General features: G+C 47.7%; 8 protein-coding genes, 3 long non-coding RNA genes and 1 other non-coding gene across 17 annotated transcripts; 6 read left to right on the forward strand and 6 right to left on the reverse strand.

The window, feature by feature from the left end:
- Window positions 1-1,052: 1,052 nt before the first annotated feature.
- Window positions 1,053-3,383, reverse strand: LOC120702808. Of its 2 annotated transcripts, XR_005686542.1 has the most exons (3): window positions 3,034-3,379; window positions 1,424-2,210; window positions 1,053-1,343 (listed from the first exon to the last, which is right to left on the reverse strand). It is a non-coding gene; the product is annotated as an uncharacterized LOC120702808 (long non-coding RNA). The 2 variants fall into 2 exon arrangements; XR_005686541.1 differs by having other exon boundaries at window positions 1,424-3,383.
- An 11,795-nt stretch (window positions 3,384-15,178) lies between these two features.
- Window positions 15,179-16,839, forward strand: LOC120705018. Its single transcript, XR_005687751.1, has 3 exons — window positions 15,179-15,435; window positions 15,627-15,786; window positions 16,654-16,839. It is a non-coding gene; the product is annotated as an uncharacterized LOC120705018 (long non-coding RNA).
- A 10,823-nt stretch (window positions 16,840-27,662) lies between these two features.
- LOC120705019 lies at window positions 27,663-28,434 on the reverse strand. The gene is made up of 2 exons (XR_005687752.1): window positions 28,224-28,434; window positions 27,663-28,124 (listed from the first exon to the last, which is right to left on the reverse strand). It is a non-coding gene; the product is annotated as an uncharacterized LOC120705019 (long non-coding RNA).
- Window positions 28,435-38,188: 9,754 nt separating this feature from the next.
- Window positions 38,189-38,348, reverse strand: LOC120705368. Its single transcript, XR_005687949.1, has one exon. It is a non-coding gene; the product is annotated as a U1 spliceosomal RNA (small nuclear RNA).
- Window positions 38,349-39,444: 1,096 nt separating this feature from the next.
- Window positions 39,445-41,127, reverse strand: LOC120702809 (E3 ubiquitin-protein ligase EL5-like). Of its 2 annotated transcripts, none has more exons than XM_039986766.1 (3): window positions 40,599-41,127; window positions 40,375-40,487; window positions 39,445-40,286 (listed from the first exon to the last, which is right to left on the reverse strand). In XM_039986766.1, exons 1-3 carry the CDS (start codon window positions 40,782-40,784, stop codon window positions 39,917-39,919), a joined length of 669 nt encoding a protein of 222 aa, XP_039842700.1. In that variant the 5' UTR covers window positions 40,785-41,127; the 3' UTR covers window positions 39,445-39,916. The 2 variants fall into 2 exon arrangements, with proteins under 2 accessions (XP_039842700.1, XP_039842699.1); XM_039986765.1 differs by having other exon boundaries at window positions 40,375-40,490; window positions 40,599-41,126.
- An 8,728-nt stretch (window positions 41,128-49,855) lies between these two features.
- LOC120702810 (probable LIM domain-containing serine/threonine-protein kinase DDB_G0286997) lies at window positions 49,856-55,435 on the forward strand. Of its 3 annotated transcripts, XM_039986769.1 has the most exons (10): window positions 49,856-50,875; window positions 50,969-52,820; window positions 52,936-53,087; window positions 53,167-53,232; window positions 53,322-53,474; window positions 53,543-53,706; window positions 53,783-53,933; window positions 54,464-54,586; window positions 54,697-54,784; window positions 54,874-55,435. In XM_039986769.1, exons 1-10 carry the CDS (start codon window positions 50,057-50,059, stop codon window positions 55,050-55,052), a joined length of 3,747 nt encoding a protein of 1,248 aa, XP_039842703.1. In that variant the 5' UTR covers window positions 49,856-50,056; the 3' UTR covers window positions 55,053-55,435. The 3 variants fall into 3 exon arrangements, with proteins under 3 accessions (XP_039842703.1, XP_039842701.1, XP_039842702.1); XM_039986767.1 differs by having other exon boundaries at window positions 49,856-52,820; XM_039986768.1 differs by having other exon boundaries at window positions 49,857-52,820; window positions 53,786-53,933.
- Window positions 55,436-56,896: 1,461 nt separating this feature from the next.
- LOC120702813 lies at window positions 56,897-60,291 on the forward strand. 2 transcript variants are annotated; one of them, XM_039986773.1, is made up of 5 exons: window positions 56,902-57,672; window positions 58,493-58,836; window positions 59,528-59,703; window positions 59,841-59,907; window positions 59,985-60,291. In XM_039986773.1, exons 1-5 carry the CDS (start codon window positions 57,033-57,035, stop codon window positions 60,021-60,023), a joined length of 1,266 nt encoding a protein of 421 aa, XP_039842707.1. In that variant the 5' UTR covers window positions 56,902-57,032; the 3' UTR covers window positions 60,024-60,291. The 2 variants fall into 2 exon arrangements, 1 of the variants encoding a protein (XP_039842707.1); XR_005686543.1 differs by lacking the exon at window positions 59,528-59,703 and having other exon boundaries at window positions 56,897-57,672.
- Window positions 60,292-60,486: 195 nt separating this feature from the next.
- On the forward strand, window positions 60,487-63,545 carry LOC120702812. Its single transcript, XM_039986772.1, has 8 exons — window positions 60,487-60,855; window positions 60,950-61,058; window positions 61,212-61,338; window positions 61,426-61,477; window positions 61,572-61,718; window positions 61,813-61,924; window positions 62,271-62,397; window positions 62,475-63,545. Exons 1-8 carry the CDS (start codon window positions 60,532-60,534, stop codon window positions 62,935-62,937), a joined length of 1,461 nt encoding a protein of 486 aa, XP_039842706.1. The 5' UTR covers window positions 60,487-60,531; the 3' UTR covers window positions 62,938-63,545.
- Window positions 63,546-63,566: 21 nt separating this feature from the next.
- LOC120702811 (ATPase 6, plasma membrane-type-like) lies at window positions 63,567-67,535 on the reverse strand. Its single transcript, XM_039986771.1, has 2 exons — window positions 66,793-67,535; window positions 63,567-66,673 (listed from the first exon to the last, which is right to left on the reverse strand). The coding sequence occupies exons 1-2, from the start codon at window positions 66,838-66,840 to the stop codon at window positions 64,142-64,144; spliced, it is 2,580 nt and encodes an 859-aa protein (XP_039842705.1). The 5' UTR covers window positions 66,841-67,535; the 3' UTR covers window positions 63,567-64,141.
- Window positions 67,536-69,183: 1,648 nt separating this feature from the next.
- LOC120702814 (60S ribosomal protein L39-like) lies at window positions 69,184-69,946 on the reverse strand. The gene is made up of 3 exons (XM_039986774.1): window positions 69,821-69,946; window positions 69,608-69,711; window positions 69,184-69,509 (listed from the first exon to the last, which is right to left on the reverse strand). Exons 1-3 carry the CDS (start codon window positions 69,821-69,823, stop codon window positions 69,461-69,463), a joined length of 156 nt encoding a protein of 51 aa, XP_039842708.1. The 5' UTR covers window positions 69,824-69,946; the 3' UTR covers window positions 69,184-69,460.
- A 42,988-nt stretch (window positions 69,947-112,934) lies between these two features.
- Window positions 112,935-113,915, forward strand: LOC120702815 (ethylene-responsive transcription factor ERF003-like). Its single transcript, XM_039986775.1, has 2 exons — window positions 112,935-113,111; window positions 113,204-113,915. Exons 1-2 carry the CDS (start codon window positions 113,029-113,031, stop codon window positions 113,673-113,675), a joined length of 555 nt encoding a protein of 184 aa, XP_039842709.1. The 5' UTR covers window positions 112,935-113,028; the 3' UTR covers window positions 113,676-113,915.
- A 3,715-nt stretch (window positions 113,916-117,630) lies between these two features.
- LOC120705020 lies at window positions 117,631-119,047 on the forward strand. The gene has a single exon (XM_039989563.1). It carries the CDS (start codon window positions 117,770-117,772, stop codon window positions 118,805-118,807), a length of 1,038 nt encoding a protein of 345 aa, XP_039845497.1. The 5' UTR covers window positions 117,631-117,769; the 3' UTR covers window positions 118,808-119,047.
- Window positions 119,048-120,201: the final 1,154 nt, after the last annotated feature.

A 120,201-nucleotide genomic window follows, 5' to 3' on the forward strand; every position in this document is an offset into this window, starting at 1 on the left:
AACAGGCTTTGGATTCGATCATAGTTGTCATTCGCCTATTAAAAAACACTTTACTTAATATAGTTAGTGAAGGCACATAACTATACAAGTCACCCAGCATTATGCCAATTAAATAACCGCTTAGAACAATTGTAAACACTTAAAAGAAAAATACTCACATTTTGTGTCACAAGGATTCAGAACTTCAAAGGTACGGGTACCTGTGTGTTACCTGTGCAGTATTCCCTTCACATGAGAATAAATAAATTTGAAAATCTGAAAATAGGTCTCTCTTGGACTTAAAATGAATTCTCTTCATTATTAGAGCATCTCCGGCGGTCCCCCGATCCCCAATCCAACTACCATATTCGGAGGGTAGATAAAAAAATAGTGCTCCAGCAATCTCCCAAAACCTTTCCCTTTTTCTAATAATTATTGGGACAATCCAATAATTCACCCCAACTCTCCCTAAATAAATTAGGAGGAGTTGTGATTCTTCCAATAAGATAGTTGGATTGGGAGAATGTTATTGGGAGACTGCGAAAGTAAGTCCCCCAATAATCCTAAAACTTCTATTGAGATCCCAATACCAGTTATTGGAAAAAGGATTATTGGAAATCCTAAAACTTCTATTGAGATTCCAATACCAGTTATTGGAAAAGGATTACTGGAGGACTGATAAAGATGCTCTTGGGCACACTTAGAAGATCCTTAACCCATTCACTAAAATTAAAAACATTTCCATGAAATCTCATAAAGATGCAGCTACAAAACCATAAAGCTTGACATATTTGCCTCGGCAATGATAACTATATTTCCCAGTTCACTTCCAAACTATCTGGTTCGAAAGACACTTTGACCAAAACACAAATCCTCCAATATGCACTTTAAGCTTATGTGGGTATCCTATTTGTAAAACCCAGCTTAGCCCCCATGCTGGGTATCCAACTTTCATAGAGAAAATACACAGTGGGAGTTGCATAAACTAATTTATTATCATTCATTGAGTCCATAACATACTGTCAAAGCTTTCCATGGCAAACTACAGAATCCAGGAGCATAATATTTTTTTATGGAACAGGAGAGGCAAGCCCCTACTGGTTATGTATTAGAAAAAGTCATATACAACAAGACAAAAATAAAAGAACAAAATTATATACAACAGGGAGTCTATCCATTCGACAATTGTCGCGAAGTACTTTTTGTGCTCCATGGGTAACCATGGCAAGTTCACACTTGAAATCTTGACATCTTTGCACTGATGGCATCTCATTATAAAAAAATGAGTGTATTCCTTATTGACCATATGCTCACATTATTTCCAAGGATTGCATATTTTCATATTCAGATAAGCTATAATGAGTCTGCAAAAGGGTGAAGAAGAATAAATGTAAAACTAATTGCCCCAAATGCAAGACCATTTATCTTCTGAATTTGGCATTACCTGGTCTGAAGGTGATCAAGCAGTAGGCAGTATTGTTCATGTGCTTGGACTAATAGAGGCAGATGGAAGAGTGAATGAAATGTTCAGCTGTAGCTGCATTCATCAGAGAGATATTCTTGTTCCATGCAAAGGAGGAGAACCGTGGGTAAGCAAGTTTTGGCATCATATCACACCAGAGGTCATCCATAGAGAAATTGAGCTTCCATTGTCTGGAGCACAATATAAGCCTGAACCATATGGAAATACTTGGAAAAAATGATTTCAGCTAACAACCCATTGATTCATCCAACTGATCCTCATTCAAAAAAGCAAGCAACAGGTTAAGGGAAATTCTGAGAAAGGACCATAACAAAAGCCATGAACGATGACACTGCCATCATGTGTACTTGTGTACTTTGATTCGCTAACAAGCATTTTTACAAACTATCATCAGATTATGAATCGCGACAAGAGGTTTAACCTTCCCCAGAATCAAAATCTTCATGGTCGCGCATTATATCGTGAGCAAAAATTAATGTATCTGGATTGCACAAATGCACAGGCAACGAATGATATTTTGGATCCATATTCCCAGTTCTAACTACTATGTTTAATCACTTTAGCACCAGCAACAAATTATGGTACCTTGGATCCACAAATCAAAGATGATCAAGAATGTGCCATATATTAATAACTGAGTGGAGTAAAATCAGAACCAATTGAATTTGCCAGAAGTAATAACCTGGTTTGTAGTAGTATTTTGCAGCTCCTTTCTGAGTGTGGTAGCAAACCTTGCAATTTACAGTCCCTGGGGACAAGCATGCATTGAATGAGAATTGTGCTCTTGTGCAGCATGAATAAGGACTTACGGTATAGTGCACTGTATCACAAGCACAAATGCCATTTTAAATAAGTTTGAACCTCGAAAAAAATTCAGCGTTCTCACAAAGCTCATATATGTTGATACTCAAGCTATGTTTAGAAAACACATTTGACCATCTAAGTAGACACTCATTTAAGGCGATTCATCCAGCAGCTTCGATGTATTGTTATATACATCTGACCAGTGACCATTGGATGATCGAGTGTGTAAGTGATAGGTCTTGCCCATCAAAAACACATAATCAATATATAGCTAGTTAACTGGGAAAGAAATTTTAATCTACAAACTAACTTGTGACAACACTTTGAAATAAAAATGTATGTTATTTTGGTTGGTCCTTGCAAAATAAATTTAGTCACTAATTGGTTTACTGTCAGGCTATCAGATATGCCATCATTAGAACATTTGCTATGTGCTGCATTCAGTGATTCTTAACTTTTAGATTGGAAATTGGATGTGAGGAACATATATTCAGTAATCAAAGCACGGCTATATAACATTATAAAGAATATAGTTATCATGACACCCAATTTACCCAAATACCAGAAACAAACAGACCAATTATGTCTGCATAAGAAAACCTAATAAGATCCTTCTTTTGGCAATTACTGATAGTGATTCTATTGTCTAGAGAAAGAAACTAAAGAACGAAAAGTAATATATGGTGCAGGAGTGCTGAGGGCCTGGGTCTCGTGCAAGCCAGACTTGCCTAGTGCTGGCCCGCAGCCCTGATAATTAAGACACCTACCTTGTTGCTAGCTTGGCTACCTGGGAGCTCAGAGAGGATGCGGACGCTGGGATCCATGGCGAGCACCGCACGCCGCCGAGGATGGGGACGCGCCGCCCCAGCCGTGTGCGGCGCGCCTAGCGAGGACGCGGTGCTGAGGTCCCCGTGCGGCCCGGCCGCTGCTGTCGCCGCCGCTTCCATGGACGGGGCATGCCGCCCCACCGCCTGTCGAGGATGCAGACGTGCCGCCCAGCCGTGTGCGGCGCGCCTAGTGAGGACGCGGTGCCGAGGTCCCCGTGCCCCCTGGCCGCTGCTGTCGTCTGCCGCCGCTTCCGTAGACGGGGGCGTGTCATCGGGAAGGAGGCGGCCAATGTTTTTCACGCGCCCAGAGAAGGGGGCGGGTACGACAGCGGGTACGTGGGAGGGCGCGGTGAGAAAAAAAATTTAGTTTTTTTTTTGGCAGAAATGCTCTCTAACTCGAGGTTTTAAGGTGTCTTCACCTCCACCTATTTCCCTCGGCCCTGACACACGGGTCCGGTGTGAGGGGTACGGCGGGCCAAATTTAAATGAGAAAGGTTTCCAATTATTTTCGATCTTTATAGTACAGATTCGCATAGACGCTTGTGCGACACGCACGTGATTTAAAAAAACTAATTAGCTTTTAATTCAAAAATACATTGAATTATATAGTATTAATTAAATTAATATTCAAATTACTAAAAATATGTAATATGATAGATGTCGCTACTATCTCGAAGTTTAGGTCAATATGAACCTATGGCAACTTCTTGTTAATTATAATCTGAATTTACAAAATAACTTCACGTTACACTACACAAAATAGTAGGTAAAATGTTAAGGCAGTTATCTTGAGGTGGAACCTCATGGATTCAGTATGGTTTGTCATCCTCTGATGCCCAGAAACATGACTCGTTTCTGGCGACTCATTTTAACAGGCTTTGTGATTTGCAAATTGAGTCGGAGACGACCCCATTCTGCAGTCTTCTTGTGCCAAACACCTATTTTCTTCCTTTCCTATTTGCGATTTCTGGTCACGCTTTCCTCTTCCGCTGTCAACTGGCACCACCACCTCGCACCTCCCCCGTCAGCTTCGCCCCGCATGGTCCCGTGGAGCTTTCCAGGAGATGCCAGTGCCGGCCACGGCGGCGTCCATGCGCGGCACGAAGGCGGCCGGCCCGAGACAAGCTGCGCGGCGACTGGACCGCATGCTGGACGGGCGCCGGGGGCGGGCCGCCCGAATATTCCTCGCGCTGGCGTACGCGGCCGCGATGCTCATGCTCGCCACGGGCGACGGCGAGGGGCTGGGTGCCGGCATCATGGTGGAGGTCGCGGCGCCGGCGGAGCCCGGGTCGGTGTGCCGCAGCCACCTCGTGTTCAAGCGGTTCCTCCAAAAAATGTGCGCCTTCACCTCGCGGCCTAATCGGGTGAATGCCCAATTCCGAGTCTCCATTGCATTCGTCTGGTGGGAAACCGACGGAAGCGCAAGTCGTGGACAGTCCCCACTGCACCATCCTCGCGAGGCCGGGCGGAGCGGCTCCCAGCGCGGCTGCAATCGGGTTCTGCCCCAAGCGGCTCCCTCGCCGCAGCCACCGGGTTCCGCCCCGCCCCGCTCCCTTGCCGGCGGGGCTGGCCGTCGAGCTCTCCACCCCGCCCTGCTGATCTCCGTGGCGTCGCTCGACTCGGTCTCGTGCTCAGCGTCCTATCGCTCCCCGTCCGTGTCCTTGTCCTTGTCGCCCTCGATCTCGAGGGTGTTCTTCCTGGCGTCGGCGGTGGGGGCGGTGGGCCCGCGGACCTTTGGTTAGCTAGCGGCCTAATCAAGCTACGCCTCCATCAATCTCTAGCTAGCCTAATCAAATGTTTTAGTGGGGGAGGATCTGTCCTCGTCGTCGTGGGCGCCGGGGAGGGCGACAGCGACGGCCGTGACCGGCCGGCCGGCCGCGCGCGCACGCGAAACGGAGAGGGAAAGCGGCAAAGGACTACGCCTCGGGGTGCGTACTGGGCGATTCGGCGATCTCCCTCAGCTCGCTCGCTCGCCTCCCGCTGCGGCCTTTGCGTGATCGGCTCAACCTCGGACAGGATGCGCGCCAGGTTAGAGGGTACGCGCGGGCGGGTAAGGTATCGACCGGTGAGAGAAAAAAAAAGTTTGGGCAGAAACATCCCCCGACATCTAATTTTTATGGGTAAACACTCCCTCCCATCTCCCTCGGCCCTGACATGTGGGTCCAACATGAGGGGTACGGCGGATCCGAGTCAGGTGAAAAAAGTTTTCAATTGTTTTCGATCTTTATAGTATAGATTAGATCTGTTATTTTTTTATCTTTTTTTAATAAATTACCCACATTTGCCCTTACGGAAATATAAACTAAAATAAACCCCTACACATGTACTCCCTCCGTATCTGAAAAGAAAGCCGTTTAGGACAGGAGCACGCATACCAAGGAGTGATTAATTAGGGTAGAGTTTACCCCTATTAAATAGGGTCGCGGAAACTTCTAGACCACAAGCAAGTCCGGCTTCAAATTGGTTGGCACAAGGAGCCTCAATGCAAGAGGTCGCGGGATCGACTCCTGGCGGGCTTGTTTTTTGTTGGGGGTCCGTTTTTTGCTCTTTCGCAGAATGGTGCTCGTGCGCGCGCTGGTTTTTTTTTTGCTTGTTCGCTGTGCATGGCGCTCGTGCGCGCGCTGGTTTTTTTTTGCTCGTTCGCTGCATGGCGCTCGTGCGCGCGCTGGGATCGTTTTTTTTCTCTCGTTCGCGTTCGCGCGCTGGGGTTCGTGTTTTGTTCGTGCGCGCGCTGGGGCAATGTTTTTTGCGCCGTTTTGTTCGTGCGCGCGCCGGCATTTTCTCTCTGCGCCATTTTTCCCGTGGAGCCGGCTGCTCGGATGCCTGCGCTATTTAACAGACCACCACTGAGACTTGAGCTTACCATCCAGCACAAACAACACATTCCAGTGCACACACATGGATCTCAACATTCCTTTAGAGGAACAAGAAAACAACAATGGTAGATTTGATCTCAACATTCCCATACTGGAAGATGGTGAAGACGTCAATGGTAATCCATTCTCTTATTAGTTTCCTTTTTGCATTTGATTTGTTTTCGTTTCCTTTCTCATGTCATTGTTTTTCTATAGGATTTGGCGCCCCTGTAATGCAAGATGGTGAAGACGACCTTGTACTGGAGGACGCCGAAGACACCCTCGACGTCAACACCCCTGTGCTGGAAGATGGTGAAGACGCCCCTGTAGTGGAGGACGTTGAAGACGGCCTCGACCAGAACGTGTTTGATCTAAACCTTCCACTAGATGAGTTCGGCGCGATGGATTTTGATTTCGTTCAAAACAATCTTGGTAAGTAAAACAAGCCGTGCATGCAAGTAACTTGAGTGCTGCAAGTAACTCAATGTCTTTTTTTCATTTTGCAAGCAATAATAACGTGCTGCAAGTAACAAGCCGTGCAAGTATCTTTAGTGCTGCAAGTAACTTTAGTGTTTTTTGTTCATGTAGAACAAGCCGTGCAAGCTCCAGTTCAAGCAAACCGAAGAAATCTAGACAGGTCAGATGAGCTTAGAAAGCAAGTTTACCAAGCTTTATTAGCTAGAAGCAAGAATGGGCATCTAGGCAAGAAAGATACAAGAATTGTTGCCGAGCATTTTGGGGTACACATTCAGGTCGTCCAACGTTTGTGGAAGAGAGGTAAAACACAACTTGCAAATTTCATTCCGGTTGAGGTTAGCAGTAGAAAGAAGGATAGATGTGGTCGTAAGGCAATCCCTGTTAATTTGGAAGCATTGCGCAACATTCCTCTCAAGGATAGAATGACAATAGAAGATGTGTGTAGCCAACTTCACATGAGTAAATGAAAGATTCAAAGGTTACTGGAAAAAAGGATTTATTAGGCGCCATTCTAGTAGCATAAAGCCATACTTCACTGATGCTAACAAAAAGGCTCGGTTGAAGTGGTGTGTTGATATGATTGACAAGGACATCTTTGATGACTCAAGATTTAGGGATTTGTTTGACATTGTGTTCATTGATGAAAAATGGTTTTACCTCTCTAAAAAATCAGAGAATTATTACTTGCTACCCGAAGAAGATGAACCCATCGCACTTGTAAGAACAAAAATTACATCCCTAGGATCATGTTCTTGTGTGTTTGTACTCGGCCAAGGTTTAGGGATGGAGAGTGTATTTTTGATGGCAAGATTGGTTGTTTTCCACTAGTTACTTATGAACCGGCTCAAAGAGGTAATGAGAGAACCGGTCGTGTTCGTGGAGACTTGATGGTAAAGCCTATAGCTTCGATCACAAGAGATGTGATGAGGGACTTCATGATCAACAAAGTTTTGCCGGCAATTCGAGCCAAATGGCCAAGAGAGGATGTGGGCAAACTAATCTACATTCAACAAGATAATGCACCTTCCCATATAAAATTGGATGATGCAATTTTTTGTGAGGCTGCAAAGCAAAATGATTTTGATATTCGCCTAATTTGTCAACCACCTAATTCTCCGGATTTTAACAATCTTGATTTGGGATTTTTTTCGAGCTATTCAAGCCATTCAATACAAGAAAAATGCAAAAACAGTTGAAGATCTAATTCCAGTAGTACAAGAGGTAAATTCATCAATTCTCTTCATTTTAACATTCTTGATTTCGGGTTTATACTCACTGAATTTTGTCAACACATGTAGGCATTCATGGAGTACTGTCCACACAAGGCAAACAGAATATTTGTAGCCCTCCAAACTGTTTTGATGGAAGTCATGAAGATTAAAGGATGCAACAAGTACAAAATTCCTCACATGCAAAAGGAAAGATTAGAGAGGGAACAAAGACTGCCCTTGCAGATTTCTTGTGAGCCATCGTTGCTAGCTGAAGCCATAGGTAGTCTAGATGCATGAAACAAATAGAACTCGATTAGTACTAGATGATAAGCAATGGTTGAACAAGAACTTGCTGTCGGGGACTATGAGCAATGTAATCTTACTATTTCCATCTTGTTGTTTCTTCTTTCTTCTACTTGTTCATCTTCCTCCACTCCACTCCACCTTCCTCCCTCTCGCGCTTCACGTCCAGCGCAGCGGCGCAATCGAACTCGTCGATGCTGCGAATAGTAGAACTCATCCAGTAATCAAGGTGGACGAGACCGCAACGAGCGCACGGCCACAACAGCGAGTGCGCACGATTCCATGCTTCGCGATCTTCATGAAGTAGATGACAGCGACCACATATGAACGCGCCCGGCGGCAAGGAGTCCGGCACCGTCATCTCCGCGCCCGGCGGCAAGGAGTCCGGCACTGCCGTCGTCACCGAGTCCGGCGGCAATGAGTCCGGCGCGAGCAACTCCTCCGACTCCGGCGCGACGAGCTCCGGCGCGACGAGCTCCTCCTAGTCCGGCGCGAGCAGCTCCTCCTCCGGCGGCGTGACGAGCTCCTCCGAGTCCGGCGCGACGAACTCCATGAAGAGTAGCAGCTTGGGGCGGGCGTAGAAGCTTGGCTGGTGCGGGCGCCGTAGCAGCTAGCAGGTTGGGGCGCATTTTGACGGGGGCGTAGCAGCTTGGCGCGGACGGACGGGAACCGAGGCGGGGAGGATGGGAACCGAGGCGGCGAGGACGGGAAACGCGCGGCGCGCCAACGACTGCAGTTAAGGAAGGGCAATCCCGTCCAAAATCATCCACGCGTGGGTTAAACGGCTTCCTTTGTGCAATCCTCCCAACGGCCAGAACAGCGTCCTTTGGGAGTATTTAAATTATTCACCTCTGCCATTATAAAAATAATATAAAGTAACCCCCTAATCTTCATGTAAATTACCCACTTATGCCATTATAAAATAATATCTAATTAATAAACCCCTAATTTTTTGTATATATTATCCAATGATATCATTATAAAAAATTAAAATAAACCCCAAATCTGAATTAAAATTTTATTATTATAATAAAATCTTAAAGTGCATCAATATAAAAATCTAAATTACTATTATAAATATTAAAATAAACCCCAAATCTGAATTAAAATTTTATTATTATAATAAAATCTTAAAGTTCATCAATATAAAATTCTAAATTACTATTTTTATCATTATTGGTATATTATTTATGTTAGTATTTATATAAAAATACTAACCATAATGTGTGTGTCAGCATATATTCATGTATAAGAGAATAGATAAGAATACCAATTTTTATGTTTTTCACATAGCTCAAAAAGTGTTCAATTAAATACATATCAAACATATATGGAGGTATGATAAATATGTATCTTTATAATACTGGATTAGAATATTTAATTAGTTAAAAAGAGCGTGAGATAGATAATTATCAGATATCTCTAAGTAGTCCGTGCGGGAGCACGGGTTGATAGAGTAGTGAGCCTAATTAAGCTATGATTCGACACTAAATTGCTACAGTAACTATGCGCTAATGTTGGATTAATTAGGCTCATTAAATTCGTCTCGTAGTTTACAGACGAGTTCTGTAATAAATTTTGTGATTAGTCTATATTTAGTACTTCAAATGTGAAAAGATTCCATTTCAAAAAATTTATACCTCGCAACTAAACGAGGTCTTGGTTCAAATTTGTACTGAATTCCAAGGAATTACATCCTAATTGCTTACCTAATTAGGTTTTCTGAAGAAAACATGCTTACTGCCATAGTGGAGTGCGTGTATCTTTTCTGTTTAAGGGGTCCTTCAATTTTACATAACAAAGTTGAGGTGCAACCACTCGGCGAGAGTAGATATTTTTTACTCTCTATTTGCTCTCCTTTAAACTCTAAAAAGAATTCTCTCCGTATTGAGTTCCATTTTCCATTCTCTATTTTTCCTTCTCCAAATTCCAACTCCTTCTTCAACTCCCCATCTCCACACACACTGATATATGGGTCCCACGCATCATCCCCTTCTTTTACCTTTCTTTCTTGGGTTGCGTTCTCGGACTACAAGGACTACCAGTGATCAAGGGCCATAGCACAGAGCAAGGCGAGGCACACGTGACACACTTGGCGCGGACAGAGGATGCCCGCAGCTCGCCGGAGATGGGAAGAACACAGCGGCGCAGGCTGTCGGTGTGGCCACGGTGGCGCACCGGCGGCGAAGCGCGTTCCTCGCCAAATAAGTTGGGAATGCAGAGAGTTAGCGGAAGCGCCATGATCTGCTCGTCAAGACCAACTCATTTTGGGTATTGGTTGGCCCCATTTTGAGAGTTGGATGGGGGCTCACCGTGCTACTAGGGCACCGCCTTGGCCGGCGGTGAGGGAGACTGCGTCGGCCAATGCGGCTGCCTCCCCCGCGGCGCAGCACCCCCGCTAACTGTATTTCTTTGTATTTCCTGCTATGTTCCCCCAACCCTTTTTTTTTTGTCTCCTCCAGTCCTAGGAAGACAAAAACTTTCAATCTTATCCACTTGTTGTAGACAAAAACACCAAATAAAATAAACATGAAACAAATATGAGCAAGAACTCTCTATTTCATTTACTTGTTATAGACAAAAAAGACATTGCATTTTTACATGGAGAGAGGTACAGCGGTACGGTAGGGGATGTACATTCAAGAATTGAAACCACAGACGAGAACAGCTCCGGCGATCATGAGCGGCCAGGGGCGCACAGAAGGGAAGCACGGCGGCGAGCAGCCACCTACTCGGTGTCACGTCCACGGCGGCGGGGGCACCGTCATGGTCGTCGGCGTGTTCCCCAGCGGCGCCGGCGGCGACCACGGCGACCTGAAGCCCAACAGCCGCCTGTTCAAGGCCTCCCTCCCGCCACGGGAGGCCCCGCCGCTGCCGCTGCCGCTGCCGCTGCCGGGAGGGCGCGATGAGGAGCAGGCTGCCGGGGCGGCGCAAGAGCACACGAGGAAGACGACCACGAACAGCCAAGCTAGGAGCTTGCTCCGATCCATGGCGGCCATCGTCGTGAGACCAAGCCTGCCTGCCGTCTGAGATCGACGACAAACACGGGCGATTGGAACCCGGCCGGGATAATCAAAGCGTCCCAATACCGCCGGCCTTGCCTGCTCTTGTTGTTTAAGTACTTGCCTGCTCGACCCAACCGCCGAGAAGCCGATCTGGAGCTAATCAGTCTGGCTGGCTAGTAGGTGGTGGCCGATCTGGAGCTAATCTTGTTGACGTCTGGATGGTGAAACGTATTGCCACAACCCACAATAATCGCAGCTCGTGTGCGCGCATGTGTGTTTTTTTTTCCGCCCATGGAACGTATTTCATTAAGAAAAAGAAGCGTGCGGTTTTCAGATTGAGGTTCGCTAATGGTATTATTAAAAAAAAGATGTTCACTAATGGTGTTAGATTCATCAGTTGACTTGAGGGCTTAGTTTAATTTGTATCAACTGGATTCTCGGGTGCAGAATAGTTTTCTTTTTCCTTTTTCTGCCTCTGTGATGGCACGTGAGAGTAGTAGTAGTATATATATAACATGGGTGTGGAATGGCCTTACGCTACATCACATGCCACGACAAACTCACGGAAAGCTACGCAGCGTCCGTCGTACTTACTGTAGTTCACATCAGACAAGTGCATGTAATTTATGTAAGACAAGTGATAATTAAATTAGTCAGCGGTGGTCGGATGCTGCGCCTCCCGCGATGGTGGTGTCCGTCTGCAACTCCGTTGAGCGTTGGAGCCTTGGAGGGCGCCGCCGGTGGGGATCGCCTGCTGCAACGGCACCCGGCGTACTGCGGCATGCGCTCCAGTGTCCATACGGGAAAGGAAGCAGGTTCTTGAGCGATGCGATCGATCGATCGATCTTCGATGCCGTTCAGAGAGAGATGTTCAGGGACAAGCAGAGCTAAAGTTGTGTCCAGGAAGGCCTTCAAAAAAAAAAAGTTGTGCATGTCGAAGTATCCGTCACATTGAATGTTCGGACACATGCATAGATCATTAAATGCATTTGAAAAAACTAACTAATTACACAGTCTAACTGATTAGCACAAGATAAATTTTTTAAGCCTAATTAATCTATAATTAAATATTATTTGTCAAGTAACAATAAAATATACTACACTACCAAAACCAACTTTTCACCAACTAAATAGAGCCTAACTCTAGAATTTCTCACCTCAGGGGCGGGGTACAACAGCTAGTTCCCAGTAGCCAGCACCGCCCATGCAACCAGGCAAGGCATCCCATTTTGCAGCCGGCATGTGCAGGCACAGCGGGCCAGTAGGCCACAGAGCGCGGCGGCCAGCACACCAGCAAGGTCCTAAGGCTTTGTTTGGTTGCAGTGTAAAATTTTTAAAATAAAATCTTTTCACATTTAAAATATTAAATATAGATTAATTATAAAACTAATTACAGAACTCATTTGTAAACTACGAGACGAATTTAGTAAGACTAATTAATTCATCATTAACATATAATTACTGTAGCAATTTAATGTCTAATCATGTCTAATTAGACTCATTAGATTCGTCTCGTAATTTACAAACAAACTATGCAATTAGTTTTTTTATTTTACCTAAATTTAATACTTAATGCATGTAAAATTTTCATTCAATGTGATAGTTTTGAAATTTTGAATCTTGCAACTAAATAAGGCTTCTAAGTCCAAGAAGGGCTGCAGCCGGCGGGACTGTCGACCAGCGTCGTCCCGGTCCCGGGTGGCGCGGCGCTGGCCGCGGGCACGGACACGCACGCCGACGTACGGCGGGAAGATGTCGGACACCGTCTCGGAGCGCGATGCGGCGAGGGGAGGTGCGCGGTCAAGGGCGGAGGCGGCGCTGCTGGCTGCTGCGGAGATGACGTTAGCTGTTACATCGCCGGCGGTGCCAAGCGCGACGGCGGGGGAGCACGAGAGCGCGCGCCAGGAGGGGTTGGGGTTAACGGTACTTTATTTACCATCGGATCTGGAGAATTGTCAACCGTTAGATCGGAGCGCTGAGACCAGGATTCGTTGATAGGGTGACGCGGCAGCGTTACTGGCCAGGCGGGCCCCATTTAGTTGAGCCCATGCATCTTTCTTTGAGGCGGTGAATTCGGTCCGTGTTGCTCGTCGTCGACTGCCGCGAGAGCCCCGGAGCCGGATCCTCGGAGAACGAAACGGGACAACATTTTTGATCAATGTACGATCCTTGGAGAAGCAATCAGCTTCACTCTTTTGTAACGAACAGAGGCCGGGAAAACTGAAATTGAATGGCCAGTGCCATCTGCAGTCTGCAGACACGATCAAGGCTACCGATGCATTTCAACAACTAGTGCCTTGCGCGCCAAGGCGCGCGCAATTTATTTATTTGTTTTCGTTTGGCAATATAAGTTTATGTAGAGATTTGTAGTAGATGTATAGACAAATGGATATACATAGATAGAAATATGATATTTGTTTTTAAAGCAAAGTATGCAAAAAATAGTAGCTGAAATCCAACGTCTCAATCTCGCCGTCGAAGGCGGCCGGGAGCGGTCCTGGGGCATCTCCTCACCATGCAATGCGCGGCTATCACGCCCGACCTGCGGCACCGCAGCGTACCGGAGCGAGGCCGGGTCGCCCGCCGGTGACGGCATGAACTCGCCGCACCCATCGAGGGCGTGCCCGGCGGCCCGCCCAAACTCGCCGCGTGGCTCTCCAGCCTAGCTTCACTGCCGTCATTGCAGTAGAGCACACACCCATTCGGAGGCCACCAAAATTACCGGTCGAGAGTTCTAGATTCAGATATTTTGTAGTGACCGAATGGATAGCTGACGCGTGGACCATTCGTGTCTCAAGGCCTCAAAGATAACGATGGCACGGCCAATCACATGCCCTGCCAATTTAGGATCGAATAGTAGGAATCTTTTTTACTGGCGTGGCCAGTCTGCCGTTGCGCCGACCTTCGGGGCATTCACATATAGAAATTAGGGATGTGATTAGATTCAAAAATTTTATCCCAAAAACGTCACATCGAATATTTGAGCACAGGCATGGAATACTAAATAAAATCTATTTACAAAACTTTTTACACGGATAGGTTGTAAATCGCGAGACGAATCTAATGAGCTACTTAATCTATGATCTGCAACAGTGATACTGCAGTAACTGTTCACTAATTATGAGTTAATTATGAATTAAGTATGCTCATTAGATTCGTCTTGTGATTTACAACCCATTCGTGCAAAAGGTTTTGTAAATAGATTTTATTTAGTACTCCCAAATAGCAAGATTCCCTTTCATCCGTAGTCATACAGTGGTACTACAGTAACCGCTCACTAATTATGAGTTAATCATGAATTAAGTATGCTCATTAGGTTTGTCTCGTGATTTACAACCCATCCGTGTAAAAGGTTTTGTAAATAGATTTTATTTAGTACTCCGAAATAGCAAGATTTCCTTTCATCCGTAGCCATACAATGGTACTACAGTAATCGTTTACTAATTATTAGTTAACCATGAATTAAGTATTCTCATTAGATTCGTCTCGTGATTTACAACCCGTCTCGTGATTTGCAACCCATCCGTGCAAAAAGTTTGTAAATTGATTTTATTTAGTACTCCGAAATATCAAAATTCTCTTTCATCCGTAGCCATACAGTGGTACTACAGTAACTGATCACTAATTATGAGTTAATCATGAATTAAGTATGCTTATTAGGTTCGTCTCGTGATTTACAACCCGGCCTGTAAAAGGTTTTGTAAATAGATTCTATTTTGTACTCCGAAATAGCAAGATTCTCTTTCATCCGTAGCCATACAGTGATACTACAATAACCGTTCACTAATTATGAGTTGATCATGAAGTAAGTATGCTCATTAGTTTCGTCTCGTGATTTGCAACCCATCCATACCAAAGGTTTTGTAAATAAATTTTATTTAGTACTCCGAAATAGTAAGATTTCCTTTCATCCGTAGCCATACAATGGTACTACAGTAATCGTTCACTAATGATTCGTCTCGTGATTTACAACTCGTCTCGTGATTTACAACCCATCCGTGCAAAAAGTCTGTAAATAGATTTTATTTAGTACTCCGAAATATCAAAATTCTCTTTCATCCGTAGCCATACAGTGGTACTACAGTAACCGATCACTAATTATGAGTTAATCATGAATTAAGTATGCTTGTTAGGTTCGTCTCGTGATTTACAACCCGGCCTGTAAAAGGTTTTGTAAATAGATTTTATTTAGTACTCCGAAATAGCAAGATTCTCTTTCATTCGTAGTCATACAGTGATACTACAATAACCGTTCACTAATTATGAGTTGATCATGAAGTAAGTATGCTCATTAGTTTCGTATCGTGATTTGTAATCCATCCATACAAAAGGTTTTGTAAATAGATTTTATTTAGTACTCTGAAATAGGAAGATTTCCTTTCATCCGTAACCATCGGATACTACAATAACCGTTCACTAATTATGAGTTGATCATGAAGTAAGTATGCTCATTAGTTTCGTCTCGTGATTTGTAATCCATCCATACAAAAAGTTTTGTAAATAGATTTTATTTAGTACTCTGAAATAGGAAGATTTCCTTTCATCCGTAACCATCGGATCACGATCGGACGGGCGAAATTTTTTTGGCCGACGTGGCTGCCTGAGAGGGCGCGGAGGGTCGGCGCTTTCATACATAGAAAAATTAGTTTCGTATCGTGATTTGTAATCCATCCATACAAAAGGTTTTGTAAATAGATTTTATTTAGTACTCTGAAATAGGAAGATTTCCTTTCATCCGTAACCATCGGATACTACAATAACCGTTCACTAATTATGAGTTGATCATGAAGTAAGTATGCTCATTAGTTTCGTCTCGTGATTTGTAATCCATCCATACAAAAAGTTTTGTAAATAGATTTTATTTAGTACTCCGAAATAGTAAGATTTCCTTTCATCCGTAGCCATACAATGGTACTACAGTAATCGTTCACTAATGATTCGTCTCGTGATTTACAACTCGTCTCGTGATTTACAACCCATCCGTGCAAAAAGTCTGTAAATAGATTTTATTTAGTACTCCGAAATATCAAAATTCTCTTTCATCCGTAGCCATACAGTGGTACTACATTAACCGATCACTAATTATGAGTTAATCATGAATTAAGTATGCTTGTTAGGTTCGTCTCGTGATTTACAACCCGGCCTGTAAAAGGTTTTGTAAATAGATTTTATTTAGTACTCCGAAATAGCAAGATTCCCTTTCATTCGTAGTCATACAGTGATACTACAATAACCGTTCACTAATTATGAGTTGATCATGAAGTAAGTATGCTCATTAGTTTCGTATCGTGATTTGTAATCCATCCATACAAAAGGTTTTGTAAATAGATTTTGATTTGTAATCCATCCATACAAAAGGTTTTGTAAATAGATTTTATTTAGTACTCTGAAATAGGAAGATTTCCTTTCATCCGTAACCATCGGATACTACAATAACCGTTCACTAATTATGAGTTGATCATGAAGTAAGTATGCTCATTAGTTTCGTCTCGTGATTTGTAATCCATCCATACAAAAAGTTTTGTAAATAGATTTTATTTAGTACTCTGAAATAGGAAGATTTCCTTTCATCCGTAACCATCGGATCACGATCGGACGGGCGAAATTTTTTTGGCCGACGTGGCTGCCTGAGAGGGCGCGGAGGGTCGGCGCTTTCATATATAGAAAAATTAGTTTCGTATCGTGATTTGTAATCCATCCATACAAAAGGTTTTGTAAATAGATTTTATTTAGTACTCTGAAATAGGAAGATTTCCTTTCATCCGTAACCATCGGATACTACAATAACCGTTCACTAATTATGAGTTGATCATGAAGTAAGTATGCTCATTAGTTTCGTCTCGTGATTTGTAATCCATCCATACAAAAAGTTTTGTAAATAGATTTTATTTAGTACTCTGAAATAGGAAGATTTCCTTTCATCTGTAACCATCGGATCACGATCGGACGGGCGAAATTTTTTTGGCCGACGTGGCTGCCTGAGAGGGCGCGGAGAGTCGGCGCTTTCATATATAGAAATGGCATGACACGGAGGCGGTGGAAGTACGGAACTGCAAGTCATACTGATTCAGCTTACCAAATACTTTACTAGTAAATGTGAGCATCTCCAACAGATTACTCATCTCTCTTCAATACCAAAAAATTGATGTTTTGATGATAGAAGTGTTCCAGCAGATTAGCAATCAATCCCCATTACCCATAAGTTTTTGGTAAAACCAAAACACACCTCCCTCTCACCTAAATCAAAGGGATTTTCTCTCTACCCTATTCTTGGTGATTGGATTTTGGTAGTCTACTGACAACCATTACCTAAAACACAAAAATAGTTATTGATAATGGAGCGAGTGTATGTTTTCGATATGAGGTATATATGAGTAATCTGTTAGAGATGCTCGATCAAAGGGTGGCCAGTCAGACTTAAAAGATGTGTTTTGTAATCATATAAGTCGATAGTGATTATTCAAGTGCTTTTGAGAAATTGGTTAATGAAAAACGATAAACTCAAAAGGTGATCCCAATAAGAGAGCCGCTCAACTTTTTTCTCTAAAGAAAAAAGAAAAAAATTAGGCTTTGAGCACCAGTGATGCCGATTTATAGTCAATTTTCCATTCTTAAAGGCAACTCCAAGAGCTTAGCTAAATCCATTTGGATAGGTAAAATTGAAAAAATATAGGTGAAAAAGCAATCCAACAGCCTCTCCTTACTCTTTTCTATCTAGCTCGGTATCCCCTCCTCTCCGCTAGCCATCTTTGCCGAGTGCTTGCAACTTGCCATCTCCCTCTTCTCGCACGCCCTCTCGCACTTGCGCTCCCGCGCCCTCGACGTGTGGCGTCGAGAGGAGGGGGGAGTCGACGAACCCATGACAGCGTCGATTAGGATCCGTCGCCCATGGATGTACTGCTGCAAGCCGAGAGTGTACGCCGCCGTCGTGGTGCTCCTCTGCTCGGGCGTCAGAGCGTCGCAGAAGAAGGAGCCGCTGGGGAAGGAGAGGGAGAGCTCGCCGCCCGCGACGCGTCGCGTCGGAGGAGAATCGGCAAATCTGGGACGACGTTGATTGGGCTCTATCCCACCATGGGCATCCTTCCGCGAGCTGAGAGTGTACACTGCAATGATGGTGCTCCTCTGCGCAGGCGTCGCGGAAGGAGGGGCCGTCGGGGAAGGAGAGCTCTGCGGCCAAGTGCCGCGTCTGAGGAGAGTCAAGAAATCTCCAAAAGTGATTTATGAATGGGCTCCACTTGAGCGTCCTTCGGTGTCGAGGGTCTCCTGGTTGCGCCGTGGAAGTAGGGGCGCTGCGCACCGGGCAGGTGAACTTGTGGATCCAGCAGAGCTAAGCTAGACTTATATCTAGGCTATTGGAGTTGCTCTTAGTGCCACTATGCATATCAAGAACCACGAATATAAGAAAAATAAATACTGTGCTCTGTTGACCGGCAGTCATTCCTAGTAATGTGCCGACTGAAATACGGTAGGTATCAAGGTATGACAGGCAGTCAGAAGTGTGCATAGTGAAACTTGCACCAATACTTTGAATTGTCCACGTCCTTCCTCAATACTCCATAATTTGTAGAAGAGAAGTTCATACTTCCCAAGTAAAATTGGGGGCATGGCTATATATTAGGCTTGTAGGCATGAAATTGTTGCTGCCAAGTCATCCCAGAACAGCTTCCAAGTATCAGTAAAATTGGGGGTATGGCTATATATTAGGCTTGAAGACATGCAATTGTTGCTGCCAAGTCATCCCAGAACTGCTTCCAAATACCACTACTTTGTCGTGTGAACACACTCCAGAATCATTTTTTTTTACGGGAACTACGGCTAACCCATTGGGGCAGCCTGAACCATGTCATTAAAAGAGAAGAGTTCGGCGTACAACAAGCAAGAGGATTTACAAGGGGGGAGGTGGAAGAAATACAGTGACAGGCCACTGTAGAAAGCTGCAACTGTTCCATGGTGCCAAACTCGTGTCACATCACATGCAGAAAACGAAGCCATGAACAACAGCACGTCTGGGTGAATAAGACCAGGAACTAAAGCAGGAATCGTCATCAACAGCGAAGTTCTATACTGGCGGACCATTACCCTATGATTGTGCAGAGTGTGTTGTTGGGTACCCGAACCCCGGTTGATTGCGCAGAGGAACCAGTACCCTATGATTTTTGCGGTTGTATTCTGATTTCCGAATAGAGAATGATTTTATTACAAAAAAAAGAATAGAGAATGAGGACTTGCAGTATGTTTCGTGTCTCATTTGGCCCTTCAAGATAGCGCGCTGAGCGTTGGAGGCAACAAAGTTTTGAACATCTGTAAATCCTGTACATTCAGATGCAGACGCCTTCTTCCCCCTTGCATTTCCGATTATATGCAAGACAGCAGAGGATCGTTGATTCCACATTGTTGCTCGTGCTGTCATGGATCAAGAACCTGCACACGAAGTGAGGACTTTTTCAGTGTTCCTCAAGCGTACAGCTAGCCACCAGTCCGCAGGCATGAGTGACCTCCACATTGGCAGCAGGCGACGGACGCAGCGGTCAGCATCGGCATGGACATCCAAGTCTAAGCGGAAGAGATGGACCCTAGACGATATCATCACCTGACGCGGAAGAGCTGCAGCCTGCAGGCGGCGGGGATGTTCGATTGGTCATCGGTGCCGTACCGGGGGTTCCGCTGGCCGCGGGCACGAAGGCGGGAGGATATCAGTGGCCAGCCGCCGCCGTGGAGCACAATGCGGCGAGGTGAGGCGCGAGGGGAAGAGGGCAGGCGGAGCCGAAGGCCGCGGAGACGACACCAGGGGAGGTTCCTGCGACGCTACTCCATTTGCCGTCCAGGCCTGGGGTAGTGCCGCTGGAGGAGGCCTAACAGACAGAGGGAAAACTGGAAAGATCGTCGAGGCTACCGATCACTTTTCTGCAAGTCTTCATTCAGTTTCAGAAATTGGTAGCAGATGCAATCAGACGAACACAATGATAAGTCCGATTGGCACTGGAGATTCGGAATACAACTTGAGAAAGTACAATTTTTCAGAACAGCAAGCCATGAGCCTCAGAACATGATCCGCTGATACTCCAGGACCCTGCTCCGTGAGCAGTCCGGACAAAAGAAGTCAAGCAATTGCATTTTTACACAGCGAGAGGTACAGCGGGTACAGTAGGCATGTGCACCCAAGACTCCGAATCACACACTTGACACGTTCGTACGCAGGAGAGTCACGACACTGCTCCAGCACAGCAGTGACAGTGAATTGAGAAGCGGCCAGGGGGCCGCAGAAGGGAAGAAGCACAGCAGCGAGCAGGCACGAAGTCGGTCTCACGCCCACGGCCCACGGCGGCGGGGGAACGGGCATGGTCGTCGGCCTGTTCCACAGCGGCGCCGGCGGCGACCACGGCGACCTCAAGCCTAAGTACCGCCTGTTCCGGGCCTCCCTCCCCCCACGGGAGGCCTCACCGCTGCCGCTGCCGGGAGGGCGCGAGGAGCAGACTGCCTGGGCGGTGCAAGGGCACACGAGGAAGACGACCACGACCACGAGCAGCCAAGCGAAGAGCCTGCTCCGATCCATGGCGGCCGTCATCGTGATCCTGCCGGCCTGCCGTCTGAGATTGATGAACACGAGCGATAGGAAGTTTGGAACCGGGGATAATAATTAATCGTCCCAATGCCACCAGCCTTGCCAGTTCGTGTTGTTTATGTACTCGCCGATCGGATCGATGATGTGAGTTGTGACGAGGATGCCGAGCTCGAGCGAACTGCCGAGAAGCTGATCTGGAGCTAATCACTAATCAGGCTGGCTGGCTGGCTAGTAGGTGGTAGCCGGTAGTATACTACTCCTGCTGGCTCGACATCTGTGGCTGGTGCAGCGTATTGCCACAATAATTGCAGCTCGTGCGGTGTTCAGATTGAGGTTCGCTAATGGTGTTAGATTCATCAGTTGACCTGAGGCTTTAGTTTAATTTAATTTTTATCAACTGGCATCTCGGGTGCGGGAGGGATCAAATACGAAATGGCACAGGAAGTTCGGAAACCGACAAAGTTGAGGACTTGTTCGAAAAAAAAATCAAGGGGATTTTAGAATGAGTATCAACTAGCTACCAACTGCCTTGGTAAAGTTGGTATTCTTTGGCTTGTTCATGTGCAGGATGCCGATCTATATATCAAAATAGTTTGTTTTTCTATAGAATTTCAGTCCATTCAAACTCATGTGATGGGCCCTGTTTCTTTCAACTTTTTGGAGAATCGATTCTGAGAAGCTGGATTTGCTGAGAATTTGTTGTCTAGAGAATCTGCTGACTGGATAAGCTGGGCGTTTGACAATCCTGATTATTTCTATTAGATTGTTTGTCCTGTGTGTAAAATGACCAATATGCTCCTTTGGGTAAAAGCCAACCGTCTGCTCTGCCTCCTCCCTCCTCACACCTATGATGCCGCGACATGGATGGGGTCACTCTAGGTCGGATGCGCTCCTGGGGAAGCTTGCCGCTGGGGGGTATGCACCGCCGGGAGGATTCACAGCCGAATCTGCGCGAGGGCCGATCCACACTGCATAAGGTCGGATCTGGGCCTCAGTCGGGGAAGGGAAAAGGGGGCGGCGCCATCCGCCCTCCTAACCTCCTCCCCAGTGCGCCAGCCCTCCTCCAGCTCGGGCTTGGCGCGGTGGCGAAGGACATTGTGGGGGTCGAGCTCGGCGCATAGCTCAGGTGGGAGGCGGAGCTCAATACGGCGTTTGAATGGGAGGCGGAGCTCAGCACGGGCCGGGAGGGGGGCTGAGGAGGTTTTTTGGTGCTACTTGGGGCAAGTTGTTTTTTGCCGTCCTAAACGGGGCCATGGGCTATTTAACTGTTAGTCTACGGAAGATGCTCTTTCATAGATGGTGTACTTGGGTACACTATGTAAAATCATAGTCAGTAATATAACGTCTATAATTGCTATTATGAAAGTGGACGAATAGTGTGTAGCATGTCAATTCTAGCTGCCTCCTCCTCCTATTATTATTATTATTATTATTATTATTATTATTATTATTATTATTATTATTATTATTATTATTATTATTATTATTATTATTATTATCCAATGCCCAAATAATGTGCTTGGTATAGTTTTTTGTTTGTTTGTTTGCCTTTGTGATGGCACGTGAGAGTAGTTTTTTTTTTTGCGAAAAGTGAGAGTAGTATCTAACATGGGTAGAATAGCCGTACATCATGTCACATACCGCGACAAATTTGTGGAAAGCCACGTAGCGCCCGTTATCTTGTTCATAACGTACCTAATCTTTATTTTAATACAATAGTGTTAAAAGAAGTCACCACGTTCGTCTAGAGGGTTTAGAAATTCTCACGTTAATCTAAAAAAGAGAAGAATTTGCACCGTTGGATTTTATGAAGATCTAACGGTACAGAGTAATCCTAAGAATCCATATCAACTACAACTCCCTTATTCAGTCTTCATATTATAGAGTAGTCCTAAGAATCCCTATCAACTACAACTCCCTTATTTAGGCTCCATATTAATATGATTCTCTCTTAAATCCAATGACACACCAATGTAAATTCAGCCACCCACCTATATCACGGGAGAGAAAAAAAAAAGATCACGGGAGTCTAAAGCATCTATTTACTTGCCCTCGCTGTCCTACAAAAGTATTAAAATTTAAGTCCCGTGTTTACGTGAAGAAATCATGGAAGCCAATAGACGATCACGGCCATAGAGTCGTGATAATTCTAGACTATCCTTCTGACATTGGAGCCAAGTAACACGTTATCAGGTGACTAGCGACAAAAGCAGCTCCCAACCTCCGTGAGCATGCAGGCATCAGGTGGCCACGCAACACGTGCAGCGTTCCTGCACACAATAACAGATGCAGCTGAGATGGAGCGCGTGATAGTTTTGCAATAGTCATCTATGTTGTACTCCCTCCGTTCCAAACTATAAGACATTCCAACAATCTTGGAGAGTCAAATTTTTTTATATTTAACCAAATTTATATAATAGAATAATGACATTAATTATATAAACTAAGTACTATTAGATTCTTTATTAGTTATATTTTCATAGTACATCAATTTGATATCATAAATCTTTATATTTCTCTCTATAATCTTGATCAAACTTGAGATTGCTTTGACTTTCAAAGATTCTCGAGATGTCTTATAATTTGGAATGGAGGGAGTAGTGATATGAGGTAGCAACACTAATGACATATGAAGATCCAACTATCTCCAAGAAGAATCAACATTTAAAACGCCATGGAGCTACCATTGTAATGAAGAAGATGCACATGATCAATAGTAGTAGCTTTTTGACAATATCTACCATTGTGATGAAGAAGATGCACATGATCAATAGTAGTAGCTTTTTGACAATATAAATGAATCTGCATTATTCTTTTGGGATCATTACATTAAGTTGATACGACAGTTTTGAAAAAAAAAAACCGGACCTACCTCTGCATATCACCGACCCAAAATAAAATATATACTATCTATTATATTGATTAATTAAAGAGTGTTTAAAAAAGCTGCCATATTCTTCGAAAGATTCTACAAAATTCTCATGTTAATCTAAAATAGAGAGAAATTTACATTATTGGATTTTATAAAGATCTAGCCATCTAAACTAACCCATAGAGTTCATATCAAATACAATTAATAATTAAAAAGTTCTTACCGAATATGATTAGTAACTGGCTAAATTTAGAATTTGAAAATAAAAAAAATCATCAAAGAGTACATGACAAATACAATTAGAATACCTAAATTCAAAATAAAAAAGAAAAAAAAATAGACAGTGATAAAACAGTACATATTGAATATGATTAGTTAACGGTCTAGATTAACTCAAGAGTCCATATCAAATACGATTAATAAATAGCTAAGTTTAGAACTAAAAAATAAAAAAATAGAATATGGTAAAAATGTCCATACCAAGAAAAATTAGTAAATAGATAAATTTAGAATTAGAAAATAAGGAAACTCAAGAATCCATATCAAATACAATTAATAAATAGCTAATTTTGTAATAAAAAATTAAGAAAGTTAGAATATGACCAAAAAGTCCATGCCAAATACGATTAGTAAATAGATAAATTTGATCCGCGTTTAATAAAAACTCCATAAAAATAAAGATTAGACAACACTTAATTGTAGCAAAGCATAATTATATGATAGGAGAAGCATAACCGGTAGACTCAGTCGTAACCTCGGCAGACTATGATAAGAAATCAACTAAGAGTGGACTGAATGCATTATGTCATTTTTTAATAAAACAAATAAATTTATAATATATATTTTAGAAGTTGTAGTCTTACAAAAAGACGCCCCTAAAGAGGAGCCTATTACAAACTAGGTTCAAATGGCTAGACACATGGAAACACCTCCACGCATCATAGAAGTGCGACCTCACAAGAATCCACGTGCAAGCTGCAAAACACCATCATCACTTCCATGAAGCTCGCCGGCGAAACCCACCAGAGGCACAGGCATCCAAAGGGGCCCATAATGATGCTTGAAGCAAGTGTGGAGAAGCCTGCTAGGAGGCTGGAAGAGGAACAAGATCCTATTGTTGAAGAACAACACCTCCAACCCAAGGATGCAAATGAAAGTGGCGCCAGCGAGTAGAAAAGTGGACTCCTCAAATTCGGGGAAGGCTTGCAACACAACAAAGGCTCTAGGGGGTTCTAGAGATATAAAAGCTCAAAGCTGCTTCAATAGAAAAGGTGGCGGGGAAATAGCTAAAGTAAACTAGAATCACAATGAAAATCAGCAAGCAAAGACCGCACAAATTCACTCTTGCGAAAAACACAAGCAAATTCACTACACGAGTAAGCAGATCTACCATGACTCTAACCAAAATTAAAACTTAAACAAGCAGATTCAAGTAGAAACCTTGAAGCAAGAGAAAGGAGGGTGAAAAGAGGAAGGAGGAAGTGGAGGAGCCAAACCACGTGACAGAGAAAATGGAGAAAGGGGAGAGATTTGGTCGGGCGGACCGGCGGAGCAAAAGGAAGAAAAAGAGGGAGGGAAGGAACCTTTATTCGGGTTTGACCTGCAGCTACCATAATGGAGATGGCGATGAGGACTGCGATGGCACCAGCAATAGCTGCAACAGCAGGGAGTGGCGGCGCAGCCGCCGAGCATCCATCTGAGTACAACAAGTCATAGATAATATACCATAATATATAGAGAATAAGGGGACTGGCTCGCCTCCCTCTCACCACCGGCGAGACACCAAAGGAGAAGAGGATGGGGCCGGAAGTGACGGGATCTCGATGAGCTACAGTAGAAGGGTATTGAAGAACATAAGAATGGGAGAAGCTTCGTACACAAGGGTTGCAAGCCTGCACTATGCTATTTTGATAGGCATTGCATAAGGCATTATTATCTGCAAATGGATGGTGGTTTAATTATGAGAAAAATTTGGAATCCTACAATATCTATATTTTTTATGAAAATGCATATAAATATATCAATCTATATGAACTAACCAAATGATCTATGAGAAAATATTTTGGTTGATTAGATCTTGAAATCAGAAACATATGAACTACAAATAGATCTATTGGTCGAGCGAAGTTAGAGTATACAACATTTGATAAAATTTGAGCATGCGGATGAGATCTTCATTGAGTACAACAAATAAATACAAATAAGTTTTAAATATTAAGAGGGTTTAGAAATTACCACATAGTTGAAAAAAATAAAATAATAAATAGCGCTAATGTTTATGATGATTTAATGGCCTTGATTATCCTGTGAGGTTACACTAGCCTTAATTTACCTTAATCTCTAGCCTTGATTTACCTTAGTAATATAATTTTAATGGCCTAGGAATTTACTTGCTCTTGAAACAACGAAGCAAAATTTACTTTTCGAATTAAAAAAATACCAAATATTAGTAGAGAAACTAGATACCCGCGCTATTTGCGCGGGCCACCTTGCTAGTTTTTATGAGACGAGTGGTAAGTCATAGTAGCATGTGTATGGTCAACGGTAGCATGTGTATGGTCAACGGTGGACTTTTTTGCTAGCTGGATGATGATGATGCACTGCTAATGTCGGTTCGTAATATAAAAATAGAAATCATATTATTTTTTAGCGAAAAACATCATAAAAATATCTTACTTGAAAAAAATGTTTAAAAGATGCACCAATAATCCGCGTACATCTCGACATGTGGTGTCAGACTGTCAGTGTCTCCTCCTACTACTACCTCAACTGCAATCAGGCTGGTCGGAGCAGTTCAATTCTCAAGAGAATTAAGAAAATTGACGAGTTTCAAATAAAGGCCTGAACAAACAGAAAGTGTAGGACTTGGCTTGAGAGGGAGCGTTAACTAGGGATGAAAACGGTTGGAAACGATCGGTAAAAAGCTCTATCACTTTTATTTTCATATTTTTTCATCGAAAATGAAAACGATACGACATTATCAGAAATGAAAACGGCATCGGTATTCCGATAATTTCGGAAACGATAATATACAATCGAGAACACATCGATAACGATCGAAACCCATAGAAACAATATTTTGAAAAATGATAAATATATCAAATCATAGAGCAAAATTCTAACCATATGACTTGACACATTTCGTGCACAAATACTGATTGTTAAAATGTCAATCCAAGTATCCATCCATCCATGACATGTATCTCATTTTATAGTACTAAAAATTTGGACAATAATCCCACCATCCAAGAAACTATTTATAGTCCTATGAATTCAGGCTGCTTAGTTGTGATTTAGGGTTCGGACAAATGAGTCATGACTCTCTAAAAATATAGATAGCAGGAGTGCCGGCATTGTATGTGAATACGGTATTTCTATCGGTAAAATTCGGTAGAATACCTCGAAAATACGATAGTTCTCGAAAACGATCGGAGAATGCTCAAATCACTTTCGTTTTCACTTTCATATTATTTTATCATTTTCATTTTCATTTTCTCGATAATTATTTTCATTTTTGCTTAGCCTTAAAAGTCGATAAAATCACGAAAACGATTCTCGAATTGGAAATTACCATTTTTGATTTCATCCCTAGCGTTAACTGGGTAATTAATTATTTTTCAACTACATTTAATACTTCATGCATGTGTCCGAACATTCGATGTGACAGGTAGTAGAAATTTTTTTGCGAACTAAACAGGGCTTGTAGGTGAATTGACCATCAGTTTTCATTGGTATAAATGTTGGGGTCACCACCTTCGGTCTGATCGCCGGAGGAATGCGAAGACATCGAGTCAAGGCGAGCCGAAGGTCTACCAGCAGAAGGTGACACATCTTCACGTGTCTTCGGGTCAGGAAGCGAAGACGGTGCACCCGGAAGACTTAAGCTGACGCCAGGAGCTATCGCGGAGGTGTTCCGTCTTCGCTATTCCACGAGCAAGAAGACGGAGAGGAGCGAAGACTAGGTGACACGAGTCTCGCAGAGTACTTAGTAGCGGGTCCGGGAGCTTCGTCGGATGCGGTGAAGATGCCGGAGTCGGCGTGGGTCCCGCTGCTGAGCTGTGGCGCACTCAAGTTGTAACGGGCAAATTACGCTCGTATCTAAGAATATTCCGGGAATATTACCGTTGTAGGGGTGCAATAGAGTAATTGTACATTAAAGTTGTAACGCCACCTATAAATACCCTGTGTAATGTTCATTGAGGGGGATCGGGGGAATGAAGAAAGAACACTTTATTGCTTGACTTCCGTGTTGTCCATTACTGTTGTTGTGTTCGTCCGTTCCGGAGACACTCTCCACCAACAATAAACTTTTAATATAAATTATTCGTACATTCAACTCAATAAAATAAACAGAAACACTAGCGACATTATCGCCATGGCGACAGTTGCATACGCACCAACCAGCAGCAAGAGCTTTGCCATGTGCATGCAACTCCGCTGTATGCAGAGCAGACAGTAGAGCATGCCCGCCCAGGCAATGGTAATCGGTAAGGCACGGGAGAGAGTAGAAAGCAGCAGAAAGGTTGGTATCTATCTATCAGATGATCGGCGGCGGGGGCGCGGGCATCGCCGTGGCCCTCAACTTGTTCGGCAGCGGCGGGGGCGGCAGCGACGTCGTCCTCGTCCTCAACAGCCGCCTGTTTTGTTTAGGGACGTTCCTGCTGCCGGGAACCCTGCGGCGGCTCACCGTCGCAAAGCCGGCGGCAGCTGCTGGTACCCTCCTCGCGTCACCGGCCGCCGCAGCAACTGCATCCAACTCGCTAGTTAGCCGCGCCCGCGCGCTTTTCGATAAGAACGAACAAAAATTATTCAGGCTAGTCGAGGCTCGATCAAACGGGGGCGTACCGAGAAGGCACGAGGAGGCGCAGACGGGGGCGGCGCAAGAACACGCGAGGAAGACGACGACGAAGAGCAACCAAACAACGAGCCTGCTGCGATTCATGGCGTGCGGCCAAAGTCAGAGTGCTTGCCGCTCGATTGGCAGTCTGAACTGAAGGATGACTCGAGGAGGAGGAGGATGGAGTCTACACAGCTTGGCTTGGAAGTAGCGGGCGGATCAAAGCCTCTCGTCAGCCCGTGCTGTTTATAGCCATGCCGCGATCGTGTTACCGCACGAAACCGACGATACCAATCTGTGATGTCGCAGGCTGTTAGGTGCTGCAGTACTATATTAGCGCTATACTAATCCTGCTTGCTGATGCGGCTGGGTTTCAATAATGTCGTAATCGTACTCGTACACACTGGCGGTAGCTTGCACATTTTTCTTTTTTATCGAAACTCGGTATGAACTTATGATGATGTTTAGATTCATTGTATGACATTGATTGAAGCTTTCTTTGACAGTTACTGACAATAATCAGACTTCGAGGACACGAGAACTGGAAGAACGAATCGACCCGTTTTATTTATCTTTTACGTAAGATTGAAACGAAGTTCAATGAACTTCTTATGTCTTCTTCCTATTTCAAAAATCAAAATACATCAGTTTTTTTTAACGGCAGGAGCTCTGCCTTTCAATTAAGATAGAAAAATTTTTATGATACAACGCACAGTAACCCATCCGCGAACAGAAAAGAGGATCAATCCTGGAACAACACATGAAGCAGCCCCTGTGTTTCTACCCAAAACCTGAAAGTTTGAGGCTGAAACTAAGGGTGCGTTACTATAAGCTCTCTTGTAAAGCACAAGATCCTCTTTTTACCCTTTTCGCCACCTGCCGCATCGATTGAAGTTTGTTTTCAAAAATACGCCGGTTCCGCTCTTTCCACAAGTTTCACATAATGTATATCACCAAACCGTTGAAATTGCGGCACTGATTCTTGTGCACAGTCTTTGCTGTTGCCTCCCACCAATCACTGATGCAATCGAAAATTGCCGGATTGGTCTGTTGGGGAAGAATCCAGTTCTCCCAAGACAAGACATGGTTCCAAACTGCTTGGGCAAAAGGGCAAAATAAACAGAGGTACTTAGGTGCATTGCAGAGAGCACAAGAGACTTCATGTGGCCATCCCCGACGCGCGAGATTGTCAGCTGTTAGGACTTTGTCTTGGATGAGAATCCAGGCAAACACTTTGCACTTGTTTTCAGTCCTCGCACGCCAGATAAGATCCGTCCTGAAGCTCCTGAAGGACCCGATAAACTGAGCCCGATATGCTGACCGCACCGAATAGATGTCATCAGGTGTCTATTTCCAAGTGATGGAGTCCTCAATCTCTGAATTTAGGAGCACTCCTTGAATTCGAATCCATAACGAGACAAACTCCTCAAGTTGGGTGGCGTTTGTTATTTTATTTTGTAGCGCACTGATCCAAGAGTTGTTTGCCAGCTCTTGCGCTGTTGTTTTGTTCTTTCTTTGTACCAGTTCAAAGAGTTGTGGGGACAGATTTCTAGGTGCCTCTCCGTCTAGCCAGGCATGGTGCCAGAATCTTGCCTTTTTTTCCCGTTGCCAATAGTTATGGCGGTGGATGCATTGAACAAGAGACCATCCATCTCACTGCATGGAATTTCTAGGCCGGACCAAGGTTTGTTATCAGCACTCCACTCCTGTCACATCCATCGCGCACGCGAAGGGCTCTACCAAATTTGTCAAGGTCCAAAACTCCTAGGCCGCCCAGGTCCTTTGGCCTGTTGACAGTGGGCCAGTTAATCAAGCAATGGCCGCCATTTGCATTCTTATTTTCACCTTCCCAAAGGAAGGAGCGTCGTATCTTGTCAATTTATTTTCTTGCCCAGACTGCTAGTGGGAAAATTGCCCAGATAGCACTGAAGTTACCAAAATACATCAGGTTGATGAATATACATGTGGCCGTGCTGTGGTCGATTCAAGGAAAGCTACATGGCGTCCGTCAGCAGTTGACAAACACATACCAGCTCGATGCAGTTCTTTTTTTTGAAACACGTACCAGCTCGATGCAGATAAAATGACCGCTGTTTATCAGCAACGATGGTGGACTTTGCTGAATGATGATGATGATGAGGCATTATTCAGATCGGTTGTGATGATCCCGACTGAAATTCGCTTCGTAAACAGGCGTTAAAGATGTCCTAATTTGCGGGTCCCGATCTGTGCTGTCTCCTGCTACCGAAGTAACCGAACCATGAGCAGGTGGGCAGAGCAAATGCGGATGTGCATGCGTGGCAGCCTTTGCAGCAGGTGGTGCTGCATCGCTAGCACAAGGGATAATTGAGGAGGGAAAGCCCACCGGTGTGCAAAGGTGGCAGCGTGCAGGGAATGTCGCATTTCTTTTCTTGTTGAAATCAGTCAACCCCTATTGCCGGTTTTGCTAAAGGTCACTCTTCTTCTCCTTTTCTCAAAATGCTCCCTTCGTTTGCAGCTTATGACAGCTTAAGCAGGATAGTAAAAGATGCGCCCCTTACTGAAAATCGATTTGTTAATGGTACTAGAATACCCTATATCTATTTATAGATATAGATAAAGTTTTGACCAAGTGATCTCTTATATTTTCTTTTCAAAAACATCTGAGAGGGAGGCGGAAGGAGTAATGTATTTACTCCCTCTGTTCAAAATTCTAATTCGTTTAACTTTTTTAGGCATCAAATTTGCTCACTTGTCTTATTTAAAAATTTATGTAAAATAACACTCCTTTTGTTGTGGTTTGTTTTATTAATAAAAAATCATTAAAAATGGCTTAAATTTGACTATGTTTGTATAAATTTTTTGAATAAGATGAGTGATTAATCTTGAGGTAAAGAAAAGTCAAACGAATTTAATTTGGGACGCAGGGAATAGTTTCTTAGCTTGTACGGTGCCTCCAACCAAAAGGGATATCTAACGTTGGTGCAAAAGACACATACGTGGGGTGTCTATGGATTGATCAATTAGGCCTCTTATTTAGAATAGTTATTTTTTTAATATTACACAGTACAACTCAGACACTCACAATGCACATACACTCACACCCCTACGAACACATGTACACAAACTCTACTTTTATGAGCATCTTCAAAGACTGAGCCGGCAAATCTTCGAGATTGACGAAGTCACCACAGACGTCTCGCTGTCGACGGGAACGTCGCCTACCACTTAATGCACAACGCCGTTAAATCCCAGAATATTCGCTCCTATGGGGGAGTCGAACCCAGGACATCAGGTGCTACCGAGACTCTTGTAACTACTAGGCTACAGGCCCTTTCGCTCTTATTTAGAATAGTTATGAGATTATTCCTCAAGATGTTACATGAATCTGGTTTCACGTGAGGTTATTACTCCCATGTAGGCCCATATATTGGGCACAAAACATAGTTCTTTTAAGAGGAAATGGTAATGGTTTTGGCGTCACCTCCCTTGTAGGCATTGTCTAGAGGTCCCCACGACCCCACCCATAGGGTTTAAGGTTAAAAACCTTGTGCCTGATCTATGCTCGGTGCCGGTGGTTTCCCTTCGTGGAGGCTCGTTGGATCGGAAGAACCCAGCCTTTTTTTTTTGTATTTGTTATATGTTGTTTTTCTGTGCACTGTTTTTCTTTATTGATATATACTCTTATTTTTCCCACCAAAAAAAAATATGATCGGCATTCGGCAACATTCTTGTCCGTTTGCTTTTCAAAAAAAAACTACATACTATACTCTCTAACTGAAGTTTGAGTTGTGAATGCCTGCAACGGACAATCAGGCTAGTTTTGCACAGCAACGACTATAGAATGCTCAAATTAAGCACGCAGTAATATAAACCTAGTGACATCGAGTATGGCAGATTCATTAATTCAAGGGGTAACTGCTAGTTTACATGGCGAAAGATACACAGACGAAAGTAGAAATTACGCGCTGGTACACTTCAGTAAAGCAGCCAGGTCGACATGCATCACACCCTCGTCGTCGTCGGCGACGGTGGCGCGGGCATCGCGGCGGCCCTCATCTTGTTCGACACCGGCGCGGGCGGCAGCTTCGTCGTCGCTCTCCCCAGGGACCGCCTGTTCCAGATCCTCTTCCCACCGCCGTACTCGTAGCCGTTGTCGTCGTTGCCCGCCGTCGCGACACCGGCGGCGTCTGCGGCGCCCCAGACGTTCCTCCCACCCCGCGAGGAGGAGCGGACTGGTGCGGCGAGAGAACCCACGAGGAAGAGTGCCAGGAACAGCCATGCGAGGACTGCGACTCATGGTCATGGCGGCTGCTGGGCGCTGGCGCTAGGCTAGCTCGGGGGAATGGATTGGATTCTGGATCTTGGAAGCGTGCCCAGCCTCGTCAACTCGCGCTGAATTTATAACGCAAGCGCGAGGTGGATCTTGGAATGGTGTCTCCAGCCTTGTCTACCGATCCATCCAACTGCCCAAGCCAATCTACTGGAAGTAGCAGACAGGATACCTAGTAGGTGCATGGGCTGCAATGTTATTGTACTCCATTCGTACTGCGCCTTATCTTGCCGCTGCTGCTGAACCGCTGCCACTACAACTACAATGGCTGTAGCTCGTGTGCAGGGGTTTTCTAAATTCCAATGCAGACAGTACCGGCCTATGATGCTAGATTCATCGGTTGACATTATTGGAGGTTTCTTAATCTGCATCACCTCTCGGCTGACAGATATGATTGACTTGATGGCGGCATGGCTAGCATTTTACAGCTTTACTGTCCTGTTTACTTCCGTTTCTTTCAGTCACATTTAGATTATAAGCTAAGCGAACATTGTCTCGCTTTTTCGCTTTTCGATTCTCATAGTTCAAACTTTTTAAGCAAATTAACACAGAAGCGAAAATAAGCGTGATGTTCGATGGGATTAACGTTTATTCTCACTTATAAGTCGATTATAATTAGAAACAAACGGGCCTGCAGCACGGGCGTCCGTCGGCCGTTGACGCCCCGATGCGAATATATACAGCTAGCTAAGCTACTTGGAATCCCAAGCTCCAATGATTCGTCGAAAACTACGTGGCGTCCGTCGGCCGTTGACAACGCACGCCGACAGGTCCATGTTTGAGTAAGATTCATGCAACCAATTGGTGATAATCGTTGACTTCGCCGCATGCTAATATACTCGCATGGATAAGCTAGGGCAGTTCGTAATCTAGCCTAAATTTGTTTCGGCGTGTGCTCCCGGATCTCGAGCTGTGCTGTCCCCCCTCCTACAACCCGTACCGGCCATTTTGGCCTGGCGACTAGATCAAGCAGATGCACATGGAAGAGGCTGTGATCCTGCTTGGTTCATTCTTGTGCTAGGAATAGTAATATTTTGACTGTTAATTACGGTGTCAAATAAAGTCAGTTTACAAAACCAACTTCAGAACCCCTACGCTCTAGGAACCCTGAAGAATCTAATGAGGCCTTTGACCGCGTGATTAGAGGATGGTTACTGTAGCATAACTGTAGCCAATCATCGATTAATTACCGTCATTAGATTCATCGCGGAAAAGTACACCAATCCCTAAAGAAGTTTCACAAATAGACTTTATTTAGTACTCCATGCATGCGAGATTTTTCTCTCGAAAAACGTGCATGTTAGGTTCCTAGCAGAAACCAAACACGGCTTGTATATTGATGAGATTGTGGTTTGGTACCAGGCTGGGTTTAGACACATAGAGTTAGCGGCAAGGGCCTTGGGCAGGCTACCAGGTCGCGCAAATGTTCCCATGTCATCGTGTTCAACCTATGTGTCTTGAGTTGGTTCCCTTCTCTGTAACCAGCCTCTATGTAACTACTTTTTCCTCTTAATAAAAAACGTGCTCAGACACAGTCGCAAAAAAAAATGGTTGTATATGAAGAAACCATGACATGAGACTACTTTAGATTCATATATGATGTTTTTTCAAAGTTAGCCCGACACACATATAGTGTAGATAGAAATACATGTTATGAATTTTTATACGAACAATTGTGGTTTGCAACTTAGGCCCTGTTTAGTTTTTTAAAAAAAAATCTACAGTATCCGTCACATCGAATTTCTGGACATATGTATGGAGCATTAAATGTAGTTGAAAAAATAACTAATTACAAAGTTTAACTGATTAGCACGAGACAAATCTTTTAAGCTAATTAGTCAATAATTAAATATTAATTGTCAAATAATAACAAAAGTACTACAGTGTTAAAACCCAATCATTTTCGCGAACTAAACAAGACCTTATTATGCAAACCTCTAACCACACCACTCCTTGCACCCTCTTGCTCGTGTTTTGTGGCTGAATTCGGATTTTTCTACCCAGCCCGGTGCCTCCCTCCTCTTCCTCCTCAATTTCCCTCTTCCTCTTTCTGCATCATCCGTCGGCGAGCTAGGGTTAGGGGGTTTTGGATCTGGGGTTCGTTTGTGGTCGGGGTTGGTCTTGGAAACCTTAAATGAAAAGCTTTTGTGATGTCGGTAACGGGGGCCATGACGGTGGGCGCACGTGAAGCGGCGAGGCAGCACGGTCGTTGTCGCCCGCGTGTGGTGGAAGCAGTAGCAAGGTGGCGCCGCTAAAAAAGTGCCAGCAGACGGGGCGATTAGGACGGATGGCGACCAAGGCAGAAGAAGAGGCCGATTATTTTGTGCGCCAAGGTCGAAGAAGAACGGGGATAGTCGTCGGTGCATGGGAATTGACGACATGTTCTTATTTTACTCTCTCTGCGCTCAAAATTATAATTCATTTAATTTTTTATTTTAATTTTGATTACTCGTCTTATTTAAAAATTTATGTAAAATATCATTTCGTTTGTTGTGTCTTGCTTTTAATAGAATTTCTTTAAGAATGATGAATTTGACTACATTTAAATTTTGTGAATAAGATGATTGGGCAAACAAATACAAGTCAAATGGATTATAATTTGAAACAGAGGGAGTATTAACTGCCAGCAGATCAATTGGTTCGAGTTATTCACTTCCACTCCCTGCTATACACACACAAATTTTTCGCAGCAGATCATGCTCGATGTTGCAGCAGCAGCACACGCACGAGTTCTCGAAACAACATGCAGCTGAGGCTGGCGTCCACGTCCACGTCCACGAGCAATATTGCATTGGAGTGGCAGCCGGCATCGTCAGCTCCGAGATGTGCAGGTGCAGCGGATCGAGGAAGCGCGGCGCTTGGGTAGTTGGGCTCCATTGAGTTTTTTTTTTTTTTGAAGGGTCAACGGTGGGGGAGAGGATCCCCCCACCTGGTTTCATTCATTTCAGGTGGCCCTAAAAGGCCTTATCAGAGGAAGTTTTTACATCTTTTTGGGTTTACATTGCCAAAGAAAATAGATTACACCATTGATCACCTAGGGCCTAGGGGGCGATCCGTGATCGGAAGCCTGCAGCTCCAGGTTCTTGCCGCCGACCTGCACGCATGCAGAGTCTGTCGAAGGCCCATTGTCTCGCCTCATAAAACAAATTCATTCCTTCGTTTGCACAGCTGCCAGCAACATAGCAAGGTAAAAGTGTCGAAGTGGTTCACTGGCACACTCTCCGGCCGCGGCATGTGGTGTGCACAGGGTTAACCGAACCGTCGGTAACCGGTCCGGTTTGACCGGTTACCGGTCAAACCGGTCCGGTCCGGTTCCGGTTCGGTCCGGTATGAAACCGGTTCAAATTCAAAATTTAAATTTGAATTCAAAAAAATGAAAAAATCCCAAAAAATTCTTAAAAATACTTCAAGGTGCAACGAATCTAATGGTGTCAAATTTTCTCCAAAATTCATTCGTTTAACATACTTTTCAGGCATTTAAAGTTAAAACAAAAAAAAAATGAGACGGCCCATTAAGGCCCACTTGATAAACCGGTCTAACCGGCCGGTAAACCGGTCAAACCGGCCGGTAAACCGGTCAAACCGGCCGGTAAACCGATCTAACCGGCCGGTATACCGGTCTAAAACAATTACACATGCGATTTTAAATTTGGATTCGAATTCAAACCGGTCAAACCGGCCAGTAAACCGGTCAAACCGACCGGTATACCGGTACGAACCGGTTGAACTGAGTTTTTTGAATTCAAATTTGAATTTGACCGGTTTCTACCGGTAACCGGCCAAACCGGTCCGGTAAACCGGAACCGGTGGCCGGCGGTTACCGGTTAGCGGTCGGATACGTTAACCCTGGGTGTGCATCGGCCACCCTCAGCTCAGGGCGAGCTCGTAGCCCAGGGATCGCCAGAAGGATGAAGCAAATTCACAGTGGAAGATGTCACAGCCCGTGGGCTGGACCGAATGTGTGACACTGTAGCAAAAAATAATGTAGCGTCGCGGTTACTGTAGCAGCGACACAGTACTTCCCAGTTTAGTCCTATGCCGGAAACGGAAACGAGAGGCAGACCAAGTTAAATAGCCAGTCGCGAGAAGGTAGTAACTCCGGATCGATCCTTTTGCGCGAAGCGAGGATGAAAGCGCAAGAGAGTTAATTAGTAGGTGCGATTTACTCAACGTGTAGAGTAGATCTTAGACGTTATTTCGGGCCGGGTCGTTACAAAAGAGACCAGGGCCCATTGAGTTGACCGGTGGGGAAAATGGGATTCGATCGGAATGCGTTGCAAGAATCAAGATCGGTGTTACAGACACTGTTACGGAATCGCAAGCGATGAAGCTTGCGCGCTTGGCACTTGCCGTTGGCAGTGGCACTGGCACCTAAGCCGATGCCGAGGTCGAACCCTCTGCGCCAGCGGTGGGGGCGGCGATCGCACGGGAACCGCCGCCGCGGACCTCGTCTTCGTCTCCAGGGACCGCCCGTTCCGTACGCTCCACTTCCTCCTCCTCCGGAACCTGCCGCCGCGTCCGTCGTCGCCGCCGGCAGCGGCGACCCGTGCCCTCCTCTTCCATCCAATCCCACCTGGACCTGGGCCATGTATCAGACGTCGGTTGGCTGCTCGCCAGCAGAAGTTAATCCTAAACTGAAACTGATTGTGCGAGTCGAGGCCACAGTATACCGAGAGTGGGCGTGGAGCAGATTGGGCGGGGCCCTGGGGAAGCACAGGAACCGGCCGGCACGAGGAAGAAGACGATGAGCACCCAAGCGAAGACCTTGCGAAACATGGCGGCGGCTGTCTGAGCAGGAATGAATTCAGAAGCTGAGGTTGGAAATCTGCCGAGCCTCTCGTCAACTCGTGCTGTATACATGCGAGGGTGTCGAGCTGCCAGTGACGGTCTCGAGCTGAGCAGGGCCACTGGGCCAGTAGGTGGCGACACTATTCAATTCTACTGCACCTGCCTGCTGTTGCTGGTGCCATGAACTGGTCCGTCGGGCCAGTCGGCCGTTGCCAACGCACGCCAAACTGTCAGGTGCATGTTTGTCAGTTTGTGCAAAGATTTATGCAACCAACTGATCGCAACCGTCGACTCCGCTGCATGATAATCACGCGAGATTAAGCTAGTATTAAGGCCGGTTCCGAAAATTTGTTTCGGAACACGCGGGTTTGAAAAGGATGCCGCATGTCAAAAGCTTCGGCCCGACGGCCCGTGTGCCTTGTAATTGTAGCGAGGTCCACTAGCACATGGGCTTCAATTAGAGCCCATGGCCCATTACAATCTTCCTTTCTTCCTACTATAATATAATTTGCTATAAATACTCCCTCCTCTCGTCTCTGGATACAAGGCGCACATTTAATTCAATATTCAAACTTTATGATATACAATTAATCTTGTATAATAATTTTTATCTTATAACAATCATATCATTTTATTCATATTTAAAAGTAGTTTCATATTACTATAATTTTGTTGCTACAAACATTATATTGTAGAATATATTAAGAGTTGAATATTGTTATTGAAGACTGTACCAATTTTGACCACACCTTATATTCTAGGATGGGAGTAATCAGAATTGCATTTTTCAAGCATGAATTCAAAATTGGCAGCAAGATTATAAATAATTCAAAATCACACTCCTCAAGCATAAAAAGTTTAATTTGAGATTGGCAAGGGCCGCGCGAACGCGTACCCCCTCTGCCACAAATTATGACGTCCACTCTCCTACTTAAGGAGATGGTAGACCAACGCATCCACCAAGTGCAATGTGGACCATTGATCTAGGCCATGGGTCTTCTTGATCACCCATTGACCCCGTCCAGGTAAGTATGTTTCCAAGGTCGCCTAATCCCTGATTAAATACCGAGGCCGCTGCTCATCAGATGCCACAAGTTTCCATGCGGGACTAAACGCCTGCGCGCTGGTTGCTAACCGCGTAACGCCTGAATCTGGGCCTCCTAACGGACTTCTGACCAAGGGGCAGCCGCCTGGATGGCCCATCGGTCGGAGTTTGAGGGCCCATGGCCCATCAACACCTAGCTTTCTTTCTGCCTCTCCGATACTACTCCGACCGATGATTAGAATAGAAAGGGGAAAGGACCTCTGATCTTGTTTGACATGATTCCATTATTTGTCAAAAAGGGCCTCCTCCATTATTGTAATGGAATCATCTTTAAGGCAAAGCTTCCCGATCCAATTAACCGCAGCGAGAAGCAGAAGCACACCTGCACGCTTCGTATGCGCGCGAGGTGGCAGGTCTCCGCCACTTACGCACGCATCAACACACGCTTTCGCCGGCCATTAGAGGTGGTGGCGGTAGCGAAGTCACTGCCACGGCGGCGTGGTCGAAACGGATGCGCCATTAGAGGCAGCACGCCAAGCTTTTTTCTGTGCCGGGTTCGGAGGAGGATGGCGACAAGGGTTGCCGTCCCGGGCGCCACACCTGATCGCCTCCGCGCGCGCGCCGGGATGGGCTGCTCGGATCAGGCGATCAGCCAAGCATGTCTCCGTCCGGCTTGCGATCGCGAGCGCGCGGTAGGATGAGGACGAGGACCAGTCGCCGAGCTCGGCTGGTTTTCTGATCTGCAGCTGGACCGGATCTCTCCCTTGAAGCCCCGGGAGACGCCTAGCTCAGCGGCCAGCAGTCTTTGGGAGGGATCGTTGTGTCCAAGAGATGGAGTCAGCTGCTCAGCTCCGGTCACTCACTCGTGCAGCCTCCTGCACTCTGCAGCTTGCAGGCCCCAAGTATGGTAGTGCTACCACGAGCGCATCCGGTGTAGCATCAATGGGAATAAATAGGTTATCCGACCCGTCTGCCTCCTTTGGGAAGAATAAGTTCCACGAGAATCTCGCAGGAACCTCGCAGAGAATCAGCTCTGATCCTGTGTCATCACAGGGAACAAGATCCAAATGTTCCAAAGAGGATGTGACTCCGACTCAAACCTTCAAATGAGCAGTTTAAGTTCATCAAAGCAGTAATTAGTAAACACTGTAAATCAAGGCTCTCGATCCAAATTACTGCAGTCCCCTCTTTTTTTTTCTGGATTACGTTGGGAAACGCTACACACTGTACAGTGCCTACTCGCCGTAGGAAAAACGCTCATCGATTGCTTGCTCATGGGCTCATGGCATGGGAGCAAGGAGAACGGCAGGCCGACACGGCGCCGTCGGATGCGTGCAAAACCGGCAGCAGATTCACGGATGTCTCGTGCGGTCGTGCGCACTCCACTCGTCTCCAATTTCCGTCAGCATGGCAATGGTGTGGCTCGCCGGGCTTGATTGGTGTCTGAGCCTGACGTTGATTAGCTTTGCTTCCAGGTAGGCGCGCGCGCACACCGGCCGCCGGCAACGTCGCTGGCCCCGCCGGGCCGGGGGGGGGGGGGGGGGGGCGAGGCGTATCTATGGGCCGGTGGCGTGTGGGTTGGCGTCGACGGCGGCGCGGCAGAAGGGGCAGCGGGAGGTGCCCTCGAGCCAGGGCGCCGCGCAGGCCCAGTGGAAGCGGTGGCCGCAGGGAAGGTGCGCCAGCACGTCGCCGGCGCGGAACTCGTCCAGGCACACCGCGCACTCCGCCTGCTCCGCCGCCGCCCACCGCGGCCGGCTCCACCGCATCAGCCGCCGCATCACGCCCTTCCTCGAGTACACCTCCCGCTGCACGCCGGCCATCGCCGCCGCCGAGGCCGAGCTCTCGCCGCGCTCCTCCGCGCCGCCACCGCCGCCGCCCACGTGGTGGTGGGGTCTGCTCAGCTTTATGCTCCCCGTGCTGTGGTGCCTGAAGGATCAAATCGTAAGCGATCTGTCAAAGAAGCAAAAAAAATCTCCAGACGCATCGACGTGCTGGTAGATGACAGGCAGGCTACCTCTTGATGGCGGCCTCCCTCTTGCTCCGGAGCTTCTGGTCCAGCCGCTCCTTGGCCTCCCGGGCATTGCTGTCGAGCGTCCACCCGTGTATCATCTCCATCACGGCGCTCCGCTGCTGCAAACAAACCAAGAACCAATCACTCCGGCCGCCCTCCCGCCATCTCACTGGGTCGACTGACAAGACGAGTGATCACTCATCACTCGCGCTGTTCCGTTCTCCTACCTTGCCGGAACTGCCGGCGCCGCCGAGGCCGGCGGCCGGATGCCCGCCGTGCCCGGCCGCGTACAGGCAGAAGGATGGCCGCCTCGTGCCCCCGCCCGCCTCCGTGCCGGCGCCCGCCCCGCCCTGCCGGAGCCGCCGCCGCCGCGCGCACTCCACGCCGGGGAGCATCCCGGCCATGATGACCATTCGCAGCGCGCACTCCTCGCCGCAGCAAACGGTCGGCGACGCCGGTCAGCTGCTGCTGTATGTATATATGTACACACGCGCGCGCGGACGCGGCGAGCCGCGAGCCCACGCCGCACCTAGCCGCGGGCGCGTTTCCGGGCAGAGGATCCAGCCGCGGGCGCGGAAGCCATGCGTGCGCCGGCCATTTCGGGCAACCGCCGCGCGTCGGCCTCCATCATCTCGTCGGCCCGCCTCGCGCCTTCCGTCCGGTATGGGGGTCGACGGCGACCGGGAGGGGAGAAGCAGTAATGCCAATGGTGGGGTGGCGGTGGCTTTGGTTGCAAGGGAAGGGATCGCCCCCTCGCGCCTTTAATAGCTGCCCCCGCCTGGTCCTGGCGAGCGACGGGCGCGCGCGCGGCCAACTACCTCGCTACGACATGGGATGCCGGGGTGGTGGATGGGAATCGTGGCCTGGGGAATGCGGCGGCGGGCCCTGCGCGCGGGACGGCGAGGAAATCCACTGGCCGGAGGAATTATTGGGGTCCGATCATATCGGGTCATGTCATGGCCACTCCGAGTGTGATGTGATGTGATCGCCGCCCGGTGCTGCCGGCCTCCCGGCGAAACTGCCACTGACACCTCGGGAAAGATCTCGCCTCTAAAAACTTCAACCTGTGTCCTCAAAAAAAAAAAAGAAACTTCAGCCTGGCTTGCTTCGTTTACAATTCGAGCCATCTGAGAACACGAGTAGCTCCAAAATCCCCATTCTAGGGTGCAGCGCGTCTGAAAAAGGTGAAAATTACCGCATGGGCTTCACAGTTATTAACCGCATGTCCAGAGTACGCAGGAAGCAGAGAGAGGAGTACAGTACATTACGTGGTTGGATTTGAATCAGTTGGTCAGGGCAGCAGCGACAGCGAGCAAGTTGAGCCTTGCGATCAGCGGGGTGAATCGATCCTACGATTCTGGGGCGACGCGGCTGGCAGCAGGACAAGGCACCAGCGCAAACTGAAGCCGACCTCGGCGTCCGTTCCGACCGGCGCAGCCCAAGCGCCCGGTAGCGGTAGCTGGGGACGGAGACTCCGAGAGGGACCAAGGCGCTTTCCGGGAAGCTTCCTGGCGGCAGCGACCGGACACGCCATGACACCCCCCATTATGCCTGCCGCGCGTCGCCTGCCCCACCCGGCCGCCCCTCCGATCCGATCCCCCGCGGCCTCCTCCTCGGCAGCGAACCGACCACTCTGCATCACCAGTGAGATAGCAGGAGCACTATTAAACCATGTTCTTGGTTCAGATGGTTAACGCACCATTACCATACCATCAAGCGGTTTGCTGCGTGATCTTCACTTCTTCAGGCGTTTCCCTTTGGCTAAAATAAAAAGAGAAGGGAGAATCATTCTTCAGGCAGGCTCGGCTCAAGTGGTGCCACTAGAACACTGACGAAGGATTAGCCTGCTGGGGAAAGGGACCGGGGATTCAGGCATTCAGCAGGCGCGAGGCAGTGATGCCGGTGCCACGTGAAGGCGACCTGGCGACCATCGGCAGCCTCGCTGTCTCTCGCGATCTTCTCCGGCCACCCGATTAAACAGCGCTCGCGATCCCCTGATATTTTTCTATGCAGGGAGGTACAAACACGTTGTGATACGATACGATACGTGATTAGCAAGAATGGTATCGCGTTGAGATCCCATATTATTATAAAACCAGTTCTGCTTCTCTGATTGAGACATGCGGGCTCTGGGACTGGGAGCAGCAGAGGATGCGATCGAAACGGCCTGCAGCCTGCTCTAGCTCTAGGCCCCCCCTGGCAAGCAAATCCGCGGGGCATCGATCGGACAGTGCCAGAGTATCTTTTTGAACAATAAAGTGCCGGAGTATCTGAGATTCCGAAGCGGCACTTTTATTCTGAACTTCCGATGCAGGGGAGAGCTGGAAACGGCTGGCAGGGCCCCTTGGTAACATCTCAAGATGCCGGCCGGCGCCAGCGGATCCTCGAGGAACAAGGATCAGCTGTGCGGCGGCATCCGCAGCGACCACTTGGATTTGGCAGATGAACGTCGTTTCTGTAAGGTGTGCGGTGTGCTACTGGCTTCAGTTTGGACTCCGATGAAGTTGCTGCACTACAGGGAGAAATTTCGATTACGGTTTGCCGCACCGTCCGAACTCAGAAAGTTCAGACCCGACAAGTTCTCCTGCCATGGAAACCATGGGCCCAGTTATGGGTATAGCAGGCCGATAGAGAGGCCCGTCGCCGTTCCTGCTAAGTTGAGCCCACAGCAAGTTCAGAGCATCTCCTCCGGACCCGGAAAGAACCATGGGCCTCTTATGGGTATCCATTCCTGCTAAGCTTTTCAGCCCATAACAATCTCACAGACAGGCCAGCATAAAGCAGACGCCCAATAAAGAGGAGAATCAGCTGCCTTCACGGGCCGACCGACGGGGACTCCCCTCGAAGCCCGGTCCTACTATGACCGGGGCTACCGGCACGCTGTGCGTGGCCTGCCCGCTCTGAAGTCTTGCTTGCACCCAACGCGATAACCCGCGGGGCCGGGGCGGTGCGACCACCGCCCAGGCGCCCACGGCCCACGCGCGCCGCCGTCCGCGGACTCAGTCACCGGTCTCCACGCAGAGAGCCACGGCGAGGCCCCGCCCCACGCTCGTCTCGCGCCGCCCGTCGTCCCCACCGCGCTCTGCTCTCATGCTCTGGTCGGCGGCGGTCCACGGCGAGGCCGAAAGCGCCGGGCTCTGGCTGGGGTTTCTCGAGCGGATGATCCTGCCGAAAGAGGAGCGGAGTGACGACAGCTGATCCACGGCGAGATTAGCTCATCTGGTACCAAATCGAGACATGTCTCTTTGTGATTTGGGCTGGGTCGCACGTAATCTCGGCTCCGGACAGAGAGCGACGGCCTCGCCGGCGCCCCATGGGTGGAACACGAGCGAGAGCGACACTGATGCAGTGATACCGTGCAGTGATACCCACTCTGCTGCGTCGTCCGTCCCATTCTTCCAGGTGGTGGTGCCTGACCCGCTCGCTTTCCCGATCGAGAACGTGATCGCTGTCGCCAGGATATTTTTTAGAATTCAACTAAAATTCAATTCGATCTGGCTCGTGCACCTACCTCACGCCTAGGCCTCGTCATCCCCTGGGGGGTCGTATGTAGTGACGCCAGCAACGAAGCGCCACTTCAAGTACAAGGTCAAATTCTTATTTCGTTCATAAAGTCATACGAAGCTATCGTTATCGTCACGTTCAGCAGAATTTGAACTCTTTTTTTTTCTAATCTCTATATACGATTCTTGGATCGAACTGCGGGCGCCCACCACGTCACCCGCTAACCCAATAACCGTCAGATCCAGCCAAAATATGATATGGACCGTCCGATCTGGTCGTAGCGGATGTCTCACCCGTTGAGCAGGGTCGCGAATCCTCGCGAACCCGTTCGCGTGCGACACTCGCAGCCCTCCCCCTGGCGCGGGCGTCGCCGCCGCGGGCGCGTTCCCGGCCATCCCGGCACGGATGACAGTCCAGCGACCCCGGCGACCCCGGCGCAGGCAGGGTGCGAGCGCGGCGAACCGCCCGCTCCAGTCCCAGCCATCCCGGCGCGGGCGGAGCCCCAATGGCTCGTGCATTCCCGGTGCGAGCACGGAACCAGGCCGCTCCAGTCCCGGCCATCCCGGCGCGGGCAGCGGCCCCTGCGACCCCGGCGGCGGTACAGGCGTGGGCTCAACCTCCACCACGCTTTCCTCAACTGCACTGCAACATTTGGCTACCTTGCCGTCGATCTGACCCAGACTCGCCGCCAACCGTCGACCTCCAGCCAGCGTGAAGCCCATGGGTGGTTAGCATCTTGCCTCTCCACGTTTATCTGTATATGAATACATGCGCCGGTATAGCGAGTGGATGTGCATAACTATGAGCTACGCATCGATGCTGCTCCTCCCTTCCCAGGCCGCTGACTCCCCAACTCAATCACGCTAATATGTGCTGCATCAGTATTCCAGATGCCTGAACCGACAGGTACAAACAGTGTGCTCCAAGTCTTCAACCCTCCATCTTCGTAGATAATCTGTTTCTCTTTCGATTTGTTGCAATCAAATTGCAAATATCTTTTTTCTTTGAATTTCAGTATCCAACACTGTCACACATGTCTGGCTCGTCACTGTGAAGCTATGGCTGGCCACAGATACAACGCGGCATGACATTATCACTGACTAACCAGTAAATTGAAATTGCAGCCTTAGTTCAAAAACAAAACAGGGAATGAAAAATGCAAATTCACCATGCTGCCAAGTTAAGCATACATAGGGTTTTAAGCATAGATAATATTGAACGGAAGCATGCTTGTCATATATATAAACTAGATATATATGTGTAAAGTTAGCTAGAGGCTGCAGCCATTTTTCCGTAGGACTCAACTAGATCAAATACTATTTCAGTAATTTGTTCTTTTAAATTTTGTCAGACTATATTTGCAACTATCAGTTAGCCATAGGTGTGAAATGGCAATTACCTAACCAAACAGTTCTGAATCAAAGAGTGGCAGTAACCATTTGGCAATAACTTCCATTTGCATAATGTATGCATGGTACAAAAAAAATTGCTAAGCTTCTGATGTCACCACACATTTCAGTTTTCGCTATCTTGAGCCTCATGTAACTGATGCATCAATTTTTTGTCATGTAACAGATGCATCAATTATTCTTTGTGAGTTCATTATCAGGTACCACTTGTTGATCTGCACATTGTATGAATGTTGCCTGACCTGGTTGATACTAGATGATTTACATAATATTAATACTAGAAGGATGTCTTTATAGCATATACTATATGTGCTGGCAGAAGATTATTTTAGATGTTACACGGTTGTTTGGACTGAATCCATGAAATTGTATTATTCAGATCCAACTTTACATGTTCTAAGTTAAAATCTGAAGTGGAAGTACAAAGGTGTCCCAAGAAGAGCAAGCCTTAAGAGAACAAATTAGCTCCTCCAGAATGATGGAACAATGTACTTAGTCATGAAATTGTCAATGGATGACTGACAAATTCTCTAATTACTATGTACTGATTCGTAATTATCTATACATAGCAAGCAGGAGGCTGCTCAGGTATGACAACTGACAAATTTGTCACTCTTGCTTGTTTCTACAATGGCTGATCAATGATAGATTGTGGGACGATGACCTGTGCCGAGGCAAACTTGCATGCCCTTATCCAACAATCTATAATTTTGAACAAAAGAACATGACTTCGCTAAGAGGCTGTTGTATCCTCTATGCAAGCTATTGTATTCAGCTTGTAAGAAATTTTTCCTTCCTTTGAATGTTCAAACCTAAATCTCCTGCTATGGTAGTACATTAAAATTTCTTATTGTATTGATGATTTAAGTTATACAAATCACCGTCGCCTAGAATTACAGCAGTCTAAAGAATACCAATGAATACCGATGGTACCACTAGCAACTTAAGGTCAAAAGACCAATACAGGTTTCCAAGACCTTGCCTGCTCCATTGACCATATATCGATGTCATGAGCATCATTGGTATTTTTAAATCCTGAACTGGGCCTCGAGGAAGGGCGCGGCAAAGCCGCGCGAGTCTTTCTAGTTATGTGAACGATTAAGCCAGCCAGGAACCAAAAGAACTCTGAGGAGCTTCATCATGCTTCGCGGAGAGTACGTGTACACCGAGCCACGTCAACACCAACCGATTGAGCACGGCTGATTCGAGTTTGAAAGAAGGAAAAAGGAAACACGGCGCACGCCATCCTAGACAGAATCCAACCTGGCCCCGCCGGGACCGTGGTCACCGCCAGGGTTTAACTTACCGACCGGTCCGGCCAAACCGGCAGAGTCCGGTTCCGGTATACCGGTCCGGTTTGGCCGGAAACCGGTCGGAATTGGTCAAATTCAAATTTGAATTCAAAAGTCGTCGTGCAATCGATTCGGACCGGCTTACCGGTCGGTTTGACCGGCAACCAGTCAAATTCATTTTTTTTTCTTTTTTGGTTTAAATTCAAATGCCCGCAAAGTATACTAAATAAATGTTTGTATAACATATTTTAGTCTAAATGAACCCTCCAACCCTCTTTTGTACTACTTTTACATTGTATTTGTATACTTTTATATGCACGTTTTTTTGTTTAACTTCAAATCCCCGCAAACTATACTAAATGAACGAATTTTTGAGAAAATTTAACACCATTAGATTCGTCGCACCTTGAAGTATTTTTAGGAATTTTTTAAATTTGTTTTCATTTTTTTGAATTCAAATTTGGGCCGGACCGGTTTGACCGGTAACCGGTCAAACAGGATCTTTCCACCGGTTTGGTGAAGCCTGGCCACCGCACGACACGTCGACGCCCAGGCCGTTACCGCGCGAGCACGCCGGCGCGCTCCACGCGGCGGGAGCCCGCGCCGCGACATGTCACCTGCGCGGCCGCGCCCCGGCCATTTTTCTATTCCCCCCGCTCCCGCCGCGCCCGCCACGCCCACGCCGGGCTCGCCACGCGCCGGCGCGCCGGGGCTTGCCTTCGCACTGAAGCAGGGGTTTGCCATGTTCTCTCGCCCGCGCGGCCGCGGCCGTGGCGGGCGCTGGCGCGGCGGCAACGGGCGCAGCCTTGTCGCGACGCCCGGGCGCCGTCGCGCGCCCCCACGCCGCGGTCCGCGCGCACGTTCGTAGGCGTGGGCGGGGGCGGGCGGGCGGGGGACCCGGGTTGGTGTGAGTGTGATGGTGTCAGCCTGCCTGGCCCCACCGAACGGGGCTGGGTTTCAGCGTGTGTGTCTGTCTGGTCTGACCACGGGGAGCGTGGCGTGGGAGGAAGTGCTTCTGGGCAGAGAGACCATTCGGTTTCTCGGTGCCCATACAAATTCGGTTTCTCAGTAAGTCGGTACCGATCGGTTTCTGCAGAAACTTGGTACCGAGGAAATTCGGTATCGGTACTTTCGGTTCGGTTCCGGTATTTACCGAAAGAACCGAACAGACTACAATGACATGCAATATCATGTTTCAATAGCCAACTTTGACACAAATTCAACATAATTCCATAGAGAATAATAGTATAAAAATCATACATATAAAAGGCCACAATACTACATGAGTAGATTACTGTAAATATGTAACAAAGTTGTCCATAAATACATAACAAATACGTAACATGAGCTGCTACTTGCGTAATTCGGTACTAGTTCAGTACTTCGGTTTACCGAGATACAGAACCGAATATACCTCGGTAAATTTGGTTCCCCAGAACTAGGAACCGAACAGGGAACTGAATATTTCGGTTTCGGTACTTTCGGTTCGGTTCTCGGTAAATTGGGTTTGGTACTCGGTATTCTTCGGTATTTCATGCCCAAGGTTAGAGACCAGTCGGCTAAACATGGAACATGGGGTTTAGGATTTGTTTAGGAATAGATAACGGTTGTTTGACTTAATTTTATAGTGAGCGGTCACAGACAATTGTAGAATTTTTTTGAAGGGGGGATTGTAGAAAATAGTGGCAGCATAGTATCATGGCCTGACATGTGCCGCACTCTGGTGTTGTGTTGTGTGACTAATGCAGCCATGTAACCCCCGCGCTCACAAAGCTGGCATAGTGTTTTGCCGACCTTGTTGCGAGCCGCTGGTTACTAAAGAAATACTCCATCCGTATCCGTTTCAATTGTAGATCATTTTGATAAATTAAGATATATAGTTTTTCTATGCATCTAGATAAATATTATATTCAGATGCATAGAAAAAATAGGCATCTAAATTTATCAAAACGATCTATAATTTAGAACGGAGAGAGTACTCCACGTCACATTTAGCAACAAAATAATCTGTTGTCCGGAAGTACCTTCTCACAGTCAGCAAAACTATTTGTTCTCCGATGTCGCCTAAGACCATTGTAATGGTCGAGAGGTTAGCAAGGAGCTCTGCTATCAGAGCTCAAGAGAAAATAAGAACCGCACTATTTAGATAATCTAGAAATGCCACTGAACAAATTTGTTTTCTAGATCAGCATCATTAGAGAGTGTCATTGCATAGTTACCAAAACTGTGAACTAGGTGACCGAGCTGAAAGACTGTCATAATGATGACACTTCTCTCACGTTCTATAACACTCATCTTCTTCTTTTCTGTCATGTCAGCAAATTTAATGTTTATAATACTCTCGTGATGCTTTCATTAACATTGGCCTTACTCGACTTGTTTATAGTGCTAGACTGCTAATAGTAAGCAACTTGTCTTACAAAATTAAGCCTTTTGAGTCCAAGATATACTTCATAACCTCGGAACACAAAACATCAATGATGCCACAATGATCTCTGTCTCTGCACATGCCTGCACAAACATGAAACGTTAGCCCGGTCGCCAAGTCCCAGCACAACACCTAACACAAGCCGGAACACAAATATAGCATCATCACTGTGCTCCGGCCATTTGTTTTATCCCCTCCTGCTCCCCAGCGCGCGTGACCAACGTATACCAAACCAAACCCCATGTCGGCTGCCTCAAAAGTACCCCAAGATTACGAAAAGTCAACACGAGCACGAGCACGCGTCACCCCCGCAACCCCATTGTTAAATGCCACTAATCCGTGCACATACGACGTGGGACCCGCCGGTCAGCCTCTGGTGACGACACGACACCGCGCTGCCACGGTATCCCGCCGCTAGATACGGCGCGTCGCGTGGCAGCAGCAACACACCCGAGCCGAGATATTTGGCCTCCAAAATTCTTCAAGAAAAATATTTGCTCTCCAACCTCCCGGATTTAGCCGGCTAATCGCCTCGACCGCACGATGGTCTGCCTAACCCCACGCCCGCGCGCGCATATAGCCGTATAAAGCAGGCCGCGCCGCGTCCGTGATCCGTTAGCGAAAGCGTCGTCAGCCCAGGCAGGCAGGTCACGGCGGGAGCAAAAGCGAAGCGCGCGCCGGTCAGGCACGAAGTTGCAGTGGGAGGGGCCCCGAGAACTAATCCTCCGCACCGCCCGTTCCCCACCGCCCGTTCCCCACCGCCGATTCCGCGATTCGGTTCGGTGCCGCCGGCCCGCAGTGGAGCCACCGCCCGCGAAGCTAAATTAGCGTGCGATCGCCAGAAGAGAAACAAACGCGATCCAGAGCGTGGCAAGTGGGGAGGGAGGAAAACCCCGCGCGAGAGCGAGCGGGACTCGCGTCGCGCCTCCGCCTTCGCGAATTTCTGTTTCGCCTGCTCGGCGCGGCGGTGCGCGCGAGCGCTGAGCCGACCCGGAGAGAGGGAGGAGAGTGGGAGAGGGGAACCCTAGGCAGGAGCGCGGCGGGCGGCGGTGATGGGGAGCAGGGGAGTCGGCGGGGTGGCGGCGTCGGCGTCGGCGGGGGACCCGAGCAGCCCGAGCGCGCGGGCGTGGGGCGAGGACGAGGCGGCGCCCGGGAAGGTGAAGCTGATGTGCAGCTTCGGGGGCCGGATCGCGCCGCGGCCCGGGGACGGGGCGCTGCGGTACGTGGGCGGCCAGACGCGCCTCATCTCCGTCCCGCGCGCCGCCTCCTTCGGGGAGCTCCTGCGCAAGGTGGAGGCGGTGGACGAGGCCGCCGCCGCGCCCGCCCCCGGCGCCGGGGGCGTGCTCGTCAGGTACCAGCTCCCCGGGGAGGACCTCGACTCGCTCATCTCCGTGTCGGGCCCCGAGGACTACGAGAACATGATGGAGGAGTACGAGAAGCTGGCCGCCGCCGCGCCCGACGGCTCCGCCAAGCTCCGGGTCTTCCTCTTCCCGGCCTCCGGGAGCGAGGCCGGCGGCTCCGGCTCCGGCTCCGGCTCCCACCAACTCGCCACCGCCGCCGTCGACGAGTCCGGGCAGCGGTACATCGACGCCATCAACTGCGTCTCCGCGGAGGCCGTCGCCGCGGCCATGCGCCGCAAGGACAGCGTCGCCAGCGCCGGGTCCTCGGCGCACAACTCCGAGGCCTCTGAGTACAGCGGCCTCGTCGAAGGTATGTCGCCACGGGCCGGACCGCCGCCGCCTCCCGTTGCAGCTGAATACTCGTATTCAGGTGGGGCCCAATACCATGGTGGCTTCCCAGATTCGGTGGGGTTCAGTGCCGTCACCATGTCAGCTCCAGCGATGGGCATTCCGGCGCAAAATCCTATACTGGTTAGGACAGAGCCATCATCAGTGCAGCCTCATCAGGTTGCTGCTGCTTATGCGACATCACAGCAGCCACCTCAAGTTGCTTCTTATTTGCAGCAGCAGCAGCAGCAGCAGCAGCCTCAAGTCACCCAATATGTGCCGCACCAGCAGCATCAGGCAACTGCTTACGTGCAGCAGATGCCGCAGTCGTATATAGAGCCGCAGCAAGTCCACTACATCAACGCACAACAATTTGGTGTTCATGGTGCTCCCCATTCTGTCAATTTTGTGCCTGTGCAAATGAGTCAGTTCATGCCTAGCATTCCAGCAACGAGTTCTATGCCGACTGCGGTCACCCAACAAGTCGGTACGTTCAGGCCTGTTTCTGCTGGTGCAGAACCTGTACAGGAGAACGTGCATTTTGCAAGGCAAGTGCAAGCTCCAGTTGATCAGAGTTACCGGGTGCTGCAGACACCACTGTCGCAGTTTCCTCCTTTGCCTTCTATGCATCTGCAGACAAGTGATGCACAGAGATATGGTGTTCAACCAGTGATAACAAGCACAACAAGCACACCGGTGCTGACAAGCTCAGGGACAATTCCTGTGGTGGTTAGCTCGACCACTGTTCCATCTCTGAGGTATGATGATTGCACAATGTGCCAGAAAGCATTGCCGCACGCTCATTCGGATAACATTATCCAGGATCGGGGAAATCCTCATGCAGCGGGCAATTCTGAGGCAGTTCCAATGTTTTACAGCCTGCATCAAGATAGCACATCCAACAAATCTAGTCCTAGTGCAAGCTCAGGAACTCCTGCTAATTACATGGCAGAACCGAGAGCTGGGAACACAGGAGGGATGATGGGGCAATTTGAGCCAACGCTTCCTGCCAGAATACCTGCAGTCCATGTAAATGCATCTCCTGATGCAGGTGTGCAGGTTCAACCCACCATGGTTGCTTTACCAGTTTCTAGTGCACCTACTCCAAATGGAGTATTTGTGCGTCATCCTCCTCAGGCTGGGCCTGAAGATCCTGCCAGGTACCAGCAGCAACCATACTCTTATAGCACGCAACCACCGCAAGTTCCAGTGAATGGCCCACAAGTCATTGATGCCAGTGCATACAAAAATTCAAACCATCCAGCAACAGAACCGCTTAGAGAATATGCTCGTGATCTTCCTAATGATTATGCCAGAGCTGTCGATGCCCGTATGCAAGGAGTTCATTTGGGTCCCATCGCCCCTCCAGAATCTAGTGTTCAAGGAAGGCCTTCTGTTCCTCACAGTGCCATTGACTATGCAAAAGTTGAGAAGCCACCTGTAAATATTGGCAGTAGTTCTATCTACGAATCTCAAGCTGGAGGGTATCATATGGGGATTACCAATGCCTTTACTGCTCCTGCTTTGACCCAAGAGGACAACATTGCACGGCATAGTGAACAACCACCTGCTTTTGATGTTGGTGCACAAAATGCTCATCCTGACATAATCCAGCATCCACTCAATGTGGCAGTCCAAAACAACCTTAGAGTGCCCATAGAACCACCTGTTTCCAATGAAAAGGTTCCTGTGCGACCACCGTACTCCGGTGTTCAGGTTCCTGCTGGGCCGCCTCCACAACATCCTAGGGAAATGGTTGGTCACTTGGTTTCTGGTCCCCCTAATGGCAGCAGTAAATTTCCGCTGCAGGCTACTGCTGGTATTGACCGTGTTGAAGGTACACGGGAACCAGCTTACACTGATTCACTTTTCTCAAACCAGGATCCTTGGAAAGCAGTGGGAAATGCTTCTTTAGTGCCTCCAAGGCCAATCAAGCTAGCTAAAGAGCCTGTTGCTTCTGGAGACCAATATATGGATGGTTATGTTCCTGATATCAACACAAATGCTGCTGCACTCTTAGAAGAAGGGAATCTTTCACGCATTCGGGACCCAGGGTTTAAGGATATCCACACAGTTAAAGTGAACAAAGGTTGGTAGACTTTGTTGTTCTGTACTATTCAGGAAGTAGTTTACAGTATCATTTCTACAGTACAGTGGACCAAGTACATTGTTCTGCTCCCCATTCTCCTTTTCTCTTCTGACAGGATTTGGTGAGGAAAATATCAAGCGGCAATTACAAGCTGTTGCTGAAGGGGTGGCAGCATCAGTTCTTCAGTCACCCTTTCCAGAAAAACCAGCTGTGTTATCTGGTGATCAAATAGATTCACATGGAGCAGTAGTTGATGCAAAAGTTCAGGTGGGAGATGTTTCTATCTGTGCTTGTCTAACTTGTTCTTTAACAGGGTGTAAATTTTTTGCTTTAATTTTGGGTTCAGGATGAGGGGAACAATCAGTCAGACAAAACAAGCCAGGGTGTTCAAGTTTTGGATGATAACCTTCAGGTTTTTGTCCAAATTAATTTCGAATATTTTATGTACACCTTCTATTGTGGCTTCAAATGCATGTTCCCTTTCTGCATTGTGAATTGCAGATAATCAAGAACAGTGATCTTGAAGAATTGCGTGAACTGGGTTCTGGGACCTTTGGTACAGTTTACCATGGGAAATGGAGAGGTACTGATGTTGCTATTAAGAGAATCAATGATCGATGCTTTGCTGGGAAGGCATCTGAGCAAGAACGCATGGTATGCAGTTAACTTACTGAGTTTTTCTGACCTGCGTGCATAATGTTCTAACCTCCTTGTGTCTGTAGAGAACTGATTTCTGGAATGAAGCTGACAAGCTTGCATCTCTACACCATCCAAATGTTGTAGCCTTTTATGGTGTTGTTCTAGATGGGCCTGGTGGATCTGTTGCAACGGTAACTGAGTACATGGCCAATGGTTCACTCCGACAGGCATTACAAAGACATGAAAAGTATGCTAATCTTTCCATTGACTAATCATGATGCTTTACATATGGTATCACCTCTAAGTTCAGTTTATTCTATTAGCAGGATATTCGATCGGCGTAGGCGTCTACTAATTGCAATGGATGTTGCATTTGGAATGGAGTATTTGCATGGGAAGAATATTGTGCATTTTGACCTAAAGAGTGATAATTTGCTCGTTAACCTAAGGGATCCTCAACGCCCTATATGCAAGGTGCGTCTCTTGATTCTCCCCTTTCTTTAAATGTTGTCCAAGTACAGAAAATTAAATAACTTATGTCATGCAAGTGGATGTGATTGCTAGCTAGCAAAGATCTGTGTTTGGTCCTTGCGCATGTACTTGATAGTGATAAGCGAAATCTCAATTTGTTTCTTGCGCTTTGGTATTTAGGAGGGGTAGTGCTGCTTCTATGATACTTATGTATTCGTTTAATGTGCTTATGGACTTCTTATTTGTCTTTAAGGCATTAAGTGGTTAAGCAAGACTCAATCTACCTTTGCTTGTATTAGTCAAAATACACCCATACATATGGCTGTAATTTTGTATAAAGCAGTCATATGGCTGTCAGTAAAGAGACCAGGGTACATGAGATATTTGTATGGTTGCATCAAAGATATCTTGGCTTGCCATTAAGGATGTAATTGTTTAGAGAACTGTTGGCTTCACCACCAGGACAGCATATTAGGCATCTCTGATATCAGTGGTTGCGGCCTGACATGAGGGTGGCTGTCCTATTTTTGTAGGTTGGTGATTTGGGCTTATCGAAGGTTAAATGTCAGACACTAATCTCTGGTGGTGTGCGAGGCACGCTCCCTTGGATGGCTCCTGAGCTGTTGAATGGCAGCAGCAGCCTTGTTTCTGAAAAGGTTGGTTCTGTTGCTTCTTTCTTACTAATGTGGCACTCACTTTCTTTGAGCTGCCTCCGGATGAATACGTTCCTGCCCCCTCAAATGACCTTCATATAATTTGAGTGCAGGTTGATGTTTTCTCGTTTGGAATCGTGATGTGGGAGCTACTTACTGGTGAGGAGCCTTATGCTGAGCTGCACTATGGCGCCATCATAGGTACACTCGCAACTTAGCTACTATTATCCCCCACCATGGGGATTCCAATGCCATTCTTGTTCCTGAACATCCCGGCCACCTTCACTCAGGTGGGATCGTGAACAACACGCTGCGTCCTCCGGTGCCAGAGTCCTGTGATTCCCAGTGGAGGGCGTTGATGGAGCAGTGCTGGTCAGCTGAACCGTCAGAGAGGCCAAGCTTCACAGAGATTGGCAAGAGCCTGCGCGCCATGGCGGCTTCTCCTACCAAGGTGCAACCACAGAAATAGACGCTGCGGCTCACGCCGGGACGTTCAGCGGCCTGCCGGTCTCTGCAGCCTGGGAGGTTCCATGACTTCTGTATATGAAAAATAAGGTGGGGAATGGGGATAGACAAGAGAACGTGGCAAGCTTATAGAGTCGGTGGATGGTCGATGCTTCCTGTCGTGCTTTTACCGGGCCACGGAAACATATGTGGCGTAAAGAGTGGACCGTGAGCATGTACATGAGGTGTTATATTGCAGGGTTAGCGTGCGAATCTCGTGTACTCGTAGGCTCGTAGCCATGGGGTCAGCCCTCGATCCTGGGCGTTTTGATGGGCCAGCGCCTTGCAAAAGAAGCGCTGTTTGAGCCTGCTTAGCACTTGCTTTGGGAAGAACCCAAGCTTCAGCCTGTTTTGAGTGGACTAGAGGATTTCAGCTGGAGACACGCAGATTGTTATTCTAAAAAGGGATAAGTCTATTTTACAACCTCGAACTAGTTAAGAAGTCCGTTTTTCAACCTCAAACTACGAAACCGGGTAACATAGGCCCTCGAACTGGCAAAACGTCCGAATCACCCCTCGATCACTGTAGCAAGCTGTTTTGAGGGCGGTTTGCTACAGTAACATTTCCGGATTTCTGGAAATTCACCCCTCTTAATTAAATAATAAAGAAAGCATAGTTAATATTATCTAAAAATCATGATATTTTTTGAGAGGTAGATAAAAAGACAAGGAATCTATTTTGGCTAGATGTGCTACAATAGACATAAAGGAATTTGAATTATAAAATTTTAAAAATAGGTAGAATTCAAAATTTCTTGAATTTTTAGGTCAGCTAAACCTATGATAAAAATACATTAAAAATATGATAATTCATAATTTTTTATTTAGTTTAGTTAGGTACTTTTTATTGGCCCAAGTTCTATAGAATATTCATAAATTAAAATTTGAGGAATCAAATTTGATTCAAATTTGAGCATTGCGAAGGAATTCAAAAACTTTCATAAAAACTTGGGCCAATAAAAAATACCTTATTAAACTAAATAAAAAATTATGAATTATCATATTTTTATTTCATTTTTATCAAAGGTTTAGCTAACCCAAAAATTCAAGAAATTTTAAATTCTACCCATTTTTAAAATTTTATAATTCAAATTTCATTATGTTTAATGTATCACATCTAGCCAAAATAAATTTCTTGTCTTTTTATCTACCTCCCAAAAAATATCATGATTTTTAGACAATATTAACTATGTTTTCTTTCTTATTTAATTGAGAGGTGTGAAATTCCAGAAATTCGAAAATATTACTGTAGTAAAACCGCCCTCAAAATAGCTTGCTACAGTGCTCGAGGGGGTGATTCGGACGGTTTTGCTAGTTTAAGGGCCTATGTTACCCGGTTTCGTAGTATGAGGTTGAAAAACAGACTTCTTGACTAGTTTGAGGTTATAAAATAGACTTCTCCCTTCTAAAATACCTGCGGTTGTTCCAAATGAAACCCGCCACGTTTGTACCCTTTGATGTGATGCATCCCCGCAAAAGACAAAAGTTGTTGTACGGCGTTTTCTGTTTTTTTTTGTGGAACTCCGACGTGTCCAACGCGACGTAATGCCGTGTCGGTCAAGAGTAACAAGACAAATAAACTCCGTGCTGTCTACAGCGACGTGATCCAGAGCTGTCTGCTTGCATAGAGACGTACAACTTCTGATCAGTCTGGTAGACTTCGCCTGATCAGTGATCACGCAGGGCGTGAAAGGATGCCTAGCTGAAATCAACCTGTAAATTGTAATATATCACGTTTTCTTCTTATGGACCATCATTTTGCTACCCTGATCTAGACCACAATGAATCGCTCGTCGAGTTAAGGGTGTCTTGGCCATCAGTCCGGCTCGTCTGCGCGGTAGAAAAAAAAAACCCCCCCACTTCAATTTCCACTCCGCTCGCGTTCCCCGCCTCCCCATCTCGAATCGAATCCGCGCGACGCGCCCCCTGCTGAGCCGGCGAGAAGATGCCGCGGTTGACGCCGGCGGACGCGACCCTGATCCTGGACCACGCCCTGGGCGACCCCTCGGTCCCCGCCGCCGCCGTCCACGCGCTGCTCGCCGCGCTGCCCTTCCCCTCCGACCCGACCCCGCGCCTCCGCCGCGCGGTGCTCCTCCGCCGCCTCGCCGCCGACCCGGTCTCCGCCTCCGCGCTCGACACGCTCCACCTCCTCGCGTCGCTCCCCGCCTCCGCGTCCCCCTGCCCGCCCCCCATCGCCGCCGCCCACATCGCCGTCGCGGGCTTCCTCGCGGCGTCCGCGCCGGACTTCGACGCCGCCGCCGCGGCGCTCTTCGCGCGCCCCGACGGCCGCGCGCGCCGCGCGGTCGGCGAGGGAGGGACTCCCGCGCTCGCCTCCGACGACGCCGTCGCCGCGGTGGACCAGTTTGAGGCCGCCGTCGGGAACTCGTTCTCGCAGGTCGTGCTTAGGGGCCTGTGGGGCGACCGGGCCGCCGCGGAGGAGCGGGTGAGGGAGCTCCTCGCCGCCGAGTGGGCCGTGATTGGGCCGTCGCTGCTGGAGGTGGCGGCGGAGCGGATCGTCGGGGATGGGTCCATCCAGACATGGCGTGACGCGAAGGAGGCCACCCGCGCCAAGTTCCGTGTGCTTGGTGAGGCTCTTTTTTTCTGCCAATGCAGCTAATTCAAACCAAGCATAAGGTTTGATGTGTCATGCTGGTTTTTTTTAATTCATGTAGATTTTTCTCTGCGCCAAAGGGAGCTTGGAGATATCATTTTTTGTCGATTAGAAGTAATGTGAATGCGACAGAAAGTTAAAATATATAAGCATTCCGCTCTTTGCACTGTCTTGAAGCACATTAGGCGACAATTCCATCTTATGGCTCTATTTTACTGGTGTCAGATGTCACATTATTATAGCTCCATGAGTCAAATCATTGCATCCTCGGCCTCTGGCTGACCTAGCCTTTATGTTCCAAGTAAAGCTTGTTTTATCTTTGGTCTGCTGTAGTTCAGGAAAGTAGGTCCAAGAATGTGTATTATCTCTACTGAGTAATTGAAAATAGGAGCAATGAGGATGCAGTTTATTCATCATGCATGGTCTGGAAAAATATCAGTCTTAACTTTTGTCTTTGAAAATACCAAGTTGCAAATCTGGTATTCCAGTCCCTTGACTGGCTTTGCAATTTACTAATTGTGATCTTCTGCTAGTTGTTGTCTATGCAAGATTGAGCTACATTATTTTAATCATGCTACTATTGAGTTTGCTACTTCCAATGGTTTTGCTCCATCTGTGTTTCTAGTTGATTGTGGTTTTATGGTACACTTGATTTGATACAGCAGTTTAGGTTTCCTTTCTTTTGGGCCAGCTCAAGGTCTTCAAATACATCATTCATATACTCGGGACTATTTTATGCATAAGGCCATGACCATCTAGTGTATAATTGATTATATATACAATGGAACTTGCAGCTGGGGAAGAAAAAACACGCCAAATTTTGGGCAAACTTGAAGAATCTACCTCTCGTGTAAACCCGATTTCGACACCAGAATTTTTCAAGGTGATGGATGCTCTTAAAACAAGCTCTGCGGAGCTTCACAGTGTAGTGGAGGATCCACTTCCGGCTGCAAAGGCAGCTGCAGATGAGGTGGTGGCTACAAGGGTGGATAGGACAGTTAATTTAAATGCTGAAACTGGTCAGCCAGCAGCTTGTGGCACTGCCGGCTCAAGTGTGCTTCATGAAAAGAACAATGGTCCAAATAAAGGCACACCTCCCAGCCTTATGGATTGGAACGCGACGGCACAGACCTTTCAGGTGAGCCCCCCCCCCCCCCCACCCATCTCCTCCCTCTGTGACATGCCAATTTTTTGAAAACTGCCAATGTCTCACTTGCTATGATCATTAAATTAAATTTGGGATTATTCTAGCTTGCCTTGTTATCATGATATCAGCACCTTTGTCATGCCATCTCAATATTTTGCATTAATAATATGTGCATACTTACCTTTGATTGAATTTTCAATATATATTGCTCTTTGTGCTGCTAAGTTTCTACTACAGAGTACTGCCTACTTTTGTTGTGCTTTCTGCAAAATCTGATCATATATTGATATTATGAAATATCTGGACAGTATTGCTTTCTTGTATAAGATGCTCTGACCATGACAAGAAGTGATGAAATAAAGTTGCAAAGTCTAATTATTGGCAAAATTTGTTCTGCTAGGTGATACAATCTGCATTCATGAGGTGGCTACTGGAATTAGGAATAATGAGTCATTGATAGTCTTTACTAGAGTCTGCAAGTGCATCGGTCGGGCTATGTTCATGTCATAACTAAACTTTACTGCAGTCTGGTTGAAAATTGTGTGCAACTTAAAGGTCTCGGGTATCAGAAGTTCAGAACCCGTTTTTGTTAGCCTGTAGGATACTTTATAGCAATGTAGCATGTAACTATAAAAACATTAGATACTGGTCATGTCGCTAAAAAGAATCCGCTTGTTTGCAGTGGGAGGACTCGCCTGATCCTGAGGGTTCAGAACCAGCATTGCGTAGACCGCACTTGCCTAGCCCTAGGAGAACACCAGTTTCTCCTTTGCCACCGGCAGAAAACAAAAATAAGCGTAGAAGGGCAAGGAAGTGGTGCTTGTTAGAAGAAGAAACACTAAGAAAGGGTGTTGAACTGTATGCGGTCTTTTCTTGCTGTTTGAAAATATTTAGCTTTCTCGTTTTATACAATGTTGTCTAAATAATCTTTAGGCAGTTTCCGCCACTTTACTGTATGATGCTCATTGCCCCCATTCTAACTATTTCATGTGCAGGTATGGTAGCGGTAATTGGAAGGATATTCTGAGTAACAACCCTGATGTTTTTATCGGCAGAACACCAGTAAGTACTTGCACGCTACGCTGTAGTTTCTCGGTTGCTAATCTTTAATGAACTGCTTAACTGATTGCATACTGTAGGTGGACTTGAAGGATAAGTGGAGGAACATGATGAGGTAGTGGGTAACCTTTTATCTGGACAAGGTAATGGAGCCTGTGTTCATTCTGGCTGAAGTAACCTCACGTTCTGGCGTTTGCTGTGGTGAAGTAGAGAGCCTTCAACCATTTCGTGACGTTACTAATAATGTAACAAATGCTCACCGAATAAACTGCTTCACTGAAGGGCTGTATTCAACCTATGTATAGCACGTTGCCTGTGTGTACGAATGCTGTACCATCGAAGTACACTGTACGTATAATCTTATGCATACGATGCTGGATGCTCGAAGCATAACCGTTCTCCATCGTGCGGGCTTGATGCTCCGCTGATGGAAAAGAAAAGAAGCGTGGTGGTCGGCTGGCTTGTGCTGCTGCTGGGCTTCCAGTAAGAGAGGGCCCAAACTGAGTCGGCCTGTGGGCTTAGCATAGCAGGAGAGGGCGGCCCAATACTGTTCGAGGATAAGGACTAGAATGTCGTACGGGCTGAGAGTGCTGCGCTCGGCCCACGAAATCCTCGCAGCCACCCCCCATGAAAAATCCTCGCCGCCCCGGCGAGGCGGCGCAGCATCCTCACCCGCTCCGGCACAGTTCTTCTCTCCGCAGCAGCCGCCGCCGCCAGCAGTTTCGTCTTCAAGTTTCAAGCCCAGTGGCCAAAGGGCCTGACGCCATGCCGCCCCCGCCTTGCTCTTCGGCTCCTTCCTGTCTGCTTCCCAGCCTCACCCTCCGCTCCAGGCGAACCGTCGCAGCCGCTTCCTCTCCCGCGCCGGCAGGGGAGCACGGCCGCCGCCCCCTGCGGTACGCCGTCCTCGGCGCCGGCTTCGCGGGTCTCTCCGTCGCGTGGCACCTCCTCAAGGTCACCCTCCCCTCCACGCCTCCGCTTCCCCCTTCCCTCCCCCTTTGTGCTGTGACAAGCACGATGGCCTGAACCGCGCCGGTGCCGATTTCAGCATAGCCGGAGGGATTCCCGCGTGTCCGTGGACATCTACGACGAGAACGGGGTCGGGGGAGGCGCGTCGGGCGTCTCGGGAGGGCTTCTCCATCCCTACTCGCCTAAAGGTCCGCCGCTACTCCATCGTGTCAAACATCGCCAAATCATGGTTTAAAATCATTGGTTTCGTACCCTGCTTATGCTACTCAGCGAATGATTTGGCACACAGTATCGAGCTTAATCCAGATTCGTCACGTGTATGAACTCTTCGTTAACTGCAGTGAAGCTTCTCTGGAGGGGAGCTGAGTTCTGGAAAGAGAGCATGGATCTCCTCCGAAGCGCGGAGCAGGCGAATGGAACCGCCGGATCAGATACCATTAGTCTAGACGAGAGCCTTATCTGGAGAAGGTAATCATTCCATCTCTGTACTAGTAGTCTCTAGTCCTTGCTCGTCTCCTTCTGCTCTATGTTTAAGTCGGGTTTGAAACTGAGCAGGGGGATTGTGCGGCCACCTACAACTGAGAAGGCCGCTGACATATTGCTGGAGGTACTGCTGAACTAAGATTACGCAGATGCGCTCGCAGGTGCTTCTTTTGTGTTTCTGGCGCGCCATTTTAATTGCTTCGACCTATTCAAGATAGAATGCTCAGAGTTGCCTCGAGAGTTGCGGCCTTCAAGTGCTTGATTCTGATGCCGCGCAGCACCTGATCCCTGGGTTGTGTGTCCCATTTGACTTTGCAGTTTATATGCCACTGGCACTGAACGTCAACCCTAAGAAATATTTACAGGTGCTGCATTGCTTCTTGCTTTGTCTTGGTCTCACATGTTTCGCCGTCCTCTGTACTTGATAAGCTGGTCTACTTCGTTCCTGGATTCGTACAGGCACTGTTCTCTGCATGCCAAAATCTGGCAGATGAAACATCCTCACTACCAAGTGAGCCGAAAGAATTGAGGCTTTACAAGCACCATGTTGATAATCTACACCAATTGGCAGGTACATTCTGGTAGTCTCTAATGAGCACAATGGATATTTCTTAACCAATAACTTGGACTTCTATTTTGGCATTGCTCTTTACATTTTGGCCTCCAATTCATCTTAAACTGAATTGGGTCAGCTTGGAGGCCAAAATAGTACACACAGTAGTACAATTGTAGTTTTTGTCTACGCTTAAGTATTTTAAGTGAGGCCGCTAAATCTGAACTCGAATATTGTCACCTTAACAATTTATCAGTTCAGCAAAAATGTTAATGGATTGCGTATATGTGACAGTTTGCTCTTTGAAGCAACTGCATTGCAGTAAGAATTTTTTTTATGCCTAAGCAACTTCAAACATGTGCAGGTGATTATGATTCGGTGATCATCTGTCTTGGGGCAAATGCTTGCTCACTTCCTGAACTTGCAAATAAGTTGCCTCTTAGATCCTGTAGAGGAGTTATTGTTGAATTCCAGTTACCATCAGATACAGTGTAAGGAGGCTCTGTGTACTTGAAAGTCATTACAGCTTTAGTTCAAAAAATCTGATTGATGCATCTACTTCCTGCAGAGAAGAATATGGCAATCAAAGCCCTTCGATCTTATCTGATGCGTGGATGGCATTCCAAGGTCCCCGCACAGTTTCAATTGGGTCAACTTGGCAATGGAAGTCTGAGAACTACTCTTCAACTGTATCTGATGAAGAAGCTCTTACTGCAAAGGATGAACTGCTCCCAAAAGCTTCTGGCGTTTATCCAGGAATAACTAAATGGGACTTTGTGCACGCTAGGGCTGGAATACGAGCCATGCCTCCACTAACGGCAAATGGATCATTACCACTTTTGGGTTGTTTAGATGAAATGATAGGCAAGAAGAGCAACTGTAAATTTTGGCTAGTTGGTGGGCTTGGTGCAAGAGGCCTTCTGTATCATGGTTTGGTTGGGAAGCTGACTGCTAAAGCTGCTATTTCCTGTGACGAAACCATAATACCTTCTGAATTCATTTGCTGGAAGGTGATGAAGCCTTCGCAATGAATAACTTTATGCAGTTCAAAGTTCAAGCATGTTCTCCTTTATCAGGGATATTGTAGAAGTCCAAGGAGGAGGATGGTGCAAAACCCATGGGTACTGTCCTAATGCAATGACTATGACTGCATATTGAAACCTGAGCAGAGACATTTCCAGTCGGTACACGGTAATGCTACAGACACAGAAGTAAGCTCAGGTTTTGCTTCAGATGTCTGAGCTAACTGTTCTAAGAATTGTGCGAGTTCTTATGTTTTCTATGGTGAACTCAAATGTCGGTGCTGAAGCTTGGTTGAGCTGCAAGTCACCTTGGTTTGCCAGGAAAGCATCGGTTAGGTGTTCAACAGAGGTCCGTGCATTGGTTAGGTGCTCAAGTTCAACAGAGGTCCGTGGACACACTTGCCTAGAGTTCCCAATTACACTGGAATTGCTTTGCATATGCTTTCCTAATTTGTCTCTGTTTCTGTAAACCTCTCAAAGATTGTGAATTTTGCCTGAGTAGATTGTTTCAGAGTATTATGGCATTCACTAACTAAGAATTTGTAATAAATAGTAGGAAATGCTTTGGAATGTTTGAGATTAGTCACGCCTGGACTAATAATATACTTCTTCCATTACTCATCATAAGTAAAAGCCAGTGAACCAAAAAAACTGCTGACAAGATGCATGGTAGATACAATTAGTCATATCGTATGTATATGGACGTTACACCCTGACCATTCCCGTACCGTTGTATACTGTATAGCTGTACAGAATTAAGGACACAACAATACTCCGTAGGTACATATTTACTTGATTCAGACCCAAAATCGGATACACCAGTTTCACAAGCCAACCGACCTCTTGCCGCTCGAAACCCACCCAAACACAAGTACACCTAATTAAGGAAACGAAGAACACAGGACTACTCCCTCTCCGGCGGCCGCCGCTGCAGGCACCAGGAAAAGAAGACCGGCATGGTGATGGTTAGCTAGCCACCGCCACCGGCCGGCGAGGAGATGGAAACCTTGCGACCTCGGCGCGCTTGGTGGCCTAGCTCGGCGTCCTTGCTGCCGAGGAGGCTGGATGATCTATCGGAGGAGGTTGCAGGCTGGTTCAGGCCGTGGATGGAGTGTCCTCTGGTGCCTCGCGCTCGCCGCCCTTGCCCCCCTAGTCCTCCTTTGTTCGTGCACGCCCTCCGCTCCGCGCGAGACAAGCACCGCCCGGAAATGTTTCACTGCTTGTTGTGGTCGCTGGCGGCGCAGCCCTTGTCTCTGAGCGCAGAGCGGATCATGAACTTGAGCACGTCGAGCGGGATGTAGGTGACGAGGCTGAACATCCAGATGGCGCCGGCCCACGCCCAGCCGATCCCCTGGATGCGGCAGAACTCCCAGTCGGCGTAGACGGCGATGGAGGTGGCCACCAGCTGGGCGGCGAAGAAGGCGAAGAGCAGCAGGTAGCCCGGGCGCTCCACGAAGGACCAGCTCCGGGACCGCGTCACGAAGATGAGCGCCTGGCTGATGATGCTCACCTGGAGGTAGAGCGCCGACATGAGCTCCCCGTCGTTCTCCTTGATGGACGCCACGCCGAACACGTCCGAGAACAAGTCGGTGTCGTGCGCGAGGTAGAAGAAGAGGGCGGTGACGAGGGCCATGTAGGTGCCGAGCACGATGCCGGTGGCGAAGATCTCGTTGAGCTTCCACGAGTCCGGCTTGGGCGACGGCTTGACGCGGTCCTTGGAGATGGTCATGATGGTGCCGTCGTTGAGGATGGCGATGATGAGCACCATGAAGGGCGCGAAGTCGAACTCCCAGATGAGCGCGATGAGGAGGAACCCCAGCACGATGCGGATGGTGATGGACACGGCGTAGATGGTGTAGTTCTTCATGCGCTGGAAGATGGAGCGGCTCGTCAGCACGGCGCTCACGATCACGCTCAGCCCGGGCTCCGTCAGCACGATGTCCGACGCGCTCCGGGCCGCGTCCGTCGCGTCGTCCACCGCGATGCCGATGTCCGCCTTCTTCAGCGCCGGCGCGTCGTTCACGCCGTCGCCGGTCATGCCGCAGATGTGCTTCCGGTCCTGGAGCCGCTTCACGATCTCGTACTTGTGCTCCGGGAACACGCCGGCGAACCCGTCCGCCTTCTCGATCAGCTCGTCGATGGGCATGCCGTTCACCGTGCTGCCCTTGTCGCCCAGGAGGGTGGTGGAGGGGTACATGTTGGTGCCCATGCCCAGCCGCCGCCCCGTCTCCTTGCCGATGGCCAGCTGGTCGCCGGTTATCATCTTCACGTTCACGCCCAGGTGCAGCGCGCGCCGGATGGTCTCCGCGCTGTCGTGCCGCGGTGGGTCGAACAGCGGCAGCAGGCCGATGAACTGCCACGGGTCGCCGGCGCTCTCCTTGCTTTTCTCCGGCACCTGCTGGTACGACACGCCCAGCGACCGGAGGCCGCGGTCGGCGTACCCGTCGATGAGGGCGTGCACCTTCTTCTCGGCGTCGGCGCCCATGTTGCAGAGCTCGATGATCTGCTCGGGAGCGCCCTTGCTGACCCGGTGCCAGTCGCCGTTGCCGTCGATGTAGGTGATGGCCGTGCGCTTCTCCACGGGGTTGAAGGGGAGGAAGTGGACCTCCTGGATGCCGGCGCGGGCCTCCTTGGGGTCGGCGAGCATGTTGACGATGCAAGTGTCGATGGCGTCCTGGTTCTCGACGCGGGAGGCCCTCGCGGCGTAGAGGAGCACCATCTCCTTGTCGACGCCCTTGGAGTAGACCTCGATGAGGGACTTGTCGACGGTGAGCTTGTTGAGGGTGAGGGTGCCGGTCTTGTCGCTGCAGAGGATGTCCATGCCGGCCATCTCCTCGATGGCGGTCATGCGCTTGGTGATGGCGCCCTGCTGCGACAGCCGGTGGGAGCCGATGGCCATGGTGACGGAGAGCACGGTGGGCATGGCGATGGGGATGCCGCCGATGAGCAGCACGAGGAGGTTGTCGATTCCGTCGCGGTAGGCGCGGTGCTGGATCGGGTACATGACGACGACCTCGACCAGCATGCCGGCGGCGATGGAGATGATGCAGAAGTTGCCGATGGCCGTCAGCACCTGCTGGAAGTGGCCGACGTTGTTGGTGCTGTCGACGAGGTGCGCCGCCTTGCCGAAGAAGGTGTGCACGCCGGTGGCGATGACGACGGCCTCGATCTCGCCCTGCTTCACCGTGGAGCCGGAGAACACCTCCTGCCCGGGGTGCTTGTTCACCGGCAGCGACTCGCCGGTGAGCGCGGACTGGTCGATCTTGAGCGGGTCGCCCTCGAGCAGCCTCGCGTCGGCGGGGATGATGTCGCCGAGCTTGATGCTGATGATGTCGCCGGGCACCAGGATCGACGCGTCCTGCTCCTCCCACCGGCCGTCCCTCAGCAGCTTGGTCTTGGGTGCGAGCCCCGCCATGAGCGCCGCCGCGGCGTCCCCGGCGTTGGCCTCCTCGATGTAGCTGATGGTGGAGTTGATGATGAGCAGCGAGACGATGCCGACGAAGTCCTGCCAGTCGGGGGGCTTGCCGCCGCCGTTGGCGAGCACGATGGCCATGATGGCCGCCATCTCCATGACCCACGACAGCGGGTTCCACATGAAGCCCAGGAACTTGAGCAGCTTGCTCTCCTTCTTCTCCTCCAGCTTGTTGGGGCCGAACGCCCTGAGCCGGCCCTCCCCCTCCGCGCTGGAGAGCCCCTTGCGGCTGCACTTGAGCGTCTTGAACACCTCCTCCACCGGCATCTTGGACTGCAAAAGCAAATCCCATGAGATCGACGTGAGCGATCGAGAACGGACGCCGAGCGCACTAAGTCGTGACGCGATGTGTACTTCACAATTTCTATCATAATACAAAGATGCGCAGCTACCAGATCGACGTTCCCATTGCGGACGTCCTCCGGGGAGATGGACGCCATGACTGCTGCTTAATTTTTCCTCTTTTCTTTTATTGATTGAAGTTGAAGGGGGTGTGGGCGTGCCGGCGGGGCTAGCAGCCTCTAGCCAGAGGAGCGGCACGCCGCCGTCCGGCCGGTCGCGAGCTCGCCGCGCCGGGCGCGGAGGTCTTCGGGGCGCACGGAGGGAGGGAGGGGCACGCACCGGCTGCCTGCCTCTGCCGCTCTCTCCGCGTGGGTGGACGAAGACGGCGATGCCCGTGGCGCAGGCGCGGCCGTCTTATAAGGCGCGCCGGGCGCGGGCCGCGACACCGATCCTCCTCTTGGCTGCCCGGCCTTCGTGGGGCGCCTCTGGTTCGGTCCCGTGCGCTGGCCCAAAGCGTATGAACTGCATGCGATTCTACGAGAGGACATATATAGGAGATCAAACTGAGGGAGAAGCAGCCATTCATCATGCGCTTGCAAATGAGCAGCAGTTTAATTCAAATTGGTTCTCTGTAAATTGAGTAAAGTTACAAAAGTTATTACAAGTTTTTCATATAAATACACTATGGAGATTGGAGAAGAAAAAAGTCTAAATTACTCTCCTCAATTATAGCCAAAGTTCAAATAACCCCCTAAACTATTGTTTGGTTTATTTTACTCCCCAAACCATAGTTTTAAGTTGAAATTTTACAAGATGACATTAGACATCACATGTTATGAAAAATACATCATAATTTTTTACCATAATTTTGATAAGTTAGGATATTTGATAATAAATTAATCATTGGAGTTCACATATGAAAAATAATGATGATAATAATATTAAAATTTTTAATATGCATTGTGATGCCCACTACCATGCTGTAAAATTTGAAATTAAAATTCAACTTGTGTGTGGAGAAGAAAAAAAAGATAAACTGTATTATGGGGTGAAATGAACTAAATAGCATAGTTTATAGGGTAAATTGAACTAAGTTATAATTTAGAGGATTATTCAGACTTGGGCTATACTTGAAGGGGGTTAAATTGGACTTTTTTCTTTGGAGAACATGCCGTTGGCCATAACAAAGAAGTAGTACTTGTCTAAATGGCTGCAAAATCTTACCTACTACCTCATAAATAAGGCCCTTCTCAAAATTTAAAGGCCAGTTGTTAAAAAAAACGAAGTCCAACATGCCACTTCCGTCCCTGGAATAGGAATAGGGAGCTTTCCAAATCCTCATCCACGTAGTACATGGGATCTCTAGGGAGCTCTCTGTCCATGGACGGAGAGCAGCCGTGGGCCCTTGATGGCGGCTGTGGCGCCACAACGGAGGTGCGCGACCTGAAGACTTAGGTAGACAAGGGAGAGGGAAGGAGGAAGGGAGAGGTTCCAATGGACAATGGCCAGCCCCAAGCAGCCGCCTGAAAATAAACAGGCCACCTTAATACCTCATTAAGCTGGCTGGGCAATGTGAGATCTGAGAGATGTTCGACCACCAACGGCTTCACTGCTCGCTCGTCCGGTCCCCAGAGTCCATCGACGAAGCTATGGCATCCAAGGCTCTGATCTTTATATCTATCTTTATTAACTCTCTAAATAGATGGCACTTCCCAGCCTTTTCTGGGTGGAAGTCCTAAGGAACGGAGGAAGATTACACGATAACTTCTACCCTCCCAAGATGGTCCCATTACAAAAAATAAGTGACGAAAAACACTGAAGGACATTCAAAAATCCTGACTTCAGATTGTGAAATGATCCCTGGACAAACCATCCACTCAATACAGTGGCGGTAAATGTCTTGGCAGAACTATACCCATTCAAGTGACCACCAGCGCCTCACATTTTTTTTTTTGCTCAGAAGTTAAAACGGGTTCCAAGAACCATTCAAGTAATTCACTAGTCTGACCTGATGCAGCACAGAAATTACACACATCTATATATGTAACCCAATCACTGTACTTTCCCACATCGGAAACGCTCATGCTTACTAACTTATATGTGAATCGATCAACTCTATTTTGACAAGTTTGTCATCTAACTACAGCCACTATACAAATACCAACAATAAAGTTATCCACAAGGAACCTCAATGGACGCATTACAATGATGTCAGGATGTAACTGATTAGGTGCATAAGAAATCTGTCACTACAACAAAATACACCAATTTGAATGCAATTAGGACTAGCAGTGGGAGCTATCTGATGACCATGGTTTGCACTAGCTAGGGTTCAATAGCAAAATGCAACAGTACTCTAATTGCTGCCTACAGCATGCCACTAACAATAAACATCTAATTCACACTAACTAGCAGATCAGATGCACTACAAGACCATGAGTAAACCAGCTGTTAAAATCATAGCAATTTAAGCCATCAATGAACATGAGCTAGCATCTACACAGGACAAGTAAATCGAAATACAGAAAGGCAAAAAAGCTGTCCGGATTAACACATGGCAGACCAAGATAGCTTCTGCAAAATTATAAAGGATGTTCATCAACCATTAGCAAACCATGGTATTCTCAGTACGCTACAGGAACAACTGATAAGACCAATTCAACACAAGCAAAATCTAAACAAGAACTCCCTAGCATGCGGAAACATGGAAAGCGTCCCCAGGCCAGCTCGTAAGCCCCAGTTTCGCCTAGCATCGGTGCCCGGCGTCTCTTCCCCCGCTCAGAATCCGAGCTTGGTGCGGCGCCAGTGCCTGCGCTTCGCGTTGTACCTGGCACGCGAAGCAAGAAACAGATGAGCGACCGAATCACAGGACGCCGCCAGGAATGGAAGAGAAACACGACGGGGGCTATGAGGAGACCGGCGAACCTGATGGTGTTGTCGGTGCGCATGCGGATCCAGTAGGGGATGGGGCGGTTCTGGCGCTGCTTCTTGGCCAGCTTCTTCTTGATCCGGAAGGTCTTGTGGGACGGCTGCGCGGGGGGACGGCCCGGACGGGAACAAACGCGGCGAGGCAAAGCGTCAGATCCAGAACGAGCGCATGAATTCGAGAACTCGAGCACACAGGTCAGAGATGCGTACCATGGCTGCGGCGGCGGCGAAGACGGAAGCGGCGGCGGCAGCGGCGCGAGGAAACCCTTGGATCGGAGAAAAAATCGAGAGGACGGAGGCCGCTAGAATTTTTATAGGGGAGAGCCAGGGAGGTGATGGGCTGGATAGTTTGGGCTTCAAATTTTTTTTTTGAGTGGGGGTTTGGGCTTCAATTAACAAGAAGACAGAAATGTTTACCTATTTCGGAAATGTTTACCCAATATTGTAAGGCCTAATACACTAGAAGCCGGGAATGTCCTTTTTTCTTTTTTATATTAAAAAAATCAAAATTTCAAAAATATATGTCCGTTTTGAAATATTTCAAAACTACCCCCGGTCGCCCCCATAGGGCGACAGGCCCTAATTGTAATTTTTTTTCTTCAAATATGCAACGAAGTCCCTGGCCAAAAAAAAAATACAAGGGGGGCCGTCGTCCCCCAACGGGCGACAGGGGGGCCTGTCGCCCTACCCTCGGGCGACCAATGGGCCCCGCCCACAGGCGCGACAGGGGGGGCCTGTCGCCCCCCCCCCCCGCGGGCGACAGGGGGGCCTGTCGCCCCTCCTCGGGCGACCGGGGCTTGCTCCCCTATATAAGCCTTCTACCCCCATTTCCTCCTCATTTGAGCCCAAAAATTCCACCAAAAATCCAGAAAAAAAGAGAGGGGTGAGGAGAAGGGAAGCGGCGAAGCCCTGCCGGATTCCGCACTTGTGATCTGCAGGTTAGTACATTTAATTTATGTATTTTTCCATTGGTATTGTAGAATAATTTAATTTAATTAGTGCTATAGTAGAACCATTTAAGTAGGTGTTTAATGATACTTTAGTTTTTAGTTACGTAGTTGTAAATTAGTTTAGAAAATTAGTACTACGCATTTATTATTACAATTGCAGTACTATTAGAGACGTGTTTATAAATTAATTACGATTTAGAATAGAATTTGGCATATGCAGTATAGAATTTGAGTGTCATCACGTACTTATGAATACTTATATGTTGTAGTTGAATTTCATATTTAGTTTTTACGGATTATTGAATAAGGTAGTGAAGTAAAGAGTATAACTCGATAAGTATTCTGTGATATACAGATATGTCGAGCAAGATGCAGTTTCAAGTATTTTATGGTGACTACAATATTTTGTATGGGCCAAATGGAGTAAACATTTCTGCCTTTAAGTGCACATCTAGCGCTATAGATAAACCTCTGGAAAGGGGTTTTGGTTTCATATGTAAGTGGCTGCAGCGTGGGTTCCGTGTTGATCCGGAGACACATGTGATGACCGTCCAGTCTCTTGTTAATTGGGAGGTAGAAAATGATTTATGAGAATTGATGATGATACACAGCACTGATGACTGGCAGAAGTACATGCAAGCAGCTCTAGAGCGTTGGTGGCCTCTGGCCATTCTTGTTCAAATCCGGGAGAAGACACATAATGAAATCCAACAAGGTGCAGATCAAGCAACTCCGAGTATTCGAAGAGAGACCAATTATGTTGAGCAAGATGAGTCAGAAGAGACAGAGAACCAAAACATGGGACCACAAGGCCTTGCTGATGAGGGAGAGAGGATACATAGCATTGTGGACGAGATGGAGGCAGAAGACCAAACCGCAATAGAGATGAAAGAATATGAGGGCTGATCTGATGACGAGCAGTACTCATTGCCAAAAGAGTGGAAGGAGCATGTGTCGTGGGGTTTCTAGGGTACCCACAGCCGGGTGGCGGAACGCACCCGTCTATCCCTAGTGAGGGAGTACTCGGGGAAGAACTAGGCGATTGGGCTAAACTGGCACTGAGATAAGCACACAAGAACACACGATCTAGAGTGGTTCGGGCCGCCTGAGCGTAATACCCTACATCCACTGGGAGAAGTACTATTCTCGTTTGTGTATGAACCTATCCTCCGCTGGGTCTTGGCTTTCACCCAGCCTGCCTTTCTTCTAGCGGGCGCCCCCCTTTTATAGTCCAAGGGGGGCGGATACATGGGGCGTTGAGGCCCCGACAAGTGGGCCCAACGCGACTGTGCAGCATACTGCGCAGAGTATTTAAGTGGCTATAGTAGCTATGGATCTTTTCTCCGATAAGCTTCCATACCCCACCGCCCTTCTACTCAGGTGAGTCTTCTCTTGTCTCGTCAGCTAGGTGCCCGTTGGAGTATCGTAGCTTGCGGCGCGGCCTGCTGAGGCTGTTATGTAGGTGTCATAATGGTGAAGCCGAGCAGTCGTATCCATCTGTCTGGGCAGACTGACAGGCGCGGTGCGGGCGCCGCCAGCGGCTCCACTACACGTCTTGGTAATATGCGATCAATGGTGTCCCCTGGTCAATGAAACGCCTCGGCTTCTGTTATACCAACGCGGACGTCCACCTACCGCAATGAATGTAGTGGTAGGTGAACTTTAGTATGGAAACCAAACGGCCATATCTTGCAGACACGTGGCGACTCCGGACCACCTCGAGGCGGGGCGTCGGTTCTTCCTTTAGTGAGGGGTCCGGTTACTATACAGGGGGTCCGGGACCCCATGAGGGGTCCGAGACTCCGCGGGGGTCCGGACTCCTCGGGAGGTCCGGAGCCCCGGCTGCTCGCGCTCGAGCGCCTGCCTCTTCCGGGATACGTGGCGTCTCCGGACCCTTCCCGTCCGTGGAACGGGTCCGGACCGTTGTCGGGAGAATAGGACTCCGGACCGCAGGGGTCCAGCTGTTTGGATGTAGTCAAGGATAACTACAAGGCCCTTGCCTCGACACAGCAAGAGGGGGTACCCCAGTCCTGGGGTACTGACAGCATGGTTTTGGCAGTCATGTCGCAGAAGACGTACGAAATCAGGAGTTGGAGTACAGAGGGAATGAGGTAGTGCAAGGTGCAACATATCCAAACATTGAAGCCGTAAAAGATGCTGTGAGACTATGGGCAATATCATTGAAACAAGAATTTAGAGTCGTAAAGTCTGGCAGTAAAGAATATGAGGTGAAGTGTGTGAATGATGGATGTCCATGACGAGTACATGCATTAAAGGGAAAATAGAAGTCGAACTGGAAATGTTCCATTGTGACAGAGCACACTTGTTTGCTGTCAGAAGTTCTTCTCTCGCATCCTAATATATCATGCGACTTTGTTGCAAAGTAAATATATGGGTTGATTATGGACAACCTAAATTATGAGCCAAAAATGATTGTTCGACACATTGAGCAGACTTACCAGTACACCATTAGTTATTTGAAGGCATGACGGGCTAAACAAAGGGTGTTCGAGATGCGGTTCGGCACATACGAGGCATCATATGATAACCTATCTTGTATGTTATCCAGGTTGCTGCTAGAAATCCTGGAAGGTTTTATGACACATACCTCGTAACAGCCGTGACTAGGGGGCAAAAATTATGCAACGAGCCTTCTTTTGCATAAGTGCTTGTGTTAGAACATTTCAGTGTTGTCTTCCGGTGATCTGCATTGATGACATATTTCTGACTGGAAGGTATAAAGGTCAGATACTCACCGCAATCGGGGTAAATTGCAACAAACAAATAGTTCTGCTCGCATTTGCATTTGTTGAGAATGAGAACTTAGACAATTGGTATTGGTTCCTTAAACGAGTGAAGGTTCATGTTGTTGCTGCACGTCCAGATGTGTGCCTTATTAGTGATAGGCATGCAGGTCTGCTGCAATCAATACTGAAATTGCAACATGGAACTGCGACAACGCCTCCATTGTGCCCCGATATCCAAAATAGGTGGTGCATTAGGCATATGGGTGCAAACTTCTATGACCACTTCAAGAACAAGGATCTTAAGAACATATTTAAGAGGTTGTGCACCCAAAATCAACAGAGAAAATTCAATGCATTATGGCAGATGCTTGATCAGTTGACTGCAGAGCTAGTGAAGGTAAGGGCATCAGGAACAGGCACGAGTCAGGCTGCAGAGGCTAGTGATTCAATTGAGAAGCCATTTTCACACTGGATTCGAGGTGCACCTAAGGAGAAATGGTCATTCCTTTATGATACCAACAGAATACGGTATGGTATTCAGACAACGAACCATGCAGAGTGTTTCAATATGGTTATGTGTTCTTGTCGTGCCTTTTCTCTTGTGGGAATTGTTGAGTTCATCATGTATGGGTGCATGAAGTATTTCAGAGAGCGTTACATGGCTGCAAGCATAAACATCAGGAACTCCCAAATTCAGTTTTGCACAAGAGTGACACAATATATGCAAGAGAAGATTGAAAAGGCCAAACTGCACCGCTTCATATCGACAGGTACAATGGAGCATAGATTTGAGGTTCTATGCAAGGATAGAACTGGTCGTGGTATTCATAGAGATAGGGTGGTACAGGAGAGTTTGATTACAGTAGATGGCAAAACCTTCTGCTCCTGCATGAAGCCTAAGTTATTGCATTTGCCATGCTCGCATCTCATTGCGGCATGTGCAGAGTCTGCGTTGCAGCCAGGAGTATTTGTTTCACATTACTTCAGCAAGGAAGCAGCTGTATCCACCTAGGGACATGAGGTATACGGGATTGGAATAGTGGGGCCTTTCATTCAGGATAATGAGAATAAGATGTTTATTCATGATCCAGCCACTAAGAAAGGTAAAAGCTGCCGTCAGACATGTCGTATTCGGAATGGTATGGACGAGTCCGAAGCAAGCAAGGCAGAAAAGCAATGGACGAGGGTTTCACCTTAGACGAACTCGACAGCTTGACTCCAGACGAGACTGCCGCGCAAGGTGACCCCGATGTCTTGGGGTATTCACAGCCAGGAGGAGCACCACTTGGGATCTCTCAGCAGCAGACACCGCAGCCCCTTTCGCGTCCTGAGCGATAGGTGAGGTCTCCGGATGTTCTCACCTACTCCGAGGGCCATGTCCGTGCCCAGCAGAGGGCTAAGAGGATCCGACGCCCTAGGGATGGTTAGATATATCTGATGTTTGTATCTCTGATGTTTATTTGTAATGAGATAGCTGTGGACCGCTTATTTGTACCCGATGTTTATGATTGTGCTAGTTTACTTGTCATTTGTTTCTATAGATACTATTGATGTGAACTTGTTATGTTTGTGGGTTCCATAATGCTCGTGAAATAAAGGAAGTTCTGGCGAATTTTTTCTGTGATTTAATGAAGGACAAGTTAGGTGCGGTAGGAGTTAGCGGCTGAGATCCCGCCGACGATGATGACGACTACCGCATACAGTGTAAACTTCGTGACACGCTCGAATAGCTCAAAATAGGAACCATAGTGTATTTAGCTGCGAGTACGAGATCACAGGTTGCCACTGCTCAGCACGGCGATCACGGGTTTCCCAAATGTCGCATTCTTTGCCCAGACATACGTGACAAAATACGACAACCCAATAGCAGTGCCCTTCCACCATTTCAAAAAGATGTGACAACACGGCAACCACACCAGCTCACCTTCAAAGCAGTCTCTCTGGCGAGGACGACGGACCTGTCATTCTACAGCGAAGGTCTATGGCGTTGTAGGGTCGAGATGACAGACTAGAGGGGGGGTGAATAGTCCTTTCTAAAACTAATTGCGCCAGCTAACCGAAACTTATGCGGAATTGAAACTATTTGCTTAGCCAAGACTTCACCCCTCTAACTAGAACTCTAAGGCACCTCCAAAAAGATCCTACACAAAGCAAATGGAGTGCCAAGCTAGTAAGAGCTCTCCTAACAATTCTAATGCCAAGTCATACAAGTCTAAGCACTAATACTTCACAAATAGGGGGAGCTCCTACACAATTCTAATGAGCAAAAGCACAAAGCCAAACCTAAGCTCACTAGATGCTCAACGACAAGGATACACAATCCAAATCCAAGAGCTCAACTTGCTTAGCTACACAATCTAAGCAAGAGCAACTAATTAAGCTACACAAGCTAACTAGTTACACTAGGATCTCTACTTCTAGCTACACAAGCACAAGATATAGATGAATGTAAATACAAGGCTTGTGATTTGGAGAATGCAAACCACCGAGAAGAGTAGACAAGATTGACACGGTGATTTTTATCCCGAGGTTCACTTGGTTGCCACCAAGCTAATCCCCGTTGAGACAAGCTCCAAGGTTGCCGCCGATCCTCTTGCTAGTGGTGACTCTCAAGTCACACTCTCCCACGTGGAGTGCTCACACCGAGCTCTAGCACATGATCCGGCCGGACCACTTGTTGCTCTTCACGTCTCGCTCAACTAGAGTTGCTCTTTGCGGCTCCCGCGGGGTGAGCACAATACCCCTCACAATCTCTTCTCCGGAGCACCGCACAATCTTCTTGCGGGCTTCAATAGAGCCTCTTGCCACCAAGCCGTCTAGGAGGTGGCAACCTCCAAGAGTAACAAGCACACCGGCTTGCAACACGATCACCTAGTGCCACTCGATGCAATCTCTCAAAGCAATCGCACTAGAATCGCTCTCTCACTCGATCGGATGATTACTATCAAGTTAGAGTGAGTAGAGGGCTCTCAAGCACTCTCACACATGGACACCAAGTCCCCAAGGTGCTTAGCCACCTTGTAAGGATCGATGGACCAAGAGGGGGGGTGAATTTGGCCTTTTTCAATTTCTAAAACACAATAAAGCATTCTTAACCTATGCAATGCTAGTAAGGCACCAATTCACCAACCGGATAACTAAGCTACCTACACAAGCTATGAGAGATATAATGCGAAGAAAAGTCTTGCAAGGTAGAGCTAAGTTATGATCTCTAAGTCAAGCACATGAATAAATTGCATGAAAGAAAATACTTGAATAAAGAGAGTGGACAAGAGACGACCGAATTTTTTCCCGTGGTATCGATGTGTTGGCACACACCCCTAATGTAACACCCTAATTTTAAATTTCAGTATTTATTAATAAATTAATTGGCTTTAGTTAAATTTTCTAAGGTTTATTGTGTTTAGTTGGCATTTAATCTAATTTTTGTTCCTAATTAATTAAAATTTATCATAGGTTTAAATTTTTGTTGCATTCATGCTGGTGCATACTTTTATTTGAGTGTGTTTTGAATTCAAATTCAAATTTGAATTCAAACATTGTTTGAATTAGATTTAGATAGGAGAAAGAAAACCAGAAAATAGAAATAGAAAAGGATAGGAAACCCAAAACCCAGGAAGACCCCACTCTAACCCGGCCCGAAAACCCACCAGCCCAAGCCCATCCTCCCTCTCCCTTCCCGCGGGCCACTTCGGCCCAGACTCCCCCGCACGGCCCGCCACTCCGGCCTGCCTTCGCGCTCAGCCCAGCCCGCGCCCTCTCTCCCTTGGCCCAGCCTCGCAGCCCGGCTCTCCCCAGCGGCCTGCCTCCGCCCCGTTCAGCCCGAGCGCCCGCACAGGCCCGCTTGGCCCCGCTCCGCACGCCCCATCCCGCACAGGCCAGCGCCCAAGTCGCCTCGCCCCGCCGCTGACCCGTGGGCCCAGCCTGCCAGCGTCGCGCTCGCCCTGGCTCCCTGCGCGCCCGACCCCACCTGTCGGCTCCGCCTTCCCCGTCGCGCCGCGCAGCAACGCACGGCCGAGATCCCCGGCCGGGAATCACGCCGGCTTTCCAACCGTGGGCGCGCACGCCCAGGTCAACCGCCGGCCTTTAAATGCCGCCCGCGGACCCCCCTGCTCCCTCCAACCCTAGCCGCCACCCCCCCTCGCCGCTCTGCTCCGCCGCGCTCTGCTCCGCCGCGCCCTGCTCCGCCGAGGACCGGCCACGCCACCTCCCCGCCCTCGCCGAGCACTGCTGGAGCACCGCACGGAGGAGGAGTTCGCCTGCAGCCACCCCCCACGCCCTCTACCCCGCGCTCTGCACGGGGATTGCTCGCCGGAGCAACACCGAGCCACCACCACCGAGCTGCTGCACCGCCGACGTCCCTCCGCCGCGACTCCGGTCACCACAACCTCTCGGTGAGGACACCCCCGCCGCGCTTCCTTTTTGGCGTGTTAGCGTAGCCCGTAGGCCTTGGCATCGCCCAGAGCGCTCGCTCCGGCGAGCGTCTTCGCCGCAGCGCCGCCCCTCGCCATGGAGAACCCCGCAAACACCCCCTCGAACCTAGCTAGCCGCCCCAGTGAACTACGCGTTCCCTGGTGAACCTCCACGGCCAAACCCCGGTCCGAATAAGCCCCCGGAGCGCCGGATTTCTCAACGCCGGCGAAGCCCCGCCGCGGGCACGCGCCGCCGGCGCTCTGCGCCGCCGCTTCCCCGCGTTGGTTAAACCCCAGCCGTCCGATCCTAGATCCACGGTCCAAAATAGATCCAGCCGAGTCAACCAAATCCAAATACCGGTCAGCGTCAGTAGATTTTGCATAAGAGTCCCTTCACTTTCTTGAAATCAACCCGCCATCCTGGATAGTTCAAAAATAATCGCAGATAGGCCCAAAACTTTGCAAGAACACCCCTGAGCTTCCTAGAATTTGAACCCGCCGTCCAGGCTTAGTCTTTTTGCGTGTTAGCCCCTGGATCTTTTCAGTATTTATGTTTAGGCCCTCGGTTTTAGCAGAAAAGCCCCTGAAACTTCAGTTTTCTTACAAATAAGCCCCTGAACCTTGTTTTTAGCCTAGAAAATGCGTTTTAGCTCCGTTTTTAGCGTTCTTTATATCCACGCGATCGTTGTAACGCGTAGAACAGTATTAGACTAGTTTAGTGTGCTGCTTTTATGTATTGATGTACTGTTCTTTAGCTTTTTGTTAAAGTTTGCTTGTATGCTTATTGTTGTGCATTGTTTTGGCCATGTGTTCGTGAGTAGACGTTGATCCATCTGAGGAGCCCCAGTACCAGTACCAGGAGCAGCCTTCTTCCGAGCACTTTGAGCAGCAGCCAGAGCAGTACGAGGAAGGCAAGTATAACATGAACAACCCATCACTTTAATTACAATTTCATACTGCATTTTAATACTGTATGCCTATAAGGATTTCCTAGCCACTTTATATCCTTTATATATACCTTTGGGTTGCATTTTGGTTAGTTGTGCTAGGTTGCTGCGCTATAACACACTTTGGTCCTTTTTAATTAAAATGATTAATGGTTTACTTGAACTTAATTCTGAGAGTGGCACTCTGTGTGGCTTGAGTGGCTCACTTCTCGTTAAAAGATGTTTTTTAGAAACATGGTTTAGGGGGCCAGCACGGTGCTTACTGCCTGGTTGGCCACTCTCCATAAGGACCGGTTCATAGAGCGACAACCTGGGACAACAGCGCTACCACAAGGCTAGAATGGGATAGACTTGGCGTAATAGCTAGATCTTTTTGGTTTGGAGTAACTTACCTGCGGGGCAAGAGTAGTAAGCTTCAATGGTCCCTGCTCCTCCGGCTTGGTCTGTGCTTGGATTGCGCTCCTGTGCTTGTACCCCCGGAGGTGGGCCCCATCGTCGCCGACCTAACTCTCGCGGTTACGCCTTACCAACGAGATTCTTTTTAAAGGCCTCGTAGTGAGTCGCTGGCCATCTCACCTAAGGAAGTGTGATGAACAACTGGCGTAGCTCACGACTTGTGGGTAAAGATGTGCAACCTCTGCAGAGTGTAAAACTGGTATACTAGCCGTGCTCACGGTTATGAGCGGCCCAGATCCTCCTTTTGATTAGTGAAGTTATCTCCTTCCGACGAGGGAGGTGCTTCTCGGGGTTTACCTTGGTGGCTTGGTTTTGGTATGGTTATCAGTAGTAGTATAATTAATTCTGATTAATTACTATGTAACTGGGTTAATGGTAATTCATCAACTCGTAGTAAATAGTTTTAATAAAATTTTGCCAACACTTAAAAGCTAATGCAGTTGAGTCAGCCAGCCTAGAGCCTCATAGTTTGTGTTATACTTGTTGAGTACAAGTTGTGTACTCACTCTTGCCTCTTCTCTACTTTTTCCTCTTGGCTACGCTACTGCTGCTCAGTTCCTGCCGACACGAGGGAGTTCGTCCAGCGCTACCAGGACTACGAGGACTTCTAGGTGCTTCGTCTCCCAGTCGACGTCCCTGTGGCGCCCTGCTTCAGCTTCAGAGAGCTTTATCATATTTTGTATTTCGCTTCCGCTGTATCAGACATTTATGTCATTATTGTAATAAATAACATTCGTATTCGCTTTATTATATCTTTTTACGTGATATGTGCTATGATATACTGTTCATTCTGTTGTATATACGTGTGACTTGATCCTGGCACGTATATGATTGCTCGGTTTATGTTCTTTTATAAACCGGGTGTTACACCTAATCCACGTTGTGACACTCACAAAGAGTCTTGTCACCTCCCAAGTCACCGAGACGAGGGCGCTCACTAAGAGTCTCTGTTCACCATCCCGGCGTGGTGGAGATCAAGCCACGTACAATCTTCTTCTCCGGGCTCCCACAATCCTTGGCAAGCTCCGCGAGAAACACCTCGATCACCAAGATCGCCTAGGTGATGCCAATCACCAAGAGTAACAAGCTAAGGCCTTCACTTGAGCAAGAACCGATCACCAAGAACGGATGCACACAAGGTTCTCTCTACCCAAGTCCTTAATCTTGCTTCTTGATTGATTGAATGAACAACTATGTGGAAGATGAAGCTCAATGTGGCTTTTGACTATAGTATGAGTGTTTGGATGTTGCCTGGTGTCAAGAGTAGCAAAATGACCCATTGGAGGGGTATATATAGGCAGCTCACACGAATAGAGCCGTTGGAGAAAAGCTGCCAGAAAACTGCGTAGCACCGGTTAATCCGATGTCCCTCCAATAGCCAGCGTCGGTTTAATCGATGAATGTAAACTGCCCCTTCTGAAAACTAGCCGTTACAACTTGGGCAGATTAACCGACGTATCATCGGTTTAACCGGTGAGTGTAGTTGTCCACTGATCAACTGAAAAACCAAGTCTCTGGACAACTGCACCGACGTTAACTCAAACCTATCGTCGGTTTAACCGGTGAGTACAACTTCTGAAATCCTTGGAAAAACCATCTCACTGGTCAATTGCACCGACGTCCCATTTCAAACAGCGTCGGTTTAACCGGTGTATAGAACTTGAAATACCCTGGAAAAACCAACTCTGGACTAATGCACCGACGTTAACTTCAAACACGTCGGTTTAACCGGTGTATTGACTTGTCCAGACTCTGCTGACTTCGTTTAACCGACGTATATAAAATTGAGAGCGTCGGTTAAACCGGTGTTAAAGACTTTTTCTGATTTTGCCTTTTCTGATTTGAGTCTTGAATGAAATCCAAATATTCTTGAGATATAAGTTGAGAACCACTTATTTGAACTTCTAGAAACTTGAGTGACCATAGTGTGCATCCATTTTCAAATGACCATGTCCATGCTCAAGTTACTTAGCCTTAACCCCTCTTAATAGTGCGATCACTACAAAACTATAAAACCTATACTATCCTAAGTGTCCTGCTCAACCTTATGACACTTAGGACTAGAAAGATCCTTAGTCTTGACATAAATTTGAGTTGAAAACCGAGATCGCCTTTTTGAATAATGAAATTGAGGGGCCTCTTTTGACACATGACCAAATGAGCGATAATGATCTGTTAAGCTGCACAAACTCATTAGTCACAATAATGGTTGTCATTAATCACCGAAACATACCTTGAGGGCCTAGATGCTTATAATCTCCCCCTTTTTGGTGATTGATGACAACACAAACATAATTAAACGAGAGAGCGAGAAAGATAAAACAGGATAAACACAAGCAAACTCGAAAAAAGGACCAAAGAGCTCAACGGCTCAAACGAAATCCATAGATATGTCTCAAAGCACGGCATACTCAAGCGGCAAATGTACATATCCATGAATTAACACCAAATGTGATACAAAGAATCAAAGTCCTGATAACTACGAGCTCTCTCTATCTCTACCCTCCCCCTGACTCCAACTCCCCCTGACTCTCTCCCCCTTTGGCGTCAAAGCACCAGAAAGGCGAGCTACTGATCCGGCTGTCGTGGCACGACAAGGAAGCGGTCCGGGTCATCGTCGTCGTCGTCGTCGGACGGTGTACCCTCGGTGACAGACGGGAGCTGCTGGTCAGAACCGCCTGCTGGATCTGAAGTGACTGGGGGTGTAGCTGTGGTAGAGGCTCTCGTGCTAGCACTGCCTGGAAGAGGGTCCGTGGACGTGGTAACCGTCTCAGCAGAAGAAGTGTCAACCTCTGAAGTAGTGAGTGCTGAAGCTGCCGGCTGTGTCGACTGCTGAAGTAAGGACCCCTCTCCTCCTCCCTCTGAAAGTAGTGTCTGTGGAACGACGGGGAGAGCGACTGTCGACGGTGAGTCCTGGAAGAGTGTAGTCGCTGGCAGTGGCGAGAATAGTGGACGACTGGCAGACCCAAGTAGTGCAGACATCGAGAACGTGGTCTCCGGTGTCGCTGTAGTAGCTGGAGCTGCAGAAGGGGCTGGAGCTGGAGTAGCTGCAAGCTGAGGTGCTCCAATGCATTGAAGGCCTGGCTGTCCTGGCTGCTGCAGGGCGAGTCCGGTGTGAGTGTAGAGCTATGTAATCATCCCGAACATCGCCATCATCCCCTGCTGCATCTGCTGAAAATGAGCTTCTGTCCTCTGTGATACTCGATCAATAAGGCCGACAAAATGCTCCTCTGCTGCAGCACGCTCTCGGGCGGCCTCTCTCTGTATAGCAGCAAGCTGAGCCTCATGGGCTCTCTTGGCCTCCTCCTGTGCAAGCCGGTCCTCTCTCTGCTGAGTCACAAGCTGCTGTAGAAGTGCGGTGAGCTCGGACGGCTGAGACACCTGGGACTCAGAGACTGTAGTAGCAGCGGCTGACTCTGGGGCTGGCTCTCTGGACCCCCCTGCCTCGTGGTCATGACTAGCTGGGGCTGCTGCAGGGAAGTACTCCACGTCCTCGGAGGAGTCTGACTCAAGCTCAGACCAGTGTATCTCATCCTCTCCTCCGGGAAGCTGTGCCTCGGCGGCTAGTAGTGCCTCGTCCTCTTGTTCCACACGGGCCTGTGCCTCTGGTGATAACTGTGCCATGGCAGCTCTATCGGCCTGTCTGCCTCTCCTCCGGTCCTGTGGTGCTGTCGGACGGTAAACTGGGAACCGGGGAGCCTCATCCTGACGGTACACACTGCTGACAGGTGACTCTGCTGGTATAATAATCGAGCAAATATAGCTGATCCAGTGTGCATAGGGGAACTGCCTCACGACCCCCCATCCCGTCAGTGATCACATCCTCGATCTCATCCAGAATAAAGTCAACAATATCGAATGGCTCGTGAGTGAGGATGTGAAGTAGTAATAGCTGCTGCAAGCCTGTAAACCCCTCTGGGTAGCCACTCCTCGGTAGCAAAGTCCTCCGGAGTGCCATGTGTACTGCGTATGCCTCTGGGGTCAGCAGGCTGGGAACTTTGGCGTAGGAGGCAGGAAACGGCTGGCGGAACCACTGAGAGATCGCCTCGTGAGAAGGTGCAATCCCGCCAATCATCGCTCTGCGCGGAGGATCTGCATCTCCGTAAACCATCTCGTGCAGGGAGACGTCAACCAAGTCAACTCAAAGTATCCCTGCTATCGTCGCTCTGGATAGACCAAAGACCTGGCCTCCAAACACGAAGTGCACTGCTCTGCGCTCTGGAGCTATCCAAGCTGTGCATAGAACACTCTAACCCAGTCCTCGATGTACCTGTTCTGCTCTATCTGGAGTAACCTGGGCAGGCCCCTGAAGTGAGCGAAGTGCTCTCTGATGTCTGCTCCCCCTGCGGCTGTCCTCAGTGACACCCAGTCAAGCACTCTGTGCGGGAAGATCCTGTGGCCCCGCCTCTGGTAGGTCTCGTAGAAACTGGCCTGAAGAAGCATCCAGAATCTACGGTCGACCCTGTTGTCACGGGTCACGGGGAACCAGTCCTCCTCCTGAACACTCCACCTGAGCCTCTTGACCTTCGCCTCATTGGCCTTGGTCAAGTTCTGGAGCAGCACACCAGGCTCCAGACGCACAATAGTGTCCATACGGAACACTGCGCGCTCGGCCTCTAGGGCCTCGGCTCTACGAGTTGCTGTTGCTGCTGCGGACCTGCGAGGCTCCTGTGGCTGGTGACCTCCTCGCGTCTCGGTCCAGTGCGACGCTCGGTCGCTGGCGAAGTCTCTGCTGCTGGGGTCGTCTGCCGAGTGCGGCCTGACCGACGTAGAGTCGGTGACTCGTGTGTGCTCTGCCCCTGAGACTGCTCAGACTGCTCTGCCTCTGAATCTGAATCTGCAGCTGTATCTAACTAATCTGACTCTGCTGCTGCTGCCTCTGTCATGGCTCTGGTGGCCCTGGCACCTCTAACTCTGCCCATACCTCGACCTCTGGCTCTGCCCCTAGCTGGCGGATCCCTGATCGCGAACGGGCGAGCACGGCCTGACGCCTGCTCCTCGGCGGCCTTGCCCACCATCTCGGCCCTCTCGGCCTCTCTCTCTGCACGAGTCCGCTTGCGGACGGGCTTCTCGACAACAACCTCCTTTCCCTTCCTCTTCTCGCGACCCATCTCTATCAGGCAAAAACTCGAACACCTGGAGAGCGCTTGGCGAGAAGGCACTGCGGCTGGGGCTGCGGCGTGGGGGTGCTGCTGCGTGGACGGCACATGGTGCAGGAGCAGTGGCTCTGAGCGCGTGGAGGCAGCGCGCGCGGTCGGCGTAGGTTGCGCTGCGGTGGATGCGCGGCGGCGGCAGCTTGGGCTAGCGGCGTGCAAGTGAGCGGCGGCGTGAGCGTGGGTGAGCGAGGGTGTGGTGGCGTGGAACGGGCGGCGGCGAGGTGTAGCGGCGGTGGCGTGAAACGGCGGCGGCGGCTCGAGATGGAAGAGACGCGGACGAAACAGAGAGGAAGAGAAGCCGGCGGCGCGGGGGCAAGAGAGATATATGACAGGTGGACCCCGCGGATTTTCTTAACGCCGGTCGATCCGACGCATAGGGTTTGAACGCCGGTTGATTGCATCGGTTTAGTTCAATAGAGACTCCGCCAGATCTACATCTGAACGCCGGTTGAACCGACGATATGCTATTTGAACTCGTCGATTGATTGCTGCTAACACCGGTTGATTGACAGGTCAAAACTGTATTACGTTCACCGGTTGATCCGATGCTGTCACTTTTGTATACGCCGGTTGAACGCCTGAAACTGACTGAGCTGACACACAACTTAGTAACGCCGGTTAAACCGATGGGTATAGATCCGTTGAGCGTCGGTTTAACCGGTGAAGCCAAAAACCCTCACTCAGCTCACACTTCTATGCTAAGTCCAATAAACTTATAAGATTCAAATAAACTCAAGTTAATGGACTTGCATAGGCAACTTTACCCCTCAAAATAAATAGGATAGCACACTAGCTTAAATAATTTTCTTTTTGAACACAAGGTAAGCCGCAAAGCGAGACAAAGCATCAAATAAAATGTATGAGCCATGTCATAGGAATATTGAAGATAGAAAGCTTCAAACTCATCATGACATTGCTCACTAGGCAATAACGCACCTAACACTTTGCTCTTTTCACTTTTCATGAATTAAAATCTTGTATATGAAACAAGTCTCATTTTCATCAAGTGATCTCCTTTGTGACCCTTACGCATGCAATGAAAATGCAAACTACAACCACATGCGAAAGTAAAGTAAACATGAAGTGCACATCTATATGACAAGAAATGCATAGTAAGAATTTAAGATCTACTTGTCAAGTTTGAACCCACGGGAAGCTTCTTCATGATGAGCCTTTCTACAAGCCTAGAGGAAAACAAGTGGACCACCACCTCTAGCTAAACCCTTGCTCATCACTATCTTACCATGGTTAGACAAGTGTCCTATATGTATGCATTTTTCTATATGACATGGCAACTTACATGACGTTTGCCGCATCTAACACATTAAGCTCATCCCTTAGCCTTACAAAAGTACTCTCGTCTAATGGTTTTGTGAAGATATCCGCCAATTGCTCCTCGGATCTCACACCTTGAAGAGATATGTCTCCTTTGGCTTCGTGATCACGCAAGAAGTGATGGCGAATATCAATGTGCTTTGTGCGAGAGTGTTGAACCGGATTCTTGGCAATTTTTACGGCACTTTTTTTGTCACAAAGGAGTGGTATCCTATCTAGTTTCACACCAAAGTCCAAAAGGGTTTGCTTCATATATAGGATTTGGGCACAACATGCACCGGCCGCTATATATTCCGCTTCCGCGGTAGACAAAGCCACGAAATTTTGCTTCTTACTCGACCAAGAAACTAGAGAACGCCCAAGCAAGTGGCAACCCCCGGAGGTACTCTTGCGATCCACACGGCTTCCGGCAAAATCCGAATCCGAGTATCCCAAGAGATCTAAGCTAGCGCCTTTGGGGTACCACAAGCCTATGCTAGGGGTGTGCTTGAGATACCGAAGGATCCTATTCACAGCCGAAAAGGTGTGATTCCTTTGGGTTAGCTTGAAAGCGGGCACACAAGCACACACTAAACATTATATCGGGCCTAGATGCGGTAAGGTAAAGCAAAGACCCTATCATAGAACGATAGAGGGATTGATCAACCGGTTTACCGTCCACATCCAAGTCGAGATGCCCATTGGTTGCCATGGGTGTCTTGATTGGCTTGCACTCATCCATCTTGAACTTCTTCAAGATATCTTTAGTATACTTTTCTTGATGGATGAATGTCCCTTTGTAACATCCCGAAAACTCACTAATTCAAATCGGGCGCTAAAACTATTTTCCTTGTCGTTGAGCTCGACCCCTCCTTAAACCCTGAACCCTAACCCTAGAATTTCACCCGAACAACTCGACACCCGAATTCAATTCACGTCCCATCTCTTTCCCATCCAACGCGATGCGTCGTGACCGGCCGCCGCGAATCCCGCCCCCTCTTTTTCCCTCTCTCCTTTTTCCTCCCTTTCCCCCTGGCCGCGTACCCTTTCCCGTGGCCCGCTCCCGCGTGGCGACGCCACGCGTGGCCGACCGCGGCCGCAGTCGCCGCTGGCGCACCGCCCCCCTCCTTTTTCTTTTCCACCTCTCCCATTTTTTCTTTTCTTTTCCTCTATTTCTTTTTCCCTTTTTCCATTACTTTTTTTCCCTTTTTCCCTTTCCTTTCTTTTTCTCCCTCTCTCCTTCTTTCTCCCTCTCCCTCCTCTGCCTCGCTCCCGCACGCCCCGAGCGCCGCCGTGCCCGACCCTCCTCCCCGCGCACGCCTCGGCTCGCCGCCTGGCCGCGCTCGCGCGCGCCTGCGCCGGCTGCACCACGCCACCCCGACCCGGCCTCGCCCAGCTCGCTCGCCCCGCAAATGTGCGCGCGCCTGCCCGTGCGCACGGGCACGCTCGCACGCGCACGGTGCCCCGGCCGACCGCGCCACGCCGCGGCCGCCATCACCGCCGCGCCGCTCGCCGAACCGCGTCCCGCCTATCCTCGCTTGCGCGTGCACCGCGTGCCCGCACCCCCCGCCGCTGCCAACTCCGCGTGGCATCGCTGCACGCCGAACCGCAGCGGCGCGAGCTCCGCCGAGCCACGTGCGCCGCCCCGCCACCTTTGCTGCCGCTTCCCTGTGCCGCACAGCGCCGCTGGCCCCGCTCGCGCCTGCCCGAGCGGTCGAATCACCGCTGTGCCACCTCGCCGGCCGCGCCGCCGCGTCCCGATGCCAGCAAGTGGGCGGAGCGTCATAACTACGTCCCGCACCACTCGCCGGACGCACCTACCGGCCGCCACCGGCTCACCCCACCCCCACCGCCTCATTCCTCCTATAAAAGGGGCCTCCGCGACGCTCCTGACCACCACGGCCACCGCCCGCCTCCTCCCGAGCCGCAGCAGCACCGCCGCCTTGAACCGCTTCGCCCACCGCCGCCGGCTCCCGTGGCCAGCTCGCTCCGCCACCTCCCTACCCAAGCCAAGGGTCGAGGTAGGTGCTAGGACCCTTCACCTTCCTTTTCCCCTGCCGACAACTGCCTCTGGCCACTTCCACCGCGCCGCCCACGCCCGCCGCCGACCCGCCACGGCCATGGCCACCGTGCTCCTCTCCGCGGGCCCTCTCCTCTGAAATTGAGGAGGGGAATCGAACCCCGACGACACCCTGCCCCTTTTCCCCCTAATCCCGGCCGCCACCATGCCCCTGGGTCGCGGGCCCAAGGTCGCCGGCGCCCTGAGCCGCTCCCCTATTTTGCCCCGTCGGGGGGTAGAAGAAGGAGGGGCATTTTGCCCAAAACCCCCTAGCCTTCCCTGTTTTCTAAAAAGAACCCCCACCCCTTATAAGCTTTTCCCTAAAAAGGCCCTTCTGTTTTCCCTTTTTGCAATTAAACCTTCCTACCAAACAAAATTAATCCCAATTAGGTCCCTACTCTTTCCAAAAGTGACCCTAACATTATCAAATATTACCATCAAGCCCTTGGCCTCTCAAAAACAAAATACAAATAAGCCCCGGTTCCAGCTTAACCCCTAACTCTCCATGTCACCTATTATTTCATGCACCAAACGAACTCTGACCGACCCGAAACTTTACCACGCCTCTTATAACTTAGTTTCGGCCATGCCATTAGAAAACCACTCGAAAACATTACTCCATACTCCATATTTTATGTGTTCCCGATTCGAGCTCAACGATAAAACTTTTATCTCTGTCTTGATTGCGTGCTTGTTTGTTTGCGTCGTAGATCACGGTGTGAACGAAGGAGAGCCCGCTAACGAGCAGTACTGCGAGCAAGGGAACGAGGATCAGTTCTACGACCCCGAGCCCGAAGGACAGGACTTCCCCGAAGGCTACGAGGACGGCAAGTTCAATCCCATCCTTTGATGCATGTTTCTGTCCTAGCTTTTATAAACACAACCCAATGGCCTGTTTAATAAAATTGCATATGTTTTACTTGCATGAAAACACGGTTGGATAGCCACCCCTTGATTTGTGATGACCATTCCTTGACCACCTAGATTAATGTCTGATTTTGCTTGGACGTTAATCAATATTAGAACGCTTAGGACTTTATTCATAAATACTATTTGATTTATAAAGAAAATGTGTGTGTGTGGGAAGGGATAAAATGTGGATTTTCGAAAGATGAGTATGGACGAGATGGACGGCATTTCTGTGTGAATTGCCGATCGGTGTGCTTATGCCTGTGTGGCAGGGCAAAGAAGGGAGATATCCATCTTGTCGTGTCTAAGGACCGAGTTGGTGTGTCATCTCACCTAACTCCACTATCGTGCAAACCACTCGACCGTTGAATGGGCAACGGCGTAGCATAAATCCCACTAGTTAGTGTGGTAGCCATCAGGAGAGCTGAGAGCAACGGGTGACTAAGGAAAAGGGATAAGCCCCGAGTGACTTATGCCCGGTTATACCTAAGTGAACGGTCAATGACCCCTTGGTGCATCCCGTGATGGCTAGTCAGGCTTAGCTATGGTGGGTAATGGCTATGTTGGGATCTACACCGACACGACGGTGTTCGAGTTGTGGTATCCTACTTGTGGGTAAAGTTGCACACCTCTGCAGAGTTAAGAATCTATTCGAATAGTCCGTGCCCACGGTCTTGGGCGAGTTACGGTGTGGTCACATAACTAGTGTTTCATTGGGATGGGCTGGTGTGAGTTGTTTTGGAATTGTATCCGGCAGTTGTGCCGTGTGCTACGACGGACGGGGAGTCCGGTAGCAGTTTTAAAACCTGAACTCCGTGTTAATGCAAAAACTGATTTCTAAAAGGTTTTCTGTAAAATAAACCCCTGCATAAAATGTCGTTTTTCTGCAAATTAAACCGTAACCTTATCCTTGATTTACCTATGCATATTATTCTGTTATAACCCCCTCCGTGGGTGTGGTTGGACTTGCTGAGTACGTTTGTACTCACCCCACTCTTACTTTTTACAGAAGAAGACCCAGACTTCGTACCAGATGACGCCGAGTAGGGTTACCGTTCTACACCCAACCTTGCCTGTGGAACTAGCCCTGTCGAGATGCCTCCGCTGTCGCAGTACTCAGAGCCCGTGGTAGACCCCATGTGGTTTGCGGTCTGGTGTTACGTAGTAGCTTGGTTAATTATTATTATCATCATGTATCGCGATGTCCTCCAAGATTTGTATGGTTTTTAAACCATCTGATGTAATAAATGTGGCATAGCCTCCTCCCCACCACCCCCCATGGGACTTGTTTGCTTGTATCAACATTAAGTTCTCTCTATGGGGGAACGCTTCACCTTCTTCATTGTTTGACTTGAAAACCAAGGAAGAAGTTCAATTCGCCAATCATGTCGACATCTCGAATTCCCTAGACATCATGGTTAGCAAAATCATGTCTTAGTAATCATTAGTTGAGCCAAGATACTATCGTCACATAAATTTGACAAATGAAAAGATTCCCGTTTGACGTCGTTTTGTGAACAACGTGGTGTTCCACACCCTCACGATACTTGACAGCCTTGCATGATTAGTAAGTCAACGCAGCCTCTTCATACCAAGCCTTGGAGCTTGTTTGAGCCCATAGAGTGCCTTGTGCAACCTTATAAACATGGTTAGGATTCCTCGATCTTCAAACCGGGAGGTTGCCCTCAACATAAACAAGTTCGTTAATAACGCCATTTAAGAAAGCACTTTTCACATCCATTTGATATAACTTAATGTTATGATGTGAAGAGTAAGCAAGAAGGATACGGATAGCTTCAAGTCTTGCGACCGGAGCAAAAGTGTCACCAAAATCCAAACCTTCGACTTGAGAAAAACCTTTTGCCACAAGTCTTACTTTGTTGCGTATCACCACCCCATGTTCATCTTGCTTGTTTCGAAAGACCCACTTTGTGCCGATGATGTTCTTGTCTTTAGGAGGAGCTTCGAGGACCCAAACTTCATTGCGGGTGAAGTTGTTCAATTCTTCTTGCATGGCCATTACCCAATCCGAGTCCTCAAGCGCTTCCTCTATGCTAGTGGGTTCAATACAAGAAACAAACGAGTGTTGTTCGCAAAATGAAGCATGCTTAGAGTAAGTTCTTACTCCCTTGTAAGGACTACCAATGATTTGACCAATTGGATGATCCTTGGAGATGCGACCATGCTTCACTAGCGGTATTTGCGTGGATGCTTGTTGGGGTGGATCTTGTGTGACTTGTGCTTGTGGTGGAACACTTTGCTCTTCTTGTTCTTGGACTTGGGGAGTTGGCATTGGCACATCTTCTTGAGGTTGTGTATTATCTTCGTCTTGATCTTTATCCACTTGGGGCGCCGTGGAGGTGCTTGGTGTAGATGAGGAAGGTCCTCCCCCTTGATCATTGCCTTCATTCACCTCTTCCGGCTTGATATCCCCAATGGACATCTTCTTCAAAGCTTCATCAATCTCATCATCACCTACATTGTCATAGCCAACAACCTCCTCTTGGGAGCCATTAGATTCATCAAACTCCACATCACATGTTTCTTCAACTAACCCGGAGGTTTGATTGAATACTCTATATGCTTTGGAGTTTGATGCATAACCAAGAAAGAAACCTTCATCACATCTACTCTCAAACTTACCGAGCCTTTTCTTCTTGTAAATGAAGCATTTGCAACCAAAGACTCGAAAGTATGATATATTTGGTTTCCTCCCGGTGATGAGCTCATATGGAGTTTTCTTGAGGAGTCGGTGGGGATACACTCGGTTGGATGCATGACATGCCGTGTTGATTGCTTCCGCCCAAAACTTCTCGGACGTGCCATAATCATCCAACATTGCTCTTGCTAGGGTGATGAGTGTCTTGTTCTTTCTTTCCACCACTCCATTTTATTGAGGTGTGTAGGTGGCGGAGAACTCATGCTTGATGCCCTCTTCATCGCACCATTCTTCAATCTTCATATTCTTGAACTCGGTGCCGTTGTCACTCCGGATCTTCACTATTGGGGAGTTGTACTCCCTTTGAGCTCATGTCATGGTGCTTGTTTGCTTTGAAGAGAAATCCACTAAATAGATGTTGCCATGCCTAAATCCCGTGAATACCAATGACTTGTCTTTTTCGTGAGTTACTACAACACCATTCTTGTCAAAGGCACACGTTAGTCCAAGATCACACAATTGAGCAATAGAAATGAGATTAAAACTAAGTGCATCTACAAACAAGACATTAGAAATAGATAAATCTTTAGAAATTGCTATTCTACCCAAACCTAAAACTTTTCCCCTTGAATTATCACCATAGGTGACATGTTCATGATCTCCGGGGTCTTCAAGAGTGGTGAACATGCTATCATTGCCGGTCATGTGTTGAGAGCAACCGCTATCAAGTACCCAATGTTTTCCACCGGCTTTGTAGTTCACCTACACACATGAGAATTCACTTTTGAGTTTTAGGAACCCAAACAAGCTTTAGGCCTTGCACATGTGTGACAAGAGCTTTTGGGACTCAAAGTTGCTTGGGGAGCTTCTTCTTTGACTCCTTAGTGAGTTTGCCAATGAATTTGGCCTTCACCTTGCCCTTCACTTTACTCAAGAGAAAATGGTTATTTTGAAACATTGATGAGTAATTCTTGGGTAAATTAGGAAGAGGACGTGATGGTAAAGTGCACTCCCTAGTGTGGTGCCCGGTGACTTGGCAATGTTGGCAATATGAACCAACTTCCTTGATGAATCTAATCTTCATCTCCGGAGAAGGAGTAGTAGCTATGTTTGGCTCCGGAAATGAACCAAGACCTCTCTTGCCATAGTCACGGGCATTGTTGAAGAGAATCTCCTTATGGATGTATTCTCCTCTTGAGAGCTTCTCCACACTACTCTTGAGGCTTGCTACTTGATCAATCAATTCCTTTTCCCTAGAAGGTACAAGCTCGGGCAAAGTAAGTAGCATTTGCATTAATGAGTAGGTCATCACATGAGGTAGAAGCATTGACCTTCTCAATAGTTTCATGAGCAAAGTTCTCAAGACTTGGGTCAATTGCTTCATAGGCAAATTCAAGTTCTTGATACTTGTGAGCCAACTCCCTATGCTCTTGTTTAAGCTTTTTGTGGCTCTCTTTAACTTGCTTAGCAAGTACAAGTGACTCATTGTGCTTTTTGAGCAAGTCATTGTACTTGCCAAGCAAATCGGAGTGGGCAAGCTCTAACTTGGCACGAGTGCTCTCAAGAACCTTGACTTTGCCCTTTTCCCTCTTGATAACGGATGTATACTCATTAATGAGGTTAGCAAATTCATTAGGGTCAAGCTCATCATCACTATCATCTTCACTCTCACATACCTTAGAGTTACCTTTGGCCATGAGGCACATTGGAGGTGGAGGTAGCGATGATTCTTCATTGGTGAGGGCGATGGTGACGATATCTTCTTCCTCATCACTTGATTCTTCGCTTGATGAGACATCGGTCACCCACTCTTGTTTTTCTAGCAAGAAGCTTCTCTTGGTGTTGCCCTTTTTCTTTGGGAAGAGCTTGGTCTTCTTGTCATGGCTCTTCTTCTTCCCAAATTTCTTGTTTTTGTTCTTCCTTTCTTTTTCTTCATCATCGCTTGAATCATGGCGATGCTTGCTCTTGTTATCTTTGTTTCTTTTGTCCGGCTTGGGGCAATTTGGACGGATGTGACCTTTTTCTCCACAATTGTAGCAAATTTTGTTCTTGACATCCATTGGCCGGAACATTCCCTTTTTAGAGTCAAAGTTGAAACTCTTCTTATTGATCTTGTCATTCAAGCGTGTAAACTTTCTCATCATGAGAGCAAGTTCTCCATCATCTTCATCGGATGAGCTTTCATTATGATCATCTTCTTCATTGCTTGAGCTTGATTCTAGCTTGATCATCTTGAGCTTGCGGGATTTGTTTGCCTTGGTCTTTAGAGCAATTCATTTGCTTGAAGTTGGCTCTTTGGACATACCAAGGATACTCATTTCATGAGCGCGCATTTCGCCCACAAGTTCTCCCACTTCCATTGTGTCAAGATTCTCCTTTTGAAGCATAGCATTGATGATGTTATACTTGGGCTTCGGGAGGAGCATGAGAATCTTGCGATTGATGGAGGCACTGTCAATTTTGGATATTTCAAGTGCATTAATGTCCTTGACAATGGCATTCAAGCGAGAATACATATCATTGCAATTTTCATGAGCTAGCATTTTAAAGGAATCATACTTAGCTCTAAACAAGTGATATTTTTGCTCACGAACTTTTGTGGAGCCTTCATGAATTTCAATTAGTTCTTTCCAAATATCACTTGCTAAGTCCATGTCATTTACTCTAGCAAAGACTTCCTCACTAATGGCTTCGAAAATTGCATTTCTAGCCTTTGCATTCCACTTTAGTTGTTCCGTGGAGGGAGTTCCGGTGAACCCGGTCTTAGTTGCCAACCACACTTCGGGGGCAATCGCATCAAGATATGCGGTCATACGAACTTTCCAATAGGCAAAGTTCTTGCCCTCGAAGTGAGGCGGCGACCCACCCATCTTGGCCATAGCTCTAGGCGGTGAAGCCTAATGATCCAAATGAGCAACGAGGCTCTGATACCAATTGTAAGGATCGATGGACCAAGAGGGAGGGTGAATTGGGCCTTTTTCAATTTCTAAAACACAATAAAGCAACCTTAACCTATGCAATGCTAGTAAGGCACCAATTCACCAACCGGATAACTAAGCTACCTACACAAGCTATGAGATATATAACGAGAAGAAAAGTCTAGCAAGGTAGAACTAAGTTATGATCTCTAAGTCAAGCACATGAATAAATTACATGAAAGAAAATGCTTGAATAAAGAGAGTGGACAAGAGACGACCGGATTTTTTCCCGTGGTATCGATGTGTTGGCACACACCCCTAATCCACGTTGTGACACTCACAAAGAGTCTTGTCACCTCCCAAGTCACCGAGACGAGGGCGCTCACTAAGAGTCTCCGTTCACCATCCCGGCGTGGTGGAGATCAAGCCACGTACAATCTTCTTCTCCGGGCTCCCACAATCATTGGCAAGCTCCGCGAGAAACACCTCGATCACCAAGATCGCCTAGGTGATGCCAATCACCAAGAGTAACAAGCTAAGGCCTTCACTTGAGCAAGAATCGATCACCAAGAACGGATGCACACAAGCTTCTCTCTACTCAAGTCCTTAATCTTGCTTCTTGATTGATTGAATGAATAAGTATGTGAAAGATGAAGCTCAAGGTGGCTCTTGACTATAGTATGAGTGTTTGGATGTTGCCTGGTGTCAAGAGTAGCAAAATGACCCATTGGAGGGGTATATATAGGCAGCTCACACGAATAGAGCCGTTAGAGAAAAGCTGCCAGAAAACTACGTAGCACCGGTTAATCCGATGTCCCTCCAATAGCCAGCGTCGGTTTAACCGATGAATGTAAACTGCCCCTTCTGAAAACTAGCCGTTACAACTTGGGCAGATTAACCGACGTATCACCAGTTTAACCGGTGAGTGTAGTTGTCCACTGATCAACTGAAAAACCAAGTCTCTGGACAACTGCACCGACGTTAACTCAAACCTATCGTCGGTTTAACCGGTGAGTACAACTTCTGAAATCCTTGGAAAAACCATCTCACTGGTCAATTGCACCGACGTCCCATTTCAAACAGCGTCGGTTTAACCGGTGTATAGAACTTGAAATACCCTGGAAAAACCAACTCTGGACTAATGCACCGACGTTAACTTCAAACACGTCGGTTTAACCGGTGTATTGACTTGTCCAGACTCTGCTGACTTCATTTAACCGACGTATATAAAATTGAGAGCGTCGGTTAAACCGGTGTTAAAGACTTTTTCTGATTTTGCCTTTTCTGATTTGAGTCTGGAATGAAATCCAAATATTCTTGAGATATAAGTTGAGAACCACTTATTTGAACTTCTAGAAACTTGAGTGACCATAGTGTGCATCCATTTTCAAATGACCATGTCCATGCTCAAGTTACTTAGCCTTAACCCCTCTTAATAATGCGATCACTACAAAACTATAAAACCTAAACTATCCTAAGTGTCCTGCTCAACCTTATGACACTTAGGACTAGAAAGATCCTTAGTCTTGACATAAATTTGAGTTGAAAACCGAGATCGCCTTTTTGAATAATGAAATTGAGGGGCCTCTTTTGACATATGACCAAATGAGCGATAATGATCTGTTAAGCTGCACAAACTCATTAGTCACAATAATGGTTGTCATTAATCACCGAAACATACCTTGAGGGCCTAGATGCTTACACACCTTAAATGGCCGGCCACACCCTCTATTTATAGAGGGAGGCCCCAAACTAGCCGTTCCACTCAAATCCCGTGAAAACAGAGTTTTCGCGGACTGTCCGCCTCACAGAGACCGGACCGTCCGCCATTCAAAACCAACGGCTAGAACTGCAATGATTATGTGTCAGAGTCGACCGTTAGAGCCCCGGGCGGACTGTCTGCGCCCCTGGGGCGGACTGTCCGCGGTTCAAAACTTCGAACCAACCGATTTGCAAACGTCTCTGACTAAATCTGGAAGTTACCGGCGGACTGTCCGCTCCCCAGGGGCGGACCGTCCGCAGTTCAAAAGGTTAGCACACACAGAAACCGCAGTGTTTCTGTCCCAGAATTTTCAGTAGGAGGCGGACCGTCCGCCCCCAAGGACCGGACGGTCCGCAGTTCATTTTGGACACCCAAGACAGAACTACCAAGTTTCTGCGCCCGTTTCAGCTTTTAAAGGCGGACCGTCCGCCCCCATGGACCGGACGGTCCGCAGTTCATTTTGGACCACCAACAGAGCCAAAAACGGTTCTGTTCAAGCTCATCCGAGATAACGGCGGACCGTCCGCCCCCCTTGAGCGGACCGTCCGCAGGTATATTTCTAGCAGAAATGTACCTCGGTAAAACGGCCATAGCTCTTAGCTCCGAAGTCCAAATTAGGTGATCTTGGACTCTATGGAAAGCTAATTCAGAGGGCTACACAACCCAACTGAATACTTGATCCAATACACAATGGATCAAAGCAATATTCCACTTCAAGAGACCACCTAATTTCCGGAGAAAACCGAAAAACCTTTCTTGCTTCCCAAAGTTGATCAACATCAACTCCAACTCTTTCTCCTTTGCAAATGTGCCAACACAACCACGTGAACAACACCATGTGCATGTGTGTTAGCATTTCACAATCATTTTCAAAGGATTTTCACTTGATCTCACCACGCCACTCGATCCTAGCAACATCGCAATGTTAGATCGCTCAAGTGGCACTAGATAGTACGGCCATCTATCCTAAATCCAGTCATGCACTTCTCTACACAACCTTTGACCGGTGAAATGAAATGCCCTACAAGTCATACCTTTGCCTTGCGCATTCCATTTCATCTTCCCTAATGTTGATGCCACACAAGCACCAAACTCCATCAAGCCTTTTGATCATCTTCATGAGTCAACACTTGTCTCGATCTTCCTTGAATGATATGATCCACTCCATATCATCACATGACCTCTTTGGTCCATCGATCTTGACCTTGCTCGCTCTTCACCGTTGCCTCGGTCCATCGGTGCCAAATCTTGCCCAAGCTTCACCGCCTCGCGGTCCCTCGCTTCAAAGCCTTGACTTGCCCTTCTCCATTGCAACCGGTCCATCAAGCCAAGCCTTGTCTTGATCTTCTCCACTTTGGTCACATAACTCCATGTCATGTCTCATATGCAATGAGTTCCTCCATCACACTATATGAGCATAGCATCAACCATTAGCCATTTCTCCTCCATGACACATGTCGCTCATACTAGTGTCTTTGTGTGGATTAATCTCCTGTGTATCTCGACATAAACACTTATTAGTCCACCTAAGTTGTCACTCAATTACCAAAACCAAACAAGGGCCTTTCGGCCGTGTAGTGGGGAAGGAGGCATCTAGGCGCGATCGACCGAGCCGCAGCAATGCAGTGTTGTGAGTCTGCATGCACAGAGATGCATCGAGTAGTTATTTCGAGAATCGAATCTAGCCTTTTCAGTGTTAGGTCAGCTAGCCTCTTCACTGTGTTGTCATGTAGGCTTTTTAGGTGTATTTACACTCCACACTCCGGGTATCAGACTTTTGTGCGCCTATAAATACTCCGAAGTTTGTGAACTCCCAGCAGCACTCAAACACCAAAGCTCATTGTATACCCAATGTCTGGAGGTGGGTCTAGCGGGAAGAATTACTACGGTTTTGGGAAAGGAAAAGGGGGAAGAAAGGGAGACCCCATAATATGGGAGGGGCCTCTTGGACCTGATTCCTTTCCGGAACCAGTGTTTGAGTTTCCGCCACAGCACAAGAGTGAATTTACCTATGAAAATCCTCTTCGACAATACGATAACCGTAGAGAACCATGGCCAAAATGCAGACATGGTGAGGACTGCTTAGTGCAGATGTGCACCGACGGGATGGATGGCGGTCGGCGTTTTTTTAAATGTCCACACGCATGGGTAATACTCGGTTGCTTCATTTCTTTATCTTCAATGAGACACCTTATATGAAATTTGTTTTGCAGTCTTCCGATGCTCCAGAAAATTGTGGTTTTACTAGCTGGGTCGATCCTGCACCAATTGATTCTGTTCAGGAGTTCATCGAGTACCTCCAGATAAAGATCTTTGATCTGGAATGCAAAGTGAACCATTATGAGGAAGTGAGCGAGGGAAATAAAGACGACGAAGATGATGATACCGGCAATGCTGCCGGTTCACAGGATGAACCATGCACTATTCCTTACTGCAACTGCCCTTGTCACAAGAAGAAGGGCCATGCGCCTCCGCCTGCACCACCTGCAATGAGTGGATACTACGGAGAAGGCTCAACGCAGTTTGCTACGTGGGGGTACGGCTACTAGGACTACCCTAGTGCTAGTGACATGCTGCATCGTTGTGTTTGTTGTGTTTTTTTTTAAAATTACCTAAGGCATGTTAGGTTAGTCCAGAGTCTGTTTACCGTAGTTTGCAATGAGTTCTGCCATGCCACTGCATGTGTGATGTGTGTTCCATTATCGTTGTATTATGATGTAAACTTGATGGTTCACATTATGTAATGCATTTCTTAGTTCTTATTTCTTATCGTTATATTAATTGAATGTGTGCTTTTTAGTATTCTAGTGACATGAAAAGCTCCGAAAATATTAAGGACAAGTTCAAAGATTTCATAGATTCCCGGCTACAACTGCAAATTAATGGTAAAAGTTATAACACACAGAGTCAAGCTCTCAACTGAAAACATAAACAACTAATTGCAGTGGCATGTGCACGCGACAAGGTAATTTCTTGTTGCATCTAAACCTACCAAGCCTTATGGAATGTAAAATGCTGGGATTACATGGTACTACTCTACTGAGTGCACCGAGGATATTTGCCCTTCCTAATTGCTTCGGGGCCGGCTTCCTTCGCACGGCGTGCCCTCTCTCGCTTTCTCTCCCTGTCAGCTTCACGTTCGGCCGCCGCCTTACGATCCACCTCCTCCATCCTCTTGCGGATCTCTTCTTGCTCTTTCTTGCGCTTCTCCTCTTGCTGCTCCTCGTGCTTCATTCGGCGTTGTGAGCATCTAGGCCCTCAAGGTATGTTTCGGTGATTAATGACAATCATTATTGTGACTAATGAGTTTGTGCAGCTTAATAGATCATTCTCGCTCATTTGGTCATATGTCAAAAGAGGCCCCTCAATTTCGTTATCCAAAAAGGCGATCTCGGTATTCAATTGAAATATATGTCAAGACTAAGGATCTTTCTAGTCCTAAGTGTCATAAGGTTGAGAAGGACACTTAAGTTAGTATAGGTTTTATAGTTTTGTAGTGATCTCACTATTAAGAGGGGTTAAGGCCAAGTAACTTGAGCATGGACACGGTCAATCAAAAATGGATGCACACTATGGTCACTCAGGTTCCTAGAAGTTCAAATAAGTGGTTTTCAACTTATATCTCAAGAATATTTGGATTTCATTCAAGACTCAAATCAGAAAAGGCAAAATCAGAAAAAGTCTTTAACACCGGTTTAACCGACGCTTTCATTTTTCTATACGTCGGTTAAACGAAGTCAGCAGAGTCTGGACAAGTCAATACACCGGTTAAACCGACGTGTTTGAATTTAACGTCGGTGCATTAGTCCAGAGTTGGTTTTTTCAGGGTGTTTCAAGGTTCTATACACCGGTTAAATCGACGCTGTTTGAATTGAGACGTCGGTGCAATTGACCAGTGAGATGGTTTTTCCAGGGATTTCTGAAGTTGTACTCACCGGTTAAACCGACGATGGTTTTGAGTTTACGTCGGTGCAGTTGTCCAGAGACTTGGTTTTTCAGTTGATCAGTGGACAACTACACTTACCAGTTAAACCGATGATACGTCGGTTAATCTGCCCAAGTTGTAACGGCTAGTTTTCAGAAGGGGCAGTTTACATTCATCGGTTAAACCGACGCTGGCTATTGGAGGATCGTCGGATTAACTGGCGCTACGCAGTTTTCTGGCAGCTTTTCTCCAATGGCTCTATTCGTGTGAGCTGCCTATATATACCCCTCCAATGGGTCATTTTGCACACTCTTAACACCAGGACACATTCATACACTCATACATTGTTGAGAGCCACCTTGAGCTTCATCTTCCACACATATTGTTCATTCAATCAATCAAGAAGCAAGACTAAGGACTTGAGTAGAGAGAAGCTTGTGTGCATCCGTTCTTGGTGATCGGTTCTTGCTCAAGTGAAGGCCCTAGCTTGTTACTCTTGGTGATTGGCAGCACCTAGGCGATCTTGGTGATTGAAGGTGTTTCTTCCGGAGCTTGCCATCGATTGTGGGAGCCCGAAAAAGTTTGTATGTGGCTTGAGCTCCACCACGCCGGGATGGTGAACGGAGACTCTTAGTGAGCGCCCTCGTCTCGGTGACTTGAGAGGTGACAAGACTCTTAGTGAGTGTCACAACGTGGATTAGGGGTGTGTGCCAACACATCGACACCACGGGAAAAAATCTGGTTGTCTCTTGCACACTCTTTACTTTCAAGTACTTACTTTCATGCAATTATTCATGTGCTTGACCTTAGAGATCATAGCTTAGCTCTACTTTGCTCAGTTTCTTTCCTAGTTGTATCTTTGTAAGCTTGTGTAGTTGTGCTTAGCTAGCCGGTTGGTGAATTGAGCCTTACTAGTATTGCATAGGTTAAGGTTGCTTTACCTTGTTTAGAAATTTGAAAAAGGCCCAATTCACCCCCCCCCTCTTGGTCCATTGATCCTTACAGGCGCCAACGTTCTGCAGCCCACCTTGCTTGTTGTTCCACAAAGCCCTTTGCCTGCTGCGACTGCACGGTGTCGAACCACTACATAAAATCACAAAGAGGCGGAGGAGACTTTGTCCAACAAAAGTTAGAATCATAACTCAATGTTAGGTCACAAAGAAAAATAGCGTATGTTGTCCTGCTACCTTGGCCCGGTCTTTGCCGTATCACTTAGGTGGATTATATTCGTAGTTCTCACACATAAAGAACCTCATGTCGTAGTCATCTCCTAAAACCTCAGATTGCATGAACTTGCATAATGAACCGCAGAAGCACATTGGCACATCAATTCCTTCAGGTACGGTGGCTTAACACTTGCTCCACGGAATGTAGGTTGATCCTGACGAAGGCATTGGCGCTATAGTGTGGTGCGCCAAATGACAAACAATGATTTAAATAATACACATATTGTATACTAAATCGATGCGTGAAAATATAGGTAATGTCATAATTCTATTGTCTTATGCTGTAATATCAATAAGGTACTGTCATAATTCTATTCTAATACATAATTAATTTAAAAGCAAGTCTGTAATAGTACTCAAATTGTAATACTAAACGAGTGTTCTAAAGCACCAAATCTAATTCAGCTAATCCGCTAATTAAATTAAATTGTTATACAATATCAACGGATTCATACGGAAGTTACCGGTAGATCACAAGTGCGGAATTCGGCAGAGCTTCGCCGCTTTTCTTCTCCTCACCCCTCTCTTTTTTCTGAATTTTTAGGCTCAAATAACAAGGGAATGGCGGCCAGAGCTTATATAGGGAGGGAGGACCCTGTCGCCCGTTGGGGAGGGGGGCGACAGTCCCCCTTGTATTTTTTTTGCCAGGGACCTCGTTGCAAATTTGAAAAAAAATTACACTTAGGGTCTGTCGTCCTATGGGGGGCGACCGGGGGTAGTTTTAAAATATTTCAAAATGGGCATATATTTTTGAAATTTTGATTTTTTTAATATAAAAAAGAAAAAAGCGCGCCGAGAATTGGTAGTGTAGCTGGCCCAGCGTTGTAATATTCTAAGGTACATTTCGTATGGTTCTCAGTTCTCACAGTGAGAAATCATTGGTATATTTCGTATTTAAAGTATATTTTGCATTACTGAAAATGTGAAATTTCATTGGCGAAAATTTACTGTTCCATGTATTATCGAGGAGGAAGCATTTTACAACGCGAGTTTGGGACAGGCTAGCTAACTTTTTAAATTATTCGCTTCATACCAAATGCCTAAACTCGAGAAAGTAGATACAATAAATAAGGATCATAAAAAGAACAAATAAAGCAACATGCTTATGGGCTGAGCCTCCATCCAGACCACTAGAATATAAGATAAAAACATGGTATATATATGGATTCTTTTTGCTTCTACTTGCTTGCTCCAATCGATGATAGGCTCTTGATTATGTTGTGTATGCCGGCTGCTTTTGCTGTATACATGACAGGAAAATCATCTTTTTCATCCATAAAGAAATAGGGAGGAGAACAAATCTTTGCATGGGCTCGTCTGGTCCTATATATCTAGTTTGCAGCCGCTAGGCCCACTAGAACCAACCAAACTAATAAGGGATATAACAATGATTGGGCCGAAACACAAAGCCTGCTCGAAAGCAGTCCACTCAACTTAACAGAGAGTCCACTCAAAAAAAAAACTGAACCGAGAGTAATCTCGCCCAAAAAAAAGTCTGTTAAATGCTAAGGTCTTTTTGTTTGCGAACGTAAGGCCCTGTATAAGTTCCCAAAAAAATTTCTACGGTAACCATCACATCTATAGATGGCCATTCAGGCTGTCCGGCCCTGCTCGGCTCGAGCCCGACCTAGCCCGAGCACGAATTGATCGGGCTCGGCCCGGCACAACCAGGTTAACGGGCTGTGCCGTGCTGCCCGTCGTGCCACAGCCTCGGCGCAAACATGAGCCCACGAGCCATTTTCGTGCCGGGCCGGCCCGAAAAGTCCGGTGGCTCCACTGTGCTCGTGCCGTTCGCCGCCCGCACCCTCCGGCTACCGCGCCCACCGACCCCGTGCCGCCGGTCCTGCCCGCTGGCCTGCCAGCCAACGCCGCCAGGTCCGCCCTCCACGCAGGCCCCACCCGCCGACGCCACTGCGTCCGCCCTCCACGCCGGTCCTGCCCGTCGACGCCGCCTCCACGTCCGCCGCCGCTCCCACCGGTCCCGCCAGCCGACGCCGCCTCCGCGCTAGCCTGCCGCGCCCGCCAGCTGTTGACGGTGCTTAAGTGCCAAATCCGACCGTCAACTATACTCAATAATAAAGGAAAACTATACACCTTACTCATATATTTGTATCACTAATCTTGCTCCACAGTTGTTTTCGAGTTTTGTACATTTCAGATAAGCAAAAGCGGAATAAGACGAAAACACACAGCAGACGCCACACAACTACACAGAAGATCGCATCCGGCGTCACCCACTTACAAAGAGGGTCCACCTGGTAGAGCAAACGGGCGTGGCACGCATAATGCACACAAGGAAAGACACAAGGGCCCACCTGTCAGCCTGCCTGCCAGAGGAGGATAAGGACGAGGGGCGCCAGAGGGGTCGGCCGAACCCCAGGTTCGGCCGAACCTGCCCTGCCTCCCGTCCAGGTGTATTTCGAGGAGGAGTCACCCCCAAGACACATGATCACCTTCTATATGTGCGTTGGCGGAAAACCGACCTCCAAGTAGTATAAATAGACCTCTCCTCCACCCCCCCCCCCCTCAACACACACACCTCTCATTCCACTCTCTCCAAGGAGGCTCTCTTTTGCTCTCTTAGCTTGGTAGTGGAGGTAGGCTAGTTCTCTTTAGCGAAGCAAGTCGTCCTCGGGGTCATTGTGCAATCCTCGGCTCCCCGTATGGCTTTGTATTCATCTTGTCAGACTTCTATTAATAATATAGAGATATGGCCTGGTTGCTTTACTATCTTGATAGTTTATCAATCCGTACTTAGTTCGTTCAAGAGTTATACTAAGGTATTGGTTAGACCAGATGATTCAGGTACGGATAGAGGTTCGTTGTGCTTTCGAGCTTGCTCTAGTGTTTTACTTGTCCATCCGAAGGGTGGGAGACCCGGAAACACTAGAGTAGTGACTTCATACACGAGCGTGGTGCTCGAGTATGCAGGATCCATCAGATATGACCGTGCTCCACGGTGTGACTGGGGTAGATGGTAGGTGGTGACAACTCTGTCCGTTCAGTGTAACAGCTGTGTTGCGCTTATCGAATTTCCCGATGTTCGGGTTCGGTGTAGGAGTTTATACAAAGAGGTAACTGGACTGGACGTTCTCCAGTGCGGGGCCTTCTCCCCGCTATCCCATTTTTCTGGCACCTGTAGTCCTAACCATGTCCTAACATAACTCCAGCTTTGGATAGAAGCACTAGGACACCTAACCTAACATAAGCTCCAGCTAACTTGACGTAGGATAGAGTAGTCCTTTCTTTTGTCGTTTCTCTCTTTTATTCCTTTCTCTTGGAGTGTGGTTGTGTGCTGTGTCGCATTACACTTACTTATTCTTTACCTGGACTTACCCTGCTAGAGTTTTGCCTATTGCTTGAGGCACAATGTCATGATTAATGTTAAGTACAATAGCTTTGCCGCTTCCATCCTTTGGGACAAAATAAATAACGATACCCTTACTCTCCGGGTGAAATGCTACAACGGTATATCCGTGCGCTTGCGGATCCTTCTGTAATCGTATTGATTATACCATGAGAGTGGCACCCCTTGGGTGCAGTTGCTAGGATGAATTGGCGCCCTCATTTCTAGTGATTGTACCAAGGACCGCCAACAGGCAATTCTGAGGTTGTTGCCGAGGTCTTCGCAAACTCGGTATCGACTTAAAAAATGCCAACACCAGCTGACGCCGCCGCGCCCACCGACCCCGCTAGCCGCCGCTGCCGCGCACATCAGAGGGAGGTGGAGCCGCGGAGGAGCCCCTGTGCGATAGGGATGAGGGGGATGACTGGATGAGGGAAAGAGGGGACGAGATAAGATTTGGGGGGGAGGGGCAGAGCCTCAGGGCCCCGAGCACAAGAAGACCGGGCTGCCAGGTGTCTCGGACATGGGTTGAAGTAGAGTAGAGTTAATGGCCCACTCCGGGCCCTAATCTAAAATTCGTGCCAGGCCGGACCGATTGTCATGCCATGGTGATGGCCCAGGCCCGGGCACGGTTGACGGGTCGTGCCAGCCGGGGCACAGTGAGGAGCGGGCCGGGCCATGCTTGGGCCGGGCCAAATTTGCCGTGCTTTGGGTGGGCCAACGGGCTGCGGGCTGTATGGACAACTATAGTCACATCGAATGTTCGGACACATACATGAAGCATTAAATGTAGTTAAAAAATAACTAATTATACAGTCTAACTGATTAGCATCAAATAAATTTTTTAAGTCTCATTAATCCATAATTGAACATTATTTGTCAAGTAACAACAAAATATGCTACAATACCAAACTAACAACTTTTCACCAACTAAACAGGGCATAAATACTACTACTCATCACGTATCAAAATGTCACGCTCTCGTTGCCATACCAAAACGCACGCTTCCAAGTTTGTTCATTGCAGAAGGAATCAACCAATCAGCAATCACCATAATATCCTCTGAAAACGTGTCATCAAATATCACAGTATCACCACGATACCATGCATGGCGCTCGAGCTCCTTTTTTTTCTCTTTAGGAATAATCCCATTGGCCACTCTCATCGTCCCCAAATGATTTCCGGACACGGCAATTGGCCACATGGCGCCTCCAGATGCTGTCTTTCCAACGCCAGGAAAATGGTTAGCAGCCAACAAGGACAGGAGGAGCTGGAGATGGAGAACTTGTGCCGACAGAGACCGGGCGATCGACACGCGGAAAGTCGCTTGGTTTGGGTCAGCGACGAGTCCAAATCAGCGCACGTGCAGTAGAAGCCAGAGCGACGGGAGCAGGACACGTCCCTTGTTCGCGAGCGTTAGAATTAGCCGAAGATTAGGCCCAATAATCCACGTCAAAGCACACACATGAGCTCACATAATTTTGTCGGCTTGAAAAATATATGTGTATATATAAATGGCAAGCTCTTGTTGTTAGCTGAATGCATGCATGATTGTGGCTGTGTTTAGTTCCCCTGGAAAGTACTGTAGCGACAGGAAAAAATAACTGTATCACACTGTAGCACGTTTCGTTTGTTTGTGGTAGATGTTGTCCTACCATGACCTAACTAGGCTCAAAAGATTCGTTTCGCAACGTACATCAAAACTATGCAATTAGTTTTTTTATTTACCTACATTTAGTACTCCATGCATGGGTCATTTGTTACATTTAATGTTTCGATGTGATGGAGATGTGATGGAAATGATGTTTTTGTGGGGTTTTTGGTGGATCTAAACACACCCTGTACATATTTGCAGACTGCAGACAGTATCTGGGGTTAAGTTTGGGTTGTTTTGGCGTTTGGATCTGAAAGATCGAGTTGAGAAGTACAGTACTCGTGGCACTATAAAAAAAGGTATCAGATCATCACGCCCAGATCACCGTGCTCTTCCTTGTCTCCCGGCGGCAAACAGAAGCGCCCTGAGTCCAGTGAGGATCACACATTCAGAATCACAGCTGATGGCCACCGCCTGCATTCGATTTCACCGCATGACTAGTAGTTTCAGAAAAGCACTAAGGGCTGTGTTTAGATGAGGGGGAAAAGGGGAGAAAAAGTCACATCAGTCACTGTAGTACACTGTAACATTTTTCGTTTGTTTGCGGTAAATATTGTCCTACCATGATCTAACTAGGCTCAAAAGATTCGTCTCGCAACGTACATCAAAACTATACAATTAGTTTTTTTTATTTAACTACATTTAGTACTCCATGCATGGGTTATTTGTTATATTTAATGTTTCGATGTGATAGGAGATGTGATGGATGTGATGGTAAGTTTGGAAATTTTGTGGGAACTAAACACACCCAAGGTGAAAACTGAAAAGTGAGCCTGATTTGGGAGATGCTTTTGGCCCTGTTTAGATCTTTACATGTAAACGCAAAAAAGCCGTAAACGCATTAAAGTGAAACGGAATCTTGCTAATTTGAAGCACTAAATGAAGTCTATTTATAAAACTTTTTGCATGGATGGACTGTAAATCGCGAGACGAATCTAATGAGCCTACTTAATTCATGATTTGCAAAAGTGATGCTACAGTAACCATCCGTTAATTATTGATTAAACATGGATTAATTAGCATCATTAGATTCATCTCGCGATTTACAACTCATCTATGCAAAAAGTTTTGCAAATAGACTTCATTTAATATTTCAAATGTCCTGTTTACATCTTTACAAGTTTTTGCAAAATGAACTAAACACACCCTTTGTAACTGTAACGAAGAAAGACTGGAGGATTACAGAAATGAAAGGGCAAAAGATTGGTATCTTTTCCCCTGGATGGACCTAAAATGCTCTGCCGGTGATGGACTGATGTGACTTCATGGAATATACAGAATATATCTTCAGCTTGCGATTTGTCAGCAACCGGCGCATGTGTTAGGTGACAAGATGGCCCCTTCACCATGCATGGGGGCTCGTTTGGATGGCGCCCTGGCCTGGGCTTGCCTGAAGCAATCAATCTCAGCCCCAGACGACCGAAATTCAACGCCTGGGGACGCTGATTGGCGTCGGAGCTGTCTGGCAGGCAGCATCCAAACAGCCCCCTATTCTCTACGACTTCAGAGACGACAGTCGACAAGAGTGTAAGAAAAGGGGAGAACAATAATAAGAGGATGAATTAATAACAAACAAGAAGAACACTATATTCTCTACTAGCCTTTGAACGGGAGAATGAAATAAGCAGATCAATAAAATTTACAACAAAAAACATCATATTAAATATTTAGATATATGCATGGAGTATTAAATAAAATCTATTTACAATTTTTTTGTATGGATGGATTGTAAATCGCGAGACGAATCTAACGAGTCTACTTAATCCATGATTTGCAACAGTAATGCTACAGTACCATCTATTAATTATGGATTAATCATGAATTAATTAAGCTCATTAGATTCATCTCGCGATTTACAATCCATCCGCCCAAAAAATTTTACAAATAGATTTTATTTAGTACTCCAAAATAGCAAAATTCTGTTTCAAATTTTTTACACCTAAAAATCTGAACACGGCCTAAAACAAAAGCACAAGACATATGCACGCAGAGAACAGGCGAGGCAGCTCTCTCACTGTCTCACATTGTCACATGGCTGACTGAACATTGAAAGAAATAATATAATGGTCTTTACTCTTTAGGTTAATCGATCCTTATCCATCAGTAATACATCATGTAGAATGTGTCTGCTTCAAAGTAAAAAAAAAGTGATTAAAAATAATTGAAATCTAACATGTGTGCCTGCTGCAGCTGAACAGCTGAGTTGCTGTAGCCACAGGTCTGCCGATCGGGAGATCCGGCCAAGATCCGCCTTCCGCCCTCGGATCTCTTCTTCAGTTCTTCCAAAGCTCTGAGCCCCTGATCCTGCACCCTGACGCGGCCATCTCCCCCTCTCTCGCATGGGGGGCCGTAGGGGCTGGAGCGCCGCCGTGCGGCCACGTCAGGCGGCGCGTGCCGGGCGAAGGACCAGTGGTCGCCCACTCGCCCTGGCGCGAGATCTCACGATGCAGATTCGATCAGCCGTGGCATCGATCGGCTCGACCGGCATCGTCGCCCCCCCATGAGGCCATGACAAGACGATCCTATGTTTGGACAAGCAGCTGAGCGGGTAGCAGCTCGTGCTTTCGGCCATGGCAGACAGGGAGTTCAACAGTCAGGAACGCCTGTGCTTGGGCAGAAATGGTTCGGAGCCTGCAGCAGAACCCTAGCTAAACCCCTAGCATCTCCATCTTGTTCAATGTAGTACTCTTTTGTTCAAGCAAAGAAACTTTATTTATGATTGCAGTTGTAGACAGACATATAGATGCATGCATAGTTTCTGTTCATAGCATGTGTGATCATGTTCTGAGGTAGCCAGATTAATGTCCCTACCGGTACTGTGGATGCAGTATGCCAGCATGTATGCACCCAATTCTTTTGAGATTCATGCATGTAGCTAGTCTTTGAAATTGTTTAGCATGCCAACCAATTGGAAGTTGCCACTGTATAATGTATGGGTACAAAAATCAGACGAACACCCTGTGTGATATTGACACAACAGCTCTTTCTTTTTAATAAAAAAGAGCACATAAGTTTGACAAGAAACTGCATGTGGTTCCAACCTTTGATCCTTATCACATTATGATCAGGTGATTAGACTAGCTACAGCATGCTTACCACCACTACCTACCTGAAAGTCTACTATACTACACTGAAACACTACCCACATGGCTCAGCAACTATCTACCATGAAGCTAGCCCATGACCCTCCAAAGGAAGCACACAGCAACCTTGCATCCCTGCCCCAATCCCCCCAATGCTCCCCACAACATGACACCACTACTCCTCCCTGACCCTTCCTGAAACATCCTGTCTGAATCAGATCAGGGGTGTGTTTAGATCCGTGAAAAGTTGGTAAAAAGGGTCACATCGGATACTGTAGTATACTGAAGCACTTTTCATTTGTTTGTGATAAATATTGTCCTACCATAGGCTAACTAGGCTCAAAAGATTCGTCTCGCAACGTACATCAAAACTATGCAATTAGTTTTTTTATTTACCTACATTTAATACTCCATGCATGAGTCATTTGCTATATTTAATGTTTCGATGTGATTTCGATGTGATGGAAAGTTTGGAAAGTTTGGAGGAACTGGAGGGAAGTGAACGCAGCCCATATATCACCAGCATGAAAAAGGAACACAAGACCCATGTTAGCACGCTGTGTGAAAGCTTCAACTCCATGGACCATTTTTGCATAGACACGCTGAGGGTAACCACTTGTAGAACCCCAATTGCCTGACAGTACAGACCATGAGACCACACACAGTACTAACGCTAGCGTCCAAGCTAGGGACGGGACGAAGGAAGATCGTGTGGCGGATACGGTTCATGCACAAAGGCCAGCCGGTGATGGCATGCAGGGATTTGCAGCGGCAGAGGTGGTATGCATGCCTCGTCAGAGGCAGGCATGGACGCACTCGAATAGTGGCGTGGTCTTAGGTCTTGCCCTTGGCTATGATCCGCCTGCTCTTCCCAAGGAGAGGAGCCCATGGCCCTGCTCTTCCCAATGCGACACTCTGGATCCATGGATGGTGCCAAGGGAGCTACGATGTAGCAGCGATGGGGGTGATTTCAGCATCTCATCGTCTGCACACAGGGCATTCCAAGTCCAATTGGTTGGTTGTGAATTTGTTGTGATCTCGGATGGTGCGTTGCTAAACCAACAATGATTTTTCCGAAAGTTGAATTTGTAGTCGCAGTTACTCAGACAACTAAAACGTTGCGCACTCAGTTCAGTTTCAGAATAGTTTCAGAATAGCGGCAAAGCAGTCATTATTTGATTGTTACGGCATCTGGAAATCAAACTTCGATTTTGATCTTTCTTAAAGTAAATAGCATCATAACAACATCTGATCGTCGGTAAAATGTTACTTAATAGCAGCATCGAAAACTATAACTATACATATACACTAGCACATACAGTGCAACTTTGTATTCGTTCACTTCGTGTACAGTCCGTGTCGTGGTTGTTCGTGTTCCGATTAGGATTCCGATTGATTTGTCTAAGTTCCGATTAGAATTCTGATTGATCTATCTGGATTCCGATTGATAGACCAAGAAAACATTGCTTGCTTTAGAATTTGTAGAGATAGAGATAAAGTAAATTGCGTGCTTTCTATATATGTATTATGTGGTACCATATCAATATAGTAGGTAAAATCAACATATCATTTGTCTCGTTATTAATTGGTAAAAGACTCTGGAGTTTGTACATCAAGATATGTGTATTCCTTTTAAAAGATCCAAATGCACTTTAATTAATTCTTAGTTTAGCACCTGCAACTATTTTGAGTTTCCATGTCCTTTGGCAATGCTGATAATCTGATATGGTTTCTATCGGCATCCAGCATCCTGACTGCACCAGCACATGGATTTTTGATGGAAATGAGCATCATGGATTGGGCGCGGCACTCTTTACAACGCGATCGCTACAATTTCAGCCAAGGATTGAGATAGTGGTGTGAACCGTGCCCGATTACAATTTACAAAACCCCTATCAAACTGTAGAGCATTTAGACCCATATTGGATAAAAAACCTTGATATGGAGAATACGAAAATCTATTAAAGCTATATGTGTTAGACTATACAAACTAAAATATAAGTAGGCTTTCAGATTTATATTTGACGTACATGCTGCCTATGTTTCTTTAATCTAAAAAGTGTAAATAAGATGACTCATACCTGTTTCGCATGGCTCCAGCTCTGTGTTCCAAGCTGGAGCTGAAGTTTATAAAGTTGATTAAAATATTTTATATTTTATTTTAAATCTAAAATAAAAGCATGACTCAACAAAAGGCCCTTGATTTATTTACAATTCCAGCTCCAAGAATTTCTTGAGCTAGATATGAGCAGCTTCAAGAACTCCACGAGTTCTATGGAGTTGAAGCCGTACCAAACACATTACACATCTACTCTAGCTCCAGCTCCAAAATTTCTTGGAGCAAATGAAAAATGATCCTTTAGCTGCTTCACGATTTTTTTTGGGCTGGAGCTCTTCTAGTGAAGTATGTTGTAGTTGTGACATGGATAAAGTCATTGGTTTATTTTTTTTCATGGGTCGGACCATTGTACTGTGATTATTACTATATCCTAGCTACTTTGTACCCTTGTGGGGGATCCAATGCTCTGAAGTACGCACACTAATGTTTTATCTCTTTTTTTAAGAGGGTAGTATATCAGATGCCCGAATACTACCATATGGGCTGATCAATAATGGATTGCACTGTACATAAAGGACGGTTAGGCTTAACTAAATTACCACATCTTTGGCTCATTTTGTATCGTCGTATTCAGTTTAAATAAATTATTATATGGTCACACGAGGCTGCTCAATATTCTACGCGGGTTTGATACATAACATAGTGGTGGTTCTTGACCTCTCTGGAACCCTCAACCTTAAAGCCAGCAATGTCAAACGAAGGGTGAAAATGGAACATTCATTTAGTGAAAAAAAGGCAACCGTTTGGTGTATGACATACGTTTGGCAGTTTTGTGTTGGAAGGTAGATGTTTAAAGTTAAAAATGTAACATAAATGGCATGTATGGTTACCACTTGCCACCGATATCGATTTTGAAATGAGGTCGGATTTGTATGTACTATTCATCTAGTGATACAAACTACTCCCTCCATTTCAAATTATAATTTTAACTTTACCATAAGTAGGCCATACTTTTTCTAACTCTGATCAAACTTTTATTTAAAAAGCATCAACATCAATATCAACTAGTTTCATTGAACACATCATCCAATACACATCTTGATGATACATTTGTTTGGTATTATAATTAAGTGCTACTACATTTTTATATAAACTTGGTACAAAGTCAGTGAAGTTATTCTGTGTGGAAGAAGGAGACGTGGTGAGCCGAAAAGGATTTTGTAGAGTGGGATGGCGACTTCAGTACCTCACATATGTCAGAGCATTTTGCCCCTTGAGGCCCCGTTCACTTCCCAAAAAATTTCTTATAGTATCCATCAAATCAAATTTTTGAACACATGAAGCATTAAATGAAGTTGAAAATAATTACTAATTACACAGTCTAACTGATTAGCACGAGATGAATCTTTTAAGCCTAATTAATTTATGATTGAACATTATTTATTTATTAAGTAATAATGAAACGCGCTACAGTAACTTTACACCTACTTTATGCGAACCAAACGGGGCCTGAATCCTTCCTTGATCACATGGCCCCCAACCAGAGTCAACTTTACATCCTCGGCATGCTTTGCGGCTGGCCGGGGCCCAGGATGCTCAACCCAGTCTGGGCCCACAGTCAGTCAAACACCAGCCACTTGAAGCGCCGGTGGGCCCACCTGGAAGCCTTTCAAACACCCCGCGAATAGTATCAGGTTCCCTCTCGTCTATTTAAAGACACCCAGAGCTCGCGCACCAAACCGCTCAGCTCCTCTCCTCCTCAGCTCCCTCTTCCACGCCGGGCGAGAGCAAAGCTGCTCCCTCCGAGCGAGCAAGGGCGCATTCGTCTCCAATCCAATGGCGCGGCCGCAGCAACGGTATCGCGGCGTGCGGCAGCGCCACTGGGGCTCCTGGGTCTCCGAGATCCGCCACCCCCTCCTGTGCGTGAACTCGCATGCGCTCGATTGTTCCTCGAACCGATCGATCATATCCTTGGCGTAGCTGACAATGGCGGGGGGGTGTCTGGTTGCAGGAAGACGAGGATCTGGCTGGGCACCTTCGAGACGGCGGAGGACGCGGCGCGCGCCTACGACGAGGCGGCGCGCATCATGTGCGGCCCGCGCGTGCGCACCAACTTCCCGCAGGACGCCGCCGCCGACGCCGACGCCGGGCACCACCACCACCACCCCCAGGCCGCGTCGTCGTTCCTCTCCCCCGCGCTCGTCGCCAAGCTCCACCGCTTCAACCTCGCGTCCGTGCAGGCCGCGCAGGCGCGCGGCAGCAAGGCCGACGCCGCCTCCGCGACGGCCGCCGCCCCGGCGCACGCCATCGTGCTCCCGCGCATCGCGGCGGCGCCCGCCGGCAATGCCGGCATGGGGATCGCGCCCTCGCCGTCGGCGGCCGCGGTGGGGGACTGGAGCGGCGGGTTCCTCGAGGAGCAGTACGTCGACCAGATGATCGAGGAGCTGCTCGACTCCAACTTCTCCATGGAGATCTCCTACTAGCCGCTCCGCTCCACACGCGGCGGCGTCGGCCCCCTTCCCCGCCTCCTCTGCTCTGCTTCATCTCTCTGTTTGGCTTCGTCAGCTAGTGAGTAGTGAGCTAGTAGTAGTAGTATTAGCCATGCCAGGAAGAACTCCGGTTACTTTGGTCAGAAGAGTTCTTGAGCAGCCTCTTGTGTATACGGTAGCATCGTCAGGGCATAAAAAAAACTTGGATTGGACTCTATTTTTTTTTTCTTCTAAGTCTTGAACCACTGAGGAAGTTGCTTTGATCTTCATCAACAGTGAGTGGACTGGAGAGTAAACGGAATAAAGAGGAGCGAGGTCAAATTCAGACTTGTTTTCAGATGAATATCCGATGAGCAAAACAGCACTGCATTGACCACAAGCTCAAGAACAGTGCTGCTGCTCGGAAATCTGGTACGGACGACGCCTCCTGGACATGTTTTCAGAAGACTTAGATGCTTCATCAGAAAAAGAAAAACATGCTAGAGAAATGATCGATGTGCTGTGGTCTGTACTCTGTACTAGTACATGCACTTGGTACTTAATTAACAGCGAGCAAGGAAAAGAGCTTCTACAATCTACAATCCATGGACAGGATCTCGGCGCCAAGGACAAAAGCCGCGTGATTTATGGCTCCCCTCTGGCTGTCTGGCACCCAAACCAGACGAATCCGAACTCCGCAGCCTGCACCACCATGGCTGACGAGTTCAGCTGCGCCATGGCAGGGCACGAGCCGTAGGATCGCCGCAATCTGGGGCGCAGCGCGTCATCGATGGTGAGGGCCGAAGGAGAAGGGGGACGGACGATCTGCTCCTCCTGCTAGTTGATGGCGTGGTATCCAGGCGAGGATTCAGCTCATCATGGCATGTGCCTCCACATGCGCCTCGCCCAATCATGGCGGCGGGGCTGTGCCCTCTGCCCTACTCTGCTGCCCCCACTGGGCCTTGAGGCTTGCGACGCAAGAGACGTCGTCAGCGTGCGCGCTTGTCAAAAGAATCCGGCGGCAGATTGCGGCTGTGACAGGGACAGGATATGCTTATTGTATGAGGGGCAGAATGGGGGCACGGCGGTGAACCCTAAACGGTTACTCTAATGTTAAACCGTTACGATACATAGGAACCGTTCCGTAACGGCCAGTTTTAGTTTCAGCACCGAAGTCAAGTCAACTTTGCACATTTCTGTAAAATGGGAATCATTCCAAAATTATACTTCCTCCGTTCTAAATTATAGTTCTTTTGACTTTTTAACCCCAAGTTTGGTCACTAGTGTTATTCGAAAAATTTGTGCAAACATAGTCAAATTTAAGTCATTCTTGAAGAGCTTGTATTGATAAAGCAAGCCGCGATAAAAAAGGATAAGTGGTCAAACTTGAGGTTAGAAAAGTCAAATGACCTATATTTTGAAATAGAGGGAGCGATTAAAAAGGAGGGGAAGATAAAAGGACAGCTGAGAGTGATCTCATTGAAATTTCAAAATTCTATGCAGTTTACATAGAGGTATTTTTAGTTCTTACAAAATATCTTCGTATAGATCCGATTCCCTCTTTTTTTCACCTTCTTTTTTTGGAAGGAACCCCTGATCGAGAACTGATTGGTCTTTGCTCAAAAAGTGGTTTGCCATGATATTCTCTCCTATTTGACGGCCCAATTGTCTTTGAGAAACATTTGATGGCCCAATTAGTGCTTCAAAGTTCAAACCTTACGCAGTGATGGCGGAGGCCCATATTTATTGGGCCAAAATGAAGTACCAGCTAGCCCAGTGGGAAATTAACTTGTGCTTGTAGTTTTTCTTTATTTCCAAAGTCAAGTCATCCTTAAAAAATTGCAAAAATTCAAGTGAAGAAAAAAATTGTCCTGATAATTTAAAATATTTCCAACCTTTTTGCACCTGGTTTCAAAAGTGCACTAGATTGCAGCTGCAAGCATCCAACATCGAGTTTTACCCTAAACAAATTATTGGGTTTTCCACGCGTTAAGCGTACACATTGGCCAAGCCGGCAGAGGCAGGTGAGGTCAAACTTTCAACCCCCCTATTTTGACCGGAGCTCAGATTAGTACCGTTCATACCAGCGGACATCATCAGTTGATCACCATTTTTTTTAGCCACCTCAGCCTACACACAGACTTGTATTCGTGATATTATTGGCATAACCTTTCTTGCCCCCTCCGGTAAAAAAAAAAGATGACAACTTTTACTCTGGAGTCAATGAGATGCTATTTTAGACCGCTGAATTCGAGTACCATACTTTCAAGCACATGTTATAAAGTGACGTTTTTTTTGAAAGACCATAAAGTTTAAAGTTACAAGAGTTTTTTTTTCCCTTGTGTGTTCATCATGTTATTTGCAAACATCCAAAAACACGTCATGAATCATAGCTTTTTGGCAGCATAGTACTATGGTTTTGTTCGGATCATATCTAGAGCTAACAGAAATTTTAAAAAAATACTTGAGCTGATCCAAACAACTTAACTTATACTAGTTTTGTGTTGTGACTATCCAACCACTCAACTTATAAAACACGATAAGACCGCTCCCTGCAACTACTGCAGCTTAGGATATCTCTTGCTCGTGATTAGGGAGAAATTGTCAACTGCCGTTTGGCCAGACAAAATGAGACACATGGTGCATGTCCGGGCCAACCCCCATTGGTTTGCTATGATTTTGTCTTGTTTAAATTTGAACCAAACCCAATCAAATCCTCGCCTAAAATTTGACAGGGATATGTGGTGGACCCCAGGTTAGGCGGTCAATCAGCGTTCAGACCCTGGAGCTGAGAGTTTGACGGGAAATGGTCAGCACACTACACTCTGTCTGTCGCCCTTCCCTGTGGACTTTGAACTGCAATCAATTTTGGTAGTGCTGAAACTACAGCGTCTCTCGCCTTGACAGTTTTTGGTTGGAAGAGGCAGCGAGTTGACGGAGTGCAGGCAGTCTGCAGCACAGACAACTACAGTAGACCTGCAGATTTTTGGTTGGTTGGAACCGACAATGCTGGCGATGTCAACGGTCGTGATTCGCCGGGGCACGTCGCGGTCGCCGTGAACAGTTGACGCAACGCTCGTGTTGGACTTTTCGCACCTGCAATAGAAGTTTCGTCAAGAGTTTCATGATCATTAGATACCATGTTGTATCAAAAAATTTGCTAACTAGACAATGTCATTATGAGAGATTTTTATGGGATGAGAGAGAAGTTCAACTCAGTTGGCACAACTACCAAATCTCGATCTTGGTAACTACTCCATTTGCTGCAAATTATAATTTGTTTAACTTTTTGACCTCATATCTGACCATTTATCTTATTCAAAAATTTATAAAAAAATGTCATTTCTCTTATATGGCTTGCTTTATCAATAAAATAAAAATTCTTCAAGAATGACTTACATTTGACTATGTTTCACCAAATTTTGAATAATACCAGTGGTCAAAGTTAGAGTTAAAAAAGTTAAACAAATTATAATTTGGAACTGGGACTAACTAAGCAGTTGTGGCTCGAACTTTGTTTTTAAAATTGTTGTAGCTCGAAGCCTCGAACTCGACCGTCGGCTGCTTTTATTTGTCCGAGTTCACGTAGAAGCACGAGTTGCCGCTACTTATGGCCCAAGATAGATGATATCTCGATTGGAGAAAATTCCCGTACCTTAAATTTATTTTAGGTGCATAATATTTAGGATGCGTGTTTAAAACATATATAAATACTATTCTAGGGATATATTTTCCCAGCAATCCAACCGAGGAAGTTGATCTCCTGCTTAGAGCGCTCTGTTCTGCTGGCAGCCAACAATAGTGTTTTTCTCCCTCACCAAATTAGCAACAGCCATTAGCCATCAGTCATCCAGTAGTATTTTTTTTTCTCACAGCAAATCAGCACCAAACATCCGGACATGTGATGCAGCAAGTTAGTACGGGAAAAATTGGGGCGCAGACCAAGTCACATTCCACACGCGCCGTCTTGAGTCGCCGGTCTCGCCGCTACGTGCGCACTGGCGCAACTACTCCCTCCCGAAGCCGCCAACAAAACAAGTCCACCGAGAAGCCGCCGTTCTCGCCGCGTCCGGCGTGCACCACGCGCGGCGCCCGCGCACCCCCCGGGCATGCCGCTCTCCTGCTTCGCCCGCCGCGGCGGCGAGCCCTCCCCGGCGCCGCCCTCCTCCTCGGCGACGTCCGTCTACTGGACGCACCTCGGCGCCGTCACGCTGACGTGGTCCCGCGCGCCGATCGGCCTGCTCCTGGCCGCGGAGCTCCGACTCGCCGGGGACGGCGGCGGCGACGACGCGGCGCCCGCGCGGTTCGCGCTCCGGCCGTGGCTGCCGTGGCGCCGGCGCGGGTCCAAGCGGTTCTCCCTGCCGGGCGGCCGCGCCGTCGCCTTCTCGTGGGACCTCTCGCGCGCCCACTTCGCCGCCGCCGGGCACCGGCCGGAGCCCGCGTCCCGGTACTCGCTGCACGTCTCGGTGGACGGCGAGCTCGTGCTGGCCGTCGGGGACGGCGCGTGGCCCGCCGCGTCGTCCGCGGGGCTACTCCTCTCCCGCCGGGAGAACGCCGTCGTCGCCGACGGCCCCGGCGAGGCCTACGCGACGACGGTCGACGTCGCGGGTGAGGCGCACGAGGTGTCCCTCGCCGTGGAGGACTCCGCCATGTGGGTCGCCATCGACGGCGAGAAGGCCCTCCAGGTGCGCCGCCTCCGGTGGAAGTTCCGCGGCAGCGAGAGGCTGGACCTCCCCCGCGGCCGCGTCCGCGTCACGTGGGACCTCCACGGCTGGCTCTTCTGCCCCGACGCGGCCGCCGTCTTCGTCCTCCGCTTCGAGGCCTCCGACGCGGACGAGGACGACGACAGGGACGCCGAGGAAGACGCGGGCGCGCACACGCCGGCGAGGCAGAGTTCGTTCAGCAACCGCGACGGCGGCGGCGAGAGCTGGTTTAGCAGCGACAGCGACAGGAGGGGGTGGAGGCGCGGCCCGTTCAGGTCGGGCTCGGACACGTCGCCGACGGTGTCGGTGGCGTCGACGTCCGCCACGTCGTCGGCCGGCAGCGTGGCGACGGTGTCGGAGTGGGCGGCCGCCGAGGAGGCCGTGGCGCTCAAGGACGGCGGCGGGTTCTCCCTCGTGGTCCAGCTCTGGAAGAAGAGGAGATAATGGTAAATGCTGCGTCAATGGCGCCCGGACGTGGCCATTCCATTGTTGCGTTGCGTCGCTTCGCGTTGCATGGAACAAGATCGATCGGTCGTGCTTGGGATTTGGAAACCAATGCATGTTTGGTGAGGAAAGAACGGATGAGCATTCTGTGAGTAAAATTTGTTTTGATCTGTTCGTGCTTGTTGGCACGCGACTCATCAGTCTGCAAAAAAGGGCAGTGAATTCGATTGTTCTTCTGCTCCCTTTCGTGATGAGGTTCTATTGACTCGTGGTTTGTGAAACCTAGAAATTCACAAGCCGTGGCCATTCTGCGGAATCTGCAGAGTTACTGTTCTGATTGCCCTGTTTAGTTCTCAATTTTTTTTCTACAATACCTGTCACAGCGAATGTTCGGACGCATGCATGGAATATTAAATACATTTGAAAAAATAACTAATTACACAATCTAACTGATTAGCACGAGATGAATTTTTTAAACCTAATTAATCTATGATTGGACATTATTTGTTAAGTAACAACGAAATATACTACAATATCAAAACTAACAACTTTTCACCAACTAAGCCCGAGAGAAATAACTCACGGTTCATGAATATAGATAGCGTTTGCCCTGATTGCGGAAAAGACACAGGTCGCTCGATTGGGCCGAGATCCTCTCACGTCGAGCTGCTTACTGGGCGTGGCACCGTGGGGGTGGGCCTCTAAAGATGGGCTTGGGCTTAGAGTGTAGATGAGCCTTCTGTTCGAAGAGTTTGCTAGCTCCGTCTCAAAATAAATGTAATTTTAGAGTTTAAAATTTATCACACAAAAATACTAATTTTGACTTAACTACCACAAAAGATAAGATAATTTTCAAAAGATTCTGAAGACAACTAACACCTTATTCACTCATCTCAAAAGACAAGAGATATTTTGTAATTTTACACCTAGTATAGGTTTGTGTGCTCGGTCTTAGAATTGCATTTATTTTGAGACAGAGAGAGTTTTGATTGATACATTTCATATGGCACAATAACCAAGGGCATTAAGGTGCTTATTAATCTAATAAACACAACATAAATTTTTTTGTTAGTCCTCCAGTGTTTTAACTAGAAATTTCTCGTTACTAGTGCTATTTATTACCATAGTCCATGTCAATAGCAAATATAGCTATCATTTTTTAACATTTGAATTTTTAAAATATAGCTATCAAAAGTGAGTGGAGGGAGTAATTTAAAGGGTAAATTGAACCAAATATTTAGGCATTATTCAGATTTTAGCTTTACTTGAAGGAAGTAAATTGAAAAAATTTCAAAAAAAAAATCAAGAAACTTGCCAGTAGGGGTGGTAAAGGGCCCAACATTTTGAACTAGAAAATCTAAGGATCGGGCCCTAAAAGGGCCGGGCTCTAAACA

Source organism: Panicum virgatum, chromosome 4K (genome assembly GCF_016808335.1).
Source record: "Panicum virgatum strain AP13 chromosome 4K, P.virgatum_v5, whole genome shotgun sequence".
Lineage (NCBI taxonomy): Eukaryota > Viridiplantae > Streptophyta > Magnoliopsida > Poales > Poaceae > Panicum > Panicum virgatum.

What these genes read in the sequence shown, in the direction of transcription:
- LOC120702811 (XM_039986771.1), bottom strand. Translation starts at nt 66,840, where the DNA reads ATGGCGTCCATCTCCCCGGAGGACGTCCGCAATGGGAACGTCGATCTG. An exon ending in GCAATGGGAACGTCGATCTG is followed by an intron (nt 66,674 to 66,792) that starts GTAGCTGCGCAT and finishes TTGCTTTTGCAG; the next exon opens with TCCAAGATGCCGGTGGAGGA.
- LOC120702814 (XM_039986774.1), bottom strand. An exon ending in CGCACCGACAACACCATCAG is followed by an intron (nt 69,510 to 69,607) that starts GTTCGCCGGTCT and finishes TTCGCGTGCCAG; the next exon opens with GTACAACGCGAAGCGCAGGC.
- LOC120702815 (XM_039986775.1), top strand. Translation starts at nt 113,029, where the DNA reads ATGGCGCGGCCGCAGCAACGGTATCGCGGCGTGCGGCAGCGCCACTGG. An exon ending in GAGATCCGCCACCCCCTCCT is followed by an intron (nt 113,112 to 113,203) that starts GTGCGTGAACTC and finishes GTCTGGTTGCAG; the next exon opens with GAAGACGAGGATCTGGCTGG.
- LOC120705020 (XM_039989563.1), top strand. Translation starts at nt 117,770, where the DNA reads ATGCCGCTCTCCTGCTTCGCCCGCCGCGGCGGCGAGCCCTCCCCGGCG.
- LOC120702813 (XM_039986773.1), top strand. Translation starts at nt 57,033, where the DNA reads ATGCCGCGGTTGACGCCGGCGGACGCGACCCTGATCCTGGACCACGCC. An exon ending in CGACGGCACAGACCTTTCAG is followed by an intron (nt 58,837 to 59,527) that starts GTGAGCCCCCCC and finishes GCTTGTTTGCAG; the next exon opens with TGGGAGGACTCGCCTGATCC. An exon ending in CTAAGAAAGGGTGTTGAACT is followed by an intron (nt 59,704 to 59,840) that starts GTATGCGGTCTT and finishes TTTCATGTGCAG; the next exon opens with GTATGGTAGCGGTAATTGGA.
- LOC120702809 (XM_039986765.1), bottom strand. Translation starts at nt 40,784, where the DNA reads ATGGTCATCATGGCCGGGATGCTCCCCGGCGTGGAGTGCGCGCGGCGG. An exon ending in GCGCCGGCAGTTCCGGCAAG is followed by an intron (nt 40,491 to 40,598) that starts GTAGGAGAACGG and finishes GTTTGTTTGCAG; the next exon opens with CAGCGGAGCGCCGTGATGGA. An exon ending in AGGGAGGCCGCCATCAAGAG is followed by an intron (nt 40,287 to 40,374) that starts GTAGCCTGCCTG and finishes TTGATCCTTCAG; the next exon opens with GCACCACAGCACGGGGAGCA.
- LOC120702810 (XM_039986767.1), top strand. Translation starts at nt 50,057, where the DNA reads ATGGGGAGCAGGGGAGTCGGCGGGGTGGCGGCGTCGGCGTCGGCGGGG. An exon ending in TTTTGGATGATAACCTTCAG is followed by an intron (nt 53,233 to 53,321) that starts GTTTTTGTCCAA and finishes TGTGAATTGCAG; the next exon opens with ATAATCAAGAACAGTGATCT. An exon ending in GCACTATGGCGCCATCATAG is followed by an intron (nt 54,785 to 54,873) that starts GTACACTCGCAA and finishes ACCTTCACTCAG; the next exon opens with GTGGGATCGTGAACAACACG.
- LOC120702812 (XM_039986772.1), top strand. Translation starts at nt 60,532, where the DNA reads ATGAAAAATCCTCGCCGCCCCGGCGAGGCGGCGCAGCATCCTCACCCG. An exon ending in GAGAGCCTTATCTGGAGAAG is followed by an intron (nt 61,339 to 61,425) that starts GTAATCATTCCA and finishes GAAACTGAGCAG; the next exon opens with GGGGATTGTGCGGCCACCTA. An exon ending in TAATCTACACCAATTGGCAG is followed by an intron (nt 61,925 to 62,270) that starts GTACATTCTGGT and finishes AAACATGTGCAG; the next exon opens with GTGATTATGATTCGGTGATC.